At 54.0% G+C, this 141,096-nt stretch overlaps 2 protein-coding genes across 7 annotated transcripts; both read right to left on the bottom strand.

Annotated features, from left to right (window-relative positions):
- Positions 1 to 32,446: 32,446 nt before the first annotated feature.
- DUSP7 (dual specificity phosphatase 7) lies at positions 32,447 to 40,289 on the bottom strand. Its single transcript, XM_054482951.2, has 3 exons — positions 39,591 to 40,289; positions 37,682 to 38,116; positions 32,447 to 34,866 (listed from the first exon to the last, which is right to left on the bottom strand). Exons 1-3 carry the CDS (start codon positions 40,108 to 40,110, stop codon positions 34,559 to 34,561), a joined length of 1,263 nt encoding a protein of 420 aa, XP_054338926.1. The 5' UTR covers positions 40,111 to 40,289; the 3' UTR covers positions 32,447 to 34,558.
- An 18,629-nt stretch (positions 40,290 to 58,918) lies between these two features.
- Positions 58,919 to 140,005, bottom strand: POC1A (POC1 centriolar protein A). 6 transcript variants are annotated; one of them, XR_008501685.1, is made up of 12 exons: positions 138,283 to 140,005; positions 134,966 to 135,050; positions 133,767 to 133,938; positions 133,161 to 133,340; positions 130,939 to 131,046; positions 129,798 to 129,913; positions 122,131 to 122,264; positions 109,053 to 109,121; positions 106,319 to 106,417; positions 96,358 to 96,599; positions 80,732 to 82,001; positions 80,275 to 80,382 (listed from the first exon to the last, which is right to left on the bottom strand). XR_008501685.1 is itself a non-coding variant. In XM_054482941.2 (11 exons), the coding sequence occupies exons 3-11, from the start codon at positions 133,925 to 133,927 to the stop codon at positions 59,555 to 59,557; spliced, it is 1,110 nt and encodes a 369-aa protein (XP_054338916.1). In that variant the 5' UTR covers positions 133,928 to 133,938; positions 134,966 to 135,130; positions 138,283 to 140,005; the 3' UTR covers positions 58,919 to 59,554. The 6 variants fall into 6 exon arrangements, 3 of the variants coding, with proteins under 3 accessions (XP_054338916.1, XP_054338914.1, XP_054338917.1); XR_008501686.2 differs by lacking the exons at positions 80,275 to 80,382; positions 80,732 to 82,001 and adding exons at positions 92,779 to 93,409; positions 93,985 to 94,039; XM_054482941.2 differs by lacking the exons at positions 80,732 to 82,001; positions 96,358 to 96,599 and adding an exon at positions 58,919 to 59,653 and having other exon boundaries at positions 80,239 to 80,382; positions 134,966 to 135,130.
- Between the last annotated feature and the right edge of the window lie 1,091 nt (positions 140,006 to 141,096).

Raw genomic sequence — 141,096 nt, 5'->3', positions numbered from 1 at the left:
CCAAGGGCAGGCCTGGGCCCCCAGCATCCCCTGGGCTGTGCCGGGGCTCTCAGGAGAGCTTTTAACTTCCTCTTATCTGCCATTCCTACTCCTGAACACAGTCTGCTATCTTTCCCCTGGAAGAGCTGAGCAGGAGGGGAAGCAGCCACTTCACCTCACCAAGACCTCTTGGATGCCGCTTTCTGGGTTTTTGCCACTCCCCTGGCAGCCATCTTCCCTGAGGGCTACCAGGGCTTCGGGCATCCGTCTCTTCTCTTCCAGAGCTACCTTCTGCGGGAGAGATCGTGAGCAGGAAGGGAACAGGGCTAGGAAAGGGGGCTGGGGGCTCCAGGGGAAGATCCCTGAAAGACACACTGTACCCCAGCTGTCTGTCCCTGCAGCATGCGATGGAGGCTGGGGGTGGGGGATGGGGGAGATGGCAGGGGCTGGTCCTCGGTCCAAATCCAGGTCACTCCCAGCCTGTTCAGCAGCCGCTCAGTAATTAGGGGCCAGCAGGACGTGGGCAGGCAGGTGGCAGGAAGCCTAATTGTCTGATTTTTCAGGTAATTAACGGGCGGCTGTCTGGCCAGTCCCCACGGGGCCCAGCATCCGCCACCCCATCCCCTGGGCAGCCCTAGCTACCTAATGAGGCCAATTACTGAGTGGTGCCCAGGTTCTCATTAGCCACCTGGAAAGGTCATGTGGGACTGGCACCGGGGGGCAGGGCTCAGCCAGCCATGGTGGAGGCTGGGCCTCTCCCCCAGAAATCGGGGTGCAGCATGGACAGGCTGCCAGGCTCTGCTGCTGCCTGTTGAGGGGTAGCTCGTCCGACAGCTGGGACCTCCCTCCACAGCTCCCTTTTCAGGACAGCAACTTTAGGTCAAACGCCAAACTCCCTTGCCACCTCCCAGCTATGTGGCCTTGCGTATGTCAAGCCCCAATCTGGCCCTAGGATTCCTGGATCAGAGATGATGGACGTAAAGCCCAGTAGGTGCCCCGCACATGGGTGGGTGCTCACCTTCCGACAGTGCCAATTCCTGTCCTGACTCTACTTGTGAGGAGCAAGAGGCCAGAGGGGATAGAGCCTGAGGTCCCCAGCATGTCAGGAGCCCCACTCTGCAGGGCCCTGGAGGCTGAGGGCAGCAGGGACAGCTCCCTGGGATTCACACCAGGGGACCTCAGCACCTGGGTGGGGAGTCTTAGGAGGGGTCAGTAGAGGTGGCCAGACCAGGTTGGGGGTGCTCTAGAAATGGCTGGACATCCAGGGCATCTGAGCTGGAGGAGGAGGGGAAGCAGGCAATCCCCAGGAAATGAGGGGATTCGGAGACCATGGTGGAGCCCTCCCCCTCCCTGGGTGCTCTGGGACATGTAGGGAAAGAGCCCAGAGTCCCCAGGCTCCTGTCCGAGGCAAGAGCTGGTTTTTTCTTGGTCAATTCTCGCCATTTTCGGCCCAGGAAATCGGGGGTCTGCATCCTGGGATGTTGAGCCTTTTGGGCTTCTGTGGCTCTTCTGTTTTAAGAATTTTGTGACCTAATTCCATGCTGACAAATTCCGTGCTGTTCCGGCTTCTGTAATCGTCAGCTAACGCTACTTTTGGTCCTGCTGCTGGCCTAGAATCTAAGTTAAGGGTTTCCAAAATGTGTCCCCCAGGAGCCCTTGGGTAGAGGCGGAAGCAAGGGGTGAAGGGATACCTGACCCCACAACTGAAGAAGCTTGCCTTTGGTCACTGGGAAAATATTGGTAGCTGCCCCTTTGTGAGCTCTTGCCTTGTGCAGGGAATCCGCCTCTATGGTTGTGTTTTGTCTTCATAAAACCCCAAAAGGAAGATAACATCACAGTCCCATTTCCCAGATGAGGATGCTGAGGCTATTCCAGGCTAAAGCTGAGCAGCTTGCCTCAGGTCTCAGAGCTTATAGGAAGAGCAGGGACTTGGATCCAGTTTCCACTCTGAGCCACCGGGAATATGGGTTCCTTAGAAAGAAAACTAGCTGCAGGGTTGGGGATGTGTGTGTCACATTCACCTAAACTTGTTTCCTCCAAGTCGGGGTGTGGACGCTGGCCTCTCTGTCCCAGGGGAGCATGGTTCTAGCGCCAGGTCACCCAAGGACCCCTGCATCCTGCCACGCGGTGTGGTGTCTGTGTGTTTGAGGGCCCGTCTGCCTGTTTCCCTTCCCTCTGCTGTGGGCTTTGCTTTGCTCACGGTCCAAACCAATAAGATCCAGCCCAGAAATAGCATATGTTTCCAGCCTCTGCTCCTCCAAGTCATACATCGCCTGGTGTGATGTGTCCCTGTGTCAGCCTGCTTCAAGACTCAGGGCGGGGGTGGCTGAGGAGGGAGTGTGAGGAGCTCGCAGGGCCACCTCCAGGTTGAGATTTAGAGGTGAAGAGCCGGGTGAGCCCAGGACACAGCCTCAGAAGGCAAGTGAGGACCAGTATTCCCTAGGCCTGGGGTCGGGTTGGGGGCTCAGCCTGGGGTGGGAGTCAGAGGTTGATGGCCCAGATTCATCCTGGGCCTAAGGGTTGAGACTTTAGAAACTAGCTGGGCACGGTGGCTCATGCCTGTAATCCCAGCACTTTGGGAGGCCGAGGTGGGTGGATCACCTGAGGTCAGGAGTTCGAGACCAGCCAGACCAACATGGAGAAACCCCCATCTCTACTAAAAATACAAAAAATTAGCCAGGCGTGGTGGTGCGTGTCTGCAATCCCAGCTACTCAGGAGGCTGAGGCAAGAGAATCGCTTGAACACAGGAGGCGAAGGTTGTGGTGACCCAAGGTCGTGTTATTGCACTCCAGCCTGGGCGACAAGAGCGAAACTCCGTCTCAAAAAAAAAAAAGAAACTAGAGTTGGGGCCCAGAGGTTTGGGCTTCAGTCTTGTCTACCAGTCAGAGGTCCAGACTCAGCTTGGAGTTAGGAGTTAGAGGGCCGGGTTCACTGTTCACCACAAACTGACCTTTGACCCTGACCCCAAACTGAGCTTGGACCTTCATCCTCGTCAGGACTCAGGCTGGTCCCAAAGGCCACGACTTCCTGAGGAAGAGGTCCCCAAAGACCCAGAAGCCTTCCTATTTTCTGGAGACGACTCAGAGCAGGACTGGTAACAAAGAGATGCCTGAAAAATGGGCGTCTAGGGCTTGGACATGACCATGCACAGGGTGATAGCCAGGTGCAGTGGCACGTGCCTGCAGTCCCAGCTACTCAGGAAGCTGAGGCGGGAGGATCACCGAAGCCCGGAAGTTTGAGGTTACAGTGAACTATGACAGTGCCACTGCACTCCAGCCTGGATGACAGAGCAAGACCATGACTCTAGAAAGAAAGCAAAGGGCTTGGACCAAATCTTGTTCCCGAAGGCCTCCAGCCCCGGCTGCCTGCCTGCTCCCAGGGTGTGCTTCCCCTGAAAACTTGGCTGCTCATCTCTGAAATGTGGGTGATCACAGCACCCACCTTCACATCGATCACGCTCCCTCTGCGTTGCCGATTTCTACCCTCAAGGCTGTAGGCTCGAGGGACCAGGGGTAGCTGAGCTATTAAGTGTGGATGAGTGTTTGAGGCGGGTGTGTGAGACACCTGGTGTGGGTTCGTGCCCCTTCTCTACCTCCACGGCATGGGGGCCTCAGGGACGGAGCTGAGCCAAGGCTCTAGGTCCCCAGTCGCAGCCCAGGGCCCCATCACTTCCCAGGCTACCTCCAAGAGGTAGCCCTGCGGCCTGTTCAGGCCTCATATGTCCCACCTGAGCAGGGGACAGGCAGTACTGTCCAGGGGACCTTTTCCAGGCCTCCATTCGGCCAGCTAGGTTTTCCCGCCTCTTCTCCATTCTGGGCCCAGCGTGGACAGACATTTGGGGACCAGCCCACAAGGGAAAGCAACCCTTTCCCCTTGCTTACAAGCAAGTACCCCCCATGCCCCCCCACCCAAATACATAAACTAACCTTCCACATTAACCTCCTTCCCCCTCCGCGGCCAGTGGAGGAGCCAGGGTGGAATAAGCAAGCAGGAATGAGAGGCCAGCGGGCAGCGGAAAAGGGTGCGAGGGGGAAGCCTTATCACAGGCTTCTCTGTTCTCACCTCCCATGGGGCCTGGTCACAAACCAGCCCCAGGCACCAACCCACAACTGGGGCAAGAGGTCTCCCCTCCCCAGGGGACCACAGGAAGATTCAACCAAGGGGGAAACCAGTCCTGTGTGAGGGGCAGGGGGGTGGAGGCTGGAGGAGGAGAGCACCCCTGGGGGACAGCAGTGGTGGAGTTCAGAGCCAGCAAAGGAGGGGTGGACGACAGGGGGATTGCTCTGCTGCCCAGGATGGGAGGCCTCCAGGGTTTGGCTGTCAAAGTCCCGGTCACCTCCTCCAGCTGAGCTATTAATACCCAGCTACGACCCACGCACCCTTGCTGGGAGGACGCCGAGTTCCTCAGGGGGCTAAAAATGGTTTCCCATGGGGGCAGGTGAGCCCTCCTCCCTCTCTTCTTGTCAGAGGAGCTGAGGCCAAAGGCCAGGCTGGCTTGGAAGGGGACCGGGGCCGGAGTGGAGGTGCAGAGAGAAGCGGGTGGCTGAGGATTCCAGTTGGGAGTAGGAAGGCGCTCATCCAGTCCAATCCCCGTTGCTCAGAAACCCGAGAGGGAGGGGACTTGCCAGTGGCCCGTTCCAGGAGGGGACCACACCAAGGTCTCCTGGCTTCTTACCCCCATCCAGACTTTCTCCTTTCCCTCAGGTCTTCGTTTGGTCGTCCCCAGGCTGCAGTGGGGCTGGAGACTGGGGACTTCCTGTCACCTCCTGCCAGGAGGGGCCTAGAGGAAAAAAGGGGGCTCCAGGGAGACGTTTGGAGCCTCTGGTAGGAGCTGCGCTGCCTAAAGCATAGCCACTTATGTTTCTGTTTCATGTGCAAAATCTTGTTTATCCACAGCATTGTCTGAGAAGGGAATTACTGGCAGCACCATTTTACAGATAACAAAATTGAGGCTCAGTCATCTCCCCAGGGCTTGAGCTGGAAGGAGCCAGGCTGCCTGACTCCAGACCCTATCCTGTATTGCCTCCTGTTATGAGTTATTGGAAAAGGAGACTTCCTGGTTTGTTTGGGGGACCCATGAAAAAGGTGTTTCCATCCCAATGTCCTGGTCATCACAGTGTCCGGGCCCACTGAGGGGCATGGACCAAGAATGAGGAGGCTGCATGGGTGCCCTTCTCCTGGACCAACCCTCCTACCTGGACCCATCGGCCACTTCTTTCTCCATTCCTGGGGCTCAAGGGCACATCCTCAAGGCCTGTGCTGGTCTTCTGGCCTCAAGGCCACCCAAGGCCACCTGTTTCCTGCTGTGTCCTATTTTCTCATGGCAGATGCTCTAGGGTCCAGACATAGACCCCAGAAGAGTGCAGACTTGGCCAGCAGATTCCAGACAAGAGAGTGGCTGAGAGAGGTGTCAGCCCCAGAGGCCCCCCTGTGCTGGAAATCCCGACAGCTGCCTGGCTAATAGGTCCTGGGCACCAAGCCCTGACCCCGGGCAGCCAGCGGCCGTGTCAGGTGTCCAGAGAAGTTGGGGGAGGTGATGGCTGGAGCCAGGGCAGTCTGCCTGTGGTTAGCGAGGCCGTCAACACCTTCCTTTTCCTGTTCTCTTCTCGGTGCTGCCTCTCTCCAGGCTCTCTCCTACACAGCAGCCCTCTGGTTCTCCCTTGTGTCTCTCCATCTTGTTTCCCTGGGTTTTATCTTTGTCCCTTGGTCTCAGACTCAGATCCGGCTGTGTCTCTGGTTCGGTCTCCATTTCTGCCTCTCTCTGCCTCTGCAGTTGGACTGGTGACTCCCTGTCCCCTCTCTAGCTCTGCCTGGCTCTCTCTTGTCCTGTCTCTGATTATCTCCGCCTCTGTCACTGTGACTCTGGAACCCTCCCTGCCTGGCCAGGATGCCTGCTCAGACATCTGCTCCAACTGCCAAGCACTGGGCCCCATGAAGAGCTTAGGGGACTTGTAGTCTCAGCTCTGGCCCAGTGCCAGGGGAGCTCCTGTGATTCCCAGGAGGCAAGCGAGCGAGAGACGAGACAGAGGGCCGCGTGCCTGCTCTGCTTGTCCCTTGGGGAGCCTAATGATGCTGGGCCTCCCCTTGGTCAGGCCATTGGCCATGCCCCCCCACCCTGGCTCCCAATTCCCAGCACCACATGGCTCATGGTCACCCCCCACGCCCCCCACTATGGCTGTGTGACACTGGATGAGTTTCTGAGCCTCAGTTTCCTCTTCTACAGAGTGGAACCAATTGCAAGGCCAGCTTCAGCAGGCATCAGAGGGTTAAATGTCAATGCACATGGCAGACATCTGGCACTGTGCCCAGCATGCTGTGGTGCTCAGTAGAGTCCCCGTTATCATCACTGTGGCGGTTATTCTTCAGGATCCCCAGAGCCATGGCCAGTCGGATGGGGGCTGGGTGGAGCCTCTGCTGCTTGTCCCCATGTGCACCCTACGTCCCACGCCCATCCTTTCTCTGCTGGGCAGTAGACGCCCCCACAACCTGGGACCTGCCTGTCTTCGGAGCCAGTCTGAATTGTACACAGTGATGCTCACCCAATTAATTTTCACTGGCTTGGGGATATATTTTTTTAAGAAGACATTTTTCCAGGGGGAAAAACACACAGGAGCTATAATTAGTTGGGAAGAGGAAAGAAGAGCGGAGTGTGTGAATCACCAGCCCCAGTGACAGACTGTTGGAGCCGAGCAGAAGTTTCAAGAGAAGCCACTGGGGTGTGGGTGAGTTGGGGTGGTGTGTCGTGGGGATGGCGCGCTGCCACAGGCAGGCTGGGGTGCTCGAACACCAGGTCCAGGGATGGGCACCTTCACCCCTCACCCTGAAGAGTCTTTTTGCCCCACCTCTCCCCAGACCCTGTCACCCGACACCCTATCCCAGCGTTCAGCTTCCCTGCAGCTCCTGTCTGCCCTGACCGACCCCAGGACCTCTCCCCTCCCCAGTCCTTGCTGACACAAGCCTGAGCAGAGAGACTAGCACTCAAATGAGGAGAGAGAAACTGTAGAGGATTTGAGCTCCAGGGTTTGGAGACTGTCCAGTCCAACTCCTTATTCATTCATTCATTCATTCATTCATGCATGCATGCATTCATTCACTTAGTCATCACAGAACTACTGCTCTGTGCCTAGCCCACAGACAAGCAAACTGAGGCCCAGGGAAGTGCCAGGACTTGCCCAAGGCCATACATCTGTGAGTGGTGCAGCCTCTCTGCCTGTCCGTCATCACTAGCTCTGCTGAGCCAGGCCCTGGCCAGGGCTCTGACCACCAAGGTGACCACAACTGGAACCCACTCTCACAGAGCCCCTATCCCAATGGGGAGGCAACCAGGTACCTGTTAGACAAGGAGCCTGGAGGTGGTTCCTGACCAGCCTGGTGGACATGGAGGACTTCCCAGGGGAGGAGGAAAAGCAACATGACAGTGGCCATCATGCTGGGGAGGACCTTAAGTGACTCAGTGTGCCTAAGCTCAGGGAGTGGCGGGAATTGGGGTCAGGGTTGCTAGAGAGTGAGGCTTCTTGGACCAGGTCATTACAATGCCCATTTTGCCTGCATTTCCCCTGAGCTCCTGCCTGAATGGGCGTGACCTGCTGGCCAGGGGCACGCTGGGGCAATGCTCACCATGTGGCCTTGGTCCTTGGAGACCCTCCACTAGTTCTTCCTGATGCCGGGAGCACCAGTCAGTCAGTGGACCGGACAGTCAGTGACCAAGGAGTCTGGCCCTGGGTTTCACCCTCCCTCCTTCTCCCCTGGCTGAGGACCGGCTGCCTGACTCTCTAGGGGCCCCAGCTCAGGCCTCAGGAGGGAGCACACTGGAGCAGTGTGGCCTGGAACTGAGAGCAGAGGCCCCAGGTCCCCAGGGAGGGGATGCTTCCTCCCCTGGGAGAGCGTGGCATCATTCGGCACACAGAGAGCTCCCTTCTAACCCCAGACCAAATTAGCCTTCCAAATTATAGGCTGCATTTCCTCTAAATTGGAGACTGGGTGGGAGAACAGAGGCCCGGCTCTCCTTCCTGCTTCCTGTTCACAGAGGGCCCTCAGTTGGTCTAGTCCCAGATCACAGGACCACATTCAGAAAGAATTCAGGACACACACACCCTCCTGCCCCTCAGTTCAGGGATCCCCAGGTCCCAGACCAGCATCCAGGGCTCAGGGGAAGTCTGTACCCTTCTGGGGTTTGACAACGAACTTAGAGCCAGCATGGTTCAGATAAGGCCAACCCAGAGTTCTGAGATCATTTTCGGGGGGAGGTCATTCATTCAAAAAACACTTTCTGGGTACATTCTCTGTGCCAGGTACAGGACAGAATGAGAAGGTGCACAGGTGGCTGTGGGAATGCCTGGTGAGGTTAGGGAGGGCTTCCTGGAGGAAGAGGCGTATAAACTGAGACCCCAAAAATGAATGTGCTCTTGGTTAGGGGAAGAGAGGGGAAGACAATTATAGGAGGAAGGAGCATTGAACGAAAATCCCAGGAGCAGAGAGTGAGGGAGTGGGCATCAAGAAGTGGGTGGAAACATTGGTTTGTCCAGACTGGGGGGTGGGGAGGAGTGTCAGTCAGCCACATTGGGAGGATTGCATTTCATCAGGGAGGAGGCCTGTGAGCAGGGGTGAGGGGGTGGGGGGTGCTGTGCAGAAGCGGGTCTGGACCCATTGCCTGACCCAAACAGAGGGCTCCTTGGGATCTCTCACACTGGCCTCCCTTAGGCCCCTTCCACATGGCCTCAGGCCTTTGGAGAAATAATTAAATTTACTTCAAGGAAAACATGGGACACGGGTTTTATTTCATGTGACCTGAAATGAAGGTGGCTTCCTATGCTTTTGCTAATTGGCTTGGGACTTTTTGTGGTTTTCTTTTAGAAGAAAATTATTCTAGATGTTGAGAATAAATGCAATTATTGTTTGGTGCTGCATGCAGAAATAAAAGGAAAACACCTCCCTGAGCTCACCCACTCCTGTGTTACAGAAGAGACAAGCGAGGTGGGGAGGGGATGGACCTGCACGACGAGGCCCCGTAGCCGTGGCAGCCACAGTGATTGCTGTGGGACAGGAGAGGGATGGCTTTCAGGGCTCAAATAGGACAGAGGATGCTTAGTGGGGAATATTCCTAACGGGGTGGAAGAGAGGAACTGGGAGATCCTCCAGCTTCTGATCTCACTTGCATACCTCTCCAGACATAGAGCTCACTGCTTACCAACTGCCTGGTAAATTTGCCCAGCTGCAGCTGTTGGACAGTCTTTCTTGAGTGAGGTGCTTCTCCCCTCAAACTCCCAGCCAAGGTTTTCTGCATCCTAACCTCTACCCACCCTCTGCCTCCAACTTTTCATCTTTCCCGCCTTGGCCTGAATGGAGTCTGGGGTCAGGGTGGACTCCGTGGGTAGGGCCCTGGGCTTCTGCAGGCTGCATAACACTAGCTGCGCATCTGATCTGTCCTGGGAATATGGCCCCAGATGGCTGAGGTGGGTTCCAGGCTAGAGTCTCCCTAGCTGGCTGCCAACGTGTGCGCGTGAGGAGAGGCACACAATCTGTTTCCTGGACGCCTGGCCTGTCAGCCTGCACATCCTGCCTGGACTGACCAGGTTGAGGACACAAGCCAGCGGGTAGAGGCAGGGCCAGACAATTTCATGGGCATTGACAGGCAAGTGGAGCACCCCATTAGTGACCTCCCTCACTCAGCACACATCTGTTCGGCCCCTGCCACGTGTCTGGCCCTGTGATGGACACTGGGCCCTCAGAAATGAATTAGCCACGAACGCACACCCTGCCCTCCTAGACGAGGAGCCCTAGGTCTAGACAGGCATAGGGAGACCACAGGGAACAGTACAAAACCTGCAGCCCTGGCCACACCAGCAAAATCAACTCCAGACTTTTGGGAATAAAATCCTACAGAAGCCACCTTCCACCCAGCAGCCAGAGAAGGACCTCTCAAAATCACCCCTGACCTCCTGCTCCTTCTGCATGGCCTGCCACGGCTCCCCAGTGCTGGACCTATAAGGCCCTGTGTGCCCCTGATCCCACCCACACTCCAGCCTCCTCCCTGGAATTCGACTCCGTCCCTCCACTCCAGCTGCCCTGAATGCTCTCGGGTTTTCATGGTCCCTCTGGCTGTCTGGCCCTTGCCCAGGTTTTTCTCTCTGCCTGGAATATGTTCTCTGTCCTTTTCACCTGCTAACTCCTACTTACTCTTCAGATCCCAGCCCTCTCCCGGGGCAGCTTGCTCAGCCCCCAGACTATGATAGCTCCCTCATGGCACCTGCTCCTGTAGCCCCTTGCTCTGCTCCTCATGGAATCTGCAGTGAGAACCTTAACTGTATGCTTATTCGATTAGTCTCTGCACCCACTACAAAAAGCAGGCTGTGTTCTCTTGGTCACTGCTGTATCCCATCACCTCACGCCGTGAATGAGCCCTGGAGCACATGCTTAATCAATATATGTTCAAGCCAGGCACGGTGATTCACACCTGTAATCCCAGCACTTTGGGAGGCTGAGGTGGGTGGATCACCTGAAGTCAGGATTTCGAGACCAGTGTGGCCAACATGGTGAAACCCTGTCTCTACCAAACACAAAAAGTAGTTGGGCATGGTGGTGCGCACCTGTAATCCCAGCTTCTTGGGAGAATGAGGTGGGAGAATCACTTGAACCCCGGAGGCAGAGGCTGCAGTGAGTTGAGGTGCACTACTGCACTCCAGCTTGGGTGACAGAGTGAGACTCCATTTCCAAAATATATATATATATATATATGTATGTATGTGTGTGTGTGTGTGTGTGTGTGTGTGTCCAGTGTGGAGTAAATAAATATAAAAACCTATCTAGTATCAACTGAAATGTTTCCATTCCATTGTTGTAGTTAACATCATGAATGGACTTCCTAAACTGATTACCCCACTGTGGGAACCAAATTGAATTCCTACTTTGTTGGAGTCTCTTTCCAGTTTTTAACAATTTACCATCCCATTCTCTGCCCTGTGATTTTTTGAAAGCTTATTCAATGTTCTGCAGCATTGTGATTGTATGCTGGCTATACTGCTTTTAGAATGCTCTTTCTCATGAAGCAAGGAAATAAATTTGTTTGAAATGACAAAAATAAATAAATATAAAAACCAGTGTTTCCGCTAGTAGAAATTTAAGGTCAGGATATCAGGCCAATAGCATTGAAAATGCACGTCGAGGCTGGGTACTGTGGCTCATGCCTGTAATCCCAGCACTTTGGATGGCCAAGGCGGGTGGAATGCCTGAGCTCAGGAGTTCGAGACCATCCTGGGCAACATGGTGAAATCCTGTCTCTACTAAAATACAAAAAATTAGCCGGTCGTGGTGGCGTGCACCTATAGTCCCAGCTACTCAGGAGGCTGAGGCAGGAGAATTGTTTGAACCCAGGAGGCGGAGATTGCAGTGAGCCAAGATCGCACCACTGCACTCCAGCCTGGGTGACAGAGTGGGACTCCATTTCCAAAAAAAAAAAAGAAAGAAAATGCACGTCCATACCCTCATGCTGAGGATGTCACAAAGATGGTTACTCTCAATCATAAAATGTAACCATCCCTGAGCCAGCCCCAATGTCACTGGCAGTGGCTGGTTCCCAGGCAGCCGGGAAGCTAACCACAGCAGCAGTAACACTGACCATGTGTTGGGAGCCACCTGGGCACCGAACGAGTGAGGAAATTTTTTCAATGAAACACATTCGAATGTAAGAATTTAAATGTGTTTGAAAGTATCAAAGCAGGTGTAGCCAAGTTTCACTCACTGACAGCCATTTATCTTTCTTTCCTTCCTTCCTTCCTTCTTTCTTTCTTTCTTTTTTTTTTTTTTTTTTTTTTTTTGATGGAGTCTCGCTCTGTCGCCCAGGCTGGAGTGCAGTGCTGTGATCTCAGCTCACTGCAAGCTCCGCCTCCCGGGTTCAAGCCATTCTCCTGCCTCAGCCTCCCGAGTATCTGGCACTACAGGCGCCCGCCACCACACCCGGCTAATTTTTGTATTTTTAGTAGAGATGGGGTTTCACTGTGTTAGCCAGGATGGTCTCGATCTCCTGACCTCATGATCTGCCTGTCTCGGCCTCCCAAAGTGCTGGGATTACAGGCGTGAGCCACCGCGCCCAGGCATCGACAGCCATTTCTTCAGTGCCAACTCTGTGCCAGGGGTTGCCTGGGCACTGAGGTTGTGGACAGACAGACCCTGCCTTTGCCCATCAGGCTGAAGCCAGGAGGCTCAATGGACCTGACCAAAGGGAAGGGAAGACATTTTCTCCCGTGGGAGGTGCGATCTCTGGGCATAGCTGCCATCTACAATGCAGCACAGACTGATCCTGTCCCGCAGGGCCCTGAGAGGCTTGGGCCAGCCTGGGGCCCTAGAACCTCCTGTCCCTCTGCTGGGGGCCTGGGCCGTCGCCCACGCCATCTGTGGCCAGCATTCAAGCAGCTGCGATAGCAGGTCTGGGCAGAAGGACCCACGGAGACAGGCTGGCAGCCTGCCCTGCTCATGCCTTCCCCTTCCACAGGACACCCCTCCGCCACCAGCCCATGGGATGCAGCCTACAAGCAGCTCCTGCTAAGGTCATGTACGAGTCATGGCTCAAAGCAGCCCCTCCCTGCTGCCAGGGCACAGCTCAGTGTGTCTCAATGACCCAGGCTGCGTGATGTGTGTGTGCTGGGTGGGGCTGTGCAGGGGATGGGGGTGCTCTGGGAGGAACGAGGCCTCCCCTTCCCCTCAGACTCAGGGCAGGACTGAGTCTCCCCATCAGACCAAAGTCCCCAAGGGCCCTAACCAGGAACATGATGCAGCCGGCCAGCTTCCCTGGGGCCAAGCCTCTGTCCCCACCTGGCAAGACCCTTGGGTCAATGGCCCGGGATCTTCAGCGGCTGTGCTGATGTGCCTCAGCCCAAGGCTGCACCCAGCTGTGCCCTGTGCAGGCAAGCAGGGCTCTGAAGGACACAGGCAGCTCTTCCTCTGCCGGGACACTGGGACCATCTATCAGGGAGATAAGCGGTAGCCAGAGGGCAGAGCTGGTGGAAGGATCTGTCTGGAGGAGATAACCTGGGGTCACTCAAAGGCAGCTCATGGCCCCGCCCTCAAGCCACCTAGACCTGGGCTCTGACACCCTGCCCCCATGCCTGCTGGCCACAGACATCTGGTTGCCATATCTTGGAGTAAACCCTAAGGCCCTCTGTGCACAGCTTACTCGAGACCTGCAGTCGGCATGGAGTATGATTCCTCTTTGTATTCTGTGCCATGGCAGGGCCCCTATTATGGTTCTGTCTCACTCATTTACAGACTTTACAGATGGGGAAACTGAGGTCTGGAAGTGGCTTTGGTCTGCTCTGGTCTGAGGGAGCAGGCACAGGGTCCTCACCCTGCCCTCAGCCTCCCAAGCATTGGACGGGTAGGAAGCCACATGGCACTGCACCACTGGGCAATTATTGTGTGTGTCCCCACGTGTCTGCGGTGCATGGCCCCTGTCCTGTTCCTGCTGCCCTGTGGACCAGGTCCTCCTTTTCTAGATGGAGACAATGCCCAGAGAGGTGGGGTCACCAGCTCAAGGTCACACCACTAGAAAGCGAAGTTTGAACGCAGGCCTCTTAGAGCTGCATTCAGAGCCTCAGCTGACCGGCGAACGGCACTGTCTGCCCAGAGGGGCCTCCAGTGCCCAGCAGAGGCCAGAACAAATCCCCAGGGAGAAAATGGCTAAAAGCTGTCACCCCCAAACTGTCAGAAGACCCTGGGCTGATCTGGCCACCCCACCTCTTATTTATCGAGTAAGACTCAATAAATCTTTCTGAACAGATTAATAACTCAATATTGAGCAAATACATGGGAATAAATAATACAACATTTCCCCTTTCTGAGCCCCTGAGGTTGGTCTGGCCCATCTTTAGGGCCTCACACACTGGTCCTGACAGCTCCCTGGGACACATCTGTCCATCATCTGTTGGACTCTCAGGAAGAACCATCCATAATGACAGTGCCACCTGTGGGAGCCAAGAAGAGCCCAGGCCTTGGATCACAGAGACAGGGAGGAGGAGGGTGAAGGAGTGAGGAGCCCCTAAGCCTGGACTGGGAGCCAGACTCATCATTGCCCTGTGGTGGAGACTTCTGCAGCCCTTGCTGTCAGGGTCTCTAAGGGCTGGCGTGTTCAGGTATTGAAGGAGGCCAGGGCCAGTCTTGGGGATGAACCCTGGCTTTCTTCTCTGCCCCAATGTCCAGGGCAGTGGACATAACACAGAAGCAGTTGGGAGCTTTTCTGGAAAGTATTTTCCAGATGAATGGTGGGAAGGGGCACCTTGCGGAGCCTTGGAATTCATCTGGCAGGCAGTGGAAGAATGGGGGCCTTTAAGGGGCCTGGGACCTTTCCGGCCATGATCAGCATTGAGGGGCTTCTAGGTCCTCTTTAGCCTGGGCCATCCTGGGAAGGGACAAGTGTACATAAAAGGAAGAGTCCCTGAGGCCTGAGGAGGGAGCCAGGGAAAAAGATGCTCACTCAGAAAGAAGCCCACAGGCTGTCGGATGGGTGCGAGCCCCACCACCCCAGCCCCTGGGAGGCTTCCATACCGAACAGGTCCTTTTTTGAATCCGGCTGAGGGCCTCCACCTCCACCCAAGGCTGGATTCATGAGAACCTGAGGGTGTGGAAGGGTTTTTTGCCACATGCCATGGGTTGAGTCACCTCATGCTAACCCAGAGGGGAGATCCAAGCCTCCAGTTCCCCTGAACCAGAGACCAGGCCCAGGCACGCTTCTCAGCAAAGCTCCCACCCTTAGGACCTGGGGGGTTGCTGGCTGCAGGATCCCAGCCAGACCAGGCAGATGACACTACTGACAAGAACAGAAACCTGGGGAATAGCACCTTTCTGCTCTTGCTCTGCGCCAGACACTGGCTGAGCTCGGCTTGCCAGCACTCCCTCATTTAACTTAATTCTCATGATCCTGGGAGATTTGCCCAATTATTTACCCCTGTTTTACAGATGAGGAGTTGAGGCCCAGGGGAGTTGAAATTCTTGCCCAGAGTCACAGAGCACCAATAACCCTAGTACACAGACACACACTCAGGGGGACTGAGACACTCCGCTCAGCGGTCTCGTTGCTCACGAGCACACTCCTTGCAAGGGGGGTCGTGATGGCAGAATCCTTAATGGCAAATCCCTGGGAAACTGGAAATGTCCATGGCAGGTCTTTGCACAGGACCCCATGAGGCAGACATGGAAGCTGGCACAGAAGGCAACGCAAGCTCGTTGTTGGGGAAAAGGCAGCTGCAGCTGGTGTAGATCAATCCCACTTATGCAACACGAGTGTCAGAGATAAAAACCGGGGACGGGGCATTGTGGCTCACACCTGTAATCCCAGCACTCTAGGAGGCCAAGTCAGGGGGATTACCTGAGTCAGAAGTTCAAGACCAGCCTGGGCAACATAGTGAGAACTCATCTCTACAAAAAATACAACAACAAAAACTTAGCCAGGCATGGGGGCACTCACCTGCAGACCCAGCTACTCTGAAAGCTGAGGTGGGATGATCGCTTAAGCCCCTTGCTGCAGTGAGCCATGATCACACCACTGCATTCCAGCTTGGGTGACAGAGTAAGACCCTGCCTCAAAACAACAAAAACAAAACCAAAGCTAGGTGGCTTGGGGAGCAGATGGGACACCCTGCTACATGCTCACTGGAGGGTAGACACAGACAGGGCCCAGGACCACACTGCCACATGTCGGCATGCTTGCATGTACACAGACCTCCCAGCCCCCCGGTGGACCCTCCAAGCCTCTCTGCCTGGGCCTCCCTGCCTACCTCGCTGGGATGAAGGGACTGGTGGGCTGGGCCCAGGTCCACAGCATGGAGTCCTGGCTGGTCCATGGCAGTCTGTGGGTCTTGGCTCCGCCCTCTCCAGCAGCTCCCTTCTCCTTCCTTCCTCTCTTCTTTTATCCTGCTTGCTCCCACCTCTCTGTCACCTCTGAGAGGTCCCGAGAAGGAGTCCTCAGTGGCAGCAGCCACACACATGACATGTCATGCTGTTCAGTCACACGCCGCATTCCTGCCCCCAGCCCGTATCTGCAACAGGCTGCCCCGTAAAGACAGCTTCCCTCACTCCATCCCTCCTTCACGACCACACGGTGTGCCTTAGCCTTGCAGAACCTCAGTTTCTTCATCTGTAAGATGCTGCGGAGAATGCCACACATATCTGGAGAATAGGTGTGTCTCGTGGGCTATTTGTGAAGATGCATTGTACACCCCAGTTTCATTGCCTGAAAGATGGGGAGAATAATTTCTTCCCATAAAGATGAAAGCATACAAAAGTCGTCGTGCAGAGCTTGCAGAGAACAAGGCCTCACTAAACAGAGACAGTGCTCTCATGATCACGCCAGGCTCTGCACTGCCCCACCTAAACCTCTGGGGTTCTGGTCTCACACTCCCCATTTTCCTAATGAGGAATCTGGAGCTTAGCAGGGTTAGTGATGTCCCCAAGGTCACACAGCTGTAGGTGGCAGAGCTGGGGCTCCAACCCAGGGTTGTCCTATACCTGCAGGCTCAACTCCACTGGATGACCTGCTCAGCCCACGTGGAGGGCGTTTGTGGCCCTCACTGGAGGGCAGCCAGTTTTGCACAGGGTTCTTTGTCTGAGCCCACAGAACACCAGGGGAGGAGGCTCAGGCACGCCTGCCTGGCTCTGCGTTCAGCCCTCTAGACAGGGCTCTGAGCCCAAGTGGGTGGCTGGGCAGCTGCCAGCTTGCAGAGAGGGGCTGAGGGCTCTGCAGGAGCTTCTGCTGCCCCTGGCACCACTCTCCCAGATCCTGGGGTGGGGTGCGGTGGGGGCAGGAGCAGGTGGCCTTAGGTTAATTCACTCTCCTTTTCTCGCGTGAGGACCCCTGAGGCCACAGCACCTCACGCAGTGTGGAGAGACCAACCCGGCCTTGCCTGGAGCCAGCTAGGCTCTGGGCAGATGGTCTCTGCTGCTCAGCTTTGGAATTCCAGGCACATCCTGAGGCTGCAGCAGAGGCTGTGGGGGATAAGCCAGGGCCTGGGCCTGCATGACTGGGAGAGGCCAGAGCAGACACCCCCAGCACCTGCTGCGGCAGCATGAGGAGTGACCCTGCAAGGTCTCAGGAGGACAGGCGCTGTGAGTCCCTAAGAGGCCTCCACCTGGCCTGCGCCCCTCTCCCTGCTCTCGTGCCTTCAAGGGCTCCCTCCCCACTGTTTGCGGGATTATAGCTGAGTTCTTTGGCTGGGTGCCTGAAACTCCCTGTACATCTCAATTTCACTGCCTGAAAGATGGGGAGAATAATCCCTTCCCATGAGGATGAAGTAAGGTGGTGTGTGCCTAGAACAGAGCCTGGTACACAGGAGGGGCTAAACCATGCAGGTTCCTCTTCCCTGAGACTTCTGAGTTCCCTGAGACTTCCCTGAGTTCCTCTTACCTGTGACTCCTGAGAAATCAGGTATCACAGTTTAAGCTGCCTAGTGCACAGTGCTGGATGGATTAAGTACCTTCTCACTGTGCTGCACTCCTTGCCCAGCAGCCTGGCCTGTGTCTCTCTGTTTCTCTCTCACTCTCTCTTTTTCTTTTTTTGAGACAGGGTCTCACTCTGTCTTCCAAGCTGGAGTGCAGTGGTGTGATCATAGCTCACAGCAGTCGTAAACTCCTGGGCCCAAGTGATCCTCCCACCTCAGCCTCCTGAGTAGGTTCGAGCCACCATGCCTGGTTCATATTTTATTTATTTATTTATTTATTTATTTATTTATTTATTTATTTATTTTAAGACAGAGTCTCTCTCTGTCGCCAGGCTGGAGTACAGTGGCGCAATCTCGGCTCACTGCAACCTCTGCCTCCTGGGTTAAAGCGACTCTCATGCCTCAGCCTCCCGAGTAGCTGGGATTACAGGTACGTGCCACCACACTCAGCTAATTTTTGTATTTTTAGTAGAAACAGGGTTTCGCCATGTTGGCCAGGGTGGTCTTGATCTTCTGACCTCGTGATCCGTTTGCCTTGGCCTCCCAAAGTGCTGGGATTACAGGCATGAGCCACCGTGCCTGGCCAATGCCTGGCTAATTTTTTAATTTTTTGTAGAGATGGGGTGTCGCCATATTGCCCAGGCTGGTCTCAAATTCCTGGTTTCAAGCAATCCTCCCTCCTTGGCCTCCTAAAATGCTGAGACTACATGTATGAGCCACTGCACCCAGCCACCTCTGTGTCTTGGACTTACAGGGAACACAGGGCAGAAGTTCACTCACCTCCTGTTGGAAAAATAGACTTTGTAGGCAGCAAGGGCTGGAGGCAGAGGGAAGAACAGATGACCCCCTGAAGGCCTAGAGAGGGAGGGGAAGAGGGGGGCCTTGCCTGTGTCCAGGCATCCCAGGCTATGCTATGTTGAGGCTGGGCACTGCCAAAGACAGGGAGCATGAGGCTGACCCGCCAGGTGTGTTGTGGTGGTGCCTACCCCTTCCCCCTAGGGAAGGACAGCAGTCCAGTCTCACACCCGCCAGAGACTCTTGGAATTCAGCAGGGAGTGGTCAAACAGCACTATGGAGAGTGGAGCCACCTCATACCCACAGGGAGGACAGAGGCCTCCAAAGACCTCCACCTGGGGGCACACAGGGTGCAGGATGCCCATGGATGAAATCTGAGCAGACTCCCTGGAGGAGGGGGCCTCTAGGATGCCCGTGTTTAGGCAGAAAGAAGCCTGAGTCCCAGAAAGGTGGAGGATGGACACGAAAGGTCCATGAATGTGTAACACAGGCCTGGGCAGTGACCTGGCACCATGGGCCACATTCTTTGGGGAGGATGATGGACATGATCTTATGGGAGGGAACAACCTCACTGGGGGAGGCTGGACAACAGCCGCTGGGTCCAATGTGAGCCAGGGATCACGGAGCAAGTTAGAGGCTAACCACTCCACTTCTCCCTTCCTTCAAGCTGTGATTTTCTTAGGGCAGATTCCCAGGAATGGGATTGCTGGATTAAAGGTTGTTCATATTTTTAGGCCTTTTGATTCAAGTTGCCAAATGGCCTGCAGAAAGCATCACCAGATCCCCTGCCTTTGGTTGGTTACGAGGCAGCTAGGGAGAGCTGAGACACCGTCCCACCCCCACTTCCGAAGGTCAGTTATACCTGTGGTCTGGGACGAGGCTGCCTGAGCTCTCCCTAGGATAAAAGGACCTGCTGTAACATCATGGCCCACACCATAGCCTCACGGCCCCTTTTCTGGGCTTCCCCCGCTCCCTCTGTGGGAACATAGGAGTGCGTAAGCCAGCCCTACCCTCATGGAGTCTCATGGGTATTCCCACAGACAAACAAGCCCCACAGCACCAGGACAGGGTGATGGGCACAGCACAGGCATTTCACTCAGCCTGGGGCTGGGCAGCTTCCCAGAAGTGGCAATACCAGCCCACGCAGGAGGCAGCCAGCTGGGGACAGGACGGATCAAGACACGTGGGCCTTGGGGTGGCCTTGTCCCTGTGCCTCTCTAGGGCTGGGCCTGACCCCAGGATGAAGCATCCTCATTCTATCCCTTCTGTCTAGCCAAGGGCTGGGGCTTTGGATTCCCCTCCCTCACATTCCAAGTCACTGAATTTCTCCGGGCCTCCGTCTCTATACTCACAGTCCAGTGGGAACCTCTTGGAGGAGTTAGAAGCGCTTCTGGCAAGTCTTCACCTTGGAGCAGTGGTTACTGCTAGCCAGGGTACCTGGGAGGGAGAGTTCTTCCGGCAGAGGAAGCATGGCTGAGCCCACTGGGCACTGGCTGGAGTCCCGGGACTCCCCCAGCCCAGGGTCAGGCTCAGACTGCAGCATTCGAGGAGCCCTGCTGCCATAGGAAAGACACCTGAGGCCACCTTCCTTCTGGGCCTGACCCCTGCGTCTCTCTGCCCTCTGTTCCCTGAGACCCAGTGCCAGGGCAGAGTGGCCTAGCACCCTGATCCTCCCAGCCACCTGCAGGGTCACCAGACGGTGTCCCCCATCTTCAAGGCAGCATTTCCATCCCCCCTGTCCTCCAGCTGTGGCACACTCCACAGTGGCTGCTTGGACAGCCCCTGACGGTGCATCCCCAGAGCTCTTCCCCCAGCAGGGTGAGGCACCCAAACTCACCCCCAGCCCAGAGGCTGCGGGGCACTGAGGGGTGCCTGGGAGCTACTGCTCCCATCCATCCCCCAGCAGGCACAGCCCAATACCAGCTGCTCTCATCCCCCAGGGCCTGGTGGTTCAGACAAGTTCCCCCACACCTGATGAGACAGGTCCCTTTATGATCCCCATTTAAATGAGGCTCAGAGAAGGGAGGTACCCTGACCAGGGGCATACAGCTGATGCCCTCTGAGGGTGAGATTGGAAACCAGTCTGACTCAAAGCCAGACTCTCAGCTGTGCCACAGAGCTCACCCCACTGGGATATTGCCATATATGATGCTCACCACCTGGCTTGGCTGTGTCCAGAGCTTGCTTTTTTTTTTTTTTTTTCCAGAATTTTGTTCTATTGGTTGCCCAGACTGGAGTGCAGTGGTGCAGTCATAATTCCGTGGCCGGCCTCCACCTCCCGGGCTCAAAGGATTCTCCCGCCTCAGCCTCTAGAGCAGCTGGGATTACAGCCATGCGCCACCACACCCGGCTACTTTTTTCTTGGATTTTTTTTTGTAGAGATGAAGTCTCACTGTGATGCCCGGGCTGGTCTCGAACCCCTGAGCTCAAGCAATCTTCCCACTTCAGTCTCCCAAAGTGCTGGGATTACAGGTGGTTTTCAGAGCTTTTGTTCATCAGAGGTCTCTGATCCTTACCACAGCCCTTGGGGAGGGGATGCACTTACCGCCTACAGGTGGCAGCTGAGGCCCAGAGACCGAAGGGCTGGATCACATACCGACCACTCACCGACACCTATACAGAGGGAGGTGCTCAGAAGGTTCAGGGGTGGAGACTGCTGGGCTGGGGGAAGGTGGGAGGGAGGAGGGGGCTGGGCTGCAAGGGGCTTTCTGCCTATCCCAGGCCCACCACCCCCAGGGCTGCACTTTCAGCAGCCCCAGTATTTTATTGACTGACTGGCAAAAAAGCTTTCAGCATAAACAGTGCCATGTGAGTGTGGAACAAGTTCTACTAGGCTGGCCTTTCAAAGCCTCACCTCTGTGAGGACCCTATCACCAGCCCCAGCCACAGCCCTGGCTAGCCTTGCCATCAGAGCATCATTGTACTTTCCTCAGAGTGCCTCTTCACCAGAGGACAGAGTCTGAGGACAGAGTAGGATCCCCTCCCAGAAACCCTCGGGACAGGCAGGGTGACTGCTGGGGGCCTGCTGGTGTATTCTACCTAGCAGGTACGTTGCAAGAACTTAGAGTATCTGGACTGCCAGTAGCCCTGTACAGGAGTCCAGCCAGTGTGCAGATGGGGAGACTGAGGCCCAGAAAGGCCAGGGACCTGGCTGCGGGCCCACAGCCCTTCGGGAGCAGAGCTGGAGTCAGGATCCAGAGCCTCACTCAGCCTCCTGGCCCCACCTAGGAACACTCAGGTCAGCTGTGCTTCGCCCTCAGGCCCCAGCAACCTCCTCTGCCTAGTACAGCCCAGCTCAGGCAGGTGCTGGCCACCTCAGGGCCTGAGCCTGGGGCAGAGGCTGGAGTTGGCTGTGTTGGAGCTGTGGCCCTGCCCTGGATCCAAAAGTTGCCTGAAGCCCCATCTCTCCTCCCATCAGTCCCTGACGGCAGCTGCCGCAGATCATCAGGGATCCCAGATGGGGCAGCCCCCAGTGTAATGAGGCCAAACTCCCACTTCTCTCCCAGACATCTTGGGGTAGCCTCGACCTCTCTGTTCCTTGGATGGACACAGTTCAGCGGCTACCTTGAAACGGAAGGAGGTTGAAACTGGGCTCAGAGCCGAGGCTTTCCCCTTCTGCTGGGAGCTCGGCACCTAACCCCCTCCCTAGGTCTTGGGCTTGACTAGGCTCGAGGAGGCTTTAGGCACCAAGGACTCTGAGGCTGGGGTGTCAGCAAGACTGGCAGCCGGGACAGAAGGGGCCCTTGGCAAGGTCTGGACGAGAGAGCACCCGCTTCTACCCCCCACTGCCTGATGTTGGCCCAGGCTGAGCCCAGTACCCTCAAACCAGGGAAGCAACCTCATCCCCACCATGTGCTCCTGGCAGCCTCTGCCACGGAGCCCAGAGAGAGGGTGACAGGGCAGGCACGCTCTGGGGAGGCTGGGCTGGGCATTTCCTGCCAACAAGTGCCAGGGCTTGAATCCCCTGAAGGGGCGAGTCTTTAGCTTTAGTGAGAGGAAGTGAGGCAGGGCAAAGGGGCAATGTGTGTGTAGTGCTGCCGACCTGGCAGCGACCATGCCTGTGGGGATGGGCAGCCATAGGGACTGCAGAGCAGGCCTGGCCCTGCGGGTCTCCGGCATCCATGCAGCCATGTCTGCCCTCAGTGGCTGTGTACTGCCCAGCACCCAGGGCGGTCACCCTGAGACCAGGCCCCTGTGGTGACCAGCCTGACCCCAGCTGCATCCTGACCCAGTTGCTGAGTCTCCTTTCTGCCCCTCACCTGCCGTGTGGTTTCGAAGGTCACTTGACCTCTCTGAGCCTCAGGATTCTCATCTGGAAAGTGGGGAAGACTGTGGAACCCAGGTGTCCCTGGCTTCCCTCTCCCCAACGTCAGGAGTCCACTCCTGAGTTAGAAAGAGCCCACCAGGGTAGAGTCTGCTGCGTTGAGAGGGGTGCCCTGCTTCGTTGAGCAGAAGGGGCATCCGGGCCCAGGCAGCAGGGCCTTCTCAACACAGGCTGCCCAGATGGCTTGTGCTGCGCAGATGGCCCAGGGTGAGCCCCCAGACCCTTCGGCCTTGAGAGTCATCAGCATTCCCACGGGGCTCAGCAAATTGAGCTTCCCTACTCACCCCTGGGTGATGAGTTATCAACACTATTGCCGTCTGTAGGCCCAAGGCTGTGAGCACCCTCCAGGAGGCCACCAGCCTGTCCCACAGTCCCTATTTCCAAGGATGTGGCTTGGGCCCCCAATGGCTGGATTCTCAGGCATTTTTCCTGACCCAGCTCTGACCACGCAGGGTGAGAGGTGCAGTTTCTGTCTTGGTCCCCAGACTAGGGTCTCTTCATCAAGAGCAAGACAAGGCCTCCCACGCCTCTCCCTGCTAGGAAGCCTCCAGCAAACCTTGGCCACATGGAGAAGGGAGAAAACGTGGGGCTCAGGGTCCCAAACCCCCAGGCCCTAGCAAAGGCAGGAGGCAGGGCTGGGCATGGGGAAGAGAGTCTACCCTGGGTAGAGCCCTGTCCCCCTGGGCCTCTGTATAGCCTAGTATCCATGGAGAGCTCAGCCTAGCCCAAGAGTGAGCAAAGATGGCCTTGGGCTAGCTCACATCATGGAAAGTCACTGGGAACAAAAGGCTGGTCACGGGCCTGGCAAGGACTCAGACCACAAAGCCTCTTCTATTTCCTGTCCCCCATGGGCCAGGGACCCCTCCCCAATGAGGCATTGCCCCATCCCACTTCAATGCTCCCTCTTGGGGACCAGGACTGGCTGGGGACAGAGACTACAAGTAGAAAGACTTACACCTTAGAGTCACAGACTTGAGCGGAGCCTGGGGGCCCATCTCTCCCAGCCCCCTTTCCACAGATGGGGACACCAAGGCTCGGGGAAGGGAAAGAGCAGAGCAGAGCCAGGTGTCTTCATAGAAGGCCAGCGGTGAGCCCAAAAGGCAAAGGTGTGGGAACTGAGGAGGGTCCTGGGACGGATGTGGCTGGGCCAGATGGGAGACCGTCCTGGGCTCTGGCCAGCCAGGGCAGTCAGCCTCCCTTCCCGGGCCCGGCTGGGTGGGGGCAGCAGGGCTCAGGCGGGCGGGCTGTTGATCCAGCCCGACAATGATGAAACGGCCCCTTTGTCCCGCGGCGCCAAAGTTGCTGTGACTGGAGGAGGCGTGACGTGAAAGGGTCATTGTTCCCACTTGGGCAACCACTCAGGGAGCTGGAGGACCGGCCCAGAGGAGGCTTCATGCCAGCACTGCAGCCCTGCCTGCTGCCTGTGGCCAGTCAGGGTGTCCTGGGCTCCCTGCTGCTACTGTGGCCAGTTCCTCCCTAGGGCCAGGGCCAGCTTGGGCACAGGTATCCCTCCCCACCACTGTGTTCCCCTCCCTTTCCCTCCTTCCTCCTGTCTGGAACAGATCACAAATGGGGGACTCCACATACATGTGAATGCTGCTAGGTTGGACGCCTGCAGGTACCAAGGAGAGCTGGCGGGTGGGGGGTAAAGAAGGTGCTTTATCCTGGGACAAGGAAACATGCCAGTGACATTCACATCCTGAGGCTGTGACCTCAGGAACATCTCCTCCCCACTCCCACCCTCCAACCCTGGCACCTTGTGGATGGAGGGAGAGAGGGCCAGAGAAGGGAAGTGGGTGGCCCCGGGCCATTCAGCACAAGCTCGTGGGCTGATGCTCAGGCTGGACTTCACTCCCCACCAGCCCCCAGACATGATGGACCTCCATTCTCTCTGGAAACCTGAGGCCCCTTCTCCATGCCCCCCATTCCTCCCTTGTCCCTTCAATCCACTCTCCCCTGAGCAGCTGTCCCCCTTGAGATCTTTCTAAAACCAAAACTTAATTGGATTCCACCCTAGCTTCAAACCTGCCATGCCACGTCCAGAGAAATCCGAAGCTCTTGTGTGGCATTCAAGGCCCTCCCTGCATAGCAGCAGCCAGGGCTGGGAGCCCCTGTCTGGATCCTCCCTCAGCCCCTGTGCAGGAGCACAGATCACAGTAAAGACTATTTCATCTTCCCAGATCCAGCCTCCGCCCTTTTGCTCCCACGGGTCCCGCCTCTTGAGTACACATTTTCCCTCCTCTGGGTCCCATTGCCTCTGGCCTCTGGGGCTCAGGGCCAGGGTGGTCAGGAGTGGCTGGTCTGGGCTGAAGTGAGAATCTCCTTCTCCCCGTCCTAGGTGGCCCACTGGCTTCAGTGCACAGAACTACTCTCCTCTTGGGCTCTCCACTGCCCCCAGCAGCTGGCATCAGGCTCAGCCTGACCCAGGCTAATTAAACCCTCCCCCAGCTCAGAGGAGGCTCTGGCTCCAGCTCTAGACTTTTTTCCCTGGAGGGACAGAGCTAATTAACCGAAAGGGTTTAATTAATCAATTAGCGTGGCCTCCAGACCCCTCCACTTAGCTGTGGCCATGGCAGATATTTATAAACAGGAGCTGCCAGACCCTTCTCTGGCTGGAACCTGAAGAGGGGAGGGCAGGCGATCATGGTGGGCACAGGAACAGTGAGCACGGCTGCAGAGGCAGGACGTCGGGTCAGAGCTGCAGAAGCGCCAGTCCCAGCTCCTGAGCACCACCAAAGGCCTGGGCAGATGCAGTCAGTGACGCTGGGACATGTGAGGGGACACAGTGAGGCAGATACTCGGGGGCCCCATGCAACACCTCTTTGTGCACAAGTCACAGGTCTGACACCCAGAGCTAGGTAAGTTCCCAGAGGTGCCCCAGACATATGGCCAGGGGTGCTGATGATGTCCAGCTGGACACAGCACCCTGGCCACCAAGACCTCCAGGGATGGGCCTGCACAGAGGGCCATAGGAGCCAGAGGAGGCACCAGAACCCCAGCTGGGGGACAAGGTGAGGGAAGGCCTCCTGGAGGAGAAGACATGTGCACTAAACTCAGGGAAAGAGCAGACAGGCCAGGCGCGGTGGTTCACACCTGTAATCCCAGGTGGGCAGATCTCTTGAGGTCAGGAGTTCTAGACCAACTTGGCCAACATGGCAAAACCCCATCTCTACAAAAAATACAAAAATTAGCTGGGCATGGTGGCTCATGCCTGTAGTCCCAGCTACTCAGGAGGCTGAGGCAGGAGAATCACTTGAACCCGGAAGGTGGAGGTTGCAGTGAGCCAAGATCGTGCCACTGCACTCCAACCTGGGTGTCAGAATGAGACTATGTCAAGAAAGAACGAAAGAACAGAAGAAAGGGGAGGAAGGAAGGAAGGAAAAAAGGAAGGAAGGAAGGCAGGCAGGCAGGCAGGCAGGTGCAGTGGCTCACGCCTGTAATCCCAGCACTTTGGGAGGCCAAGGTGGGTGGATCACAAGGTCAGGAGATCGAGACCATCCTGGCTAACATGGTGAAACCACATCTCTACTAAAAATACAAAAAAAAATTAGCCAGGCATGGTGGTGGGTGCCTGTAGTCCCAGCTAATCGGGAGGCTGAGGCAGGAGAATGGTGTGAACCCGGGAGGTGGAGTTTGCAGTGAGCCGAGATCGCACCATTGCACTCTAGCCTGGGCGACAGAGCGAGACTCTGGAAAAAAAAAAAAAGAGAGAGAGAGAAGGAAGGAAGGAGAGAGAGAGAGAAGAAAGAAAGAAAAGAAAGAAAGAGAAAGGAAAAGAAAGAAAGAAAGAAAGAAAGAAAGAAAGAAAGAAAGAAAGAAAGAGAAAGAAAGAAAGGAAAGAAAGAAAGAAAAGAAAAGAAGCCAGACACAGTGGTTCATGCCTGTAATCCCAACACTTTGGGAGGCCGAGGCAGGTGGATCATCTGAGGTCAGGAGTTCGAGACCAGCTTGGCCAACATGGTGAAACCCCATCTCTACTAAAAATACAAAAATTAGCTGGGTGGGTGGTGGGCACCTGTAATTCCAGCTACTCAGGAGGCTGAGGCAGGAGAATTGCTTGAACCTGGGAGGCGGAGGTTGCAGTGAGCCGAGATCGCACCATTGCACTCCAGCCTGGGCAACAAGAGCGAAATTCTGTCAAAAAAAAAGAAGACAGAAAGAAGAGAGAGACACAGACAGAAAGAGGGAAGGAAGAAAGGGAGGAAGGGAGAAAGAGAGGAAGAGAGGAAGGGAGGAAGGGAGGAAGGGAGGAAGGGAGGAAGGGAGAAAGGGAGAAAGGGAGGAAGGGAGGGAGGGAGGGAGGGAGGAAAGAAAAGAAAAGAAAGAGAAGAGAAAAGAAAATAAAAGAAAAAGGAAAAGAGGGAGCCAATTGAAGGGGGTGGTGGCAGGTGGAGAATATTCCAGGGGGAGGAAATAGCACGCACAAAGGCTGGAAGCAGGAACAGCAGGAGGTTCATCTCCACTAGAAGATGTCCCCTTCTGGGAGATGCCCCCAGACTACCTTACCTGTTGGAACTGGATGTCCCTGACTCTCTGCCCCTCCAGCCTGTGCACTCCAGGAGGGCAGCCCTGACTCTACACTCCCTCCCAAGCCTCCCCAGCTGTTGCCAGCTCTTCTCTTCCATTTCCCCTGCCCCACCCAGGTAACCTACAGGTGCATCGCAGTCCCTTCAGAAAGAGAGCTCCAGGCTCCTTCCCACAACATGCTGCTTTCCTCGGGCTGGCATGGGTGGGAGCCCAGCTGGTGTCAGGGATGGGAGGGGGTCAAAACCCAAAGGTCTCCTGACCTCTCAGGCCTGGGGGAGTTGAGAGCAGGGACTCTCAAGGCAGCCAGACCTGTGCCCAGACCCCAGTGGGGCCCCTTCCTGACACATGGCTTCGCAGTTCTCTGTCTTGGCTTCCTCATCTGTCCGTGTGGGATAATCCAGCACCCCCCTCCGAGAGCTGCTGGGGAGATTAAGTGAGTTTATCATGTAAAGCCTGCAGGACACCTGGCCCAGCACAAGGGCCATGGCTGTGTGTTATTATCATGGCGCTTACTGCAATTTGAACTGCCAGGCGACCGACTACACTGGAACAGATCCCAGGCAGGGCCAGGCATGAGGGGCAGCCATGGCAGGACCTCACGCCGAGGAATGATTCAGCCCCCAGTGCTGTCCTGGGCCCCTGCCGTGTTCCTGGCGCTGCCAACATGTGGCTTTTCTAAATCAGCAACAGTAATAGCTGAACGTAAAAGACAAACAACTCTGCTTTCCTTTCAGAAGCCAGTCTGGAAAAATGGAAGCAGGGGTGTTTGTCCCAGAAATGCCACTTCTGGGCAGGAGGCCCAGGGAAAGAATCTGAGATGCGGAAGAACCACACCCAGACTCCCTGCCCAGAGGTGCTGGTGAGACCACCTGAGTCCCAGCAACCAGGGAGGGACAGTGGTATCCAGCCTGCCTCTCTCCCAGCGGCCGGGGAATAGCGCTGCAGGGGCCTGTTGCCAGGGGTCTGGGGAGAAGTGTGAGCTGGGCCTTCGCTCCTTCGTTCCTCCACCGGGAGCCCCATCCCAAGCCCCCATGCTAGGTTCTGTGGGGTGAGGAGAGAACTAGGTTTCGGGCATGCAAATTGGGGGACCAGAGGCAGGCTCAAAGGGGTGTGGTGCTGAATCTGAGGGCCAGGTCCCTCAGGGTCATTATTCTGTCTCTCGTCAGTGGAAACAGGGAATTGGAGAACTGAATGGGGGAGGAGGCTTGTCCGAGATCACACAGCAATTTGGCAATGGTTGGGCCGGAGAGGTGCCCCTTAGCAGGGGTGGGGAGGCCACAGCTAAAGGAACTCACCTGGGCTCCTGTTCCGGAGGTCTAGCTGAGCAACAGGCCCTTCATCCTGCTGTCTCCTCCTGAATTGGCAATCTTATCCCCACTGTACAGATGACGAAACGGAGGCTCTGAGATGGGCCGTCAGGGCTTTGCTGTCCTGGGGAACTTCCAGGATGCATGAGGATCTTGGGGCCCCCTGGCTCTCCCTGGGTGCCTAGCATGTGGTGGCACAATGAGGGGGAGGCAAGCTTCCCTCAAGGGAGGTGAGTGGGGGCTCAGGGTCCCGTGGGCCCACGCATGCCCCGGCTAAGCTTAATCCTTCTGTGTGGCACAGCGGCTGGCTTTCAGGCTGTGGACGTGGCGTCAGACAAGCTGGGACCCTCTGTTCACACCATGGGTCTCGATTCCCATGGGGCCCAAGTCCTGCTGGTCTGCAGATGTGTCCTTCCCACACCCTCTCCAGCCCTCCTGACCCACCCACAACGACTGTCCTGGCCTCCTCCCTGTGCCCTGGCCTGCGTGCTTGGCTTTCAGGCCGCTGTCACCAACTAGATCTTCACTGTGACAGCCAGACCCCATCAGCCCTGTGCCTGATGCCCTCTAGGGGCTCCCCTGTCCCCTAAAGAGGCTCCTCCCTGGCCCATGACGCCCTGTGGAAAGGCACTGCAGCTTCTCCTCTGCCTGCAGCCCTGAGGCCAGAGGAGGAGTTGAAGGCACAAGGGAGGTGTGTGGAGACCCCACACATGCACGGAAGCTACACGGCAGACAATGGCCCCTGGAGGTGCGCAATAGGACAGCTCTGGGAAGGGGGCTGGCTGCCTGGGCAAAGAGGGGTTCTAGCAAGGGCTGGAGTCTGTGTCACAGTCACCTGTGGGGGCTCATCTGACCCAGCCAGAGACAATGGGGCCAAGGCCTCTAAGAGTTGCTAATGATAGTCTTTAATGACCATGCCTGGAAAGGGATGACTTCACCCAGGACGCACCCTGATGAGAGGAGGCTACAGTCACAGGCAGGCGGCTCCTCCATTGCTATGAGACCTGCATGGGCTTGTCTAGTCAGAGGATGGCGAAGCTATGTGCATATGTGTGTGTGTGTGTGTGTGTGTGTGTGTGTGTCTGGTCCCTCACAGAGCCAGGGCCTAGTGAAAAGCCTCAGGGCAGCAGGGTGGGGGGCCCAGCTTCTACCTTGCCTCACTCTATGGCAGCCCTCTGACACCCTTATCGGACTTCCCCTCCTTCCCAGGCCCTAAGCCCTTATCACCTCCCCCATCAGCACAGGGCTGGGAAGCAGAGTGATTCTGAGCCTTCCCAGGGCTCTCAGGTCAGCTGGGTCTCAGGAGTCGGGTGAGAGCACTGTGTCCTGGTGGGGCCCAAAAAAAGCAGGGGAAAAGATGTCAAGGATCAGGACCTGAACACCCTCCATCAGGGCACCCAGAGGTTAACATGCTACTGTGCTCCCTACAGAAAAAGCTGGCTCCCATATCAGGCCCTCTGGCTTCTGCCAAGGATCTGGGGGTAGGTGTTGGTGTCCCAGACACATCCATTCTGACACAGAGGGAGGTACAGTGCAATCACGGTGTTGGCCCAGGTGCGCAGTACATGGGCAGTAGCAGGGAGGGACAGGCTCCAGTGCAAGCTTGCCACCTACCCCCACCCTGGTCCATTCATGAGGAATGACTTTCCTCTGGGGAGGGGCCCTGTGGGGGTGGCAGGCAGAGCAGGGCCCTCTCCTGAGGGCTCCCTCTGCCCCCAGGCTCAGAGCGGGACCATCCTAGGGAAACGTTCATCTCTCCTGCAGTCTTGTCGGAACCCCTTCAAGGTCACCACTCCACAGTGCTCCAAGTGCTTTCTCGTATCCAGCTTTAGTCAGTCCTCATGTTGCACTTGATTCATTTATCAGAGGACAAGTTGAGGGCCCCATTATCCTGCCACCCAGTGTGACATCACCGAGCTTCCCTCGGGCATGTTCCCTCCCTGGGACTGTCCAGCCGGCACAGGAAATGGCTGCTGGATGAATGTGCAAGTGAGTAAGTGTCTTGGATACTCCTCCCATGGGAACACTAAGCGGCTAAGGAGCGGACCAAGTCCCCGGGGCCTGGGCTGAAACGGAGGCAGAAACAGGGACCAAGGAGGCAAAGAGGCACAAGAGAGCAACAGGACTGGGGACAGAGATAAAGCAGGCGCACCCCTAGAGAGCCAAGTGTCCAAGAGCTCAGGACGGCTGCACTGAGGGTCTCAGCCACAGATGGCCTGAAGCAAGCAGGGCCCGCAGGGGAGAGCATGGCAGAAACGGGGTGGGATAGGAGGAGCTCAGGACACGGGGCCATGAGATGGGAGCCCAAAACCCGGAGGTGGGGGACCACAGTCCAGTAAGCGTGGCCCGGCCCAAGGTCACAGAGCAAGGACCCAGGGCCCCAGCCACTCAGCCATGACCTGGCCCTCTGTCCCCCAGCAGGGAAACTTAGCCAGGCCCAGTGCTGAGGTAGGAATTTCTACAGGTAAGGAGGACACAGATGGTCAGAGAGACCGCTGGCCCCAGAGTGCACAGGGGTAAGTGGCGGGGCTGGCCCTCTTCAGGCACTCCCAGTCCTCCGTCTGAAGAGCCGGCTCAGGAGGCGGCTGCCACTCCCACCCCCACCCCGTCCTGTGCTTGGGCACGCTGGCACTGCCAGGCACTTACTCGGTTTGTCGAGGGCCCAGCCCCCAGCCCAGCACCCGCGGGCTTCCCCAGGCCTGGGCGAGGGCAGCAGGAGGGAACAAAGGCCCAGTCTCTGCCTGCTCAGGCCCCCACCCCCTTTGCCTGCCCCTGGCACAGAAGGAACAGGGCCCTGAGGGAGCCCAGGAGCAACAGCAGCACCGCCCCCTTGTCGAGGATGCAGCGAGAAGCCCCCTCCCACCCACACAGGCCTGCCGGCTGAGCGGCAGGATTCTTCCACGCTCCAGATGGGAGTGTTGGGGGGTAGAGCTGAGGGACTGCAGTCACACAGCTGAGATTTGCACCCAGGCCCCACAGTGGGCAGAACCTGTCCTCTACCCCTTGCCACAGGCTGCGCATGATGGTTGTGACTGTTCTGGTGCAGTATAACTGAAGAGCAGAGATGTGGGAAAGAAGAGAAGGAGAGCCTGGGCACACCCCAACAGGGCAAGTCCCAGGCTGAGCCGCCCTCACCCTTTTGGCTCTACCCACCTACCTTCCACCTGGGTCCAGCTCAGTGCTGATCACACAGTTTGCTGAAGGGATAGAGCTGGGGAATGTCAGAAATGGAGAAACTGAGTCAGCTTCCAGGCCTCTTAAGTCCTTGACTGGGGCTCACCTTATCCAGCCAGAGGCAAGGGAGACCTAAGCCACTCTGGAGCCTCCATTTCGTGATCTGTAACTCAGGGCTTGTGGCCCACTGGGGGCCTCACTTCCCCAGACCTCCTCCCTGCTCTAGCCCAGGGCCTCGCTTAGACCCCCACCGCCAGGGGAGCCTGGACGGAGGCCCATGCCCAACCTTCCTTGTACACGCCTGAGCACGGCTGATTCCTCCCTGTGAACCCAGGCCAATAATGTGCTCGTCATGCCACAAAGCTGAAAAGCACTCAGGAACCAGGTGCAATCGGCCTAAGGGACCTGTCCAAGGCCACCCAGCCCTTAAGAAGCAAAGAAGGGCTGAACTGTCACTGCCCACTGACATCCCAGGACCTGCAGGGGCAGGGTTAAATGCACATTCCCCTCTCACCCACACAGCAGCAAGAGAAAGGGTTAGGGTCCTGGGGGCTGCAATCTGAGCAATGCCTAAGCAGACAGCCTCGGACAATGAAGGGCGAGTCAGGGCTCAGTTGTGTGAACTTGGTATACACAACCTCTCCAGGCCTTGATTTCAGCAGAAGCCCACAGAGAAAGCCCTGATGCCTCTGCCTGCCAGTGCCTAAGGGCTGGGGAAATGCCACCTGCCCCAGCTGCATCCAGAAACTTTGGCTGCTCCCTCCCATCTGCGGAGCACCTTGATTAGTCTAAGCAAGTGGCCAGCAGACCCCAAGCAGAACCAGGCCAGTGCCTCACAGAGCAGGCACTAGGATGCCTGTCAACAGTACTCCTTCCCCTCCTTCCCAGGCCCCAAGCCCTTATCGGACACGACTCATTTTAAAGAAAAAATAATATTTATTTGCAATATAAACAAAGTCCCGTTGTTGGTTCGGGATATATATATGTATGTGTGTGTGTGTATATATATATATATATATGTAGGGTCACAAATCTTCCTTCATAAGATCATAAAGCAAAACTGGCCACCTTCTGGCATACCCTCATTTACACAAATCTGGTACATCTTTCTGGGTTTTCTTTTTAAAAATAAAAGAGAGAAAAAGAGAACCATGTACAGCATGGAAGCTTGTTGTCAATTTCTCGACTGTGGCAAGATTTTAATCTGCTGCCCTAAAGAATCCCTGAAAGCCACCCCTGTGAGGTAAGAAGCAGTGGGGCAGAGTTTTTCTGTGGCGTCACTCACATGCTGAGTGCTGCTCCGTCAGGGACCTTGGCCTGACCCCTCTGCCTGCCCCAGGCCCCCATGCAGTCCTGACACCTGGTGGAACTGAGGCTGGAGAAGGAACAAAACTGGAGGAAGATAACGGAATCCGTGGCTTTGTTCTGTGGAGGCAGGGGGAAGTGAACAGAGCCTCACCCCTCTTCTGCTGGTCCATCCTTGCCACACTTGCCCCTGCCCTAGGGTTGAAGTGGGTGCAAGTCTCCTGGCAGTAGAAGGCATGGGCAAGACGAGGGCAGGGCAAGCTTCCAAGGGGTAAGGGGGCTGGGAGTGGCCAGACCAAAGCGACAGCTAGGGAGAGGGAAGAACCTGGAGGTAGAGCTGGGCCCCACCATCTAAGCTCTCCCCAGCCACTGGGCCTCCACTCCCAGTTACAATGAGAGGGGGGAGAGGGGGAGGGGGGGAGAGGGGGAGAGGGGGAGAGGGGGAGGGGGGAGAGGGGGAGAGGGAGAGAGAGGGAGAGAGAAGGAGACGGGGGAGGGGGGGGGGGGAGAGAGAGAGAGAGAGAGAGAGACAGAAGAGAGAGAAGAGAGAGAGACAAACAGACAGACAGAAGTAGTGGCTAAGTATATAAAAGGGCTCAGAGCCCAGGCCCTCCTAGGGGCTGAGCCCAGAGGGCTAATGCTACTGCCTGGCAGCCCCCTGCGGCCCACCTCCTGAGGGACGGTGGCAGGGCCCCAGGTTCCCCACCTTCTGCCTCAGGGAGGTCTGCAGGGACCACCAGAGGGATGGATGAGAGGGCGGAAAATGAAAAGCCCACCATCCAGCCCACCAATCACAACTTGCAGCAGTCAGAGGGATGGATGAGAGGGCGGAAAATGAAAAGCCCACCATCCAGCCCACCAATCACAACTTGCAGCAGTCAGAGGGATGGATGAGAGGGCGGAAAATGAAAAGCCCACCATCCAGCCCACCAATCACAACTTGCAGCAGTCATCACAGGCGAATGCAGGGCTAAGTCAGACTGGGCCAAGGGTGGGAGGCGGCACGACTGGGGGTCCCAATACCTGAAGAGCAGTAAGCCACCCCTTCAAGAAGGGCCCGCCGAGGAAACGGAGGCTTCACACATGTGCAAAACGCATTTGGTCAAGGTCAACATGGGGTCTGTCTTTTCCATTAAAAAACAAAAACAAAAACAAAAACAAACACGATACTTGCTTTTTGAAACTGAATGAAAAACAAAACCGATAACATTTCTCTCTCTTGCAGGATCAGGAAAGGGATGAAATACTGGGTTATACAATCCACTGTTGCATGTAGCCTGAAAATAACACTTTTTGTTATAAAAAAAAAAAAAAGAAAAATCAAGAAGAGCTCAAACACTCTTTGTGCTCCAGGGAGCTTGGATTTACCTGCCAAAAGTAAAAAGTAAACTCAGGTCCATGGATGTGTCTTTAAAAAATAGCCAAACTGGCTGGGCCATCAGCAGAAAGGAGCGTCCTGGACAGGATGAGGCCCTGGTGGACGCCCAAAGCCACGTGTCCGAGAGCCGAGGCCTCTCCAGCAAGCCCTGCAGTGGGAGACCTTGCCTGCGGGTCCCGCCCCCAAGGATGGTGAGGGGCGCTCCGACACCGATGAGCCTGGGCCCCTGGGCACAGGCGACATCTGGGGGTTCCTCAGGCCAGAGGCGGCAGGCTTGGGCTCTCCCACCTAGCCCTGTGAAGAGCCGAGCAGGGGCCTGGTGCCATGCCCCCCGTGCACCAGGCCTCACGTGGACTCCAGCGTATTGAGTGGGAACAGGTTGTGGTTGGTGGGTGTGGAAAAGTAGAGCTGCTCACTCGATGCGTGGTTGTCGCACGGGCTGCTTAGCCCCAGCGTCCGCTCAAAGTCCAGCAGCTGCCCCATGAAGTTGAAGTTGGGCGAGATGTTGGACTTTTTCCTCTTGACAAAGTCGTAGGCGTCGTTGAGTGACAGGTTCATCTTCTGCATCAGATAGGCCACAGTGACCGTCACTGAGCGGCTGATGCCTGCCAGGCAGTGCACCAGGACACCACACTTCTTGGAGCGGGCTTCGTCTGAAACACATTGGCATGGGTCAGGGAGGTGCCTCCTTCAAGGAGCCTTCCCACATGGGTGGGCAGGTGGGGCTGGGGCACAGAGGGCAGCATGGTCGCTGGCTGGTCTTGCCCGACCCCTGAGGGACCTGGCCAAGCCCAGTGTGGGTAGGGCAGCAACTTGGAATAGAGGTCAACAGCACTGCTGTGGAGAGGGCTCTGCACACTTTAGTCCCAAGGCACTGGACACCCGTGTCTCAGTTTCCTCATCTATAAAATGCGCCTATTTATGCACAGTGGTCTCATAAGGACCTGAGCCAAGTGAGGGGTCAACAAACATGAACTACTGTAATGTCTGTGATCATGGCTAGTCTTACCACTACCATGTGCATTATGACTGCTGTCACGGGTGTCACCTGCATCCTCTTGGGTCATCTGCACCATGGCCAGTAAGCCCATTTTATCAACGAGGAAACAGACACAGAGACAAAGTGGCAAGCCCAAGGCCACATAGAAGCTCCTCCTAGCTCAGCACCTGCTGCTGCCAGGCCATGACCTGGGACTGGGGGCTGGGCTGGTTCTCTTGGAGCCGCTCCCATGGGTTGTCCCTGAGAGTCTCCCAGGAAAGTGGCCTGAGGGAGGCTCCTCTGGAAGGAAGTAGGTGGCCTGGCCCTGCACTTCGCTCTGCCCTCTGCCCAGCTAGTCCCCAAGACCTTAACTCCAGCTCCTAAGACACAGGGACTGGGATGGTGGCCACACTATCACCTGTGATGGGGCTTCATAAGTGAGGTGTGCTTAAATGGGCCCCACCCCTGCCACTTGCTAGACCTTCCTCAGCAGGCCCATGTGTCAGTGATATCTCCTATCACAGTTGACTTGATGGGGCCAACCTTCCTGTCCCCTTTCCCCTCCAACCCTCTCAGCTTCCCCCAGTGCCACTCTCAGACTCCTCTGTCTGACACATAGAAGCTCAATAAATACTGGCTGAGCTACTGAACACTCAGTCCTGTAATCTCTCCTGGACCCTGGGGCAGCTGCCTCTCTGTGTGCCACAGCTGTGCCAGGGACATAGATTCACAAGAGGCAGCCATGGGGTCCTTGATGTCCCCACCACCCTGACTCTGAACCCTCCAGGAGCCAGGCACACAGCTAGCACTCAATCAATGCCTTCCTACAAGATGACACATGGGTTCACCCACTGTTCTTCGTTGCCTTTGTCCTGACAGAGCTTCCTCTCCCATCCCCACCCAACCAACCACTAAGCATACAGTAGGTGCTTCCTCCAGACTCAGGGACTGACAGGGAGCCCCATGGCTAAGGCACGGGGGCGGGATAATCTGGCAAGGAGACAGACATTGCGGCTTCATGGGGAGCTGTGTGGTCTGACCTAGAGATTGGGGGTGGGAGAAGGGGGTGCTGGGACCAGCCTCCAGTGGTGACACCAGGATGTGAGGAACGCCTGGCCTCTAAACCCACCTCCAGGTGATCCAAAGAGAGTCTGTTTCTGCTGGCTTTATTTTTGGCCTTTTCAGTGTGTAGCTGGTGACTGATCCTGTCCCACTGACTCCTAAGGGATGCCTGGCCCTCAATTCCTTCACTTGTCAAATGAGGGAAAAGGTCCCCCTACCCAGATGGGGAGGAGCTTTCAGGAAGGATAAAGGTATCCACTAGCCAGGCCCAGCCTGGCAAAGCCTGCTTCTCTCTCTCTATTCCCCTCCTTCGTTGGGGGAGTTCAAATGCTGAGGCAGCACCCCTAGCCCTCTTGACCCAGGGGGTGGGGGGCAGGGGTGAGAAGCTCCAGGCAGCCCCAGTTGCAGCCCCTCCCCCAGGCCTCAGCTTCCTTCCTTCCTCCCAGCCAGGCACCTACTTTTGGTTCCCAGTAAGCGGATGAGGCGGGGAAGCCTCCCACTTCCTGTTGTTAAAGCTAGCCCAGCCCAGCCGCACCAAAACGCCCTCCACTGGACACAGCCTCCATCGGGAAAAGGCAGCCCAGGCCACCCCCACACCTTGCCACTGGAGGCTGGGCAGAAACACTGGGTCACCAAGCTCAGAGATAGAGAGTTTACATTCATCCTGAGCCCCCGTGCCCCTTCCTTGCACCCTGGGCCAGGGGAGATGACCTGTGGTCTCAGCCTCCAGCTGGCCAAGGGGAAAGCAGCAGGGACCCGAGTCTGCTGAAGCTGGGGATATAGGGATTCAGAGGGCACTAAGCCAGACAGCAGGACACACTGCTCTGGGGAAGGCCTTTCTCCACTCCCCCACCTTCTCTTACACTCCTCCCTACACTCCAAGCAAGCCCTACAGGCTGCAGAGAGCATCTGGAGCCTGACTGAGCTAGCAGTCACCATATTTCAATAGCTGCCTGTTTGGGGTGTGCCTCTGGCTCCAGGGCTACCTTTCAGCCCTCTTAGGTCCACATTAAAGCCCAAAGAGGCACTATGACAACCCCATCCTGGAGAGACACGTGTGCTGAGGCATGATGCGGAGCAAGTGAGACCCGTGGGAGGTCTGTGCGCTGTGATGTTTCAGCTTGCTAAGCCCGAAACAACATCTAAGCCAGGAAAACACAAGCTGGACAGCAGAGAGCCCATCAGGTGCTGCCAGCTAGGGGGAGCTCAGGACTCAGGAGACTGCTCAGGCCCCAACAGGTAGAGGGGCCCAAGGGACTTGGTGACTCACAGTAGGCATGGGTACACCCACGGGCACACGCTGGCACACGCAGGGCACACACAGGTCTCAACAGGCCCAGAGGTACCCAGTCAGGCGGGGGTGCCACCCAGAGTCCTACATACACCTTGATGCGCCCACACCCCCCTGCCCAGCACACAGCACCTACCAATGAAGCTGATGGCCTCAGGGAAGAACTGGGAGAGGTTCTGGCTCCAGTGGTCAGAGATGGGGATCTGCTTGTAGGTGAACTCGCCGCCGTGCTCGAAGGCGTTGGGAAGGTTGGGTGTGACATTGAGGATATACTTGATGCCGTACTTGCCGAGCACGTCCAGGTTGGTGGAGTCCTTGGCGCAGCCGAGGTAGAGGTAGGGCAGGATCTGGACAGGGAAGGCTGGTTGGCTGGATGGCACAGGGCTGCCGTCCGACTCGGTGGCACTGCTGGGCAGCTCTCGGTCCGACTCGCCATCGGAGCAGTCAGAGCTGATGCGCAGGCCCCCCAGGCCCAGCACTGAGGTGGGTGGCGAGCTGCTCGGCGAGGAAGAGCTGTCCACGTTGGTCTCGCAGTGCTCAGAGTACTCTGTCTGAAACTTGTTGAAACCACCTGTGTCCGGGGTGAGACAGGGCCTGGGTGAGAGGCTGGTGAGAGCCCAGATGGGCTACACAAGACCAGAGATGGCCAGGACTCTGCACGCCAAACACCGCAACACCGACGATCAGCATGGGCCATGCCAAGCATGTTACACGTGTGCCCTCTCTCGTGTTCTCTCCATCTAAACCATGACCACTTCACAGATAAGGAAACTGAGGCCCCCAGAAGGTGAAATGACGTGCCTGGACTCCAAACTGGTACCCATAACACTTCAGGGCCCCCAGCCATGCCACCAGCTTTAGGGCACTTGAGGACAGGCCCCAGCTAATTCCTCTTCTGCAGCTCCCACACACACCTAGCACCCATGGGTGTTCAATAACAGCTAAAGTGGTAAAGAAAAGCAGACAACCCCATCTTAGCCAGCACCTCTGGGTTGGCAAACTCCTCTTACAGATGAGACCACAGGTGCCAGAGCCACATCTGGCTCAGTTAGAGGCAGAGAGGTCCTGGGCTTCCTGAATGGGAGTCTAGTGGTTGCCCAGCCCCGAAACTACAGCTGGGGAGGGTAGTGGGAAGGTACTGGCTGGCCCCTTCCCCCAGCAGGAGCAGGTTTTTGAAAGGGGTCCTGGCTCCACTTTTCTAGAACCCTCCCTTAGAACACAAGCCGCCCCCAGCCTTGGACCTGCAGCGGGGGAGGGCCACTGGGGCGATACAGGGACAGAAGAAATGGGGAGCCCCTTGCAGCGAGGCATGGGCCCTGCGCCCGAGGGTGCCGCAGGCCTCCCCTCCCCTCCCGCCCGCCCCGCTGCCAGCAAGAGGCCATTTTGGAATGTTAATTGGAAACACCGGTCTCAGCCACTCGCCCCCCGGCGCTGCCTCTCCCTTCTGCAAGCTCCGGGGCAGCAGGCTAGGGACCTGGGGGTCCCGAGAGACCCGGGCCAAGGCAATGGACCCTGCCCATACCCTGCTCCAAGCGCCTCCTAGAGGCGGCAATTCTCCGGTGGAAGGAGCAATTCCCGGATCCAGGAGACCCCAACCCAAATGGTCTCCATGCGCTGGAGATGAGGATGGTGCTATGAAAGGTACCCTTCCTGATCCTGGCCTTCCAGAAACACGAATTCCAGGCTGGACTTGGACGCCCTGCCGCTTTTAGGGTTCTGGGAGGCGGCGCCTTCCACCTCTGAGGGGCTCCACTGGAGCCTAGGCACTACTGTCGCCCCATCAACAGGAAAAAAAAGGAAACCCCAGGCAGGGGAAAGTTTGTTCCACCCACTCGAATCGTGCCGAGAAAGGGGGCGCAGAGGGAGCCCCGCGCCTGCCAAACCACACAGTGGGGACCCGGCTCCAGGAGGGCGGATGCGGGCCGGGGACGACGTGGCGCCCAGAGGGGCAGGCCGAGAGCGTGGAGAGGAAAGCGCCTCCAAGGGGGGCGTCAGGGAGTCGCGGGGGGCCCCGATCCCGTAAGGCGTCTCGGTGCTGCCCTCACCTTGGAGGTAGTAGGCCTGGCAGCCGTCGTCGCGCAGCTTCTGTAGGAGCAGGCCGAGCACGGAGGCGGGAGCGCCGGGCTCGGGCTGCCACTCGGCCGTGGCCTCATCGTAGAGCAGCACGGTGGCCGCCTTACAGCGCGTGGCGAAGCGCTCCTTGTCGGCGTGGTTGGGGATGATGGAGCGGATGGGCAGGTTGCCTTTGCGCAGGCGGCGCAACATGAGGCCCGGGATGGCCAAGTTGATGGCCGTCTCGATGTGCGACGACTCGAAGAGCTCGTGCGGCCGGCAGTCGAGCAGCAGCAAAGACGCGCCGCCGCGCGCCTCCAGCTCCTCCTGCAGCCACTCGGCGCTCTTGCAGGGCATGGCTCCTGCCCCCGTCGCCGCGCCCGCCCCGGTGCCTACGCCGGACCCCGACCCCGCACCGGGCTCGGACCCCGCCCGGGTGCCCCCAGCCGCCGCCGCCGCCCCCGAAGTCGACATGTGCGCCCGCGCTGGGGGGCCGCGGAGCTGGTTTTTCATGGGGAGCGCGGGCGGCCCGGGGCCGGGGCCGGGCAGCCCTGCCCTGGGACGGCGCCCCGGCCGCGCGGGCCCCAGCCGCGTCTCCGGGCGCCCGCCTCCCGCCGAGCTGCGCGCCCGCCGCCCCGGCCTCCCGGCCTCCCGGCCTCCGTCCCGCCCGCCCGGCCCTCCGCGCGCACCGCGGCCTGACAGCCCCAATTAAACGGCGGCTCCGGCGGCCGCGCGCCGAGGCGTTCTCCGGGGGGCGGGGCCGCGGGGGCCGGCGCCCGGGCTTAAAGGCGCAGCGCCTCCACCGGCCCTCCCCACGGGGTACGCGGGCGCGCTCGCGACCCGAGCCCGGGAGACCAGCGGCGGGGCCCTCCCCCACCGCCTTCGCACCGTTGCCCCCTGGACTAGCCCGGAGCTGACTACGATCCGCCTAGGGGCCCCGGCCCAGACGCCCTCACGGGTTCACTCTGCGCGTGCTCCCAAGCTCTTCTGGACACTACGGGAAGAGAGGCCCTGGGGGCGTCCTATGCCTGGCACCCCCACCCGACATTCACAAGAGCATAGTTTTCCTGGGACGGGGCGTGGTGGAGGGGTGGTCAAGCTGAGCAACCTCTCCTCCTCCCTCCTGTCATCCCATTCATTTTTTCTGTCATCGAGTTCATTCAACAAATGAGAATTGAACGCCTACTACGTGCCAGGCACTGTGCTAGGCGATCACCGTTTCAGGGGACCTCATCGTTCCCCTGACGGTCACAGGCTCCAGACCTGAGGGGGAGCGTCTCACGCCAGCAAGCCTGATGGGAAATCAGGACCTGGGCAACTGGCGGGGTAGGAAGACTCAGGGCCGTGCCACCTTCCGTGGGCAGGGGTGGAGAAATCCTGGAAAGGACCAGCTCTGGGAAGGGAACGCGAGCCCTTTAAGAAAGCTTTACAAGCGGGGTGGTGACAGACGCCCAGCGAAGCGCCACGTGACTTTTTCCACGGGGCCGGTGGGCGGGGAATGCTCCTTTATAATCAGCTTTCCTTCCCCTGCCTCCCTCTCAACGGACCAATCAACTTCCGCGGTAGGCGGGCGCCTGCCATGCAGATGGCCAATCCTGGCCGAAAGAGGTGGTGGCGGAGGGAGGCGGGGCCCGCCGCGGTTTCCACCCAGCGCGGGGAAGTGGGCGGGGCCTCCGCCAGCCCTGTGTCTCGATTTGCAGGCAGGCGGGGCAGCGGAGGTGAATGGATCCGCAGGTAGCGCTAGAACAAAGCGGCTAGACGCAGGCGGCGCGCTTGCGCAGGACCTGCAGTGCTTTCCCTAGGGAGCCAGGGTGGCAGCTCGAGGCTGGACCCTGCCGTCTATCTGGTCCATTCTTTTGCCTGTCGGGGTGCCCCTCCTTGGGGCTTAACCCCCCGACTCCGCCCGAGGCTGGTCGGCTCTGAGACACCTTGCCCCCATCCCTGACTGGGGGAGCGGTGGTGCTTGAGGGACGGCCTCTGGAACCCCGAGGATTTGAGCTTTCCGCTAACCTCTGACCAGAAGGCACGAAAAGGGGTGACTCAGGAGCAGTCCCCGCCCGTCTTTCAAGCGAGGGATAGTCTTTCTGAAGGGTTTCATCCTGGGCCACAGGGCTGTATCCCAAAGGAGCAGGGGTCTCTCCCACAGTCACACTCTCAGAGTGTGAAAGGAGAAGCAACTCTCCGCCCAAGATTGTCCTGGGGGTCCTGGGCCTGTGGAAAGAGCTTCCAGGGCCCGAGAGGCCAAGACCCAGATTCTGTCCTGCCACTTGCAGGTGTGTCCTGTGACCTTAGTATGGTTCTTCCCTCTGGGCCTCGGTTCTCCCAGTGTAGGAGAGTGCTAGTGTGGACGGAGCCCAAGCCGTCTATGAATCCATCTGGCTGGGAGGACATGGTCTGAGGCCAGGCCTCTTGGCTGGCAGGCTGGATGCTGCTTGTCAGAGATGGAGGCAGCACTCAAAAAAGAGGCCTGAGCAAACTCCCAGGGGAGGGTGAGCTGCTGAGCAGTGCACCATTCACTCAGCAAGCCTTGCTGAGGGCCTCCTCAGTACCAGCCTGCCTGGAGCTGGAGTGATAACAGTGGAGCCTCCATCCTCCACTCAGGCCTGGCTACCTCTCCCCTCTGCTCCACCATGGGGTTGGATGCTGGTCTGGGTGCTCTCCCAGGCCTACCACAAGATGAACATAGACCCCTCTTTCTCTAGGGGAGAGACTGGTCTTGGTGTTCCCTCCCCAGACGGGTCCATGGTAGCTCAAGAAGGTGTCAAGTGCCCAATAAGTCAGGGTGACATCCCTGAGGGGCAGGCCAGAGTCACATTAACAGGAGGCTCATGCTGTCCTCAAGTGAGACTGGGCGCGTGTCCCATGGCGCTGAAGCATACTCGCTTCTGAGTGCCTGGTGAGGAATGGGCCATTGCTCTCACTAGCAAGGGAACAACTGAAATGGGAGCCTCCTCTGAGCCTCCCCAGCCCCCACTACCCACGCATGAGGAAGAGCTACCCTAGAGAGAGGAAAGGGGTCCCGCCATCCCTCACATTAGCCTGCAATGACTCCTGTCTCTCTCCCTTTAGACTCCTGTAGTGGGGCATACACCCTGGAGGAGAGATCTGTGAGAATGTGTGAAAAGCTCCTGCAGCAGGAGGAGAGGGCGTCCTCTAACAGGGAAGTAAAGAGAGGCAGATTTGGATGAGTGCAGAAGGGGGAGCATGTGGAGAGGGGGTGACAGTGGAAGCAGAGGGTTGGCAGGAAAATTAACCAGCCCCTGAGGTGCCAGCAGGACCCTGGGCCCCCACCGGGCAGGTTGGAGGAGGTTGGAGGAAAGGCCCTAAGTCTTGGTTCTCACTGTGGGGAAGAACCCTCAATCCCAGACTTACAAGGCCCAGAGCAGGGCAGGAACTCGCCTGTGGTCACATGGCAAGAGACCAGAGCTGTCCCTGTCCAGGGCCTTGCCTGGCAGCTGTAGGCTTCCCTCAAGGGAGAGGGTCTTTCTTGGCAGGAACCTGGTGCCCTGGGTGATTCCAAGGCCTTGGAATCATTCTTCCTCTTTAGAAATGTGGTCTTTCCTGCCTTTAGGGTTCAGGCCTTCCCTCACCTGCAGCTCCCAGGAGGGGTGTCCAGCTCACTAGGGTCTCCCTGAGGGGCAGGGTGGGGGAGTGGGAAAGAGGCTGCTGGAAAAGGTCTGTCCCTGGGGATGAGCTGGTTTCAGGAGGGAGAGGGGAAGTGCAGGTGGGACATGCTTGAACTCTCTGAGGGCTGTCCCTCCTTCCCACACAGCCCCAGGCCTTTGCACAGGTATTTTCCCTGCCTGGACAGTTTTCATCCTCAGCCTTTGCCTGCCTTCTGATCCCAGCTCAGAGTCTCTGAGCACAAAGGCCTCCTCTGATCATCCAGGCCCAGATTAGCTTCCCTGCTGCGTGCTCCAAGGACCCCATCCCCTCCTCACCCCATCTTTGCTCTGCACCCTATCACAGTCACTGTCTACCACCACACCACACTTGTCACCCGAACGCCCAGGGGCAAGTCTGCCCTGCCTCAAGCCTGCTGCTCCTCCTGCCATCCCTTCTCATCGCAATCAGCCAACTGCCAGGCCTGAACCCACAAGGCACGTCTGGAGCTGCCTTCCCTGTCTGCACACATCCAACCTCAGAACCACACAGAGAAGGGGCCTTCCTGGCAGCGCAAGGCCTCTCCATGGTGGGAATGTTTCATGGCCCTTTGCTATTCCTCTGGGAGGAGTTGTGGGTCCCGAAGAGCAGATGCAAGCTAGTGTGTACCCCCTTCCCCCCAACACACACATTCATATGGCTGGTTGACCAAGGAGCTGTGTCATCAGAACAGTTCAAGTGCCTAAGAAACAGATTTACCTTTTCCCACTAGTGCCCATGGATTTCTTGCAAACAGGCCACCATGCTTCTAATGGACAGGCTGAGGTGAGGGGAGGGTCAGCTCCTTGCCCTCCTGGTCCTAAGGAGGCTGGCACAAATCCAAGCTAAGGAGGCAGCTTTCTACTGTGGGTCTGTCTCACATCCCACTGTAAGGGATGAGCAAGGGCTGAGCAGTCTGTGATGCCTGTTGCTGGAGAGTTAAGCCAGCCTCTGCCCAGACCAGCTCCACCAGGCTGGAGAGGTGCTCCGATGGAGGCCTGCTGAGACCTAGGCTTGCTCTGCTTGCCCTTGAACTTTGGGACAGCTTCTTCCCCAACCCTTGGTGGGGTGCCTGCCTGGGCCGGTGTTCAGACAGCAGCATCTCAGCCAGGCCAGGAGAGGACTGTGAAGGGCTGGCAACTCTTCTGCCCTGTACAGAACTTCTGGCTGCACACATACACATATACATGTAAGGATACATACAACACAGGCACCAACACACATAGTCCTACCCATATAAGCACATATGCTCATGGGCATATAAGTATATGTACAGAAATACAGATTCGGACCTATACATGTGTGCAGAAATACACAATACACGTGCACACACACTCTGTTGTATGTAGACACACACGCTTCCAGACCCAGGTCTGGGCACTCGCCACTCCTATTAGGGGGATACCCACAGACATGTCCTCCAGAGGGGCGGTTACCAAGCTGGCGAGATCCACGGTCCTCTCCCCTCAGCCCTCTAGTCACCTAGGCTCACGTTGTCCTATTGGCTGTTGCTGGTATCTCCATAGCAACAGGTTCTGGATGGAACCGGAGTCCACCCCTGCCTTTCCAGCAGGGGCCTGCCAGGCCCTGGGTAATGGCAGTGTAGTGTGGGAAAGCTGGGACAGGTCTGGGGTGGGGGAGACACATGCCTATTTATCTGCGCCCTCTCCTGCCCAGGTGTGCAGGGCAGACCTGGTGAGAGTGCAGGGCCTGGGGGAGCAAGTAGCCCTGGCAGAAAAGTGGGTCACGCCCAGGATGATTAGAGCACAAGACATGGCAGGACGGAAGCAAGGGCCTGGGAGATCTGTGGGGAATCCCCAAGGCTGCTTGGAGAAGGCAAAGGGAAGAGGGAGGAGAGAGCCCGGCCAAGAGGGAAGCCTCCCTGTTCATTCTCAGACATTTTCTCAGCACCTGCCCCATACCAGGGAGTGTGCAGGACAGTGAAGGGGGGACTCAGATGGCACCGACCAACATAATTCTTCTCTCTCAGAGCTCCCCACCCAGCAGTGACAGAGCAAGCCCTTGGCCAGCCTCTCCACATGGAGTCCCTGGGGTCACTCACTTGAGGGTGTACCTTTCCAATCACAGCCCAAGGGGCCAGCCCAAAGATGGAAAACAGAGGACACACATCTACTGCTCTTCCATGCTTTGTCCCTGGCAGACATTACTAGTCAACCACAGCACATTTTCTTGCTGAGCCATGCCCTGGTCTCAAAACCCTTCCAAGCAGGCATGACCAGCCGATTGTCATAGGCAAGAAAGCTAAAACCTATTTGCTTAGGTTTTAGTTCATAGCCATACCAGCTATGCCCTCCCTGTCCCCACCGCCAGCTCAGCTCACCCTGGCTTCCTCCTGCTTGCTCCCTACACTGTGCGCCAGATACAGTGTCCCTGCCTCCACATGTGTCTTCATTCCATGCCCCCATCCTCTGAAATCATCTCCAGCTTCTGAGGGGCCACAGCTTCAGGAGGCCTTCCCTGCCTCATTGCAACAGTCTGCACCTTCTCCTAATCCTTTCCTGTGGGGCCCAGCATTTTACTTCATTTTGTTTTATTTTTATTATTAGTTTTTTTGAGACAGGGTCTTGCTCTGTCACCTAGGCTGGAGTGCAGTGGTATGGCCACAGCTCACAGCAGCCTTGAACTCCTGGGCTCAAGTGATCCTCCCGCCTCAGCCTCCCAGAATGCTGTGATTACAGGTGTGAGCCACCGCACCGGGCCAAGTCCAGCATTTTCTACCCTCTACCCACTTAAGGGCACCTCAGCATGCAGGGTCTAGGGTGGGGCTTCACCTCTGTAGCTTCTTCCCCGAGGTTAGCCTCCCTTTCATCATTGAAGTCCCATCTCCCATGAGGTCACCAAGGTCCTGAGCCCCACCCTGCCCTCCATTCCAAGCTCTCCCAGGCATGGCCGCCCCCACTCAGAGCAAATGGGGATCTGCTGGGCTGGTCAGCCTAGGCAAGTAAGCATTTAAAACTCTGCTTGGAGCCAAGTTGGGACTGATGTCAAGAGGGCCTGGTTTCTGTTCTGGCAGAAAGGCCACACCCTGCTTTGTCCCCACTCCATTGCAGCCTCTTGCTTTCACATCCTCAGCCCTGTATTCACCCTGGATTCCCCAGTGGGGTGAGCAGAGCAGGACTTGTCTGGCCGTTCTACAGATAGGAAAGCTGAGGCCCAGGAAGGGAAGTGTCTTGCCCAAGCCCCAGCCAGTTACTCACTCACCCACCAGGCCTGGGGTGAGTCATGGTGGCCCAGGTGATGGGAAGGAAACACATAAACACGGGCAAGTGGGAAGGACGGTCTGCAGGGAGGGTGGATGCCCGCCTCGGGCTCCCAGTGATGAGTTCCCACACAGGCTGTCTTGGGCTTAATGGGCTTGCACACTCCCATCTGTCTCAAAACATCTTCCCTTCTGGCCTCGAATCCAGGCTTTGCATCAGCCCTGGGAGCACTGCCAACCCATTTGATAAATGGAGAAACTGAGGCCCATGGCCACAAATCAAGCAGTGGCAGGGGGCTGGGCCCCAGACTAAAAACCTAGAGCTCCTTTCCCCCGCCCAGGGGTTCCCAGCTGGCTCTGACTGTGGCTCCAGTCTCCTCCAGGCTCAAGTACAGTCCACAGGGAGCCCTGCTCTGCCAGCTCTTTCCCATCTCTGGGGAGGCCCAGCGCTAGCAGGGTGGGAGACAGACTGGGAGGACAGGCAGCTGTGCATGCCCATAAAGAGAAGGGCTCTGTCTTCCACAGAGCATTCGTGCTACCAAACGCCTTTTCCACTTCCATGACAGAGATGGCTAATCCATCCCAGTACTCAATTTCAGAAGCCATCTGGCCACCACTACACAGCCCAGATTCTCCCCCTTCTCCCCTAGACCACCTCCCGCGCCTCCTCCCCAGGCCTCTGCCTCCATCCCGACAGTCATTCCCCACACAGCAGCCAGAGGGATCTTTTGAGAAGGTGGAGGCAGCCTCTCCTCCTCCACAGCCTACCACTGTCCCCGGCATAGAGTCTACACTCTGCATAGAGTCTACACTCTGCTCTGTGACCCCTCCCCTCCCTCTTCTCCTCGTCCTGGATTCTCCAGCCGCTTTCACTCTCTCACCCGCACTTCCCCAGCCCGGGCTCCCTCTGCAGGGCCTCTGCCCTCATTGATCCTCCTGTTGAAACCCTCTTCTCCCAGCTCTCGCCTTTGACTACCTTCTTATTCTGTCCCCCAAACCCACTCATCCTCTAAGGGCCACAGTGGGCACCTGGGAAGTGGCAGAGCCAGGATTGGGACCCTGGCCTACTTCTAGACTCTTCTGTGTTGTCAGCCATGAGCACATGGTCCTGTGATTTAAACATGTTTGGGGCCAGGCGTGGTGGCTCACACCTGTAATCTCAGCATTTTGAGAGGCTGAGGTGGGTGGATCACTTGAACTCAGGAGTTCGAGACCAGCCTGGGCAACATGGCAAAACCCCATCTCTACAAAAAAAAAAAAAAAAAAAAAAAAAAAAGCTGGGTGTGGTGGTGCATGTCTGTAGGCCCAGCTCCTCAGGACACTGGGTGGAAGGATCTCTTGAGCCTGAGGGGCAAAGGCTGCAGTGAGCCATGATCATGCCACTGCACTCCAGCCTGGGCAACAAAGTGAGAAGCTGTCTCAAAAAACCAAAGCAAACAAAACCCACAAACAAAACAAAACATCTTTGGCCCTCCATTGCCATGCTCGATGATTCCAGAAGCCTCTTACTTCCACTCCCTCCTTGGGCCTCAGCCTGTTCTGTATGACCTGCCCAGAGTCACTCAGTGAGAGTCTCTGGAGCCAGAGGGCTCCCTGCCATGAAGGGATGGACCTGCTGGCACCTTGCTTGGCAGGCCTCATCCTGGCCTTGGACCATAGCCCTTGATTTCCCCCACCCAGCTACAGCTCCTCCGTCCTCCACAGAATGAGCCCAAACTCCCACCTCTTCATGGACCTGAAGGTCCCTGGGGTCTTAAGCCTGGGTTTTAGTTCTATACCCCACCACTACCCCCCTTCAAGCCTGGAGGAGGGGCTGGGCTGGGTCAGGGGCTCTGACTCACCTGGGCACCCCATCTGCTGACACGGAGGTCATCCCTAGAGAGCCAGGAGAAGACACTCAACAGCCCGGGGAAATCAGGTGTGCTGCATCTGATGTCCTCGGGCCTCAGAGGCAGGCAGAGGAGAAGGGGGAAGGACTCAGATAAGCCCAGGTGGACTGAGTTCCCTGCTCCAAAGCCACGGGTGAGGGCTACACCATCGCCTCTTGCATCCCCTTCCCCACGATCCTCAGCATCTCTGCCCTGGGATGATTTCTCACCCTGCCTTACACTCCAGGGCTTGTGGGCTGCACGCCATAAGCCCACCTGGGAGCCTGAGGGATGGGAGCCAGGGCTTTGCAGGAGCAGGAATCCTTAGCTGCACGCCCACCTGGCCACCATGGCACCCTTGGCCCCCTGCTCAAAGTTTCTGATCTTTCAAAGGCCACCTCTGCCAGGAAGGGCCTGGAGCCCAGGCGGTTTAAGCAGGGGATGGGGAGGGAGAGAGGACATCTCGGGCAGGCATTTGCTTAGCCAGAGCAATGGCAAGAAGTAGTGATGGGGCTGGGGGTTGCCCTGGTTCTGTCTTTGCCAAACCAGCCTATGGTTTTTTGATTGGCAGAGCTGGCAGTGGGAGGTTCCTGACAGTGAAGACAGTCCAACCTTTGAGGCGGGGAGGGCAAAAGAGGCCAGGAGTTCTCATGGCATCTCGTGGGCGGATGTGCCAGGGGCTTAAGTGCCTCATTAGCATCTGCCTGCTGCCTGGGCCTGTCTGGTCCCCTCCCTGCCTGCCCACGCGGCCCCGTTTTTCAGGAATCCTTCCTATGAGGCATTGATGGTGACAGTGAGGGTGACCATGACGAAGCTGGGAAATGGCTTGGGAGCCAGCCAGCCTGGCCCAGGTGCAAGGTTGCTGGCTTGAGGCCTCATAGCCCAGCACCATTCCACGTGGTTCAGCTGGCCAGCTGCCTGCCGGGACCTGGATGCAGGCTGTTCCCAGGTAGGCAACAGCAGGAAATAGTCTAGGGACTCCCCTTCCTGCCCTGGCCCCACCCAGCCTAACTCTGGCCACAGGGGCACATGCTTCAAGACTTGGATGACTCCCTTCCTGAAAAGATCAGGCCCTCAAGGAGGGAGGAGTTCAATGGCTCTCTCAGGGCTCCTAGTGGGCCCTCCAAGGTGGGGACAGGATGGACGAGGGCCTACTCTGCCTGGGCCCCTGCCCACCTCCCTGCCCCTCCCCGTGACTTATGTAGTCTCCCAGCAGAGGACAGCACTGCCCTGACACCCATCTCCAACAGGACAACCCTCTAGCCTGAGCCCTAGGAGCAGCTGAGAGCCCAGGGCTGGTGGGCTGAAGAGTGTTGGGAGGCATTTGGCTGGAGCTGGAGCCCTCCCCAGAGACCCTGAAGCATCAACCAGCCCACAGCCCCAAGGCCCCGCCCAAGAACTCAGTCTGAGGGATAGCTGGATTCCCCAGGCCATGGGTACTACCCAGACTTGGAGCTCCCAGGAACAACAAAAAGGCCCAAGGAGCTGGAGCCCATGGAGCTGGGGAAACAGCTCTGCTACCTGCTACACACTTGGGGGGCCTCTGCAGTGCCCCAGCCCCTGGGCCTTAATCTCTCCATCTATAAAGCGGGGCAGTGCCTTCTGCCTCCCCTGACTCCCAGGGAGTATGGGGCAGCCAGGGAAGTTCCACATTGGTCCCATCAGAGGGAAAGGAAAGGCCTCTTTGTCCTAAGTGGCTGGGTATGGGCCCTCAACTACCCCTATGCACTTTGGGCAGCAGGAGTGGCCTTGGCCTGACCCACCTGTGCCAGAGAAGGTCAAGTGCTGACCACCTGGCAGGCCCTTTGCCAGGCATAGCAGGACAGCCCTGTGAGGCCCTCAGGTGACCAAGGTGTGAGTGTGCCATGTGTGTTGGGACAGGGCAGGGATAAGATTGGGTTGGGGTGGAGATAGGGGAGCCTGACCAAGACACTTGGCTCCAATCTTGACCACTACTGGCCTCCCCTCTCCAAGCCTCAGTTTCTTCCTCTATAAGGAGTCCCCAGATCCTGGGCTGTGGAGAACCGCCTGAGCTCCACCCCTATCAGGTCAGCGTCGGCATTAGATTCTCATAGCAGCGCAAACCCTATTGTGGACAGCACATGAGAGGGATCTAGGTTCCTTGCGCCATATGAGAATCTAATGCCTATGATCAGAGGTGGAACAGTTTCATCCCGAAACCATGCCTCCAGCCCAAGTCCATGGGAAAATTGTCTTCCACGAAACTGGTCCCCAGTGCCAAAAAGGTTGAGGACCGCTGGTCTATAAAATGGGGCTTCAGTCTACCAGGCAAGAGTGTTGCAAGGCAGCAGATGAGCTATGTGAAGGGCCTGGTCCTGCCTTCTGCTCAACCTCTTTGTGCCCAGAAAGTAGAGAGAGGACCTAGGGGTAGTCAAGGACTCCATGTGGGAAGCCCCCTGGAGCAAAGGGATGAGAGGGGGCCTGTGAGCAGCTGTGTCAGGCAGTGTGGGCAGGGGGGGCTCTGAGCAGAGAGGCTGGCCCCCATAGGGAAATGGGGACAAAGGAGCTCATCTGAGCCTAGAGCCAGGGGCTGCCCATCCCAAGGCTGATGTCGCAGTGGGAGAGTAGCGTGGACACTCCCAACACCCTGGGCCTGCCCGTGCAGGTCCTATCTCCTGGGGAAGGCCCTGCCTGCCGGCCTCTGCACCCACACCGGCCCACTCACCTGCCTGTTCTCCCATGGGGAAGAAACATCAGCATAGGGAGAAACTCTGGGTCACCAGGACCCAGCTGGCTCAAGTGAGGTCCCACCAGCCCCCGCTGGCTCCTGCTCACCCATCCTTTGCTGTCATCCCCATCAATTCCTACCCTTTGCTCAGACCCAGCAGGTAACAATTCCTGATGGGACCCTCAGGGAGCTTTTCCTGTTGTGGGGTTTTGACCCATCCTTACTGCCTCCTCACTGTTCTTTCTGTACCATTTTCTAAAGTGGGTTCTGTAGAATCCCAGGCCTGCCAGGTACGCTGCAATAAAAAGGACCATGTGGTCAAATGTCTGGAAACACCGTGAACTCTATGGCCCAGTGGCTGCACTGCATGGGAGTGTATTAAAGGCTCTGACAATCCTTCAGGGAAGTAGTTGTCTTTACTTTGTTCACCCTGGCATTTCCCAAATCCTGGTGACCATAGCACCAGTTTGTTTTGCATAACCTCCGCTAACAGCCCATGGAACCGGGCCTTCACTGTGTCCTCTAGGGAGGATGTGGAACTCTGTTGCCTGGTGGCTGTTCTACATACCATATTCTCTTCCCTGGACTTCCCTTCCCGTTTTTCAGACGGGAAGCTGAGGGCCATCGAGTTCGTCACTCAGAACTCCATACCCTTGGGCCTGCTCAAGTGGCCCTGGGATCTGCTTTTCACACACAGGTCCAGCTGCCCCGGTGGGATCAGAAACCACCCTGGCCCATATGCTGGGGCTAAGATGTCTCACCAGGCGCCGGGACGTGGCTGGAGAGGAGTGAGATGAGCTGGCCGCCAGGCCATGCTTCCTCCACCGGCACTGGCTGGCTCCTTGTGCTTTCCAGCCTGTGACTGCACAGGGCCAGACAGGGGCCAGACGTGGGGAAGCCGCTGTGGCTCAGCATGGGGGCTGCGGACAGGGCCCCCTCCCCAAGCCTGGACCAGCGTTGGGTTACGAGCCCTGAGGGTCTCCTAATGAGTTCCACATGCTAGTGGATGCCTCAGAGAGGAAATGGGAAGGGGCTGGGGAGGGAGAGGGGGCCTGAGATGGAATTGGAAACATGTGTTTGTGAAAGAGGAGGAAGAAAGGGAGGAGGAAGGGAGAGGGAGGAGGGGAGCAGGAGGTGGGAGGAGAAGACTTTATCCCCAGGCATTCTGGTGCTCATCCCCAGCAAGGTTGGCTGCCAGGCACACAGGCCCCTGCAGGAGGCCCCCAGGCCAGTGGTCTGCTGCGGGAGTGGTGGGAGAGGCCCCTTAGAGGCCCACTCCTCTCCTTCAGACAGAAAAAGCCCAAATCCCTGGCTCTGCTTGGCTGGGGTTCGGAGCCACTAGCCGGGGCAGGATAGAACCAGGTGGGTGGGAGTGTCTGTGGGGGCATGAGAAAGCCACCCCACATCCCATCGGCCAGCCAACAGTGAGATGCACATTTGAATCCAGCCCAACCACCTGTACCCTACCCAAGAGGCCATGGTGCCTCGAGGCCACCAATCCCTCCAGCCCTGACACCACCTCTGCCTCTCTGAGCCAGCAACGGGCAGAGAGGCGGCCCCACTCTCGCACCCTGTCCTGTAGGGCTGGGCGAGGCACCTGGCTTGGCCTGGTAGTTGGAAGCCTCAATAGGAAAAGGCTATGCAGGAGTCACGCGGGCACGTGGGGTGGGGTGTCCAGTGCGCAAGACCCATGGCAGTTACTGAGCAAAGTCCAAGGGCCTTACAGGGCACAATGGCTCCCACTCCCAGGAGCACTGGTTGAGCCCCAGGTTGGCCCAGCCGAGCAGCTGAGGCTGAGCTTGGAGTGGGCCTTGTAGCCAGCTGGTAATCAGCTCCCATTCCCACCCATCTCCCTGGGCCACCGATTGCAGCCCAGCAGGGACAGTGCCAGCTCTTAGTGCTTTGTGTGAATTGTCTCAGCAAGTCTTCCCAGCAGTCTTATGGGGTCACTTTTGCTTTTACCCCATGTTATGGATGAGGAGGCCGAGGCACAGAGAGGTGAAGTCAGAGTATTCCCAGCAGCAGGAACAGCAGGTGCAAAGGCCCTAGGGCTGGAATGTGCCTGGTGTGTCCAAGGAACAGTGAGAAGGCAGGTGTGGCTGGAGGAGAATGAGGGGAGGGGGGCAAGAGACAGGGGGTAGAGGTGGGCAAAACCGAGCAGGCCTCAGCTGTGGGGAGCACTCCTGTGGCCTGTACTTGGAGGAGGCTGGGAACTGCTTGGGAGGTTGGGCAGTGATGGCATGAGCTCTTTTACAAGTGTTCTTACTTTTTACTCTTGCATCTCAGCAGACTCTGGCTACTGTGTTGAGAACAGATGGGGTGGGCTGGGGGCAGAAGTGGGAGACCAGGTAGGAAGTGAGCAGGCAACATCTCAGCAGGTCTTGGCTCCTTGAGGGTCTTGCTCCAGATGGCCTAAGAGGTGGGGAGGCCTGAAGGTGGGGCGGCTGGAGGTATGCTCACCTGACCCGCCCCAGCCTGAGGCTTCCATCCCCCACCAGAGGGGACCATGGAACTGAGATTCCCCTAAACCAGAGGCATTTATCCCCAACAGGAGATTTTGGGATACCTCTCAAAGGGCCATGGTGGGGCTTCACAGTGGCCCTATTCCTGGACACACTGTAATTACTTGGGGAGCTGGACCCAACCCCAAGAAGCAGGGGCAGCCCTGGGAGCACAGGTCGGCTTCACAGTTTCAGCCAAGGCGGCTCAGGGCAGCAGCCTAGATATGGGCCATTGCTGGCCTCTGTGACAGAAGTTAGCAGGCACATGAGTGCTGCTGCCTGGAGGGCCAGGGAGGACTAATTACATTGCTTCTCTTGCTTCAAGTTTCAGAGGCTTCTGAGGAACAAATCCAGGAGCAAGTTGTCTTAGGAGGGAGGTTCTGGGACCTGAGCTGGGGTGGAGAGGGGGGATGTGATGGCCCTAGAGAGCATGGCCAGCACTCCCATTCCAACCTTGGGCACGAGGACATGTCTTTGGGGTGGCTGTGGCTGGGGTCAGAGTTTGAGGGGCCCAGTGCAGAGGTGGCGTGGGCACCATGGGAACTTCTGAGGGAGCTGGATGGTTCTAGAGAGACCTTCCAGGTCAAGGCAAGGACCCTGCCCAAGCCTAGCCGGGGAGGGCAGAGGTCTGGAAGAAGATACCAGGTGGGTAGGGCATCTGCAGGGCACATATGGCCTCAGCCAGGCTGGAGACCAAGATGACAACATGGGCTGGATAAATGTGGCCCCAGGTGCTCAGGCCGCCCATGGCTCTGAAGTCAGTCCTGACTTCAAAATTGAGTCCAGATGCCAAGCTGGGAAGCATGGAGACGGACAAGGGCTGGCGTCAGTATGTGTGGCTGAGTGACACTGCTCAGCATGGGCCTTGGCTTCTGCAGGCCAGGCCTCTGCCCACTGGGTACCCACAAAAGATGCCAAAGTCCCACTTTCAGGAACACACGCTGGTGCCTAAAAGAGCAGCTTAGGGCTGAGAAAAGGAAGCCGTAGGAAGACATCACTTCCTCTCCTGCCAATGTTCCTCGTACCAGCGTTCCGATTTCTCATGGGTGGCAGGAGGGAGCGGGCAGGGGCAGAAGTGTCTGCCGCAAGCAGCACTCCAGGCGGACAGGGCTCTAGATGGCCTCACCTAAGGTGAAAACAACTACTGGCCTTGCTCTCTAAATAGGTTCTTGGGAGAGTGTTTCCACACGGGTAGCTCCTGGCAGGAGGAGAGGTTGGCATGGGATGCGCTTCCTAATGACTTTCCTGCAGGCTCTATGGGCTGGCTTCAGCCTCGTCTTGAGCATGGCCGTGGGGGCCCCATGGGTCATGGAGGCAGCATGAATCTTCTAGGGAGACACTCCCCACAGTGGCCGAGCGAGAGAACCCAGGGTGCCAGAGCGGCCTGGCTGGGGCAGGCTGAGCCTACCAGGCAATGGGAAGAGGCCCTGTTCCACGATGGCAATGCTCACAGGAAGTGGAGCCATGTCCCAGGACACCAGGACCGCCTGGCCTGCCACCGCTTCCTTAGCACATGTGGTTTCCTCAGCAGCCTGGGCGGGCAGAGCAGGGGTGGTAAGGAGAGAACCCCCAAGGGTTCTCTAGGGAGATTCTGCTCCCCCTTAAATGACCACACACCAGTTAAATTTGGAGCCATCAGGGGCCCATCTCAAGCAAATCATTTCGGAAATGAGGTTAATGACAGGGCACTGGCGTGACAGGACCAGCGTGACTCACCATGCCCTCGCTTATTCAGTGGGCTGGACTTCCAGGATTCGGGGCAATCACAAACACCCACCCTCAAGCCTGTGCTCTCCCCAGAGGTGGCCTTAGTGACAGCAGAAGAGATAGCCTTAGAGTGCTTGCCTTCTTGGGTGGGGAGGGGCCCAATCCCTTCTCACCACCGGGGACACCCATGGCAGGGGCCATGGGATCAGGAGATGAGAACTCTAGCTGCCTAACATTACAAAGCCAGAGGGACCCTGGGACCACGAGCACCCCCATCCCCACTGGCACATGGGGCCAAGTTCCAGGGAAGGGGCCTGACCCGCCAGGCCAGTGGTGGGATAACATCAATGGTCACACACTAACCACACTTACTTGCACAAACCACTGTAGTGAGTGCCCAATGACACAAGCACTATTGTACAGAGGCCCCAAAAGATCACAGAACTAGTCAGAGAGAGCCAGGATTTGGACCTGGGCCATGGGGTGGGGGCCTCCTGACCTCACCACTCTGCCCTTGCCCCACAGAGCATGCCCCCCACCCACCCACCACTGAGAAATCATGATGCTGTGGCAATCAAATCACAGGACAGAAGGCCAAGGACTGTGCCTGGGTGGCAGGATGGCTGAGTTCCCACAGCAGGCTGGCATGTGCTACCTGAGTCTCTGAAGTGGGTGAATAGGTGGCCACAAGCCTGTGGCAACCCCTCGACACAGCCTGTCAGGTGCTCCCAGGGTGTGGTGACTTGGGTGAGAGGCGGAAAGGCTTGCCATAGGCCGGGGCTGGACTTGATGGCTTCTACCTGCAAGCTGCCTGCCGTGGTCATCTTGGCCACCTCTCAGCTTCTCCAGCAGGAAGTGCAGGTTTATCCCAGGAACCCATAGAAACTGGACAATGGTAGGCAGCAGGGTGCAGTTTAAATCACAGACATCTATTCTTTTATTTCACATTGGGAAAATTAGGGCATGAAGGGGTTGGGGAGGCGAACGATGGGGAATTGCTGCTGATATGCACTTACTGACAAAAACGCTAAACTAACTTCATCTTCCTAACACAAAAGAGATTCCTGCAATTTGGTTTCTGAGAGCTCAGTTACCAAATCCAAAATTAGGAGAGATGACGGCTGAGCCGAGCCATTTGCATTTCCAGAAGGGCTGCTTTTGTGCTTGGCAGCAAGAGTGGGGGATCAGTAGCAGCCCCAGCTACAGGGAGCCATCGGGTAGGGCTGGCAGAGTGTCGCTTAGGGAGATTCTGCAAGAAAGGCTCCGTCATGTGGCCCCCACACCTCGCCAAGCCACCTCAAGCCCACCCAGGCCCCACACTCCTTGCTGCCTGTGAGGGCCCTACACTCCCAGGCAGTGTGGTGTGCAGCTCAGGGGGCCTGCAGCATCTCCACGGGGAGGGGGTGGGGGTACAGAACTGAGGCTACAGGGACAGTGCCCACAGCGGTCACAGCTGCCTAGGACCCCGTTTCCCTCCCCCCAGATTCTCACTCAGAGCAGTGAGGTCCTGAGTCAAGCCTCGCATGAGCAAGAAAAGGAACTCAAGAACTCAGGCCCCAGGTGAGAGCCTTAGTGCCCACCCCACCCCCAGCTCTGCCCTCAGCATGGTGATACACATTGACCCCCTGGCTTGGTGGAAGCAGTCTCTGTGCTGTTTTGTTTTTGTTGTTTGTTTTTGAGACGGAGATTTGCTCTGTCCCCCAGGCTGGAGTGCAGTGGCATGATCTTGGCTCACTGCAACGTCCGCCTCCTGGGTTCAAGCAATTCTCCTGCCTCAGCCTTCCGAGTAGCTGGGATTACAGGCGTGAGCCACCATGCCCGGCTAATTTTTGTATTTTTAGTAGAGATGGGGTTTCTCCATGTTGGCCAGGCTGGTCTTGAACTCCTGGCCTCAAGTGATCCTCCCGCCTCGGCCTCCCAAAGTGCTGGGATTACAGGCGTGAGCCACCACCCCTGGCCTGTGCTGTTTTAAAGAGCAGCATTCCAAGAAGAACATCCTGCCGGCAAATTCCAGGTCTGGCTGGTGGCTCCATCAAGGGAGGGGTGTGGGCGTGGACACCCAGACCACTCTAGCAGAGCCCTCCGACAGTCTGTGGGGCTTAAGCGTGGGCCTATCCAAGCTTGGCGCTGGCTCTGGCCTGTCTCTATCTGGACAGCCCACGTCAGGCTGTCCCAGGACACGCCGATATCATACTACAAGTGTGTGGGGGCGAGTCCTTCCTCCTGATCCCTTACATCTAGTAACCAGTGGAGCTTCCACTGGCAGTCAACAATCAGGGACAAATACCACACCACTACCCCTAAGACCACCTCCCGCAACTCCACGTCCTCCAGCAGAGAAAGGTGGATTTCACAGAGATTCCAAACTCGATCCTGGTGTAAACTGAAGACAGGGGTGATGGCAACCTAGGTCTGGCCTGAGAGCAAGACCTGACACACAATGCCTTGGAGACCCTGCGCATGTCCTGCTGCCCCCAGCGAGGGACCATCATCTGTCTCTGGAGATGACCTTGCCCTGGGCTGGTTGCTCAAATCATCAGAGTCTCCACCCATGGTAGGTCCAAGCCCAGGTCCGGAAGCCACAACAGGCAGCCCAGTGCTGGTCCGGTGGCAGGAGGGCTGGCATGGGAGGGCACTGACATGGCTGGCCCCACAAGTTGCACCTCCTCTTAGCAGGCTGACCTGCAGTTGCCCAGACTCTCCTTCAAAGCCTCCTGAGGTAGCCAAGAGACTTACCTGCCAGCATGGACCAGCAGGCCTACCAGGCTCTTCCACACACCGGCAGGGCCACATGGGAAAAGTGCAGCAGGTCCCAGCAGCCGCCAGAGCACCCTGAGCCCGCAGCTTCTTCCCATCGACAGTGCAGGGAGAGTAAGGTGTTGATAGCAGACCCTATAGATCCAGTGGGACTGGTGGGGATGGGGAGTGATGGGCTTCTCTTGAGCACCTGCTCTGCACTGAGCACAGTGCATTGCTTACCTTGTCACCAGAGGAGGGTATCACAACCACTTCACACAATAAGAACCCAAGATTCAGAGAGGTTAGATCACAATGTTGAGGTCACACAGCTGGCAACAGGCAGCTCCTTCCCCACCCAGCGTAGGCCAGAGAAAGCATCCCGTCATCAGGACTCAACACAGCTGCCCTCTTGTCAGTCCAGGCTCTGAGGCATGAAGGCTCTGCTTCCACCTGGAGGCTGCAGAGGCTATGAACCCACTGACCACGTGGTACTGACAGCTCTTGGGAAGATCTAACACCACTTCCCATTCCCCAGGGCAGGGCAGGTGTGTTTGAGGATAAAGACCTCCTTGGCTGGCTAAGCCCCAAGAAGCTGAAGAGGGAAGGCACGGGCAACACACAGACACAGGGAAAACACTTGTCCTGGCTTCCCCAGCACAGGGGCAGAGGGAGGACACTATGGAAGCCCTCAGGAGCAAATGGAAACTCAGGTGCCTGAGGCCTCTGAGTCCCAACAGAAGCAGTCAGTGGGGGCCAGCCAGAGGGAGGTGGGTGCATGCAAGGGCTCTGACTGCCCTTGTTCCCAGACACCCTAAACAGCTGCAAACAGGGGTGTCCTGGCCTCAGAGGCAATCCTGGCGGAGGCCCTCCCAAGTCACCATTCTCATTCTGTTTGGGCCCTGGGGATGGGAAGATTGATTAAGTGTCATCCAGCATAAGCCACTCCTGCAACAAGTGCAATGAAGTCAGGTTTAATTTTGAGATTCCTGTGTCCTCACTCACGCAAGGAGGAAGTCACCTGGCTCCAGTGAACACATGTGGAACAGAAATCAGGGCCACTGAAAAGCCACCACCCACTTGAGAGGGCTTGTTCCCAACAAACCTGACTCAGATGGGCCCACTTTGGGCCTTTAGTCAGATCTAGAGAAAACCCCCGGCTCATCCAATCAATGTGCAATCAATTTCTACACCATGGCAGAGGTAGGAAAAGCCAGTCACGTGGTCCAAATGATGAGTGAAAATCAAGCCATCGTGGGGCCACCTCCTCCACCAGAGGGGGAGCCACAATCTCAGGACCCAGAAGGAGCAGACATTTTTAAGTGGCTCCTTTACATTAAGCAAAATGTGGTCCTCTCAGTCGGGTCTGAAGCATCATTTGTGTGTGAGCCCAGCCCACTGGGGACCTCTGGCTGCCAGGTGGAGTCTCCTGGTGCAGACAGCAAGGTGGAGGGCAGAACCACAAAAATCCAGGGCTCTGGTATGGATGTGATTCCCACAGAGTTCAGTCCCCTTTATTTACCCAAGTCCCACGGTACAAATCCCTGGCCTGCCACCCGCAAATCAACCGAGCTCCTGATTCCTGCTCCCCTGATCACGGTGTTGCTCTCTGCATGATTAGCTGCTGGTTCTCCAGACACTGCTTCAGCTTGTCTTCTGTCAGTGTCAACCGCTGCTCCAGGATGGAGACTGTCTGCAAAATAAACAGTGGTTGGATCAGAACACAGAAGGGCCACCAGGCTGCTCTAGGGACCCCCTTGGCCAGTCCCCACTTGGCTGCCTCAGCCACTGCCCAAATGCCAGCTGGCTCTTTCCACCCAGGGGTTCTGCCAGGCCCCTTGTCTCTGGTGCTATTGGGACAGCCCTTGCCTTTATGTCTGCTTCTGCTGGCTCTGGATGGCTGATCTCTGATGTTTGTGGGCAGAGGGGTGGGGACACAGTGAGGGAAACTAGATGGCAGGTCCCATAGCCTTTGGTCATTTCTCAAGAGAACCAAGGGGTCAGGAACCCCCCATCCTGGTGGCCTGGTATTTATATTGGAGTTCTGGAGCAAAACCAGCTACCTTGTCTGAGCCAGGCACTGTCCATAAACAACTGGAGACCATCAACCACCTCCACTCCAGAGGTGAGAAAACTGCACCCACAAATGATGGCACTCCACTTAGGTCCTTCCCCTCACACCTGGAAGAGCCTCCCAGGCTGGCAGGGGACAAAGGCAGGGAGGTGAGTCCCCTGATCCCAGGAGGGTCTCTGCCTGTCCAAGTCCAACGAATACTACTATAGGATATGTTATCTGGGACTTCAGCCCAGGGCAATCACAGGCCATGACAACTTAATCTCTCTGAGCTCACTTTCTCCTTCCAGTGCTAAGGACAACCAAGCTCATGGCCTGGGTAACTCAGCAGCCCAGCAGTTGCTCACTCTGACCATGCTTGTCATCATGCTGCCTTCCTGAAGCTGGGCCCTTGCTCTCTTGGCCTCTCTTACACACCCAGCACAATGGCTCACCTGCAGACCTGGCTGCCTGGCCTGCCAAAGGCCCCCAACTGCTGGAGCTGCATGTGCTTCATGGGCCAGGGCCAGTCTTGCAGACATCGCTCCCAGACAGGCTGGGAAAAGCTGCCCTCCTCCTCTGGCTTTGGATAGAGTGTCAGCAGAGGGGCAGCACTGTCTGGGAGCCTGCATGCTCCCCAAAGAGGGGCTGAACCAGAGCAAGCCTGCCCCACTCATCACTTGCGCAGGTTGGACCATGCTGGCCATGACGCCTTTGGCGTCATTTCACTTCCCTCTTTAGGGTTGGCTGAGTGCCTTACTGTATGCCAGGCCCCCGCCGGCCACTGGATGAGCCCATGTGAGTATGGCAGCCTTGACTCCGGTACTGTGCAGCCCATAGGCATCAGGAGGGTCAGATTAACCTCACCCGTGTGTTTTCCCAAGAGGTTTTGCCCCCTTCCCTGGGGCTCCATGAAGTCCTGGGCCTTGGTCCAGTGGAAAGGAAACTTTCTTTCATACATTTAATAAAACATTGAAACATTTTAGAAGGGAGTTTCCCCCTGTAAGGCTGCTATAAATTCTTGCAGTGTCCGGCACAGACATCAGCTGCCGTGGAGGGTGCTCCGCCTGGTGGCTGGCCCCTTCTAAACGGGCTAATCGGGGCTGTGAGGACTCTGAACACTCTGTCACTGGACAGAGCCTGGAAAAATTGCTGCCCATGGAACACAAACTGCACCCTGAGAGGCAGAGCTGAGCTGAAAGAGACCATCACATTCCCCCTGTGCTGGCCGGCCAGCCGGGGAAGGGGGTCTGCAGCTCGTAAAAGTGGCAGCGGAAACAGCCCCTGGCTGGCCTGGGGCAGCATTCCTGGAAGTTTCCACTGGCTGCTGTGAAACTCACAGGGCCAAAATCATTCTCCATCCAGACTTTTTCCGATGGCCCCAAACTCAAGGCCGCAGCAGAGGAGCCTGTTTTTCCTCTTCTGCTTTTTTTTTTTTTTTCAAACTTTTCACAGGAACCCAATTTGCAAACGTGGAGATAGTGGGCCCAGAAAACGTGGGTGAGGTGCTGGGCCAACGTCAATACAAGGGCCTCCACTTAGTTCCATAGGGGGCCCATACTTCAGCTCAGTAGGAATGTGACCACTAAATGTGTCTAAATTATTTGAAAAGAGAAGCATCACCTGTTTCACAACCAGCTCCCTGCATGAAGGGTGCCACCCCGTTGAGGCCTTCCTCTCAGAGTTTTGAGAATCACTTCACAGCACAGTAGACAAACAGGCTTTTACGAGGCCCAACACCCCTCAAGGCAGTTTCCCCCCCTCCAGCCTAGCTTCAGAGGAGCTGTGTCATCTCTGTGTTTGGTCTCGGCTTCCCCTGTTCCTTCTCTGCCAAGGTGCCGTGTGGTGGCCACCATCAGGGAGAAAGAAGTCCACCAGGCCCTTCCCAGCACATGTGATCCCAGCTGCCCCCACTCTGAGCCAGGAGAAGGCCTGGGAGAGCAGGATGCCTTTTGGATTTCTGTACATTAGAATGCTGTCTGGCATTCTCTGTTCCATGTAGTTAAAAAAAAATCCTACTTTCTTAAAAATTTTTATATTTTTCTTAAAAATCAAATTTTCTTAATAAAGCATAGGGCCTCGTTTTCACAGAAAATGGTGACTCCTCATAGACAGTGAAACATGGAAATCTCTTTTTTTTTTTTTTTTTTTTTTTTTTTTTTTTTGAGACGGAGTCTCGTTCTGTCGCCCAGGCTGGAGTGCAGTGGCGCAATCTCGGCTCACTACAAGCTCCGCCTCCCGGGTTCACGCCATTCTCCTGCCTCAGCCTCCCGAGTAGCTGGGACTACAGGTGCCCGCCACTGTGCCCAGCTAATATTTTTGTGTTTTTAGTATAGACGAGGTTTCACCGTGGTCTTGATCTCCTGACCTTGTGATCTGCCCGCCTCGGCCTCCCAAAATGTTGGGATTACAGGCGTGAGCCACTGCGCCCGGCTGAAACATGGAAATCTCAAATGCTGCTGGTGTGCCTTCCCTCTACAAGGGGAAGGAAGGGGTTCCCCCATGATGGCAATGCCCCATCGGGCATCCAAGTGGCAAAGTGGAGACACACTCAGGGCTGGTGGCACACACAGGCAGGAGGGCTAGCAGGCCACCTGCAGGGAGTCTGTCTGGGCCACAGGTCCAGAGCAGCCAGGACAGGCCACCACAGTGCCACCGTGCTTCCCCAGCTGCACGGGAGCTGTGGGAGGAGGGCAGGAGAGCATCTGAGGTGGCAGAAGGGGTGTGTGGGGGGTATCCCTGGAACAGACTGGTTTGGAGCCATATCATGTGGCCTTGTTCAGAATGTATATGATCTTTACCTGTCGGTTCAGAACAAAAAGTAAGCACATCCCCATATACCCATATGAGGGTTCAGAAAATACATGCTACCTTGGTGTACACAGGCCACTGCCATTTTCACCTGCTGCCTAGTGGCCCAACTCCCAGCGGGGCCCAGCCAAGCAGGCTGCTCTCGTCACCTCATGCTCCATCCACCCCGGGAATTCTCCTGCTACCAGCGCCTGTCCTCACCAGGCTGGAGACAAGGCCACACCTGCCCTGGAGGGTGAGGAGGAGCGCTCTGCAGGCAAATACCTCTGCGGCCTCCCCGGGTCCACACTCCATAGCCTGGAAGCCATGACTTTCATTTATTCAAGGAAAAATGAGTGCTGACCTTCCAAACAGCTCCTTGATCACACTGCCTCTCACCCTGTGCTCTGTACAGGGGAGCAGGGGCCAGAGGTCTGGTCCTAGCCCCTCAAAAGGTCCCCAAAGAGGTATGGGCTGTGTCAGGTGCCAGGTGTCAACAAGGGAAACTGCTTTGCCTGACACAAGCGTCCATGGCTTCTGGCTTTGGGGCAGGGTAAAGGGAAACTGACGAAGGGGTTGAGGAGTCCAGGGCTCTGGCTGCTAGGGGGCAGCCTGGGCAAAGTGGCCAGGAAAGATGGCCCATCTCCCAGAACTCCCTCTTGCTGGGGTCCAACTCTCCCACAGTGCAGCCCCTTCTGTCTGCTGACCTTGGAGAAACCAGGCAGCACATTCCCTCTCCTGGGACCTGGTGCCACCCTGGGAACATTCTTAAGTCCTCCGTATAGTCGGGGTGTGGAGCCTAAACATGAGGGGACCAGCAGGAGGTCCTGGGACTGGGTTCAGGGCAGTTCACCCTGATCATTGACCCTCTGCTCTATGGGCTTCTCTTGGCAGCTGACTTTCACGCGACGCTCGTGTGTGCCAAAAACTTCAACAAACCTTCAGTGTAGGAGCTTTTATCATCCCCATTTTACAGATGAAGAAACTGAGGTACAGTGAGATTAAGTAACTTGCCTAAAGTTACACAGCTTATCAGTGACAAGCCTAGGCTGTAAGCCTAGGTGGCCTGGCTGCAGTGCGCACGCTAAAGCACTGGGCAGTGTGCATCTTGGCTCTGTCCCCATCAAGAATGCCAAAGGAGAGGCCTGCTGGTGTCCCATCCCACTTCCAGCCCTGATGCCCAAACCCAGGCAGCCTGAGGAAAGACTCGGGGATCCCTGTCCTCACCCGGCAGCAGCACCTGCTGTCCTGGTTTAGGCTGCCTGGCCTAGCTGCTCCGAATTAAATGAGCAGAAACTCCTACCTCAGCCATAGTGGGAATGGACAGCCCCCAGGGTCACCCACCCCCTCACATTGTCAGGCCTCATGTGTCACCACCCCCTGAAAAGCAGTCTCTTACCTGGCTAAACATTTAGGTTTGGAATTATTACAAAGGTCATAAGGATAATTCATGTGAGCCATGAAAACTCAATGTTATAGGAACTGAAAGGACATAGTGACAAGAACCTCCTCCTGGATGCACCACGAGAAGCTGCCTCAATCACTTCACTGTCAATGCTTCTTTCACCGGCACTTGTACCACTGCAGCATTAAGTGATCAGCCCCAAAACACGCTGTGGAACTCGCCTGGGTCACTGCTGGGTGCCCCATCCCCTGAAGACAAGGTTCACCTTTAAACAAGGTACCTCTCCCTAAATCGGAGTGACAGGAAGCCGGAGTGAGGACCCTATGGCCTGGGCACTGTCATTCCTCACCTGATACTGTCTGCCTCCCAAGTCAAGGCCCTCATGGCCAGTGTCAGGAAGCCTCATGGGGTGTGGTCAGCAGGGCTCCAGAAGTTTTATCTTCAAAGTCACATCTGCCCGAGGTTCACCTGGGGGCTCATTTCTGAACCCTTTTCCTACTCTGTTACCAGCAATTTCCTGGAAGCCATGGCCCTTCTCAAGAAAACCTTGGCCTTAAAATCACTTGTTTGCCATCGAATGTATTCTGTTGTTTCTCTAGGCCAAGGGTTAGCAAACTACGGCCGGCTGCCCCTTTGTGTAAATAAGGTTTTATGGACAAGCCTGCTGGCTTCCGTATGGTCTCTGGCTGCCTTCTGGGTCCAGTGGCAGGTTGACAGAGGCTGTATGGCCCACAAAGCCTAAAATCTTTACTGTTTAAATTTGCTGACCCTTGCCCTCACTCTTCACTTACTCAAACTCTCACAAAGCACCTCCCCACGCTGGCCTGTGCCTGGCCCAGGATGATAATATGTAGACTCGGCTGGGCCCACAGGGTGCACCCCAGTTAAACGAGGCAGATGCTACGCAGGCGCATAGACAGTGGGCTACACTCGGGGGACAGAGGGGCAAGAGGGGCAGGAAGAGGATCAGGACCCAAAGAATGGTGTGTGCGAAGGCCCTGAGCTGGCCGCTAAGGTAAGAAACGGGAGGGATGGACCATAGGAGGCGCGTGTGCTGGAGCAAGAAGAGGGGGCCTCGGGGGAGGCAGGAGATGGGGTTGGGCTCTGCAAGTCATGCCTAGCAGCTTCATCTTCACCCTCAGAGCAGGAGGGTGCTGGGGGGTGCTAGGCTGAGGGGATTTGAGACCTCTCTGGCTACTACACAGGGACAGTCTGGGAGTGGCTTCATGGCTGTGGGAAGGTGAGGTGCAGGCAAGAGAGAACGAGAGGGGATGACAGTGGCTTGGACTGGGGGCAGGAGAAGCCAGGAAGGAAAGTGGACAGAACCAGAGATAGCCACAAAGAATGAAGCACCAGTACCTGGTGACGAGTTAGATGGGGGTCTGAGAGAGGACATGTGCTCCAAGGCCAAGAACACAAGACAAGGACTGACCCTGCAGGAGAGGCAGAAGACGGGCTCCAGATTGCACAGGCTGAGTATGAGGACCCCCAAGAATGCTGAGAGGGTCTGGCAGGCATGGGGTGGTCTGAGAAGCCTGAGCCAGCAGCAGAGTTGCACTGCATTTTTAAGACTGGGACTACTGAGGATCCTATCGAGGGCAGCCAGTGGGTGAGGAGGGAAGGAAGAGGGGGGAGGGGGAAGGGCAGTGGACCCACAAGGCCCCTGCAGGCTGGAGAGCAGAGTCCAGAGCAGGGGAGCCGAGGGCCTTGCCAGGACCCAGGGTGATGTCAGAGATGGGCTGAACGTCCTGGAAATCTCCTTGGTGGGGATGAAGGAGGGATTGCCCAACCCAGGTGACCCAACAGGGAGGATGCCAAGATGCTGGGGACCAAAACCAAGAGCATGGTGACAGGCTAGCTTGGGCTGGCTCTCAGTAGCTGGACAGTGGATCTAGGAGCTTGGGCCAGGTGGTAGGGCTTCTAGCAGTGATTCATCTGCCTGAGCTCTCCAAGGAAAATCCCCCCAGGAGAGGGTGAACAATGGCATTCTATCTGAATCTTAATTTTCCCGCTCAGGGGAGACACTGTGATCTGTCCTATTGGGGCAACATTCAGAGGGCGAGTGTGCCTTCTCTCACTCACAGTTCAAGACGTGTAAGACGTTTTATGTAACACCTTAAAGGGCCTTCTGAGCATGGTATAAAAAGAACTGATTTTAAAATGACAGGCTTTTATTTTTAGCCCCCTAAAAATTGTAGTGATGCCCAAAGAAATTGCACTGAAATACAAGTCCTCAGAGACATGTCTGGCACCTGGGCCCCCAACTCCAAGTAGAAGAGGAACACTGGGGACATTTCAACAGATACCCCCAGTCTGCACCTCACTACCTCAGATGCGTCCTTCTCTACTGACCTAGAGTAATTAGGTGTCTGCTGAAAGCCTGCTATGGTCCCCACAGGGCTCCGAGATTGAAACAGTTAAGCCCAGATGCCATATCATCCTCCACGCCCACCAATGGCCCAAACTGACCAGTTCAGGTGTCCTGTCTGGGACAGAGCCTGGGTTTATGCAGCTCTGCTGGCCTCTGAGGTGGCTGGGGGGAGAGCCTTAGCTCCTCTGAGGTATGTGATGGGGACTCGGGCATCTGGGGCATCACGAGAGTTCAGAGGGGCCTCTGTATGACCCTCCAGCTGGCGAGAGGCATGGGCGGTGTGACACCCCCATGGGCTCTGCAGAGGTACAGGAAGAGTTCCTCTCTGGACAGGCACAGAGGAGGTGGGAGCATAGTGCTTCCGGAGAGGGTGAAGCCCCCACCCTCATACGTGGCGAAACAGAGCAAACGAGGACAGGTGCGACTCACCTGGCTGCGCCTCACACCCCGTGGAGTGACGTACAGTCCGTCATGCCCACTTTCTCCCCTCAGGTCTAGTTACACCCCAGCACTCTTCCTGGGCTATGTGGGCTTTTCCTTTGTCCCTCCTTTCTCCTGCTGGCCACCTCCTCCCAGTGTGACCTCCCCTTCTTTCAGCCCCAGCCTCTTTTTCTCCCTGGCCTGGTTTTCTCTTGAGGTGGGCTTGTCCTGCACTTTTTCCTTAGCTTCTCTCCCAGTTCTCATTTCTATTTCCTTTCAAGGCCTCTTCATTCCCTTTCCACTCTGTGTTTGGTGAGAGGGCGAGGGGAACAGGAGCAGAGTGTGTGTCTGGCCACCTGGGACTGAGCTCCGGGTGGAGTCAGGCCCCTGCCACAGCTCACCTGCTATGGGGCTGATGACAGGGCTGCCCGGCCTGGGAAGGAGAGCATCAACTCTGACAGGAAGGCCTCTGGGAGAAAGCAACACAGGATGAGCCAATGCAAGTGCTTTCCAAGTACTAGGTGCAGCAGGTGCAAAGGCCCTGAGGCACACTCTTGGAACTGTCAGGAGGCCAGGGTGCTTGGCCTCAAGTGGTTGAGCAGGGAAGAGATATGGGCCCTAGGGCCCTCAGCTCGAAACAGAAGGGAACAGAGAAGCCTCCACTCCCTGGCACTGCCTCACCAGGCTCACAGGTCTGAGTAGGCACAGCCAGGGAGGATGCTGTTCCCACGTGCCTGTGGCCAGTTTGTAGAACGCTGGTTCCAGAATAAACTCGGAGAAGAGCCTCGACCTAGGAACTGATCACAGTCACCTGGTCCTACAGTCCATGAAACGGAAGTGAATGGACAGACTGGCACTTCAGAGCACAGACCAAGGGCACACCCTCAGAGACAGGTCCCTTCCAGGAGCTGCTCCTCCTCCCATGACCATTGTCGTCACCACCTTTGCTGAAGGCTTCCCTCATGCACTCATGTGCAAACATGGCAGGGAAGCTGGAGCCGTAACTTCTCCAAAACTGAGGAGTTGTGGGACACTCACGACCCTCCTTGGGGGCAGCCAACATCATTCACTCCCATACCTCTGTCAGGCACCCACCACAGGCAGCAAACAAGGGACCCTAGCTCTTGGGGGCTTCCGAGCACTGACACAGCTGCAGCACCAGTCCCGTCTAGGCTGCGGGGAAAGCTACTCCACCACCACTGACAGCAAAGAACATCTTAGGGGCAGGAAACAACAAGGGTGGCCAGATCCTTAAAAATACTTCTCCAAGTGCAGGCTTCACTCGAGGCTTCCCCACTCCATCCCCCTGCCCCCCAGCTCTAGGGCAGCCCCTCTTCCCAGGGGCCTCCTGCTCACCTTGGCCAGGGCCCTTCCCCATATCCACATCCTGCTCTTAGCAGAGCCCTGGGTGGTGGTACCTGGGGCCCTCCTTGGTGAGTGGTACTGGTTCTTATGGGAGCCTCCTCTGAGCTGGAAGACAGGTGGCATGGAGGTGGACAAGGTGGTTGGGCCAGACTGATGGGTGGAGGCGGAGCCAACATCCAGCCATGTGTCCCACCAAGCACTCTGCCTGGGCTGGGGACACAGTGGCAAGGGGAGCTGCAACTGTCCTGGGTTGGCAGGTTTGCAGGGAGGCCAGGAGATAAGGCATCAGTGGCTGATGGGGCAAGATGGAAAGCCACACTGACTGAGAGAAAGGAGAGGCAGCAGCTGGGTGAAGCCTGGGAGAGGCAGTAGGAGGGTGAACACACAGGGCCATGCTGTCCCAGGTCCCCCTGGCGGCCACACTGGGTTGGTCAGTGTACCATTGGCAGGGGCAGCCACATCAGGGCTCTGCCCTCGCCAGACTCAGGCAGGCACCGCATCCCCCGCCCCAGCTGGGCTCCTCCTACACTAGGGCCTCCCAGGCAGGGCTCGAGGCACTTCCCTCTTGGCACTCAGGTGCCCCTCCTGCCTGCTCCTTTCAGTCCCCATCCTCACACCTAGGCTTCCTGGTGACTCCCCTTGCCCTACTCCTGGGACACCCTTCACCCTCTGCCTCCTCACTGCTTCTCCGTGCCCCTTTCCTATCCAAGAGCTCAGGAATAAAGGCCAGACTCTGTGGCATGGCATTCCCGTGGCCCTCCAGGCCCTATGCTGCCCACCAATACTGCCTTCCCTGCCCAACCCCGCCCACCTGAGGCCCGCCCACTCTCCTACCCTAGGAGCCTCCTCGCCCTGGTCCCGCTGCTAGGATGCCTGCCTTCCTCCCCTCATGGGTGCAGGCCCTTGGAAAATGCCACTGAGGGATTCCTAGTGGGGAACCTTGGTCCCATGTGGTAAGCACGAAGGCTCCTCAGCTACATGGCCTAGGTTCAAAGGGAAACTTGACCACTAAATCGCCGAGCAGCCTTGGGCAAGTTACCAGACTCAGGGCTTCAGTTTCCTTGTCTGTAAAACACACCTCTCATAGTCACTGCAATATTCATATTAATAGCAAATATGCATCTAGCACTTGCTCTGTCTGGCCAGGCACAGGCATGCACTATGGGGAACATGACTCCTCTAGCCATTGCCCTGGCTGAGCTCTGGGATGTTGGGGGAGCCATGGGCACAGATGGGGCTTGATGAGGCCCCAAATAGGGCAGCCTGTGGTCAGGTTTGGGAGGGTGTGAGCCATTGATGCACGTGGTGGTCTGGCTGCTTCTTTAAGTTCTCCTGTGATGAAAAGCTCCTTTTAATCATTTCCTGGGTTGCGGTTGATGTGGGCGCCCCCATGAGGTCTCCCTGGTGGGGCTGGGGTTCTCCAGTCTCCTCCCCACCAACACAGGAGCCAGATAACTGGGCCGGAGGTGGCGTGGCCCCCGCTGCTCTGAGTCTCAGGGAGAGGGCACAGTCACTCGGCCACACCACTGAGGACATTTGTGGCAGACCAGGGCAAATGTCCTAGGGCTGGCCATTGACTCAACACCCCTGGTCTCAACTGTGCTGCACTGAATGTCTAACTTTCCTTTGGCTTCACTGCAAAGATGAAAAATGTTGAATTAATCTCCCCTGTAGCATGGTTTTGACTTCACTCAGATTCTCAAGATCTAAAACAGATACAGTAAAAGGGGAATCTCTTTGCTGTGGGGTCTCATGAGCTATCAAAACAAAGCAGGGCTGCCGGGCCCCACTGCCTACCCTAGCTCTGCGTTGTATCCTGCCAACTCCAGCTTTGTCACTTGGTGTACGCCTGTGTGTGTACACACGCAGGACCCTGACTTGCTGGTGGTGCCCTTGCTAGCCTACTGCCACGTGTCAGCAGTGACTGGGGGGCCAGAGGGGCCAGCCTAGCCCTCTGCAGACAGGGCCTGCAGCACCTTCGCACCACCCAAGGCTCTGCCTCCTGGCCCCAGCCACCAACCAGTACCTAATGGTCTGCAGCTCAGGGGCCTTCATGTCAGAGGGTACAAACGATGCCCCTCGAGCAGCCTGTGGACATCAGTCAGTCTGTATGCCAGTGATGAGGACAGAGATTGTTGTCTATTCTTCCTCATCACTGTCTTCCTGCTCCTAGACAGCACCTGGTACACAGCAGGTGCACACTGAGTACTGACTGGATGGACAAATGCCCAGCCCTGAGTGCCATGGGAATGCAGGGAACACAGGTCCGGTGCCTGCCAGCCCAGGTCCTCCAGGCCAAAGGGCAGGCCTAATCTAGGGATGGGCCCACCCAGCTTGTGAGGAACACTCACCCCAGCGTGGGTCTTGGACCTGGTGAGCTTGAAGGGATAGAGGGGGAGTGGGGCGGGCAGTAGGAGGGGCCAGGCCCCACCAGCTAGTCTTGGGAGGGAGGAAGCCTCATTGCTTCGGCAGGAAGTGGGGGCGGGAGTAAAGGAAGCAGTCCAGTTCCTCCCCTTCCCACCTCTGTCCTGGTCTGATGATGACTAAAATCTCTGAGGCCTGAACCTCAGAGAGGAAGGAATGGAGTTCCCCTCTCATGCTGATGTCTGACATGCTAACATGCCCAGGATCACACACAGCCAATTCACACAAAAAAACAATTTCTAAAAAAATTCCTCCCAATCTCTCTAGGCCCAGCAACTGTCTTTTTAACTACTCCCCCTAACCCCACAGTCTGCTGCAAACAACAGAAAATGAGCTTTTGGTCCCTTGAGCCTATGGTCCGTGGTTCTGTTTCACATTATCTCAGGGATATAGGATTTCTCTGACAGTTTTGCATCCCCCAGCCCCCACCTCTACTGAGGATTAGCGCTCTTCAGGAAGTACATGAAACACTATTTTCTATTAGTGGATTAGCTACCAGATTAAGGAATCTTGGCTATTTACCTTCCTCATGGCTTAAAAGCACCTCCTTTTAAATGAACACAGCTCTCTTTTCCATATCACTCTTTCCCCCAAAAGAAGAAGCTATAAAAAGTGGGTCCACTCAGACCATTCATAAAACCGGATGCTCCTGGGACCCATGGGGTGCTGCTCACACCCAAAGGGAGGACCTGAGCCACAGCCCCACTGACACTGGGGTGGGTTCAAGCACATCTCTGCCAGCCATGCACAGGCCACCAGGGAAGCCGAGTGTCCGACCGGGATAGGCCCCAAGGTGTAGGACACCAGTCATGCTTGGCCATAGGCTTTGCTGGACTCCGACTCCAGGGTGAGTCCAAACAGGGCTGAGCATGGGGTGTGTACCTTGGCTTTGGCTGCCTTCTGCAACCCATTTCTTCAGAGGCTGACTTTTCCAACAATCCATATAAAGTAGTTAGTTAACTACTTTCCCAAGACCCAATAAGACATGATCATCCTAAGCCAGACATCTTGATAGCTTGCTGGAGGCCTGGAAGTCTCAGTATAGCCTGGCAAGTCGGGCTGCAGCTACCACCCAGCAAGGCCACCTCCGGGAGGAAGAAGGGCACAAGCCACCAGGGATGGAGTCTCAAGGCTCCCCCATCCTGCCAAGCATCCACTGATCCACAGTGGGGAAACCTGGGCAATCATCTTAGTGAGCTTTCTGGAGCCACTGGCTGGGTCCAGATCAGAAGGGCAAGGGGCACATAATTGCTTCCCAAATGCCATGCTAAGTTCAAGGCTTCTTGTGCTTCCTCTGCTTCCTCAGCCATGGCCACTGTGGGCATGATGAGGTTCTGTACCCATACTACAGGCCTGGATCAGGGCCCTTTACAGAGCGCATGGGAGGAAGAAGCAGGCCCAACTACAGCCCTTCCTGGCCCTGCTGTGGTGGTGCCTCATTCAGGAAAGCACCAAGAGGTCACGGGGTCAGCTGTGATGAACTAGGCTGTGGCTTACTTGATCTCAGAGCCGTGCAGGCCAGTTTGGGGCTCCTGTCATAACACAGGCCCCTTTCTTGTGGCCTGTGTTTGGCCTTTCCTTGGAGGGCCCTCAGGTCCCAGAGGAGCAAGAGCAAATCACGTGAAGTCCCCTCCCTTCCTCTTCTCAGAGCAAGCCTAGATTCAGCCCGAATGAGATGTCCCTGCATGGGCCTCTCTCCCTGCTCCCGGCCTCTGCTCTCCACCACCCACTCCCGCCTGCCATCTCCCAGCCCTCCCCCATCTCCAAGCCTGCTCAGAGCCTCAGAAGAAATCTCATATGACTGACCATGAACATTCCCAGGCCCCAGAGATAACCATGGCCACTGTCAAGCCCATCTGGCAGGCAGGGGCCTTCAATCTGCAGCCTCTTTGGGAAGGCGGTGCTTTCTGCCACAACCACAGACGGGATAAAAGATGGAAAACCAGAGTTTTTTGCCAGACCCCCATGGGAGCTGCCATCCAGTCCCCCTGCAAACACGAGCTTGCCCGTTTTTGAGTGCTGTTCACAGGCTGCATGTCACGAAGGAGGCAGGGCACTGGCCCTGACCTGCGACTTGGGGAAGACGCAGGCTCCCCTGTCCCGCCACATTTGCAAAGCCAGAGGAGCCTTTGGGAAAAATGCCAAAAATAGTAACAGCGCTGGGGAATGGCCAGGGGCCCAGGCAGACAGACATTTCCCCCAGTACCTTTGCCACCAAGTGTGTCCCTGGCACAGACCAGACAGTGTCTTGAGTCCCTTGTCCCCCAGAAATAGCCTCTTAACAGAAGGAAAACAAGCCTCTAGTTTCCAAACCCCCACAAAGAAGTTTAGGTTGTCCTGAACATGACTCTGGCCAAAAGGGCAATCCATGAAGGTCCACAACAAGGAGGGTGGCTATATCCACTCTGGACCAAGCAGGTGAGCTGGCTAGATGTGCTGATGCAGAGAGGGGGCCCATTTTTGCAGAACCCACCACCACCCTTATGGCCCTGTCTGCGAGTGGAAGCAGTGTTAGGAGGGCTGCACACGCCCTCCTGGGATCATGGGAAGACACACCAGGTGACTTTCACTCTATACCCTCCCAACAAATTCTGTCTGGGTGCACATGGGAGGACTGATCCCCAGGGAAAATTGTATAACTATAAAATTGGGGTTCTATTTCCATAAGCAACAGCAGGTCCTCCCAGGAAAGAGGGATACAGAGAACCCCTGAGAGTGGTGAGGCAGCTTGGCCCACATCAAGGCCAGGCACTGCCAACTTCCCCACCAGTGTGGAACCAGATGCCTCACCTGAGCAGCCCGTCAAATAGGAACTTCCAGGACTACCATGGGGGTGGGGGGGTGGGGGAGCAGGTTTAAGGTATCTCAAAGCAAATAGGCCATTCTCTATCCCCAAAGCAAACAGGCAAAAATCCTTGGCCTTGCTGAGTTAGGACAGCAAAACGCAATGACTTGAACATTTAACAAAATCAAATGCCAAAGAGACCCAAACAAGCAGGGCTGGTGGGCCTGCTCCCTGCCTGCTCCCCACCACATGCATTTTCAAGTCCCGGAGCCCAGCAGGCTCCATGAGTCACAGGAACTGAAACGTGACATCACAGCATTGCTGTGGCCAGCCTGAAACACTGGGTGCCATAAAAAAACAGTTGGAGCAGGAATTTCATGGCTCGATATTTTTAAAAAGCAGCAAGACGTGAAACTGGAGTCAAAAATAACTTTGCTGTGGGCTTCTGAGGCAAAACCACCAAGCCGTGTGTTGGGCCTATGCCAGGCCCCCTCACAGCAGCCTCCCCAGCTCCTGGGTCATTGTCGACACCCCCGAGATCCAACCCCTTGCCCTAAGGAAGGCCCAGGGCCTCTGCAACTTCCAGACACCACTGAAACCTGTTACTCCTGAGGGCAGCTGAGCACTGTGCAGCAGCCCTCTGGCCTCTTGAGGGTCCATGAAGGAAGCCACGAAGCCAGCGTGGAGGTGAGCTCATGTAGCAGTGGCTATTTGTGGAAACAGCCTCTCTCCCTGCTCACTGGCGAAGTTTTCCGGCATCTGTGAAAAAGACCCCTAGATCACCTTGGCAGCACCCCCAAGAGCACAAGGGGAAACAGTACCAGGGTCAGGGCCAGGGCCTCTGCTTGCACACCTACTGAGCGCCCATCCCTGGGCAGGCAGGCCTAGCAGCCTCAGGGTCCGGCCTAGAGTCCTCCAGGGGTGCTCAGAACGGAGGAAACTGGCCTGGGGGCAGACAGATGAAACAAGGCCCCAGGGAAAGTCCTGGCCCCACCTGAGAGGCTGACCTCTGCTGCCCACCCCATGGGACAGACAGACAGAGGGGCAGCGCTTAAAATCTCCCCTCGGTGGAAAGCCAAAAAGAGGCAGAGCCGGGTCTGAGCAGCGGCAGCTTCTGACTCCTTGTCTGGGTTTTTCTCTGGAACCCTCGGGCCTCTGGGGTCAAGCCAACTTTCTCAGAAGACTTGAGGCAGGCCCAGCAGGTGAGTGACCCCAGGGCAGCCACAGGACAGGCGTGTGCTCTCTCCAGAGGGGATAGGGGAGGGGTGGGTCTCAGAACAGGCTCAGAGCAGGGCCCTTGGACCCTGAGGGAGAGGCGAGTGATCTCTCAGTGGGGCAGGGAGCTTGCAGCATGTGACGCCCACACTCCTGAGCTCAGGCCTAGCAGCTCCTGAGAATTCCCATAGGGGGCTCGAGGAACAAAAAGCCCTCCAAAGAAAATCTTCAGTTCCATTGTTAGGAAATACATGTTCCCTAAAAACCATTACAATATCTACATTCAAAGAACACCTGTCATAGAAGTACCATATACATCTTCAAAGAGCTTCCATCTTGGCCCCTCTTGCCTAGGTCCAGGTAGAAGGGTCTGATCTAATGGGCCCCATGACCCATGCCTGATTTTCAAGTGTCTATGTACACCCCAGTGCCTCTGTAACCTCCTGTGCCCTCCTCCTTCCCGGAGTTGGGGAATGACTTCTTTCTCCCCTCTCTTATCCTGCTGCCTAGCCAGACACTAGAGTCTCACTGGCAACTCAAAAGCATTTCTGGGACTTGAGTCCAGCGGTATGGGGACTGTGGAATGTCCACTCCTGTCATTCCTGAGCCACAAGCCTGCTCCAGTGCTTTCCCATATTGCTCCCAGGAGAACATCGACTCACTGCTGTGCTTCACAGAACAGCTGGCACCAGTCTAGCACACCCAGTTAACCAAGAGCCGCACAGCAGAGCTCAGAGGAGCCAATGAGGCATCTCTCCCCATTTTACAAGGGAGGAGACTGAGGCTCTGGGATTGACGTCACCTGCCCAAGGTCACCCAGGTGACGAATGGTGGAGGTGTGCCCAGGCTGATGGGCAGGTGGCTCACTGGGTGAACAGAGCAGCCCTGAAACTCAAGGAGGAACAGTTGCTCCCCACAGCTGATGGGGATGTATAAAGCTGAACAAACCCCAGCTGTTCAAAGCATGGCATCAGCTGGGATTAGGGCCCAGAGAAGCTTAGCGAAGAAACCAGTGACGCCCCAAACAGCAAGCTCAGTGTTTGCTGGGGCAAGGAGGGGTCATCCTCACACAGGGGCAGGCCAGGGCAAGGGTGTGTGTGCTCTTTGGCTGGTGACCTAAGGGACTCAGCCTGCTGGGCTCTGATCACAGAGCCCTGGGCAAGAGGTTCTGGCCTTACCTTTCAGGGAGGTCAAGTTTGGTTTGCAGAATTTCTTGATGAAGCCATCCCTAACTCCACCAAAACTGTTTGGCAAGGGAAGCTAGGGAAGCTCTGACCCACAGTGGTTGAGGTCAGGATCACCTGGCCTCCTGGAGAAGCCCCAGGCTGGCTGGACCCCGAGGCTGGTCCAGACAGGCAAAACAAGCCATTATTAACACGTTATCTGCACCTGGCATGATGTTGCTGCCACGCACCAGGTGGGAGGATAAAGTGAGGGCCACAAAGGGAAGTCCTTGGAAAGTGGCAGGCCTCAGATAAAAACCAGGAGGATGACAACTATGATGAGTATGTGATCCCCACACTCTGAGGACTTTCCATCTAAAACAACTATGTGGGGAGGCCTGAAGACTGCACCTCCTCGGCTCACAAGGTCACCCCAAAGTCTATTTTCCCCATATAAATACACTTTTGAAAAATAATGCATGGATTTTACAAAAAAGGCATTCATAAAAAAGTAAAACATCAACCCCATTTCTGGAGTTAAAGGGTTTCTGATGCTGTACAAGTCCCAAGGGCAGTTTGGTTTCCTCTTCATCTGAAAGGCCTCTTGGCCTGGGAAGGCTGGGGGAAGCTGCCCCACTTGCTGGCTTGCTCCGGAGACCAGGAGCCTTGCAGCGGCCAGCCAAAGTGCTGTTTGTCTCATCGCCCCTGGGATGGGGCCATGATAGCACTGCCCTTGCTCGTGTCTCAACTTCTCTGTGTCCCCATCTCCACTCTACCCCAGACCCTCAGCATGGGTCAGGCCTCGACTTTGCCTAGTGTCCCATCAGGTGAGGGTGAACTCCTGGGCTGCTGCTTCTGTTACTCCACACCAGAGGACCCATGGCCTTGACCCGGTGTCTGGGCTCCCACTTGTTTCCAGAGATTCCAGTTGCCGGCTCCTCTGGGGAGGCCTGGCTCTGACCTCGGCAGATTCAGTCCTGAGTTCTTCCTGAAGGTGGGACTGGGTCTCACACAGGGCCCACCACACAGAGTGTGGGCTCAGTGAATGTGTGTGCATGGAAGGAACCTGCCACCTCTGCTCTGAGGGCCAAGGAATGACTCTCCTGGGTAGGGAAGGGTCTAGCTTCATGAGGCAGTGGAAAATTGGGAGAGCTATTTCTGGTGCTGTCATGCAGATCCCCCTGGCCCCCAAGCCTTGGATAATGACAATGGCAGCAACAGGGGCAGCACCCAACACATCAGCAGTGCACGGCGTTGTCAGGTACTATTCAAGGAGCTTCCCAAAAGGCCTATGAAGTGGGTACTATTATCAGCTCTGTGTTCCAGATTTGGAAAGTAAGGCACACAGACTCAAAGTGACTTGCCCAAGGTCGCTGAGCTAGGCAGTGGGGAAGCCAGACAAAGCCTGAGCCACTCCTCTCCATCGGCTCACTCAGCTTCCTGGCTTCCAGGCCTTTCCTTTACACAGAGGAGCTGCTGAAGGGGTCACTCTGGGGAGGACTGAGATTGGGTCCCTGACCCTCAGACTGGTGCCAGACAGGCCACAAACATCCACAGAGGTGACCTCGCCACATGGGGCCATACCAGCCTGTTGAGCAGGAAGGAAGGTTTTGAAGATTGTGAGCCTCTGAAATAGGGTGTCATACCCAGGGGCTGGAGACTCTGTGACTCACTCAGAAAACATCCCTGGCTACTGCCCGCTGCATCCCCATGGCTCTCCCCTGGAAGGATGTTCTGCAGGATAGAGGCCTGAAGGACCCAGAAGGCAGCTTCCCTCTCAAAGGCCACTCTGAAGTAGACTTCCCTGTGGGGGAGGGAAGGGATGGTGGGGGCGACGGAGGAGAACAGCACAATTCACATGGATGACTTTGTAGTAGGAATCAGTGTTGGGGTAGCTGGGCAACCTACCCCTCCAGAACACAAAGGGTCTTCAGGACTGGGCAGATGGCGAGGAGTGCTTGCTGATGGGGTGGCACCCGAGACCAATATCCACAGACCAAGTAGGAAGCCCAGCTGAACAAGCCGCTTGGGAAGACAGATGGTGGTGGCTGCCTGGCACTAAGCTTCAGGGGAGGGCTGGGTCAGTCTGGACCATCCAGAGCGGGGCCTGCTGTGGGCCTGCCTCTGCTGGGCCAATGCCAAGAGAAAGGCACAGGGAAACTTTCAACCCCCTGGTGGAGATAGATGTGGCTGTGGCTGGAACACGTCAGCTAGAGAATGCCCCAACTCCAGGAGAGAAAGGTTGGCCTAGAAGACAACCAACAGCCAAGACCGAGGAGAACTTGCCAGGATTAGCACAAAGGCACTATGCACAGTTCTGAAAATGGGTTGAACTTTAAGGCCTCAACTGGTGCTTCATCTGCAGAACTCAAGTTTCCTCGGGATGCATTAAGTCCGTCAAGAACATGCCTCGCTTTATGGCATCCAGAAACACACAGACACTGTCAGTTTTGCAAAGCAGGTGACTGGCTGATATTGTTGGCATCTGGTTGGGGGTGGCCTGCCAGTTGGATTTGCAAAGGGGCTGAATGGTGTGAGGTAGGACCAGGGTGCCACAGAAGCATTGAGACATCCAGACACCCAGCCATGGGTCAAAGGCCACAGGCCACAGGCCAGCCTTCACTTATTCTCTGCGATGCAAGTTTTTTAAAAGTTACTATCATACTCCTAACTGTGAACACATAACAAAACCTTCCATGTGCACCCCTAAAACACAGTGACAGGAAATGTTTTTAGTGTTATACTCCTCTGGATCCAATGAAGCTATTTTTAACCACCTTCTCAGACTTAATTTCCAATTTTATCCTATAAAGTTCTAATTGATTCCACCTCCCCTAATCTCTCACTTGGCGAGGCTGTGAAAAACATGAGGCAGTTGCTGATGGGTTTGAAGTGGGGTGGTTTTTAAGTCTTTGCATGCTGCTCACATCTCTCTCAGCACATGCCTTCTTCTCAGGGCTTAGCAGCCTCTCAGCAAGGTCTGTACACTGTGCCCTGGAGTCCCATAGCCCCCAGTCATGACACCTGGCCTTTCCCTTCAAGAGTGCTTTATTCAGTGGGCCCAAGGTGTGCCATCCCAGCTGGGCTCTGATGACACACCCTGGAAGAGCTTTTCTCACTTAGCCCACGATCCCAAGCTGGGGAAGGGATACCATGCCATCTCAGCTCCATTTCCGTTAGTGACATCAAGGGTCCTTTGCGTCCTTCATGTGAGCTGGACTGGAGACCACTCTTCCTTGCTTGCCCATCCCCCGCCCCCTGGCTTTAACATCTCTTTTCCTCGTGGACCACGTGTCCCTCTTGCAGCCTCGCTCTACCCACGTGCTGGCATGGCAGAGGAGGATCTGCAGAGTCCCAGCCTGGCCTCAGGAGCCAAGGAGATGAGGAATTGGGGAACCTCTAAATCCTGCCTTGCCCCCCACCCCACAACCACATATCCACATACCAGCCACCTGGAGCTTCACTCATTCCCTGGACGTGCCCATGGCCTCTCCAGAGCCGCAGGCAGCCAGACCTCTCTTCCTCCCTTGGGTGAGATGGCCCTGCCAAGCATGCCCCTAGTGCTGGCCACCATCTCTTGTCAGGGGATTTTGCTCTTACTGAAACTGCTACACTACGAGCCTGTGTTATGGCTGCCAACCTACGCTCCAGAGGGCAGGGCCCATATCCATCTCAGTGACGAGGGTGGTCAGGGCCACAACTAACATTTATTGAGCAGCTACCTAGGGCCAGGCATGGGCCAAACATTTCCCAGATTCATCTCCCTTAATTCTCACCATGAATGTGGCAGGCAGAGCCCACAACCACCAGCACATTACAGATAAACATACCAGGGCTTGGAGAACTGAAGGGATTTCCCCAAGGTTGCACAAAGGATAAGGAAAAGGCCAGGCTCAAACTCAGAGCCTAGGCTCTCAGAAGCCCTGACTCACTACTCAGTTCCCTGGCATGCCCCTGCAGTGCCCATCCAGCAAAGAGTAGGAGGAACAAACAAACACAGTGTTTCTTTCAAAGCTCTTCAGTGGCCCAGGCCAGCTCTAGGTGAGCACACTCCAGTAGTACCCAGCATTGGGGATTTTGGAGTCTAGTGGTCTGGCCAGGGCTTGAATGGCTCCAAGAGCCAGGATCCCCAGTAAGGCTCTGCAATGTCATTAATCTGGACTGGAAAACAGGTCCATTATAATTATGTTTGTAAAAATCCAGCACCTGTTGTTCAACTTCAAATGGTCCAAATGCGGGACCAAGTGCAGATGACGGGATGACGGGTGAACCCACAGCGTGGCCTACCTGAGTGAGGACATCCAGCTGGCCCACAATGTGCTCCAGCGTGCTAGTCAGTGTCTGGGGCATGCTCACAGGCTCCTGGGGCTGGCTCTGCACAGACTCCACACTCCTGCCTCTGCCTGGAGGGACAGGGAAGTCCACTTCTGGCTAAAGACAGAAAGAAAAAAGTTCCTCAGTCTATCCAGTGCTTGAAGAAATACTGTGAGAGGAATAGCCCCTCCAAAGGATGAAAGGGAAAACCACCAGCAAATTTGAGAAGGTAAGCTCCAAGTGTCAGTGAGAAACAGCAGCGTGGCAGTGTTCCCACATCTGGGTCCACACACACACCTTTCCAGGCAGAGGCCTTAAGTGGGGAGTGGAATCAGAACGCCTCATGGTCCAGGCAGGAAGGGTCCTGGGGAGGAGGGCAGGTAGGCCAGTGAGTGGCCTCAGCCTGCTCTTGGAGCCCCTCAGGGAGGCTAGCTGCCTCCCATCTCTTCAAGCAGCTGGCACCTACCAGCAGGCATCCAGGTGAGTCCAGAGATGCTGAAGCCTGGCCTGGGCCTGAAGTCCCTCCTCTTCCTGGTCAGCTCAACTCTAATTCCCCACCCTTCAACATGGGGATGTGCCAGGCTTCACAAATGCCTTTCCCAGGCCCGAGAAGCTGTGGCCCAGAACTTGGTGGAAGTGTGTGTGTGGCGGGGAAACGGGTGTTCCAACCCCACCCTGGCACAGATCCCCTGGAAAAACAAAGATTTCTGTGTGCATGTCCCAGGCTGGCACATGGCTGGCAGGAATCAGAATCCACAGGAAAGGCACCCCTGGGCTGCTTCAGATAGGACTCCAGGAGGTGAGGGGCTTAGTGTTTCTGCGTAAGGCCCTTCAGCCCCTAAATTCAGCAAAGTCAGCTCCTTGCCTTATGCACAAAGGCTTCTGTGGACCAAGGAAGTGCTGTGCACATGTTCAGTGGGCGGGATGCTGGAGCCATAGGTGTCCAAGGGCAGAGCTGGTCTTAGAGCCTGCAGTTCCTCTGTGGACTTGTTTCCGTGGGAATGCGGTTCAGCACATGGACCCTACCTGCATGTTTTCCTTTATTAGGTAAGTATTCTATTCTCATAGATCACAAACTTTCAAGGGCATGCTGATTTGAACTTGGAAAAATGCTGGCCCTTGTGGTAGCTACAGGAGAACTTGAATGTGAGACATGAGCCAGAGGGATATTCTTGAGAGCATGAGCAGCACCGTGTCCACATACCCATCATCAGCATGTTGGCCACTTCCATGGCCATTTCTAAGACTTCGGCCATCAGGGCTGGGTCTCTTCCAGTCATCCAGGAATCAACGTGCTTCAGATCTCAATGCTTACCCAGAAGCCCATCCCAACCTTAAATTTCAGAAGTCCACCAGCCTTGCCAGGAGAGACTTCAGCCTACCACAGTGGCCCCTAGACTAAGGCAGTTCTGTCAGGAGACACAGCAGAGTGTAGTGGTGAGGAATGGTGACTCACACAGTCACTGACCAGCTCTGGGCCTCCACTTCCTCATCTATAAAATAGGGATGAAGACTGGGCCAGTCCTTCAAACGGCTGGGCTGTGAGAGGTGCTTATCTGAAGCTACCAGCAGGCCTTTCTTAAGAAATGTTCAGTGCTGTGCCCACTCCTTCCAGAGGACCCCCTAGCAGTGCAGACACACACTCTTCCACTGGAGGAAGGGTGTGAGCAGGGAACTCTTCTGTCTCACAGCCAGCATTGTCATGGAATGGGCCAGAGTCTGGTGCTGCTGGCTGCCTAGGAAGGAGGGAATGGAAAATGTGAGTTTCTGCAGAATGGCCCAGAAATGGACAGTGCTGAGCTCAGCCTCTGGAAGCACAGTGGACGCTGCAGGGAGGCAGGGTGAGTACCAATGACTTTAGCAATAGAAACCCTCCTGGATAAGCCAAAGCTGAGCCAGCTTCAAGGGAGTATTAAAGACAGCAGCCACGGCGCTCCAAGCTGGAGAGGTGGCCTTTACAACAGAGGGTTGCGGCAGCCACCATATTTTCCCACCTATACCACACTTTCATGGGCTGTCTCCATTTGACAATAAAGAGAACTAAGGCTCAGTCAGAAAATGACTGTCCAAAGGTAACCAGCCTCAAACTCCAGGGCTGCCTTGAGCCATTTCCCTGCCTCCTTGCCCACTCCCATCAGAAAACATCACAGCACTTAACACTCCACCAGTCCAGCAATCGCCATGGATTACTTGCCATCCACTGTGTGCCCTCATTTAATGTCACCTCACTTAATACATGTAACCTCACTTCATCCTTATGATGGCTCTTCCCAATAGGCATTATTAACCTTATTTTTCAGATATGGACCTTGGGCTCAAAGAGGTTAAGTAACTTGTTCTAAGTTACCCAGCAAATAATAGAATTGGGATCTGAACCCAAAGTGCAGGCTCTTCCCGGACATGAGACAGCCTCTGGCAGGTGACATTGACTGCAGCTGGGCTTCCATGTGCACAATTCCTCTCCAACATCCCCGTGGAGGCCTCTGAATCCTGGGTCTAATGCTTTTTGCGTCACTTCCCCAACCCAGCTGCCCTGGAATGATTGCCCAGCACAGAGCTGAACTCAGAGCAGGCCCTCCACAAACACTCAACACCTCAAAGAGCAGGGCCCACCAAGGTAAAATTCCTGTGTAATGAAACCTCCCCACTGTCTGCACTGCAGCAACGGGCCAGCAGCCCCACCCCTCACAGCTCTGTAGCCACTCACCTGCATGCCAGCACTCTGGAGCTGTGGCATTTCCCTGAGAGCTGGGCAAATAAGCAAGAAAGCAGAGATAAGAAAATGACACACAAGAGTGGGAAGAGACAGTCGTACCAGAGCCATGAGTAATGACAGTGGCAGAATAACCCAAGCAGCATTTAAATGCAAAAGTCACATCAGCATTTTGTCTGTTCAACATCAGAGTCCTAGGGGTTTTGCCTGGTGGTTCTCAGTTAAGCATAACATGAATAAAATAACACAAAGAGGCCAGACACGGTGACTTACACCTGTAACCCCACCACTTTGGGAGGCCAAGGCGGGTGGATCACTTGAGGTCAGGAGTTCAAGACAAGCCTGGCCAATATGGTGAAACCCTATCTCTACTAAAAATACAAAAATTAGCCAGGCATGGTGGTGGGCACCTGTAATCCCAGCTACTCAGAAGGCTGAGGCAGGAGAATCACTTGAAACCAGGAGGTGGAGGTTGCAGTGAGCTGAGATCACACCACTGCACTCCAGCCTGGGCAACAGAGCAAGACTCCGTCTCAAAAGAAAAAGTAATGCTCACTAAAATAACAACAAAGATTAACCCACACATATACTCGTATAGGCCTACACCAATTCAACAACATTTCACTTTTGCCAAATATAAACATCTTAATACCAAAACAAAAAAAGGTGACTCTCAAGAGATGGCTCTAACTTTGGGAAGTATCACTTGGGGTCTGCAGGTGTCTCCTCTCATGCCACCCTGGGGTGGGACTCTGGCCTCTCACAGTCGGTTAATGTGTTGCCCACCTCAGTTCCTGTTTCCTCTGCTGCCTGCTTTTCATACACCACCAGGAGCTCAGCACTTCACACACAGTAGGAATTGCCTAAATGTCTGTGGCTGATACTCAGCTACCCAGACACATGAGGAACCAAACCATAACATTTCATTAAAAACAAAAGAAACAGCTTGTAGATCTTCCTTGTGACAAGAAATCAACCCATCTGGAGTTGACTTCTGGAGAGGTCTCTGAATTGACCGTGATCTCACTCTTCCATCAAGATACAAGTATGGATAAGGAGCTGCTGCCTAGGATATATAAAGCTGCGGAAAGTGTTAATTCCATCCTAACAAGAAAAAGACTGACAATCTAAAAGAATCATAACTTCTCTTAAATCAGAGAGCTGAAGTTACAGAGCAACCAGTAGCCTGAAATCTAAGGAAAGACAGAAGACACTTCTAAGGAAAATAGAAAGTGAGCATCAGCTGTGGGTCACCTATAGCAAAGCATGAGGAGAAGAGACACCAAATGCCATATGAGTGGGTAAGTTATAGTTTTAACAAATTGCTGGAAACCAAGTGAAGACTAGGGTAAGAGTGCAGAACCCCCAGGTGCCATAGACACAAGTAGAGCTTCCACCCATGCACAGGTTCTCCTTCACAGACCTCCACTGGGCTTTCATGACAAAAAAAATCGGGGCAGAACAGTAGATGGAAGAAAACCATTCTTGGAGGTGCAGGCCTAGGGGAGGGGAGTGAGTAAGGAAAGGTATGAAGCCCTGCCAGGACCTCTCCCCTGTAGAAGAGCATCCTGAAGCTACTAGGGAAAAGCAAATATAAAAACACCTCTTCCCTTGAGGGAGAGGCAGGAAACTATCCTGAGCTGAGATTATCAAGGTCTCCTTTGAATGAGGAAGGAGCAGGACTGCTAAGAATGTCTCACTTTTGAGACCCAGGGAGACAGAGTCTGCTTAAGACTGAAGCTGGGTCAAGACAACAAGGCCCACCCCAACCCCCTGCAAAAAAAAAAAAAAAAAAAAAAACAGCAAGCACCAAGCAATAAGCAACAGCAGCCTATCTAGGGAGGAGGGCCAAGAGCGTGGAAAAAAGCATGCCCCTCTGAGGGGCATGCCCACAGGGCTGGCTGAGAGGTGAGAGTGAGGAAAATGACTGAGAAAATCCTCCATCACCCAGACCTCATCCTAGGTACATTAGGTAACACTAAACTAAGCTCACCTCCTGATAAGACTATTTACCTCAGTCTTTACTGTCCTACGCATGATGCCTGACATTTAATAAAACATTATGAGACACAAAAAGGCAGGGAGAAAAAAAACCCCACTGTCAAGAGACAAAGCAATCAGTAGAAGCAGACTCAGATGACCTAGATGTTGAAACTATGAGATACAAAGTTTAAAATAACTATGATTAATATGGTAAAGGCTCTACTGAATAACACACATGATCAAATGGAGAATTTCAGCAGAAAGGCAGAAATTACAAGAAAGAGTCAAATGGAAACAACAGAAATAAGAAACCCAGTAACAGAGAAGTATGGCTATAATGGGCTCAATGGGAAAATAAATTAGTGATCTTAAAGATAGATAAATTCCTCAAACTGAAACACAGAGGGATAAAACAGAACAGAGCTTCCATAAGCTACAGGACAATACTGTCTCTAACACATGCACAATTGGAATCCTAGAAGGAGAAGAAAGAGAAATTAGATATTTCTTATAATACAAATTTGCTGGTAAAAAAATTGTCAGTTTTGGTTTGTCTGGAGGGGAAAAAAAGGTGTTTATTTCCCCATCATTTCTAAAATATTTTTGCTGAGTACAGAACTTTGGGTTGGCAGTTTTTCTTTCAAACTTTAAAGATGTTACTCTTTCAGTTTGTATAGTTTCATGAGAATTCTTCATAATTCTTACATTTGATCCACGTATATATGTCTTTTTTTCTCTGGCTACCTTCAAGATTTCTTTCTTAATCCTTGGTTTTCAGAAGTTTTAATATAACTCATCTAGGATTTTGTTTTGTTTTGTTTTTCTCCAGCTTGTTTGCTGTTTGTCTGAGCTTCTTGGAACTATGGTTTGATGCCTTTCATTATTTTTTGAAAATTCTTGGCCATTATCTTTTCAATAGCACCAAAACAACATGAAGTATATATTATTAATAGTTTCCTAGGGCTGCTGTAACAAATTGTCACGTTTGATGGCGTAAAACAATCTAAATTAATTCTCTCACAGTTCTAGAAGTCTGAACCAAGGCAGGGCCACATTTCCTCTGGAGGCACTAAGGGAGAATGCTGCCTTCCCTCTTTCAGCTTCTGGTGGCTCCATAATTCCTTGGCTTATGGCTACATAACTCCAATCTCTGCCTTTGTCTTCACATGGCATTCTTCTCCTTTCTCTGTGTGTCTCTCTTCTGTGTGGCTCTTCTAAGGACACTTGTCATTCAATTTAGGACCACCAATCCAAGACGATCTCATCTTGAGATTCTTAATTACATCCACAAAGATCTTTTCCCCCAAGTAAAGTCATCTTCACAGTTTCTGGGGGTTAGGATGTAGACAATCTTTCAGGGAGGCTCCCATTCAACACACTACAAAATACTTAAGTATAAATCTAACAACATATGTGCAAAATGTGTATGTTGAAAACTACAAAACACTAATGAGAAAAATTGAAGACCTATACCAATGAAGAGATATATCATGTTCACATATTAAAGGCTCAATGTTGTAAAGATGTCAATTTCCTCCCAAATCACCTATAGGCATCAAGAAGTTGATTCTAAAATTTACATGGAAAGGCAAAGGAACTAGAAAAGCCAAAACAATTTTGAAAAAAAGAATAAATTAGAGGAATCACACTACATGATTTCAAGACTTAGTCTAAAACTATATTAACCAAGACATTGTGGTATTGGTAAAAGGATAGACACGTAGATTAATGGAACAAAGAGAATCCAGAAACTCTAGACCAGTATCTGGCCAGTTAATTTTTAATAAAGGTGCACAAACAACTTAGTACAGAAAAGTTAGTATTTCCAACAGTTGATTAAACAACTGAGTAACCACAAGCAAAAAAATGAACTTCGGTACATACCTTGCACTACATACAGAAACTAATTCAAAATGGATCATAGACCTAAGTGTAAAATCTAAAACTATAAGGCCGGGTGTAGTGGCTCATGCCTGTAATCCCAGCACTTTGGGAGGCTGAGGCAGGTGGATCATCTGAAGTCAGGAGTTCGAGACCAGCCTGGCCAAAATGGCAAAACCACGTCTCTACTAAAATGCAAAAATTAGCCAGATGTGGTGGCAGGCACCTGTAATCCCACCTACTAGGGAGGCTGAGGCAGAAGAATCGCTTGAACGTGGGAGGCAGAGGTTGTAGTGAGTCGAGATTGTGCCAACACATTCCAGCCTGGGCAACAAAGCAAGACTTTGTCTCAAAGAATAAAAATAAAAAACAAAAAACAAAACCTAAAACTATAAAACTGATAACACATTTTTCCTGTAAAACATAGAAAATCTCTGTGACCTTGGGTTGGGCATATTCCTTAGATATGACACCTAAAGTATGATCCATAAAAGAAAAAATTGATAAAATGAACTTCTTCAAAATCCAAAACTTCTGCTCTTTGAAAGACACTGTTAAAAAGGATGCTCTACATCATTAATCATTAGGATAATGGAAGTTAAAACCACAGTGACATACAACTATATGCGTATTAGAATAGCCTAAAGGTTAAAAAAACTGATCATGCCAAGTGTTGGAAGGGAGGTGGAGTGACTTGAACTCTCATATACTGCTGGCACGAACGTAAGATGGCATAACCATTTTGAAAAGTTTGACAGTTATTAAAAAGCTAAACATACACCTATTATATGTCCCAGCCATTCCACTCCTATGTATTTACCCAAGAAAATGGAAGCATATTTCCATAGAAAAATATGTACATGAACGTTCATGGCAGCTTTATTTATAATAGCCAAAAATTGCAAATAGCCCAAATGCTCACCAACAAAACAAAACTGTGGTATATCCATTTGATTAAATAAAAAGGAATTAACTACTGATACATATAACAATGTGGGTCAATCTCAAAATAATTAGGCTGAGTGAAAGAAACCAGACCAAAAAGAATACATAACTATATAATTCCATTTATATCATAGTCTAAAAAATACAAACTAATCAATAGTGACAGAAAGCAGATTAATGATTGCCTGGGGCTGGGAGTGGAGTGAGTAGATTGACTACAGAGAGGCAAAAGAGAACATTTTGGGATGATGGAAAGATTCTATATCTTGATTGTGGTGGTGGTTACATGACTGTATCTGTCAAAACTCAGAGAACTGTTCGCTTTCTAAAATGGTGAATGTTACTATTCATAAATTATAAAGCCTGACTAAAAACAAAAAACATGTGGTTACAACTAAAATGTCCTTAGGGGACCAACCTACCCATCACAGGACACAGTTGACACCATCCATCACTGCCACTCTGCCCTCAAGGTGAAAATCACCAGCTCTCCACTGGGCATTACCAATGGGCCAAACCCAAGGCTGAAGACCCCAGGTGAGGCCCACAAGGTCCACCATCAGTCTGGGAATTACATTTTCCAAATGCAAAGACAGAGTCATAACTCAATGCAGTTCAATTCCCAAAGCCCCAGTTTCCCAGTGGAATTCGAGAGAGCAGCAGAGATTCCCAGGCAGGGTCTCCCAAGCAGCAGCCATGCAGTCCATGGAGTGTCAGGCCTCCGCTGCTTAGGAGTCTGTACACAGCTTGGCAGTCAGGAGCAAGGTCTGCACACACCTGGTCAGCAGGCTGGAGCTTGAGCAGAGATGGAACACACCCCTCTTAGGGGGTGAAATGGACAATTCTTAACACCTGCTCAAGGTGGAACTTTCTACTTTTCTTTTAATTTCTAACACTGGACCATGCCCTTTGCCCAGCCCGCTCCTGAAACTGAAACTCTGTAATAAACAAAAGCGTCCAGGAACTAGTCCAAAGCTTGATTCTAGGCAAGAGAGGGGAGAAGAAGGTGACCTGGGGCCAAGAGCTGGACTATCTCACTCACCCTTCCTGTACAGACCCAGGTGAACAGCATGTCTGGCCATTGCTCACTGAAAACCAAGGCACGTCACTACATTTCCAAAGCAGGGCTGCCCTGGGCAAAACTGGAAGAAATGGACACAAACACACCCCCATGATTAAATCTTTTCAACTGAATCTTTGATTGGACTGTTCACTGTACAGCCTGCTAAATGTGGATGAGGAGACTCACAGACACAGATGTTTCTTAGTCCTGGCCTCAGAACTTTTGACAATTTGCCTTCATGAAAAGTTGACAGGCAGCCATGTCTGTCTACCTCCATGTTTGCTAAACCTGCCCATGGGGAGGGAAGCAGGGAACACACCAAGCTCACTTGGACTCAGCCTCATGTCCATCTTCTCAAGAGGAAAGGCATGGGCGTTTTCTCAAATCAAAGCTCAAAAGAAACCTGTACTGAAATCACCACACATATCTGCAGACTAGATACACTACAGCCTTATTTGCCCTGTAATTTAGGGTTCTGGCCTAGAATCCAACAGGAGAAGAAACTTCTGATTCCAAACATAGCCCTGAACCCAAGAGAAATTCTGCTTTCCTAAAACCATCTAACTTTTGGCAGTCCTGCCAGTCCTGCCTCCAGGCAGCCTGAGCATGAGGGTGGGGTTTGGTCCCACCACTGGCTTTCGTCTAGGGGGTATGAACATGCAGGGTGCCTTTTCACATTCCCCATGCCAGACTGTCAGTAGGGCAGGTGCTAGGTCATTTCTGAAAGTTCAGGCCAGTTGCGGTGGCTCACGCCTGTAATCCCAGCACTTTGGGAGGCCGAGGCGGGCAGATCACAAGGTCAGGAGATCGAGACCATCCTGGCTAACATGGTGAAACCCCATCTCTACTAAAAATACAAAAAAATTAGCTGGGCGAGGTGGCGGGCGCCTGTAGTCCCAGCTACTTGGGAGGCTGAGGCAGGAGAATGGCATGAACCTGGGAGGCGGGGCTTGCAGTGAGCCGAGATCGCGCCACTGTGACAGAGCGAGATTACGTCTCAAAAAAAAAAAAAAAAGAAAGTTCAGAGACATGGGGCCTGGAGGTCCACAGTCCACACAGCAACCTCCAAAACCAAATTAGATGTTCCACAACTACAGATCACAGTCAGGCCTCAGAGCCACCCCTTGACCTCAGGCCCCTGCCTATGGGAAACCAACATGGTGTCCTTTGGACTAAAACTTGTGAAGGGGCCAGGTATGATGGCATGCACCTGTAGTCCCAGCTACTCATGAGGCTGAGGTGGGAGGATCACTTGAGCCCAGGAGTTGGAGGCTGCACTGAGCTATAATCCAGCCTGAGTGACATTGTGAGAGATCCTATTTCTAAATAAATAAATAAAATAAAAATCGTGAAGGGCTTGAGGGATAGGTCTAAAATGAAGGATGGGGAATCTGCATGCCTGACCAACCCCTGGATTCCAGGCCTTGTCACACACAGAACCAGGACCACCTGGTTCCCAGGACTACAGGCCATCTCCCAGTCCCCTCTCAGAAAGTAGTCCCTTTGAGGCAGGGATCACAGGTGCCTGTCATCCTATTTCACCTGTGTTGCTCGCAGGCCTTGGGCATGTAGGAGATGCTGTATGCACAAACCAAGACTCTGTTCTCCTCACCCAGGCCCATGGCAAAATGGAGGACCTGCCCCAGGGCTGTGATGGCCACTCCTGGGCTTGACCCCCATCAATCTGCTGACTCCCCAGCCTCTCTCTGCAAGCATTTCCAAGAATTTTCCCCCACACAAAGGTGTGATTTTTCAAAACAGTGAAAGGATTGCCTTGATAGGCAAGAAATGGCAAGTTATTTGGTGTCCGACATGCCCCCAGGAGGAAGAAGTTGATCTGGGAGGTCTATCTTACTGAAGTGACACACACCAGGTGAGGGAAGCCAGGAAGAAGAGAGTGAGATGAAGCAGGGAGGTGACGGCTAAGTAACTTCAAACCAGTAGAGGCAGTGAGGAAGCAGCAAGAACATGCCTTGGCACGTGCGGTTCCTTCCCTGGAGGGGTTCAGAGCGGGCTGGAAAACAACCCCAGCCTTTAGGGGCTGGAGCCCTCCAGGTCATCACACTTGTTACAGTGAGAAATGCACACAAGGGTGGGGGGCAGCAAAGTGGAGCCAGTTTTAGGAACACAGAGCGGGAGGGCTGCATGGTGGAGGCTAGGAAGCCTTAGGAGGAAGCAGGTCCATCCTGGGCCAGGCCCACACTCCTGCTGAGTCTGTTCTGGAGTTCCCGGAGCAGATGCACCTCTGGAGCATCCTCAGAAACCACCACATAGGCAAGCAGGCAACCTGCCCTGCCCAACACCTGTGTGGGAGCATTCCCTTGCAACACACACCTGCTTCCTTGAGGGCGGCTCTGGTTCAGTTCAGCTCCACGTACACTCCCAAGGGCTCAATATGAGCTGGTGCTGAGTATCTTAGGATTACCTACCCGCTACCTGGAGACAAAAATGCCTACCCTCCCACAGCACATACCTGAACCGAGGTACCCTGGGAGGGAGATCAAGGATTCCGATAAAGCCCAAGTGCTGACTGTAGATTTCTTTTATATTAAACTGCTTTGAACTAATTTTAGAATTGGAGAAAAGTTGCAAAAAATAGTACAGAGAATTTCCATATATCCCTCTGCCAGTGTTAATGTCTTACATAACCATAGGACAATGATCAGACCAGGAAACTAACACTGTGACAATACCATTAACCAAAATAGAGACCCCATTTGAACTTTACCAGTTTTTCTACTAATGTCCTTAGATCCTGATGTTCCTGAATCCTACTGATGCATTTATTATGTATTTAGCCTCCTCCCATCTGTGTCAGTTCCTTAGTCCTCCCTTGTCTTTCATGACCTTGACACTTCTGAAGAATATTGATCAGTTATTTTCTCAAATGTTCCCTGACTTGGGTTTTATCATTAGATTCAGGTTATAAATGCTGGACACCACCAGAAAAGTGATGTGCACAGTATCACAGGGTTCACGTGGAAGGGCTTATTACAGGGAATGTTGGCCTTGATCAGTGGTGACACTGACCTCTCTGCCAGGTTTTTCCAATGCAAAGTTACTATCTTTCCTGTGTAGTTAATTTTTGGGGACTGTGGATTTTTGAAAGGGAATGTGTTGCTGTCATTACAAACTCTGTGTGTCAGCTTCACTTGCAGCTGCCCCACAGATGAGGCATCTAATGAAGACGAGCGGCAGAGCCGACATCTCTGGGAGATGCCACAGCTCTCAGTGACAAAGAGGAACAGTAGCGGTTTATTTATAGATCCACTTGAAGACAGCTCATTGTAACTACTGGAGTTGAATTTTTAAAACCTCGGAACAAAGGCTGGCTATTTTAAACTCTCCTTGCACTTAGTTCAATGGAGAGTGTTAGAGCCACCGACCACACCCCAGGCATCACTCCCAAGCTCCGTAATTCATACTTTGTGCAGCATCACAGGACACGAGCAAAGCCTGCCAAGATAGATAAACAGGACTGGCTCTGCCCAAGCCGCAGAAGCAGCAGCCCTCCACCAGAGCCCTCAGAGCCACCAGAGCAGATCAGCCAGAGCCCTCCACCAGCAGCCCCACGATTCCCAGGGAGGAGTTGCAGAAGGCTGTGTCCCAGGGGGTCAAACAGCCTCTCCTTTCCTGGAAAATGAAGTCGCAGACAGCTGTTATGAACCAAGGTTACATCACCTCTTCCCTTCCCTCCCCCTGCAGGCTTCAAAGACAGCCAGTGCCCCCCAGCGGATGCCTGGCCCAAGATAGCTAGCAGTAGCTGGCCCACCTGTGCTTGACCCACCTCCAGGAAGGAGCGAGGAGCTCACAGTACCAAACTCTCCTGGAGGACATCAGGAGTGTGGTGTGAGCCCAGACGCGCCCGCTTCCCCAAGCCCAAGACAGCTCCAGGCCAAAGCCCCCTCAGCTACATCGTCTACCAGAACCATGGGTCGGGGAAGGGGGAGCAGAGAACATGGGTTTTCTCAAAGCTTCCCGCATCCTTATTTGAACAATGACACAATGTGGGAAAATGTGAATGTGGACTAGATATCTGATATGAAGGAACTATTAATTTCATCGGATGTGATAAGAGCACTGCTATTATATAACTAAGAAATGGCCTTATTTGGAGTAAAAAATGATATATCTGGGATTTTTAAAACCACTCAAACTCTTCCTTAAAATGTGGGGGAAACAGATGAAATGAGATTAGCAGAATGTTGAAGCTAGGTGAGTGGTACATGGGGTTTGTTACATTATTTTATCTTTTGTGCTAGCTTGAAATTTCCACAATACAAAGGTTTTTCTGTTGTTTTGTTTAATTAAAAAACAAACAAACAAAAAACCTTTCTGGTGACTGAAAGGAGCTGTGGAGCTGAGGCCAGGCGAGTGGGACTCCAAGAGGAAGCTCAGCCACATGATCACCTCCACTCTGGTGTCCTGGGATTTGCAAGCATAGGAGGCAGATGACTTTGTCTAAGTCCACGGAATGTTCTGACCAGCCTTTAGCACTGCCACAGAGAAAGCCCCTGATGGCAACGAGTACTCAGCGAATCCTGCAGCAATGTCCGGACCTTCAAAGAAACTAATTGTAAGATAATCTCCATGGAAACCATCTATTCTGATTTTTTTTTCCATGGCAACCAATAAGAACATAAACACAAGCACTATCCAACACCCTTACACCACATGGCAATGCTGCTGTCCAATCTGGAAAATATAAACCACAAAGGGTTTTTTTCCATTTAAAATGAAAAGAAGTTCTGAAACTTCTAATCTAGGCATGTAGACTCTGCCACCCTCTGTTGCCCCGCCACTGCCCACACCACCCCATGTCATCTGCCCCCCAAAACTGACAAATAAGGCCAGAAGGTAGCTTCCTTCTTTTAGTCTGAGACCATCAAAAATGCCAAAAGGAAAGACAGCCCGCCTCTAGCCTCACACACTCAACTTATGCTGCCCACAGACGTGAGAATGCTTTGACTTCCTGAGCATTTTTTATGTGCCAGACACATACTGAGCACCATGGCAAGAGCAAGGCCCCAGCCCTCCAGGGAGAAAAGTTAGGTCTGTAAATAACAGACAACAGGAGAGGGGGGCTGCTCCAGGTAGGAGAGTGCTCCGGGAAGGTGGAGCAGGAAGAACTCACCAGCTGCTGGCCTCCCAAGGAAGGCTGCATGGAGGAGGTGCCATCTGGAAAGAGACTATAAGGGTGAGAGCAACAACACTAGGGGCAGTGAATGGTGGCCCCAAAAATCAGTCAGACTTAAGCGACAGGTTTATTTCTACCTGTGGCTCATTTATTTCATTTTCAGGTTTCTGAGCTTAAAAAAATAGAATGAAAACAAAAGAACAAAATAAAAGGGAAGAAAGATCCTTAAATGCCAAAGCCCTCCTTCTCTGCTTTGCAGCAAACAATTGTTACAAGACGATTCTTGTGGCCTCTGTGGGCTCTCCTGTGGAGAGGTGATGATGGGGCTTTAGATTGCCTGTCATCACTATCGGCAAAAAGGCAGCGTCATAGCAGTGGCCCCAGTGTGTGAAGCAAAAGGTCCTGCAAGGCATGCAGCCTGGCTCTGCCTGGAGCCATGTGTGCCTTGTAGGAAAGCATCACAGTGTTGAGACTCCACTTTCTGTCCTGTGACTCAGGTTCATTTCCCCACACGCACATGTGGAATCTCCAATAACCTGAGCCCAAGCTTTGGCTGCCAGGGTAAAAGGAAAACCCAAAACAGTTCTGGAACTCTCGAGAGAGATAACGAAGCTCTCAAAGGAGTGTGTGTGCCTGGGTTTATATGCTAAATGTGTACTGACGCACGCAGAGCTGGACCCAAGGGCCTCCAGCCTTTGTCTGAATTCCTGAGTCAGGTTGCTCTGTCTTCCTGATACTGTGATTGTCTTAATATGCTTTTCCCTGGATGTCTGAAAACACACCTCCCATTGGTTTAAGTCATTAAATAGGCCTTCCTTCCTCAATATCATGCAACTCTCCTCTGAAGAGGAACCTACTTGCTTTTAGAATGGATGGGAATTTTTCTAGTGACAGGAAACACCATTAGCCCCTCAAGGGGCAGTTCAGAGAAGGGAGTTCTGGCTTCCACTCCAACCTTGCCACCTCTACCCTAATCGCTGTTTCAGGGCTTGTCTCTGCTCTTGCTACCTGGAGGCACCTCTTCAAGAGGCTCTGCAGGCCGGGCACGGTGGCTCATGCCTGTAATCCCAACACTTTGGGAGGCCAAGGCAGGCAGATCACCAGAGGTCAAGAGTTTGTGACAAGCCTGGCCAACATGGTGAAACCCTGTCTCTACTAAAAATACAAAAATTAGCCAGGTGTAGTGACAGGTGCCTGTAATCCCAGCTACTCAGGAGGCTGAGGCAGAAGAATCTCTTGAACCGGAAGGAATAGGTTACAGTAAGCCGAGATCGCGCTATTGCATTCCAGCCTAGGCAAGAATGGCTAGACTCCGTCTCAAAATTAAAAAAAAAAAAAAAAAAAGAGGCTCTGCAAATAAGACCTTCATCTGGGGTTCAAATGTTAAGCCATATACACCCAAGCCATCTTCAGCTCAGACAGAGACTCTCACCCATCTGCTTCCCTAAAGCCTAGCAGGCTGTCTGGAGGATGGGAGCTGGCCTAGGCATCCACATGTGCAGGGTGAGAAGTGGGAGACAGGACATCAAGACAGCAAGGGAGACACCAAGGATAACACAGGAGACAGGTGGCCTGGAGAACACAGATTCAAGAATAGGTGACTGGACTAATGGCAGGAGTACTAAGGGGCAGGACAGAAGCCGGGACAGAACAACAGGGCTGACAGAGGCTCACAGCAGAGCCACAGCGAGTCCCATCTTCCTTACTACTGACGTCCTCAGCTGGTAATAAAACCACATGCCTGCCTGTCTGGTTGTAAACAGAGCCTTGGTAGATGCCTTTGGGTTTAAAGGGCCCACGGGGCAGCACTGGACTTTCTTTCTTGCTTTCTTTCTTTTTGAGACAGGGTCTCACACTGTCACCCAGGCTGAAGTGCGGTGGTGCAATCATAGTTCACTGCAGCCTTGAACTCCTGGGCTCATGCAACTCTCCCGCCTCAGCCCTGAATAGCTGGGACTACAGGTGCATGCCACCAAGCCTGGCTGGGCTTTCTTTAAACGGTGCACTGAGATTAGAACCCAGGTTGGCTGGGCGTGGTGGCTCACACCTGTAATCTCAGCACTTTGGGAGGCCAAGGTGGGTGGATCACCTGAGGTCAGGAGTTCAAGACCAGCTGGCCAACATGGCGAAACCCCATCTCTACTAAAAAAATACAAAAAATTAGCCTGGTGTGGTGGTGCATGCCTGTAATCCCAGCTATTCGGGAGGCTGAGACCCGAGAATTGTTTGAACCCAGGAGGCGGAGGTTGCAGTGAGCCAAGATCGCGCCACTGCACTCCAGCCTGGGTGACAGAGCAAGACACTGTCTCAAAAAATACCAAAACCAAACAAACAAACAAACAAACACACAAAAAAGAACCAAGGTCATACCCTTTTCCTCTTCTGGAAAGCAGCAGACTACAGTGGGCTGCGAGGGACACTGATTTTCTGATTGCCTCTCCCAAGCTGTACCCACGACGAGTCATAGAAACTTCGAAGATAAAGAGACTTTCTTCTTCCCTTAATTCCCCTGCCCAGGATGCCATGGTCACAACAGGCTAGACTGTTTTCCAAAAGACCAGTGGTTCTCCAAGTGAGTCCCTGGATCAGCAGCATCAGCATCACCTAGAAATCTGTTAGAAATGTGAATTCCCTATTAAATCAGATAATCTGGGTATGGGGCCCAGCAAGCTGTGTTTTAACAAGCCCTCAGAGTGATTCTGAGGCACACTAAAGTTTGAGAACCACTGCAGGAGGCTTACTACGATAACTGTCAAATGTTAAAAGGCCTGTCTCTTCACCATCACTGCCTGGGAAGCCCAGCTAGCATCTCCTAATGGATTTCTGCAAATGCTGTCCTCATGCTTATCAAAGGCAACTCCTCCCTCATGGGAAACATAGTAATTATTTAACATGTACCTAGCAATAACGTCAGTGGTAGCCTCTGGAAGAAAAAGGAGCTGGGACCCTGCCCTGGGCCTGGGTGGCCCCACTTCCAGGAGCACTGGCATCTTTGGTGCTCCTGGATCTTGCAAACACCACATTACTCACCAGCCACTGGCCAAAGGTGCTCTGTTTCAAGCAGGAAACATTGTACAAAAACTGTAGTTTGGGGCTGGGCACGGTGGCTCACACCTGCAATCCCAGCATTTTGGGAGGCCGAGGTGGGTGGATCACCTGAGGTCAGCAGTTCAAGACCAGCCCAGCCAACATGGTGAAACACTGTCTCTACTAAAAATACAAAAGTTCGCCGGTGTGGTGGTGTGCACCTGTAATCCCAGCTACTCAGGTGGCTGAGACAGGAGAATCGCTTGAATTCGGGAGGCAGAGGTTGCAGTGAACCGAGATCGCACCACTACACTCCAGTCTGGGTGACAGAGAGAGATTCCGTCTCAAAAAACAAAAACAAACAAACAAAAAAACAAAAAAAAACAAAACCTGTAGTTTGGTAACAAATATTGAATCTTCTTTATTTTTAGTATCCACTCTCTTCCCACTGAAACTAAGAAACCCAGAGCACTTTCCACGAATTCTATTGAGATAAAGGTGGAGGAAAATGCAACCCGAGTATGAAAGGGGGCATCTTATCTGGAGGCCTCTGCCACCCAAAGCAAAAGCTGCTGTGGCCTCTCTTCTACAGGAAGGTCTTTTGCAGAGTGAGCCCATGAAATGAAAAATGCACAAAGGGCGCAATGTAGATTGCTGGGGAGAAATCGGGGTGCAGAGAATTGAGACAACCTGCGTGAGGTTACAGGAGACACGCCACCTCAGGCTGGGTCCCAGCCTCGGCTCAGACCAGCACACTGGGGCAGCACAGCTCTTACTGCCAACTAAGTTCTTGAAGTGGCTCCCAGAGCCAGAAGTTTCTAGTATCCACCTTCCACCTTCCTAGTGGGGCTGCCTGAAAATCCTTTCCAGGAAAGACATGCTTGTAAGCTGCCTGTTCTCATACCAGGAAGGTGCCTAGCCAGATCCCTGACATCCCCCATGCTGTGCCCAGCCCCAGTACATCCCATGTAATCCAGAGATGCCCCACAGAACTGGAACCACAGGGTCTGCAGGGGGATTACACGAATGAGTACAAGCGAGGTGCACTTGACAGAACATTGTGGGAATGTAGACACCAGGAGACCCTGAAGTAGCACTGACGGGTCCACACACGAGCATGCACGTGCACACACACAGGGGAAGGCACGGTTATCTGTCCCAGGGGTGAGGATGCTGGGCTCCTTTTTCCCACTGAGAAATGAGGAGACTCCCCCTTGCTCTTTTCCAGTCAGGGGTCTCTTATCAGTGTTCCTGCACTTCAATCCCAGAGACAAGGACTTGGCTGGGGCCCAGGCTATTCACCAGCAGGTCACCTCTGGGCTCAAAGTTCCTCCTCTGTGTGGCATAGGGGGCAGGAATGAATTTCCCCCAGGAGCCAGAGATGGGCCACCTGGTAAGTCCTAGGAAACATGAAAAAGAAAGTCCCCACTGTTCCCAAGTCATCCCATAAAGCCTGGCCCCGGCAAAGCCCCACAATAGCCATACGAGGTGGAATGGTGCCCCTTAGAAGAGGGTCTGCTTTGCCATTTCCACCAAGCTCTCATTCACACCGATAAAAAGGACTGTGGGCAATGCCAGCTATTCAGCCAAAGGGTGTGAGCAAAGCGAGAGCCACAACACATTAATAGGCACATCTTGACCCCCAGAGATGCCCTGAGCCCAAGGGCACGGGCAGCTTGAGGCGTTGGGGGTTTGGGCCCCATGAAGCCATGCCTTTTCCAAGTTGGGTAACTTGCCTGGGCATCTTCTGACTTGCCTGCAGCAGGCAGAAAGCCAATAGTTCCCTTTAATAGTATTTTTTTTTAAGAGATGGGGGTCTCACTACGTTACCCAGGCTGGTCTTGAACTCCTGGGCTCAAGCCAGCCTCTTGCCTCAGCCTCCCAAAGTGCTGAGATTACAGGCGTGAGTCACTGCATCCTACCAACTTTAATGGTCTTGAAAAAATTAGGTGCCAGGATTGGGGTCAAGTGGAAAAGGGAGAGGCTCTTCTCTAAGACATATAAATCTGGGGTTCACTCCTGCTCCAATCACCTACAACACCGCTCTTGCTAAGAATCCCTTGAACCCACACTTCTCCCCTCTACAGAAAGCAAATGCCAAACCATAAATCTGTGTTCTCATTAAGCGACCCAAGTCCTCCCAAGTGAGAAGCAAATCTGCTGCAAGTTCTGAGGGCTAGTGTCCCCCAAAATTCCTGTGTTGAAATCCTAACCCCAAAGTAATAGTATTAGGAGGTGGGGCCTTTGGGAGGTGATTAGGTCATGTGGGTGGAGCCATCAGGTTTGGATTAGTGCCCTTATGAAAGAGACCCCAGAGATCTAGCTAGCCCCTTCCACCACGCGAGGACACAGTGAGAAGGAACCATTTATGAAGCAGAAAACAAACCCTCACCAGACGCTAAACCCATTGGTGCTTTGCTTGGACTTCCCAGCTTCCAGAACTGTGAGAAATAAAATTTCTATATTAATAATCTACCTAGTCTATGGTATTTTGTTATAGCATCCTGAGCAGACTAACACATAATCTATGAGGCAAGGGAGGAGAAAATACTTAACCAGTATAATGTACATTATTTGGGTGATGGTTACACTAAAAGCCCAGACTTCACCCCTACACAATATACCAGGTAACAAAACTGCACTTGTACTTCTGAAATGTATACAAATAATTTTTAAAAATCTATGAGGCAGATGAGGTGGAAATGGGTCTCCTCTCCCTGCTTCTCCAACCCTCTAATTCCTCAGGCAAGGCACCTGGAGTGAGAACCCAGATCTTAAAAATCCACAGGCACCCAGGACCCCCAGATCCAAAGCATAAGGGAGGATCTAGTGCCAAGAATCTCTGGGCCAGGAATCAGGGTCCCACAAACCCCTAAGTGAAGCCCACCCCTGTGGCAGTGCCCCAAAAACGGAAATGTGGGAGCTGAAGGACAGGCACAGGAGGTGGCTGGTGCTTTACTCTTAGTATCAGAGGAACTAGGTAGAAGAAATAGGCCATCCTTCAGCATAGATGAGGCTCAGTTCAGATGTTCTCAACTGACCCAGCTCCCTCTTCCAGAGGACAGTTCAAGCACTGAGGCTCTGGGGATTCTGGGCATCTTGTCCTGAGGAATCCTGTGGCAGAAGGACAAGTCTGTTTCCACCTACTCACAGATCTGCTCTCTCATCTGGGAGCACAGAGGACTTGGGTCTGCCATCAGGAAACACAATTTTGATGCCTGCAAGGGTCTAAAAACCTCACTGGCCCTCACTACGATGACCTGCAGAGAGGGGTCAACATGGAAAATTAGAAGTGCTCCCATTATTGCCCGCTGTCCCTCACCCCAGCAAGTCTTGAACACATAATCTCCTGGATTGGCTTTCAGTCAGGGAGGGGAAAAGAACCCTTTTTAAAGTAGCTAAAGCTTGGTGGGGCAGGCATGGTAGTTCACACCTATAATCCCAATGCTTTGGGAGGCAGAGGCAGGAGAACTGCTTGAGCCCAGGAATTTGAGACCAGCCTGGACAAGACAGGGAGACCCTTTCTCTACAAAAAATTTTAAAAATTAGGCCAGGTGCGGTGGCTCACACCTGTAATCCTAGCACTTTGGGAGGCCGAAGCAGGTGGATCACCTGAGCTCGCGAGTTTGAGACCAGCCTGGCCAACATGGTGAAATCCCATCTCTACTAAATATACAAAATTTAGCCAGGCGTGGAGGTGTACGCTTGTATTCCCAGCTACTCAGGAGGCTGAGGCACAAGAATCTCTCGAACCCGGGAGGCAGAGATTATAGTGAGCCAAGATCGCGCCACTGCACTCCAGCCTGGGTGATAGCACAAGACTCTGTCTCAAAAAAAAAAAAATTAGCTGGGTATGGGGGCACACGCCTATAGTCCCAGCTACTCAGGAGGCTGAGACAGGAGGATCGCTTCAGCCTGGGAGGTTGAAGCTGCAGTGAGCCACAAATGCGCCACTGTAGTTCAGCCTGGGTGACAGAGCGAGACCCTGACAAAAAAAAATAGCTAAAGCTTGATGAGCACTTGTCATGTGCCAGGCAGATGCACCACACATGAAATCCCACGAAGGAGGGCCCAGCCTCTCCCCAAATGACGGAAGAGAAAACCGTGCCTCACAGATGTCTGGCCACTTTCCTAGGGCCGCACCCCAGGCAGGGTAGAGAAAGGATTTAATCACAGGTTGGCTGGAAGCTAGAACCCAGGCTCTTAACCACAGATGAACTTTCCTCCTTAAAATGAGATCTTGAGAGGTGAGTGGAGAAAAGCACTCAGCCCTAGAACTCAAGGTTAATGTGTGAACCGGAGAGCGGCCAACCCTTAGAACTCAGAAAGTGGGGTTTTTTTCCTCCCGTTTCACTGAATTACCTAGAACTCTGTGTTCTCCTCCCACCCCACCCAGCGCAACCTTTCTTCCCCATTGCATAATGGGCCCTCAGACATTTAGGAGGAGGGCAAAAATAAGTCAATCAAGCAAATGCATTTTTGCTATTTAAAAAGTGGTTAAAAAATGCTTCTGTGGTTGAGCAGAAGTCCGTCCTATAGTGGCAGGGGTTTGGGAGGTGTTAAATTCAAGGTCAGCCAAGATATAGGGGTCTTTATGCCTCAGGGACAGGCCCCAAAGAACAGACAGCAAGAGGGTGGACAAGAGTAGAGGGGGCCAGGGCTGTGGCAGGAACAGAGCTAAGCACTAGACCCTTGAAAACACGAGCACGGGCACCCAATGCAGACAACTCCCAGGGGCTCCCATCCCTTGCCCACCCTCAAGCCCCTCTGGGAGGTGCTGATTTGCCTGCAAGTGGCTCTTCCAACCTTCCCCCAGCCTTGTAGCATGTCACAAGGCTAAACATGGAGCTTCTGTCCACCCTCAGCCCAGAGCATGGCCTGGAATCCTTCATCTGCAAGCTTCTAAGCAGAGAAGGTTCCCCAGCCACAAGCCCTGAAATCCCTCCTCATGCACAACTCAGCCAAGAATAGAGGGAAAATGGAACCCATTATTCTCATTCTGAATGGATGAGAAATGGCTTTTGCTTTTCAACATGAAATGTGCCTAAAAATAAGCTGTGAATTTCAACCAGAGGTTGAAAATAGCTCTGCAGTGAACAGAGCTCTATTCAGAGTGGGCTCAAGGACAACCTTCATTCCAAGATCTGAGAGCTGAAGTACTGCAGTTAGAGAAAGGGTCATGGGCAGGGGGTTTTCCTGGGCAGAAGGACCATCATAGGCTCACAGGGCTGCCCTTGCCGTGGTCTGCTAGTGGGTAAGTAAAGTAGGGGGTCCATGCAGGGTCTGCCCCTCTGGCTTTCGACTGCTACACTGGAATGGGGGCATGGTGAGGAATTCAACACCTACACCTGCCCGATGGGCTTCCTAGAATCCCCAAATGCCCAGGAGTATTTCACAAGGCTTCAGGGCCTGAGGCCCAGGGTGCAGACAGAGCTGATGTAGGCAGAAGATCATTAGATTCATGAGTTCTTGGGGCATGGCTATGGTGCCCATGAGCTCTTTGAGAAGTCGAGCCACACTGGTCAGCCACCAAACCACTGACCAGATATTCTCCCAGAGCCAAGGAAGCCTTTAGTCAGGAAAGGCAAAAACACTCTCCAATTTTTAAGTGAAGAAAACCAGACCGGGCGCGGTGGCTCACGCCTGTAATCCCAGCACTTTGGGAGGCCGAGAAGGGTGGATCACAAGGTCAGGAGATCGAGACCATCCCGGCTAACACGGTGAAACCCCATCTCTACTAAAAATACAAAAAGTTAGCCGGGCGTGGTGGCAGGCGCCTGTAGTCTCAGCTACTCGGGAGGCTGAGGCAGGAGAATGGCGTGAACCCGGGAGGCGGAGCTTGCAGTGAGCCAAGATCGCGCCACTGCACTCCAGCCTGAGCGTGAGAGCGAGACTCCGTCTCAAAAAAGAAAACCAAGTAGTTGCTAAAGGCAAAAGGTTTTTTTTTTTGGTTGTTTACCATCACCTCCAGAAGACTGAGACCAAACACGATTCCTACAAAATGACTTCTGTTAGAAACCCAGGCTGAGACACCTGGGCCACTATTGCTGCTGCTGGTGGGAGCTCAAATCTGGCCCAAATGAACAGAGTCCTCACACTCAAGGCTGCTGGAGTAGCAGTCCTCATCCGCATGCCCAGGGCCTCTCCCACCTCATCCCCGTGCTCCTCCCACTGCTAAGACAGCCCCATCTCCAGACACATTCCCACACTCCTCCCACTGCTAGGTCAGCTTCTTTTCTGGGCTCCCCGCTGAGGCAAGACTTATTGCAGTGATTCTAAGCTGGGGACAATTCTGCCCACCAGAGGGATATTTGGCAGCATCAGAAGACTTTTTTTTTTTTCTCAGAGACAGAGTCTCACTCTGTCATCCAAGCTGGAGTGCAGTGGTATGATCATAGTTCATGATAGCCTCCAACTCTTGGGCTCAAGTGATCTTTCCGCCTCAGCCTCCCAAGTGACTAGGACTACAGGGGAGTGCCACCATGCTCAGCTAATTTTTAAATTTTTTTGTAGAGACAGGATCTTGCTGTGTTGACCAGGCTGGTCTTGAACTCCTAGGCACAAGCAATCCTCTAGTCTCAGCCTCTCAAAGTGCTGAGATTACAGGTGTGGGCCATCATGCCTGGCCTAGAAGATATTTTTGGTTGTCACAACTTGGGTTGGTGGGAGGGTGAAGATGCTACTGGCATCTAGTGAGTAAAGGCCAAGGATGCTACTAAATATCCCACAATGCACAAAACAGCCCCCCACAGCAAAGAATGATCTGGCCCAAAATATCAATAGTGCTGAGGGTAAGAAACCCTAGGTTACTGGAAGGCCAGTACATGGACAGTGCTGGAGGGACAGAGGCTCATCGGACTCACAAGCTCCTGAGACATGGCTGCAGCGCTCCTGGGCTCCCTATGGGGCTGAGTCACTCTGGCCAGCCATGGAACCAGTCCCCAGATACGGTCTCAGTGCCAGGGAAGCCCTTGGGCAAGAAGGGCGAGAGCACACTCATCAGCTTCCATTCCTATCTCAGAAGAAAACTGAACCACTGAACAGTGTTATAAAAAGTAGCTCTCCTCAGTTTGGAAAGATGAAGATCTTCTGGAAATAGACGGTGATGGTTGCACAACACTGTGAATATATTTAATGCCACCAAATTGTACACTTAAAAATGGTTAAAATGGTAAACTTTGTGTTATATATATATGTATCTCAATAAAACAAGGCAAAACAAACTAAAAACCTAGCTCTCCTCTTGGCCTGGGAGTCCTCAGATTAGAGAAGTCCTGAAGGTTGACACCATATGGCATGTGTGTGTCAGTGAAAGTGTGTCTGGAAGAGGACTTACATCCACTCAGGGTCTCAGAGGGGCTTATGACAAATAAGGAAAGAGGTCTGATCTGAACCAAGAATGATTTTAGGATTAACAAGTCACTTGGTGGGGGTCTCAAAGCTCTCGTCAGAGCCTGCCTATGGGGGTATTCAGGTACCATGTGGAAATGTTGGTTTGGGAAGACCAGGTGTTTTGCCTGGGGCCACACATCCAGGGTTCAGAACCAGTTATCTGACCCCAGGACCCACACCCTTTCCCCTATTTGAGGCCCACGCAGTGAGGGCCAGTGGACAGAGCTGTGACTACAACTCCAACGTGAGTCTGTAGATAGCATGGGAACAAGTGGCTGCTCTAAGCACTGCCGAGCTGTTCACCCACTCATGCCCCATCCTGCCATGCTGGGATCCCCCACCCACAGCTCTGGGAAGCAAAGGTGCTCCATACTCCATTGCTGAGCCAGGACTAAAGGAACAAGAAGCAATTCATCCAAGTTATTTTCCTAATAGCTATAAGAACATGGGATTCTCCCCAAGCTGGTAGATATTAACCATTCCCAAGCGGCAGATGTCAGTGCCCTCCCTTGAAATGGGGAAAAGCAGCCAGCAGTCCTCTGCCACCTGCAGTTTCTAGCTTTGCTCAGAGGCGTCAGCCTGGTGGGCCCCCAGGTCCAGCATCTGGGGAAGGTGACTAAGCTCCAGGTGTCTCATCTGTGAATTGAGCAGTATATTTACCCACTCATTCTGATGAGATAAGGAATAAGCAGAGTAGCGAGCATAAAAGGCCTTGGCTGCGGCTCACCAGAAGTGCCTAATAGAGAGGGATTCACAGGAAAGAGGGCAGGGACCTAGAGGTCTGCTGGGTCCCAGGGGGCCTCAACCCTGCAGTGTGAAATGCCTTTCTGGGTGGAAGATGAACTGGCAGCAAACAGTGCATCATGCGGCCCAGTCATCCCCCAACAAACCCAAAAGCTGAAAACTGGCCATGGATTAGCAAGTACAGAGGACAGCCAAGAGACCAGCCAGGACGGCAACACTTGTAAGAAAAACCATAAATCCCAACTGGGCCAATGCCTAGAGGCAGCCCAGGACACAAAACAGGGGGCATGTGTGTGTGTTGGGGTGGGGAGATGGAGGGTCTATCTGTTGCAGCCACAGAAGCCCCAGGATAGACTCAGGAGGCTTCCTAGTTCTATTTTGGGCCCCAGCCTTGACTCGCTGGAGGCCTTGGGCGAGCCGCTTCCTGTTGTTTGGGCCGGTATCCATGTGGGGGAGGCCGCACTCTCTCTATGGTCCAACGGAGAGTCATCTAAAGAGCCTGTGGCCATAGGAGCTTAAAACCCTCAAGGTTCCACAACCTTGGCTTTAATATTTATTTCAGCCCAAGCTGAATATGACCTTAATGAGACTGTATCAGTTATCACTTTTTCCCCCAAATATTTATCAAAAATATTAACTATTTAAATTCAGGAACACTGAATATTCTTTTACGAACAGAGGTCCTAAAAATGGTTTGTGGCTGAGGAACTTCCTCTCCATGGTTAGAAAAAAAAAGGGAGGGAAGTGAAAGCAACAGGGCTGGGCCTTTCCCATTTGTCCCAGGTGTGGCTTCAGGCCCTGATCCCTCTAGGAGCCCCACATTTGGGTCCTGTGACCCAGGGTTCAGTATGGGACAGGTCCCTTGCCTCCTAAGGCCTCAATCAAACAGCAGCATATGCCATGGAAACACGCTCCCACAAAATGGCACAGGCCTGGGGCACCCGGCAGCTTGCTGTAACACCCTCTTTGTGTCTTATTTGTTCACTCTAGATGGAAAACAAAGCACCACAACTTCCAAAGTATTTGGTAAATGAGAAGATCTTACTAGGGTCCCTTTCCCGAGACAGGCCTAAACCTCCTCGCTCACCGTCTCCAAGCCCAGAGCTGTTCACCATGACCTAGCCCACCAGAGTCACAGAGCTCAGGACATGCCTGCCAAGCCACTTACCAGATTCCCCATGGAGCTGGCCAGTGTGGCTGGGGGCCTCGGCACTTTCATGACTTCTCCATGATCAACAATATCAAAGTTACTCTTCCAAACCATCACCTGTCAAAACCAACAGGCACACCAAGTCAGGAGGAGAAAATCCCCTTGCCAGTCCTTCACTGAGGAAATGGGCTCAGAGGCCATGCCCAAAGTTCTGAGCCATGGTGGGATAGTGGTCCCCACCTGACACCCCAACTCAATTCTGGGACCTACCCCACCTCCCTGGGGAGCAGGCTTTGTGGACAGGCCTCAAGAGGACCTGGATGTGACCAGGATGGACTACCACAGCATGACACCGCCAGGCCTTCACACTTGCTGGTTCATCTCCCTAGGGTGTCACAGGCCCGAGCTTCATGGGGTTGGCTGCTTCACAGGCTGAAGTGTCTGCTTCAACAGCACCACCTTCTCAGAGAGGCTTTCTGTGAATGTTTATCATAGCCCTCTATTTATTTCCTTCATAGCATCAGAGTAGGGAGTTATTTAATCCCCTTTTCATTGTTTATCATCTGCCTCTGAACTAAAATAGAAGTTCCTGCGGGCGGTGGCCTGGCCTGTTACACTGTGAGAAGTGGTTAACACATGGACTCCAGGCCAGAACACTCCTTACTGAATGGCCCAAGGCAAGGGACTCAACCTCGTGCCTCAGTTCCCGCATCTGCGAGACGGGGATGAGCCTAGTTCCCATCTCATGGGGCTGCTGTGAGGCTCACAGGAGACAGCCTGGTGGACATGGGCACACAGGAAGTACTCAGCAACACACTCATCATCCCAAGGCTAACTCAGCCATGAAAAACACGTCCTATTCCGGGTGTCCTCCTATCAGCAGGACCATGTCCCTCAGCTCCTTGAACACAGCTGAGGGAGGCACCTGGCTGGGGAGCAAGAGCGCTCCCTGCTGGAGGCTGCTGGCCATGCATGACGGTGTGCTTCCAGGGCCACTTTCAGGATGGCTGGCTTGGGTGTCACAAGAGAACTGGGGAGTGTGTGGCCAGTGGTCACCTGAGGCCACAGAAAAACCACCGTATCCACACACGATGAACACTCCATATGCCCTGGACACCATCTCTGTCTGTCAGGACGCAGCTGTGAGCCTCGTTCTTCAGGAGGCTCCTCACCACTGTCTGAGCAGCTCCACTGTTTCGTCTCCCAGATGGATGGCGTCTAGGGTCGTGCACATATCACCTTACAAACAGAACGTTAGCACACACACACCCTTGTTTACAGGGTCTTCATGTCACTGCAAATCTAACTGCTGAATAAATTCCTAACAGTAGAGTGGCTATCATGAATGCAAATAGACAATGCCAATGTCACTCTGAAAAAGCTCAGAGTAGATATTAAACAGGCAGCCTGGGAGCTGATGGCAGCGCTGCTGGACCTACTTTCCACCAGGCTGCCTCTCCTACTACGTCAGTTGATTCTACCATGACTCTATTTACTGTGTGAAGTTACCAGTTTCCCTGTCTTCTAAGCAATAAGCCAGGCTTCACGCTCAGGGAAGGCTCAGGAGTCACTTTTGCCTTCCTCCTCCCTCGTCTGCTACAGCAGGACTGGTGCTGGTGTGGGAAGATGCCTGCTGTCTCTAATCCAGGCTGTGGTCAAAGAGCCTCCAACTACCCTCTGCCTTACTGGAAGAGACTCAACCAAAATTGGTAGATTTGGCTGAGACCAGGACTCATATAGGCCAATAGGACTTTTCTAGGCTGAGCAGCCACAGCTAAGAGACTGGGCAGCAGTGGAATAAACATTCTCGGCCATCCATCAGGTCAACAGTGGCACAGAACAGCCACCCTTTCCTCCTTGCCTCATCAGGGGCTGTGGTTCTCTGGACAAGAGGACCATGCGGACACTGGAGAAAGACTGCTGACGGGTAGACTCTTCAGTGCTCCTGGCCTCCCCAGTGCCAGGGTCTGGACTAGACCCCAGAAGTAGGGTGCCTGCCAGGAGACAGGTCATTGGTGGTTAGCAGTCAGGGCACAAGGCACCAGGGCTGACAGGCTGAAACCTCAGAACAGAGGGTGATAAGGTGGGATAGGACCTCTTCACAATGTCCTCTCTCTGCAGCCAAAAATACTGAAAATGCTGACCCCTCAAACAGTATCCAAGGGGGCTGAGAGCAAAGGGCAGCAGATGACAGAGCAGAGACTCCCAGGGCAGGAGAATGAGTCTGAAGTGAGACAGGCTCCAGTACTTGCCCCAGCTCTAGCATCTGCTGGGACTCAGTTTCCTCATCTACAGCATGGGGAGATGAGAGGGCCTCATCTCCCACATGGAGATGTCACGAGAATTAAATGAGGTATGAAGCTCTTGTCACATTGGCCATATTCCCAGGCCTAAAGTAAGATCATATTAATAATAATCATTATCTATTTATTTGGAATCAGGAAAATAACTAAAAAACCAACTTTTCACAACAACCATAGCCCAGCCTCCTTCCACTAAGCGCTAGCCTGAGCAGTGAGGATTCTGAGACGCGGCCATGAGGTCGGCACCTGCAGGAGGCCCATCCTGGGGTGGCAAGGGCCCCGGATCTGGGCACCCCCACCCCAAGCTCCATCAGGGCCTTTTTAGTCACTGAAAGCCACCAAGGAAGCCGGCAAAACCCAGCCCATCCCTCAAACACCCTGTTTGGTTCTGAGCAGAAATCAGCTCAGATTCCCTTCTTCACCATTCCATTCGACTACTCTTTACTTACTTGTTCATCAGAGCCTCCAGAAGCAAAATACTCCCCCGTTCTTGAAAAGGCAACAGTGGTGGCTGGTCCCTGGCAGAACAAACAAAAAATAACACACATCAAAGGTCATTCTCCATTCTAAATGCACAGGAAGAAAACAAGACATTCCTGAATGAAAGCAGCAGCAGGATAAAGGACCGAGAGCCCACTCAGCCCACAGTCCTCCGTAACCTGTAGCCCAGGAGCCTGCCTGCAGCCAGGTGCAAGCGCCACCGCTCAGGCTTCTGTTCCTGAGCACTACAACAGGGACAAGACCAGACTATGAGAATGTGGGTGACAGAGATGAGTGAATGGGACAGTCTGCGCTGGCAGCCCTCCAGGGCTGGCCTCATTGTCCCCACTTTCCCAGTAAGAAACCACAGGTCAGAGAGATGAACTGAGTCACCCTAGCCACAGCACTGAGACCAGAACTTGGTCCCTTTGACCCAGACCAACCCTAACACCCAACATCTCCCCAACACTGCACAGCTGCTGACCAGAGAAATAGGGATCTCCAAGGAAGAGCCAATGGCTCAAGCAGACAGGGCATAGTTCAGGGCACAGGTGACAGGAAGGAGGTTTCCAAAGGTGCTTGGGCAGCAGAGCAACGTGACACGTCTCTCTAATGTGCATTCACTTTTCTTATGTTCAGGCCATGGGTAGTGATGTGCCCGCTCTGGCTTCCCAGATGCTGAAGGTCTGCGTGACCATCTGAAAGGGAATGCCAGGCACACGCCAGGCCGCACTCCAAGGGCTGGAGAGCAGTCCAGGCCGGGGGGGATGGGGGATGCATGATCTCCTAGTAAAGGAGGGTTCTTCCCCACATACCTAAAATCCATCCCAGAAAGGTGCTCAGAGTAAGGATCTGTTTAGCTATGACACCATGACCACAGCCACCACCATCTCTTCCTCCCAGTCGAACTTTTACTGTGGCCAGTACCTGGTATTCCCAAGCAAAATCAGATAAAAGAGGTTTTCTCCTAGAAGACAGCACAGCCACTGTCACCAAGTCCACCTCAGTCCCCCCAGACCAGTGCAGGGAGTGGCAAGAGCCCCAACTGCCCATGAGATGGGCTCTGGCAGCACATCTACAGCTGACTCATCAGTGAGAGGAACACTGGGAGGCGCCTTCCACTCAATGCCAGAAAAGATCAGCCAAGTTCTGGGAGGGAAAAGGGCCCTCGAGTCCACGGAGGAAGGCAGCTTTTGTCTCCCAGAGAGACAGGCAGGTTGAGAGGTGCCATTCAGCCTCAGACACACTGGACTGCAGTGAGTATGCCCACCCATGCTTCCAGAGTCCACCTTCAGCTCTTCCTCTCAGAGGTGCTCATAACACCTCTGATGAAAAAAGCGAGTACAACATTGGTGAACATCGAGCACTCAGGCGCTCAGAGCACAGCACCTGCATTTACCCACTGAATCCTGAGAGGACAGTCTGTGCGGTGACCCTTTGCCTTAGTCCACTTCTGTTGCTATAATGGAATATCTGAGACTAAGTAATTCATAATGAGCAGAAATGTATTGGCTCACAGTTCCAGAGGCTGGGAAGTCCAAGATCAGGGGGCCAGCACCTGGCAAGGGCCTTCTTGCTGAGTCATCCCACGGCAAAAGGGCGAAGAGAGGGTGACAAAGAAAAGGGGGCCAAAGTCATCCTTTTATAAGAAACCCACTCCTATGGTAACAAACCCACTCCTGCAAGAATGGCATTAATTCATACATATGGGCATGGCCTCATGACCCAAACATCTCCCATTATGCCCCACCTCCCAACAACCCCACACTGGGGATCAAGTTTCTAATACATGAACTTTGGGGAACACATTCTAACCACACTACCCTTCCTAAGGGTGCCACGTCCAAGTGCAGGGAACAAAGCCTGAGAGGACACAAAGACAAAGCCTCTGGCCTACACCTGCCCTCCTGCCTTCTTCACACAGGTAGAGCTGCAAGGGCCCAGGAATGCCCCACTCCCAGCAGCCCTGGGAATCCTAAGCCACCATTAACCAGGATAATATAGATCCACTTTCACTAACAGGGGAACAATGCCCAATAACATCAGTGAGGGTGAAATCCCAAGTGTAAGACATCACGGGCTGTGTGGTCCCTGCTCATGCAGGGCCTGACTGCAGGATGGGGCAGGGCATCCATCACTCAGATACCCTTTCAGGTGGACAGTCACCAAGGGGTTAACAGAGGGGTGTGAGGTAATTTCAAGTAACTTTCACTTGATTCTTAGAAATTTTGTCATTTTTCCGTTACTTTGAACCTTTTTTTTTTTTTTTAGGCAGAGTCTCGCTCTGTTGCCCGGGCTGGAGTGCAGTGGCGCGATCTTGGCTCACAGCAAGCTCCACCTCCTGGGTTCACGCCATTCTCCTGCCTCAGCCTCCCGAGTAGCTGGGATTACAGGCGCCCGCCACCACGCCCAGCTAAATTTTTTTTGTATTTTTAGTAGAGATGGGGTTTCACCGTGTTAGCCAGGATGGTCTCGATCTCCTGACCTCGTGATCCGCCCATCTTGGCCTCCCAAAGTGCTGGGATTATAGATGTGGGCCACTGCACCCGGCCATGAACCTTTTTTTTTTTTTTTTGAGACAAAGTCTGGCTCTATCACCCAGGCTGGAGAGCAATGGTACAGTCTAGGCTCACTGCAACTTCCGCCTCCTGGGTTCAAGCGATTCTTGTGCCTCAGCCTCCCAAGTAGCTGAGATTGCAGGTACCCTCCACCACACCCGGCTAATTTTTATATTTTTAGTAGAGACGGGGTTTCGCCATGTTGGCCAGGCTGGTCTTGAACTCCTGGCCTCAAGTGATCCACCCTCCTCAGCCTCCTAAAATGCTAGGATTACAGGCATGAGCCACCGCACCTGGCCTACTTTGAATTTTTTAATAATGAATATACGGCATTGCTACACTAATACAAACACCAAACAACAAAACTACTTTGTGAGGAAAAACAAAGAGGAAACAGAGAAAAAAGAGAAGGAAACCAGTACATGGAATGTCAAAAGAGATGGGCCTTTTGCCTGCCCAGAACTCACTGAGTGATGGCAGGTTTCCAAGAAGTCACAGCAACTAAGGGACAAATACTTGCAGGTCACTCTCCTTTCATGTCGTGACTCAACCACCAGAGGCCAAGTTGGGAAAAGGTGGTGGAGTCAGAGCAGCAGCAACAGCAGCAGAACCAACAAAGCCCTCAGCTCAGCAGGGGTCAGGACCAGAGCACAGGCGTTGGGAGCCCTGCAGATAAGGAGTGCTAGCGCTCCTTCACGAGACCAAGCCCCAGGAAGCTCCAAGGGATGAAGCCAGTGATAAGCTGTGCAGATCTGCAGTCCTTCCTAACAGTGCCTGTTTACCAAGAGGACCACGCAGCCCCTGCTCCAGGTACCTTCCACGAAGGCTCCTGTTCCTCTGCCTAGCAGCCCAGGGCACTCAGAGGACAGCACAGAGAACACCTGGGCTCTGCTGTGGGCCAAAGCCAACATGTACTGTAGAAGAGACTGTCCACTGCTGACATGCTTCAGGGCCTAGCTTTGGAGGCCCCAGATTACTTCAGCCCCCGCCGACCTTCCAGGCTCTCTCCTTCTCCCTGTCCCAGTGGTCCTCAAACACCATGATATAGACAGAAAAGGTCCTCTCTTTCTCTATATTCTTTCTGCTGTCGCCTGTATTGAGTTCTTAATTCAGGTATTTTCAATTTTTTTTGGTTTTATATAAATCCATTTAAGGCTACAAATTTGCCTCTGATGACACCTTCAATAGATCCTGGAAATTTCCAGTATGCAACATTTTCAGTCATTCACTTCCAAATGTTTAGTTACCACTGTGATTTCCCCTTCAGCCCATTGGTTGTTTGGGAGTGCATTCTAGAATTTCCAGGCTGGGCATGGTGGCTCACACCTGTAATCCCAGTACTTTGGAAGGCTAAGGCAGGAGGATTATTTGAGGTCAGGAGTTCGAGACCACTCTGGTCAACATGGCAAAATCCCATCTCTACTAAAAATACAAAATTAGCCAGGTGCAGTGGCACGCACCTGTAATCCCAGCTACTCGGGAGGCTGAGGCAGGAGAATCGCTTGAACCCAGGAGGTGGAGGTTGCAGTGAGCCGAGATCATGTCATTGCACTCCACCCTGGGCGACAGAGTGAGACTCTGTCTCAAAAATAAATAAAATAAAATAAAGTTTCCAAACCATAGGTGCTTGAGGAGTCTCTTCTTACCATTGCCAGAAGCCAGATATGACACACGTTTCTGGAGACTGTTCTACCCCCATGATGGCTTATTCCTTTTATTTAATCAATCACTCTTCATGCATCAGGGTATCCACTTGGGGCAGGGATGTTGCCAAGTCCATCCTCTCCAAAGGCAAGACCTGTCTCTGGGTGTCTCTGCACACCCCTGAGGATTCCTCTGAGCAGCGGCTCCTGGCTGGGCCTGAATTCAGCAGTGTGGATGCCGGCCTGCCCCCAGCTACCAGAGGCACCCACCTGTGGGAAGCGCTGGTCTCCCTCTGACTCCAGGCCAGGTCCATTAGCAGGGATGCCTCACAGGCTCAATAAGGGCCTCCCTCCCTCCCTTGAAAGACCAGGCAGAGTCTTCAGGGAGATGGTCCTGCTTAACCAGTCATGAACCCAGACGCAGCCTGGCCTCCCTGCTACTCTCCCTGCTAATCAGGCCATACCTGGCCCTGGAGCTTGGCTGGACCCACACCCAGTCATTTTACCACACATCACCTTCTGTTGCCAATTTCCAGACCTAAAAAGGACCCACATTGCCTGGTTTCTTCAAACAACAAAGTATCAACAGAGAAACATTTTTTTTTAAGGCAAAACAAAGGAACCCATGGTGATTGGATTTCACAGTCATGCTGGCTCTGGCTCTGCTGCTCCGGCAGCTCACACTGACCTCGCTGCTCTCCTCATCCTCCTCACCTTCTCCCGCCTGACTCTCGGAGGCCCCTGTGTGCCTGGACTCTGACTGCATGCCCACAACAACTATGCTGGCAAACCCACCACCACCTCTCAAGAGTTGCAAAATATTTTGTGTTGGTTCTCATATGCACAGTCTTCCAGTGAACAAATAGGATTGTCACACCACATGCCCCTCAGTCAGAGGTAAAAGCAGAGTGGCCATCACACAGAGAATGGGACTGAGGAGGCCCAACAGGCCTCTGGGGTGAGTGCTGTCGTCTCCAACCCCTGTGCTCAGACAGAGAAACAACAATCCAGCCCACTGGGATGCTTCTTCCAGAGCCCCACCAGGAGGCTCCTGCACTCACTTACCAGGGTCTGCTGTGAACTGGGCTCTCATGGCTGAGTGGGGCCCATAGGAGGCCACCATAACTCCACGGATGGGGAGTGACCTCCTGACCCTGGCCGAAGACACCTACTCCCAGCCCTCAACTCTGGGCTGCTGGCAGGGGACAGATGGCCAGGCCGACCTCTTAGTTTCTTAGTGTGAAATAAATGAGCTGTTCTCTCTGCATGTCCTCTCACCTCTCACAGGAGGTGCCCGACCACCCAAGCCAGGTGTGACCCTCCCAAGCATCAAAATAGTCCTCCAAAATGCCTAGACAGGAGCTACAAAGCTCTCACAGAAACAAGGGAGGGGTGGCCCACTCCCAGAGCTGCCCTCCACCTGGGGTGGGCAGAGGGACGGCCCACTGGCCCAGCCACTGTCACGCAGCCACCTCCCCTCCTTGAGGGTGCGTCCCATTTGCTGCTGCTATCCCAACCTCAACCTAGGGCCCAGCATGGCGCAAGCACCCCGTAAGCATCAGTGGGTCCCCTACTCTGAGCCTGCAAGTTCCTGCCAACTAAGCCTCAAAGCATAGCCCTGAGCACAGACAGCAGTGCCTCTGCAGGTCTTGGTCCAGGGCAGGGGCTGCTCACCCACACGGGGTCGGGGGGAGGGTGGCGGGGGTGCATGGCACCGTGTGCAGCTCAGTCACTCTATAGCGACATGCACACCAACTGCACAGCCACAAACACCAGATTTAACTCTCCACCCACAACCCGCCCACCATCCTCTCCCAAATAGCTCTAGAGAACTTAAACCAAGTAAGTGTGGCTCAAGATTATGTTTCAGAAAATACAGAAAGATAAATCTGTATTTCTAGCACACTGCCCCCCACGCTTGCCACACATGGGGCTGTGAGGGCCTCACACGGGGCCTGAGGCTCTGAACGACAGTGGTAGTTGGTAGGGAAGCCCTTCCCTCTCCTGACCAGTGTTCCCTTCTGTAAAATGAGGGGGTGAGATGGGATGATGAGGCTCCATTGCAGCTCTGACAACCCAAGTCTGTATGACATCCAGTGAGAGGCAGGGACTCCCTTTCCTCCTGCTTAACGTCACAGCTGTGTCACATCCTCTGACCAAGACTTTCCAGAGCCGCCAATAGGGCACTGGCACCAGTGCCACCACGCGGGTCTCCTGATCCACCAGCTATCCTCCAGGAGTCAGGCCCTTGAGATGACTGGAAGGACAGGCCTGACAAAGGGCAGTGCACATGGATGTGTACACCAAGGCACCTGACAAAGCAAACCCACGAGGGCAGCTGGTGGGGACACCGAGTCTGGGTCGGGGAGTCTCCCCAGCCCCCAACCAGGGGACAGATTCCATAAGCTGCGCGACAAGAGAAGCCAAAGCAAAATGTTCTGGGGGAAACAACAACCCTAAGCAAAAGTAAAAGGCAGATGAACCCCTGAGAGATTCCGAAGGTGCGCAGGAGAGGAAACGCGCGCCTCCAACCCCAGGGCAGAGACCACAGCCCCATGCCGGAAATGGGGCAGCTAAGGCACCAGACACCCCCACGGACCTGTTTTCCTAACAAACGGACTGCCCACCCACTCAGCATCACCAGGACCGTGTCCACAACAGAAACTTCTAATGCCCTTTTAAAGAGCTCTCACCTAAAACGGCATGACACCATTTTCCATGAGCTCAAGTGGAAAGGGATTAACATCTATGAGGACCTACTATGTCTGGTGCTGGGAAATTTAGACACATCCTCGCCTACCATGAGGCAAACAATGGGATGTCAGTCTCATAGATAAGAAAAGAGGCTCAGCAAAGTCAAGGTCTTGCCCAATGTCACATAAAAAGAGGCAACACTGGAATCATCTGACCCAGTGCCCAAGCCCATTCCTCCTCCCCTCCTGAAGCTCAGGCTGTTTCAGATGAACAAGATGGGAGAGGACCCATGGTTTTTCAAAACCAGAAATGGGTGGGTACAAACTGTTTGTTCCTAAAAATACTGGGGTTTTCCTGAGAAAGCTAAGTATCATCCCCCACCAGACAAGGCTGTGTAACCTCCCCAGCTGAACATATCCCAGCACTTGGCCTCAATCAAAGATGTTTGCAAAGGTGACCGATGCAGGCTCTGGTGTTCCCAGGGCAAAGGCTGTGGAAGGAGGGCAATGCACCATACCCTGCAGGCAGCACCTCCCCCATCTGTCTACTCTCCTCTCAGGATAGGCAGATTTGAGAGGCAGAGGGCCTTTTGTCATCCAGAGTCCCCAAGCCAGGACTGCAAGAGAGAAGCACCAGAATTCTTCAGGACCACAATAAACTTGTAACCAACGTCCACCCCTGCTATGGTGTGAGTTTTTGTCCCCACCAAAATTGATATTGAAATTGAATCCCCAGCCAGGCATGGTGGCTCACGCCTGTAATCCCAGCACTTTGGGAGACAAAGGAAGGCGGATCACTTGAGGTCAGGAGTTCGAGACCAGCCTGGCCAACATGGTGAAACCCTGTCTCTATTAAAAACGCAAAAAATTAGCCGGGCATGGTGGCATGCGCCTGTAATCCCAGCTACTCGGGAGGCTAAGGTGGGAGGATCGCTTGAAACCGGGAGACGGATGTTGCAGTGAGCCGAGATCGCACCACTGCACTCCAGCCTGGGCAACAGAGTGAGACGCCATCTCAAAAAAAAAGAAAGAAAGAAATTGAATCCCCAAGGTAACAGTGTTGGGAGGTGTGGCCTTTGGGAAGTGATTGAGTCACAAGGTCTCTGCTCTCATGAAGGGGATTAGGTGCACTTATGAAAGGGCTTGACAAAGGGAGTTTGGTCCTTTCCGCCCTTCCACTTCTGCATGTGAGGACAGTGTTACTCCCCTCAGAGGATGCAGCATTCAAGCCCCATCTCGGAAGCAGAGGGCAGCCTTCCCCAATGCCAGTACCTTGATCTGGGACTTCCAGCATCTGGAACTGAGAAATAACTTTCTGTTCTTGATAAGTTACCCAGTCTCCAGTATTTTATTACAACAGCACAGAACAGACTAAGATAACCCCTTACTCTCACAAAATGAGCCTGCACAAACAAAAGGCCTCTCAAATGGGCCGGTGTGTGCCACTCATGTGCCAGAGAGCTACCAAACCACCTGCACGCTGACTCCTGGCTGATAAGCTGCCCTCAACACCAGCACACAGGTCCAGCCCAGGAGACCCAGGGCTACACTGGGTGATACTCATCTTAGCTGGCACTTGGCAAGTCCCCCTGTTCTGGCGCTCCCTGTACCTTAGGAGACAAGTGAAAGGTAAATCGGGGTGAGTTTGGCCTCAACTCAGACAATAGAGTTGCAGCCCAACAGTACTGCACCCTGACCCTCCTTTTTCTACCCCGAACCTCCCCCACAGCTTCCCCAGAGGGCTTGCTGGGGCCCTTCTCCTGGCACCCACAGAGCCCCCATGCCCAGGTCAAGGTCTGCCTCATCCCACAGCAGCTCCCTGTGGCTGACCTCACTGCTCCTCACCCCCAGCCTGCACCATCCACTTCTCAGATGCAGAAATGGTAGCTGTCCCACCGGCCCTAAGATGCAGTGGCCTTCTCTCTCGCAGCTCTCCCAAGCCAACTCTGAGGACACAGCAGGTCCTCTGCGTCCAAACCAAAGTTTCATGGGGCTCCCTTCTGCTGGATCAGAATGGGGTCATATAGCAGCAAGATGGGGACACAAGCCGACATAAGCCTGCTGGTACCCTACCCAGACCTGTGAGCTAAACACAAGAGTGACATCCGTGGGAGTTACGTGGATCTCATGAAGACAGAGTAGACTGGTGGTTACCAGGGCTGGGATGGGGAAGGGGAGCCAGGGAATGAAGGGGTTAAAAAAAAAGAGAATATAAATGTATTTATTACCACTGAACTGTACACTTAAAAATGGTAAAGATGGTGAATTATATACATATATGTTACCCCAGTAAAGGTAAATAAATAAATAAAAACAAGAAGGCTGGGTGCAGTGGCTCAGGCCTCTAATTCCAGCACTTTAGGAGGCCGAGACAGGTGGATCACCTGAGGTCAGGAGTTTGAGACCAGCCTGGCCAACATGGTGAAACCCCGTCTCTACTAAAAATACAAAAATTAGCCGGGTGTGGTGGCAGGTGCCTGTAATCCCAGCTACTCAGGAGGCTGAGGCAGGAGAGAATCGCTTGAATCCAGGAGGTGGAGGTTGCAGTGAGCTGAGATCGCACCACTGCGCTCCAGCCTGGGCGACAGGGCGAGACCCTGTCTCTGAATGAATGAATGAAAGAAACAAGAATGAAATTACAAATAGTATTTTAAAAGTCATATGTACATGTGATAGAAACTGCATAGACACAGGTACTTGTCCCAGCTCTGGCACCCTAGAAGTCATAAGACCCCCTACTAATCCAGACAGCTCTCATTTTCACCACCTGGACTCAAAAAAAAAAAAAAAAAAAAAATGCTTTCCAACCTGCCATCCTCCTTATCCATAGGACAGAAGCCCCAGGCACCCGAGACCCACTCAGGAGCCCCGGGCTGCTCAGCCACACAATTCAGGAAGTGGCTGATAGCAGCTGCGCTCCATCAGGCCCTTGGCCACCAGGACCCCACCACATCGCCACCTCCCAGAACAGAATGTGAAAGATGAAGTCACCAAAGAACCAGCTGCACATCTTCCTGGAAGGTCTGGGGTGAGTGGGAGCCCATGAGGACTCTACACCCGCTGCAGAGTGCCCAGGCAGAACCCAGCCCCTTTGTCAGCAGGCCCCTGTGATGTGGCCCCCAGCCAGGCCCTCATCAGTAATGAACATCCTCGCAACCAGTTGGGTGACAACACAGGTCCAGCCCCTACGGATTTCTACCCCCTGCTGGAGCAAAGCCGCCTCTGATCCTAGCTACAGATCTCCATAAGCACTAGGTATTCTGTCCAGCCAGTGGACCCCGTATCTTAACCAAATGCCCAAATTAAGGCTGCTCAATTGCACTATGCTCCCTTGGGAAGCCAACATTAGCTGAATCTGTTTTTTGGGGGGTTTTCTGTTTTGAGACAGTGTCTTGCTTTGCCACCCAGGCTGGAGTACAGTGGCACAATCACAGATCACTGCAGCCCCAGCTTCCCAGGCTCAAGCAATCCTCCCACTTCAGCCTCCCCTCAAAGTGCTGGGATGACAGGAGTGAGCTACCACGCCTGGCCCATTAGCTGATTCTGAATCACTCCAAACCCAGGGGCAGAGCTAAGCATGACAAGGAGCCACAGCAAACGCTGGCAGACCTGGGTCCCAGGGGTGCCAGGCTGTGGTATGGAGGTGAGCTGGTCTTTGCTGGAAGTAAGTAAGGCCTTCTCTTGGGCATCCCTGCCCCATACGTACTCACACACTCACACCCCTACCTCAGCCTCAGCCTGGCTCTTCAATCATGCTGCTGCACATCACTAGTAAGGACCCCAAAAGAAAGCCCTCTCAAGGCAGCAACCCCACACTGCAGGTGGGAGGGGCGCAGCAATCAGGCCAGGTTTGTCCGCATCGGGACCTTTCAACCCAGGCCAGCTGTAGAACCCGGTATTGAGTTGCCACCACCAGTTGGAGTGCATGGTTGGTCTCACCACGGGTCTTAAAAAGGAGGGATGGGAGAGAATCAGCCTCTAGAAAGGAGCAAGGATTAAAGCAAGTGCAGAGGTGGGGGCAGAGTCAGGGTGACCCTGGGCAATTTGTCTTCCTGAATCAGTTTGCAGAACCCTGAGCAAGCCAGGCCCAGGGGTTCCTACACCTGGATACCTGGAGTACCCCACAGAGGGGCTGGGTGTCATCGGTATCCCAGGACAAAGAGCCCCTAAAACTTGTGGTAAATCAATCCTAAGTTCCTGTATTTGATATGAAGTTTAGGGGGCTGGGAGCAGAAAATAATTTGAGCCTCATACCCTGACTCCCACCTTCATCTGAGCTGTACCCTGGGAGATGGGCAGGGCCTACCCACCTTCACCTGCCCTCCAAGTACTTTCTAAGACTCAGCCTACCTCTCAGCCAGCCTAACTCGTCTCATGCTGCCTTCAGCTCTGTCAGCCTCCCTGTGGAGTCCCCCTCTTCCCAGGCCAGGAAGCCCAGGAAGTAGAGCTATAACATCCATTTCCCATCCCTGGTGCCCAGCCCCGTGAGCTAGAGAGCCGATGATGAATGAACAGACAGATGGCAAAATGAACAGATGTCGGTTCGTTTCTCTTCTTCTCCTTTCCTCTGGGCATTGTGAGCCTGGTGCCCTGAAGAAGAAATGACCCAGCCCCCTATCCACACCCCAAACCATCAGCTGTCCCTTGGCCTGGTTCCCGTATCTCTAGGTTTAATAGCAGACAAGCGACCACAAAAGGCAATGTGCCATGGTCCTTGCTTCACTTCCTGGAGAGAACAATGTCAATAGCTTTCGTTTATGTGCCGGATGCGATGCCAGAACACCGGGAATGACATTTTAGATCCCACATTCAAGTGTTCTCAGGCTAAGCGTGAGTTAGCTGTTTAAAGAACACTCACAAAAAGAGGTGATCACTTGATAGGCATCTGTTTCAAACTGTTTCTGAGTTTTTTTGGTTTTGTTTTTTGTTTTTAGAGGAGCAGGAGCAGTAGCAGCATTCACATGATTTTCAAATGCCCTCCTGGGCATAACATCCCAAACAGTTACACATGAATCTGTATAACTTGCTTGTCCAAGGGCTTGGCTTGTGAACAGGCTTACACCAGGGCCAGCAGCCACCCCCTCTGGATGTGCTGGCCCAGGGAGAACAGGCCCACAGTCCTGCGCACTGGATATGTCTCTGACACGGAAGGCAAGGGGTCACAACAAGGCTGGGGGCAGCAAGCAGCCTCCAGGCCTTGAGGAAGTAGAAGAAAAGGCCTATGTTCCCATCCCCTAGTCATAGCCAAATGGCCCCCAGGTACCCTAACTCAGATGGCAGTGGAAACCCAAACAACAGCTCAGAAAGCACCAGGCTAGACACCTCAGACCTAGCTGATGGTCCAAGACACATAAGCACCCCCAGGGCTTCCCTCAGCCTGGCAGGCAGATTAGAGACAGACTTGAATTCAATGGACTCCAGACCTCCCATCTCAAGTGGGCATGGTGACTACGCCCCAACAGGAGACATTCTGATGACTGCTCTGATCAGGAGGGCTCGGACAGTACTTCCTAGTGGAAGTACTAGATGTGAAAGGCCCAGACCCAGGCCAGCTCCTGGGGAGAACTGCATGTGGCCTACTCCCCACAGCCGGCCCCCAGGGACCCAGCCCACCCAGGGAGACCAGGGAACCGGCTGCTTTGAAGCTCATTCAGAAAGGAGGCCTCTGCTTCCTTGATTCCATTCCGGGAATTCTCAAACGACAAACATGAAGAAGATTTCCCTTCTTCGTCCCAGCCTCTGCAAGACACTTGAGGTTGCCTCAGTCTCTAGACACACTGATGTCTGCCAGTCCGAGGGCCTCCAGGAAACCCTGATGTCAACTCAGAGCATGGGTTCCAAAGCTCAACTCAACCTCTGGACCAAGGGATGGCTGAGGCCATTAGGGGACAGATTCCATTCAGGCCCCTAAGGGGCAGCTTGCTAACCATGCCCAGATGCAGCCCCCAACCCCTGCCCAATTCAACTCTTATATACCCTTCTCAGCTGTACCAGTCCCAGGCCCAGCAATCTGCCCAGGTCACGTGGAAATGCCTCCATCCATCTCCCTGCAGGCCGTGTGGGTGACAAGCCTGTTTCTGCATCTTGCCCACTGCCCAGACAGTGAGGGTACCACCACTCCACACCACTCAGCACCCGGCCGACACCTCTTACCTGATGCCCGTGGAGTGTGTAGAGCAGCCGGCCCTCCATCAGGTCCAGGATCTTCAAGGTTGAGTCACTGGAGGCCGTGATCAGGTAGTTTCCCGACGGGTGGAAAGAGAGCCCGTTCACTGCTGCACTGTGCACTGGGGGAAGGACATCAGTCAGGTGCTGGCTGGGAGGCACAGGGAGCACAGCTGAAGCCCAAGACGGGTAATCAGGGTCAATCAAGGCTCAGCACAGGCCTGATGGGGCTAGGTCAGGATGGTCATTGCTCAAAAGAGCTGTGGGGAACCCAACAAGGATTTCCCAAGAGAGGGGCACAATCAAAGAACAGGAAAAGTCCTGTTCAGAGCTAAGGGCAGGCAGCAGACAATTCCTCCATCCTCTCCCACAGCACCAAGCAGTCAAGCTGGAGCAGAATAGAGTACTCAAACATACAAACATAGCCTTTGGTCTGTCCGATATACTCTTTCTTTAAAGAAACCAACGGAAAACAAAACCCTTCAAATGTCAACACAATGCCACTGCCATACAAGGAGGACACGTGTGGGGGCAGACGAGCAGAAAGCTAAGACACTCTTAGGAAGCAGCCAGGCCTGCATTCGGACCCCAAGCCTCCTGCCTGGGCTTACCCCATAACCTTTTTTGAGAGACAGAGTCTCGCTCTGTTGCCCAGACTGGAGTGCAGTGGTGCGACCTCAGCTCACTGCAGCCTCCATCTCCTGGGTTCAAGAGATTCTCCTGCCTCAGCCTCCTGAGTAGCTGACACTACAGGTGTGCCACTACGTCCAGCGATTTTTGTATTTTTAGTAGAGATGGGGTTTCACCATGTTAACCAGGCTGGTCTCAAACTCCTGACCTCAGATGATCCACCTGCCTCGGCCTCCCAAGGTGCTGAGATTACAGCCGTGAGCCACCACATCCATCCTGAGCAAGCATCTTAACCACATTGAGCCTCAGTTTCTCCATCTGTACCATAGCACCTATGTGTAAGAGGTGCTGTGCAGATGCTACTAAGTTAAGCACATGAGGTCTTTGCAGAGTGAGCCACCCAAGGCCAACATGGATGGTCCTCTCCTTTGCCCCCTGTGTTCCATGCAACTCCAGGTCTTGCCACTTCACCCACTCAACAGCTTAGCCCTGTCCATGACTCTCTTTTCCCTACCATCCCAGGCTAACCCCACCATCTTTTCTGGTGTCCCTCACTCTCCAAGAGCTGGCCACCCCAGCTCTGTCAATTCCCCCAGCCACAGAACTTTTTTACCCCTTGTTTCCAATGGGCCTAGGAGACTCTTAACCTCCCCTTTCCCTGACCTTAAAGCTCAGTACTGGAAGCTGCCTTCTCCAGGAAGACTCCCCTGGCCTCCAGATTAGGGCCACCCCCTTCATTTGTCCTTCCAAAGCACCACAAGCCTCCCATCGGTTCACTCTTCACATTCACATGCAACTATCTGACTCACATCTGGATCTCCCATGAGACCATGAACTCCATCAGGCAGGGGCAGTGTTGAGTCCCTGGCTCCCAGCTCAGTGCCTGGCACCGAGCAGGACTCAGAAAGTGGTTGGTGAGCAGGTGCTTAAGCTGCGTATCCAGAAGCCCCAGCAGGTTACACAACTCTCCCTCAAGGTCAAGAGCATGTTCTAGGTGAAGCTGGGGGCACACCTGGGCAGTCTACACGGGGACAGAGCAACTCCACAGCCAATGCGTGGATCAGCTGTATCACAGCCTCCTAGGGTGGCTTCTGAGGAAAACCCCCGTGTCTTTCTTCCCATTACCACAGGCCTGATGAGGAAAACCAGTGGGGCTAAAATAACCATGACCCTGCCAAGTCAGAATTGTCACCAACATAAAGGCAGATTCAAAACCAACCGTCATCTTAGCACTGAAAGGCTGTAAGAACCACTACTGGGTTGGTAAACACACCCAACACAAAACGGCCCTCAACAAGGCCCACGGGGTGCATGCAGTCCCTCAGATGCCAGCCCAGCTGATATGCTGATGTGCCGGGGAGTCTGGATACATGTTCCCAGGCACACTTAGGGGGAAACAGCCAAGGCTTTACGTAACATGATATTTATATCTGAACAACACCCTCCAAGCGCCAGGATCTCCAGGAGGCAGCCTGCAGAGGGACCAGTGGGGTCTCTGAAGCCAGCTCTTGGAGGCAGAATTCAGAAACCCCCCCCCCCTCCACCAGAAAGTCTGCACTGGGATGAAGGCCACCTCCACCCCTCCATGAGCAGAAGCTGCCAGAGGAACAGCCGGTGGCAGGAGGGTGCAGAAGGGAGGGCATGCTCAGGGAGCTCCAGGCTTCCCAGCACCACTAAGGTGGCAGGGTCAGTGTATGGATACCACACCAGGGGCCCCCACCTGGTCAAGCCCATCCAAGGGAAAGAATCTCTCCCAGAAGAAGGGCAACAGAATCCCCACTCCACATAAATGCCAGGAATACCCAAGCCTGGGTAGAAACACCTAGAACCATTTACTCCAGAAGAGGGGCTGGCCTGGCATTCCAGGCTTTGGGGGATACCCCAGACACCAGGACCCACCCCACCTTTCCCCACTTGCTCTCCTGCCTCACCCACTGGCCACACCAGCCTCCACTCTCACTCCTCCTGCCTCTGTGGAGGTGGTGGGGAGCGGGTAGTCTATGGAGGCCTCATCGTAAGAACCACCCCTGCATGAGAGTCTACCACGAAGGCTAGGCTGCCCCATGAGGGCATGAGCCTTCTATCATGATGCCTTGAGCTCCAAATGTCTGAGAATGATCCACTTTTTGTCAAGTCCAAAGCCGCAGGCCTCTTCTTGGCTTCATGGCAGATATCAGTGATGACAGATACTGCCACCTGGGTGGCAGCTGTGAGCTTGTGGCTCTTATCCCATCTCCACCCCAAAGAGAGAACTCTGACTCCAGGTCAGAGATACACCAACATCAAACTTCTACAGATCCTCAGGGGCCCAGGGATGAGGCCACCACAGCCCCTGCTCCCAAATACCAAGAACTAGTCACGGCTTGTGGGCAGCAGGTGGTCTAAGCAGAGACCTGAGTACACCCACTCCATGCTGCTCTGCCTGTAGAGGCCTGGGCAAACCTAGGCCCACTACCTAATGGGCTGCAAACCAGCCAAGGGCCCAGAGAAAGCCTGGGTGCCCAAGCAGGAGGTACCTCTCTAGAGGAGACCATGCCAGGGCCAAGCCCCACCCCAACATCCTTCCACAAAAGGACCGCTCATTTTCCCCAGGGTGGTCTCTTGCAATGCGCAACTGATGTTACTAGTGACACAGCGGCTCTGGGTTGACGAGGCTTTGGATTCATACCACAAAGGTGCTCTGATACCAGCAGCAAAGGACACCCAAAACACTCCTGTGTGTAAATGCCGTGTAAATGCTCACTTCAGAACGGTGGGAGAGTAGGTTGGCTAGATCAGGTGGGACAGCACCACTGTACGCCAATCAACCCTTTTAGTCTCAAAACACCAAGTACAGGGTGCAGGCCTGCCCTGCTAGCTGCAACTACTTAAAACCCTCCGGCCGGGCATGGTGACACACGCCTGTAATCCCAGCACTTTGGGAGGCCAAGGTGGGAGGATTGCTTGAGCTCAGGAGTTCAAGACCAGCCTGGGAAATACGGTGAGACCCCAACCCCATCTCTAAAAGAAAAAAAAAAAAAAAAGACAAAACCCTCCATGACAATGTATGAGGCCAGGCGGGGGTGCAGGGGTGCACTAAAGACCAACGGACAGAGAGCCTGGGACTCTATGAGTTCTAAGTCCTGCTGACAGCCAGCCAAAGAGACCACCTCTTCCAGGGAGCCTGGGGAGTAAATGACTAGAGTCACCGAAGAGCAAGGAACCGAGCGTGAGACGGTCAACAGAATGCCAGACTCAAAGGCCCTGAGGTGGAGACTCAGACCCTTTGCTTTCTAGCTGTGTGACTGTGGGCTGCATGCCCCGCATCTGTGAAATGGAGGGTAGACCTACTTTGCTGGCCACCCAGGCCTGTCACTGGATAACGGACCTGCACGTGCTATAAGGCACGAAGCACATTACATGTTCTGGGATGGGGGCTGCTGCTCAGATGCCTGAACAGTCTTAACGTGGGCTCAGAGCATATGGAGCTAACCTACCACCACAGGGATTGGCACTCCCAGGGCTCCACCAGCCCCACTTCTTGATGAATTGAGAAATCAGAACTGCTCTCTGCAGTGATAAGCCAGAGCCAAGAAACTCCTTACCTGGGAGAGTCAGCCAGCACAAGACAAATGGCTCCAGCTGCCTCCAATAGCCCAAAGCCCCAAGTGGGCTTCAACTCCAACAACCCTAGTAGGAACAGGAAGTGCCCTCATAGAGCACAACCATGGACGGCTGGATGCAGGCAGGCTGGGGCTTGCTAGCCACACACTGCAGTATCATTAACCAAATCCTCTCACAAGAGCCCATCAGCCTCCAACACCTGAAGGCCATGCTGGAAGTGCCTGGTGCCCATCCAGAGTCACTAGGGGAGACACTGAATGTCACTGTGTCCATAGGTTTCCCTTGGGTTTCCTAGGGATCAGGGACAAAAAGCAGATCAGGCGTCTGTTGCCAGAGTACTGGGAGCCCTTCCTGGGGAATGAGCCTCCAAAGAGATTCCACTGCACCTATGGGGGTGGCGGAGCCACTTGGGTAGAGGGTTTCCCCCTAGTTTCAGCTAGAGGTTTTCTGGGGAGCCCCAAGACCAGAGCAGACCTGGCCATATCCTCCCATCAGCAGAGGATGAGAGGTATGTTCCCCCTACCCAGGGAGCTCAGATCAACCTGGCTCACTGCACCCCTAAGGGTCAGCCTAGAGGCTATGGGATGACTCCACTATCCTGTGAACACCCACCACTGGCCACGGCATTGAGCAGGGAGCTCAGGGGGAACCGGCTGTGTTTATGGGGTACTCCAAATCCCACTAAGCCTCCAATCTACACTAGGGGTGGCTTAGGGTTGAGATACTGCAGGCCCACTGAGAGGCTGTCATAAGAGGCAAGGCCAGAAGCACAAGCAGACTGCAATCTCCCAGCAGGGCCTGTCAGCCCACACACTCAGCTCCACTCAGGACTCAGCCCCTGGAGCTCATCTGAGTCCACCCACACCTTCCCAACCCTGCCATCATGGAGATCCGCCCCTGCCCTCCACCAAGCCTGCTCCCTCCAGGACCCCGGCTCCCTCTCCCTAGTACCCACCACTCTCCTCGGCCGCTCTGCATTGCTCTACCTCCTGACAACCCTCTTCACAAGACCCCACTCTCCTTCGCTCCCCAGCCTCTGCCCTCCTCAGCTCTCCCATGCCTGGAGATGGGGTTCATACCTCTCACTCTGGCTGCTTTGTGGACCTTTATCTTCTGTGGCCCCTCAATTATAGGGGCTCAGAATGTGACCTCAGCCATTCTCACATCCCAGATCCCTGGGTCCAGCTGGCCCCTACACCCCAACAGGGTTAGCTTCTCTGTTTCTACTCAACCTCTGCAACCCATCCCCCACTCTGATGCCAGCCCTTACTTTGATACCGGGCATAGCCAGACACCTACCCATCACTGGGACACATGGGGCACACCAGCCCCCAACCCCAGCAGGCTCTGGACACCGCTATCCTCTCAGATGTCCTTCTTCCCTTCATACCTTAAATGACGAGGCCAGTCCTAGCACTGCCAATCAGGCCACATCTTTGGGACCCCGAGCTGGAGATGGCATCCAAGGCCCTTCCCAAGGGGTACCTGCTGTTATACCCGTGAACACCAGGCCCAGGGTCCTGATCCATCAGAGATGGGCCTGGACCCTCCCAGGGTCACCTACACATCCTGTCTGCCCAGTGTCAGGACTTATGTAGCACAAACCACATACCCAGCCCTATGTTATAATCCTTTTGTGGCTTTTCCCATCAGAGCCTCACAAAGCCATGAGGAAGGCCTATTGCCACCCCCTTTACAGAAAGGAACCACAGCATGTGCTCCTGACCACTGTCCTGCCTCGTCGCCTTCCACTCCCATCTCTCCCTGTCCAAGTCCTCCCTCCTCTGCACCTGCCCATGTTCCCCAGGCAGCTGTGCAGATGTGCCCCATCCCCGAGCCCCAGCCCTTCACTCAGGCCTGGCCCAGAGCAGAAGGCTGAAGGAGGGATGGGAGAGGTATGGGCTCCAAGTGGAGGCAAGCCCCACTGCTCTTCTGTTCCAGAAGCCTCTGTCTGAAAGAGCATTGGTAACAAACCCCAGGGCTTCCTATGGAGGGGGGGTGCGGTGGGGGAACAGGTTCTTGTGGCTGGCCCCTGCCACCTGGTGGTGCTGTAGGGTACTACAGGCCTTAACCAACCAGGTTGGCCTCACCAGACCAGACAGGACCAAGACAGTGTCATTGTCATCATCACTAACATTGTACCTCCTTCCCCCCATTTTGTGCCAGCCACCCTCTCAATTCTTGATATGAAACAACTCATTAACCCTCCCAACACCTCCTGTAAGACAGGCCCCATCACTGTCCCAGAGGCCCCACAGAGTCAAATGACCTGCCCAATATCACACAGCCAGGAATGCTTTAAAAGCCAGCTGCAGAGCCCACTCTCCACCATGTGCTGTTCAAGACTAGGATCTTCTCCCCATTCTGGGAAGGTGTGCTCACCTCCGTTACCCCAAAGAAAGTGCTGTCCTTGAACACCAAGAGTCAGCTAGGAAGGGTGTGTGTGTGTGGCGGGGGTGGGTGGGGTCGGAACCCCACACCTGTGTCCAGCCATGTCCTTCCCATTTCAGGTGTGGCTTAAGGAAGTGAGCCCAAGAACTTTAAGCTTAGTCCCAGGTTAACAACCACGGTTCTTCAAACAACTCCAGCTCTGCCTCCTTCCTGGTCTCGGCCCTGATCCAGTCTTGCTCATCTCTGTTTTGCCAGCTACACAATTCCCAGTTTCTCCAATGACCCCTCACCAGCTCCCTTCCCTGAGCCCATCCCTGCAACTGGGGAGCCTCATGGCCCTGCCCACTCATACTTGCTCTCAGGCCAGTTCCCTACCCAATACTCTCAGCTAACTCATCCTGGGCATGTCTAAGTCTGCCCTCGCCCTCCAACTCCCACCTGGAGCCTGACATGAGCCCAAGCCCACTGCCCGCCACCCTGGCTTCCAAGGGCTACCATCCTGGGCCTGGCCCCTAGCTAAGTCAACCCTCCCTATGACTCTACATCTGTGGAGGACACTGTAAGACCAGAGGTGGCCACGGTCTCACCAATGCTGGCCTCTACTGACAGCCCTGTTCCCTTTACCACAGGTCAAGGGCTGTCACCTTGGCCTTGGAGGGCAGAGCCTCCATCAACAGGAAAGGCAAGTGGCATGCCCCTGAGAAGTGGTCCTCAAGGGAAGCCCTGGCCAGAGCCCCAGTGAGGACTCCCCATCTGGCCCTGCAGTATGTGTGAGATTCTGCCACTTCGGAGGTGGGCATTGAAGGGCTCAGTGGAAGCCAGGTAGCACCAGGCTCCATCTCCTGGCCAAGTTTCCAAGCCAGGCCAGCCATGCCCCAGACTCCCACCCCTGGAATCCCAACAGACCCAGGACACCTTCCCGCCCAAGGCCATCTCAGGCCCATTTAAGCACTACAGCACAGGACAACATCCAACACCAGCACAGTCCCACCAGGACTGCCCTTGGGCCCAGGAGGCTGTTCACCACTCACACTGATAATGCTGCAGCAGCCGGTGAGTCCGCACGTCCCACACCTTCACTGTGTTGTCCATGCCGGCAGCGGCAATGCACGTCCCACTGGGGTGGAAGTCCACGTAGGTGACAAAGCTGGAAAGACAGGGCCACTATGCACTATAGGAGGTCTGCCCTGGTTCAGGATGGACCTAGAAACATTTAGTGCTTTCCCCATCCCTGTGTCCTGCCCGTGCTGTTCCCTTGACCCAGACACCTCCTTTCTGTCACATTTGTTTACCAGGTGGCCAAGGGAGAGCAAGAAGAAATAAAAGGTGAGAACAGTGGCCAGCAACAAACTAAGGTGGACTGACCAGGGAGCACATCCCACCGCCAATTTTAAATACAAGTTGAGAGAGCTATCTTCAAACCCAAAAGTCAGCCGGGCTCCCCTGGGGTTTTCAAAGTTGGAGCTGGTACCCTTCCCAGGGGTGGCTGCAGGGCAGATCCTGCCAGCTGAGGCACAGGTGGGAAGGTCCAGCAGGACTACAGGGCCATTGGCCCACCCCTCTCTAGGAGACAGGCCAAGGACCCTCACTACACCCATATGTGATACCCAGGCTGGTACCATGTCCACCTCTCAAGGAGAAGCCCTTGTGGCTCCCAGCCCAACAAAGGAGGGCAGAAGCTGGGGTCTCTACTCAAATGTGGGCACCTCTCTCTCCTGATGATGTGGCACAATACGAACAGCCACCATCTGCTACAAGAACCCAACAAGAATTTTATAAAGCCATCATCATGGATAACATACCAAGAGGCTTTAAAATGTAGTTTGGGCGACTGAGTGTCAACCGCTGACAGACAGACATGTTGTAATCCTGAGAACCAGAAAGTGAAGGAGAAAAGGAGGAGCACAAATAATTACACAGCTCCAAAGAATTGCATGGCTTGAGGTTAAGCACTCCTGCTATTCGTGGGATGGGGCCAAAGCTTCCATCCACACAGCAAAAGATACAATGCTAGGTTGCCAGACCTCGCAATAAGCACCAGACAAGGGGCAGCAGTGATAAGGCTGCTGGTCCCACGGCTCCAGCCACTGAAGGCCACTGGGCCTCCTCATGCCCAGGTCTGTGCTCTGTGCTTGAGCGCCTACAGGTGGAGGACAGCATCTGGGGACTCACCCGCCATGCTCGCAATATGAGTGGACACATTCCCGGCTGCTCTTGTCCCACAGCTTAACAGTCTTGTCATCACTGGCAGACACGATGAGCCGCCCGTCGGGGGAGAACCTGAACCGGGTGGGGCACAAGTCACACCACAGACTAACAGACGACATGGGTGCCACACACCTTCTTCCACAGCCACTCTTCCCCGAGTGCCTACTATCTGCCTGCAGGAACCACCCGGGGTCACATGCCCTGCTGTGATTTTTTTTTTTTAATTTGAATACCCTAATTTGTCTTTTCAGGAACAAATGCATTGCACCCTAGGAGGCAATGTTACTTCTGTTTATTTGGTCATATCTTAAATTATCCTTTGTTTCTGAAAATAGTTAACTTTTAGCACTTCATCATTTTTCTTTTTTCCTTCTAAGAGTTTTTCAGGAAACTGTGACTAAATTTTGGTTTTGGTTTTTGTTTTGTTTTTTAGACAGAGTATCGCTCTGTCACCCAGGCTGGAGTGCAGTGGTGTGATCTCAGCTCACTGCAGCCTCAACCTCCTGGGCTCAAGAGATCCTCCCACCTAAGCCTCCTGAGTAGCTGGGACTACAGGTGTGCACCACCACACCCAGCTAATTTTATTTTATTTTATTTTTGTAGAGATGGGAGTCTCACTATGTTGCCCAGGCTGGTCCTCTAACTCCTGGAGTCAAAGGATCCTCCCACCTCATCCACCCAAAGTGCTAGGATTACAGACATGCACCTTCAAGCTCGGCATATGACTTAATTTTAAATGTTATAAAAATGTTTCCTTTTTTTCTTCCTGAATCTGTGAAACTTATTGATCTTTCCCGTTGCTCTTGTTTTCGTTTTCTTACGTAGCTTCATGCACAAATAGCCCCTCTCCCATCCCAACAGCAAACTCTGACCAAAAGGGAAAAAGAGAAATTCTTCCTGACTTAGAGGAAAACCAAACATAAATAAACAAAAAGAAAAGAAAAAAAAAAAGGTGCCTGCCTCACGAGTGAGCACAGAGCAGCCTCATGCACATAAAGCCCCAGCACTGCCCCTGACGCACAGCACATGGCAACATGCAGCCGACTGCCTGCCGGCAACATTTGCACAAAGGTGGCCAAAAGCTCACCATCAGTGTCATTACTCTGGGACAAGGTCCTCCGAGTCTACATTTGACTCAAGTGCGGATCAGCAAGACACAATCTGCCAACAAAAGGCATGAGGTCCTGGGGACTGCCACCAAAGGCCCAGTATGGACTTGACACCCCAGTTTGCTGGCCTGGCCCCTCCTGATCTCAGGACCCTAGTCATAAAGCCTCTAAGAGCCATCAGGGGTCTCCCAGGACAAAGGAATGGGGGTGCCCTGGAGAACAGTAACTTGTATGGGGTCCCCAGAAGACCACAGCTCAATAGTCCCCAACTTCTGACTCATGTGGTTTCCTAATGTCACCTGGCACCCCAACCCCTTCCTCTGAAGCAAAGATATTTGACCCATGGGGAAGCTCGGTTGAAAGGAATGAAATAAGCCAGAAGTAGGACTATCCGTCTGCAATTCTTGGACCTTGAAAGGTCCTTTGGGTCACCTGGCCCCCTGTCTGCACAGCACTGGCTCCCTGGCCAGCGGGAAGGCTAGCCTCCAGGCCAAGCCCCCCATCTCCAAAGGCTGGGCCCCCATCTGGGAGCTCTGGAGCAAAACCATCCTCTGAGAACATCCCAGAGGAAAGTAGGCAAGCCTTACTGTCAGACAGCGGTGGGTTCAAACTCCAGCTCTGCCACAGACCCACCGTATGCTCTGGGACAAGACACTACTGTTCTGAGCCCCCATTTCTTCATCTGCAAAATGGAAATGTACCACCTAGCTTGCAGAACTGTCTTAAGGAACAAAAAGAAAATGTGTAGTGGTAGTACTGAAAGTACCTAATTGTTTTTGATAATAAATAGCCCCTGTTGACCCAGTTTGTGCTTTGCCAACACAGATGTCAGAGGGTCATCATGGCTGACTATGGACTAACTTACGTGTCATGCATCAGCTCCATGAAGCTTCTCGACAACTTACAATGCAGGAGCTATTATTGTTCCCATTTTACAGATAAGGAAACCGAGGCTGAGGAAGCTTAAACAATACCTAAGTAACTTGCCCGAGGTCACAAGTTGGTACCTAGCAGCCCCTGGGCCAGCCCCCAACCCCCAGGGTTCCTCCAAGGGTCTCCAGACAGAACAATGCTCACTTGGCACAGCGGACCCAGTTGATATGCTGGCTCAGGGAAAACAGGAATTTCTGGCGATGAGTTGCCCACACTTTGATTGTCTTGTCGTCAGAGGCTGTCACGAAGGACTGGCCATCACTGCAGAAGTGGACGCTCCTCACTGTGGCTGTGTGTGCACGAAACGCAGTTGACTCACCTTTGCTACAAGAACAGGCATCCAAGAGTAAGGAAACCCATAACAGTGACATGAGAGCCCACAAGCACATCAAAGCTCTCCTACTCCTCAAGCACCCCTCCCAAAGTTAGCCAAGCCCAAGTACCCCAGTCTTCACAAGGGAAAGCCAGAGCCTCTCCTATGTGAACAGAGCACCATCTCTAGGCCCCACCCACATGAACACAGCATCAGGTGGCATTTCTTTAGGGATAGATGGGGTCAGCCCAGAACTCCTCTTCCAACCCTGAGGGGAGGACTCCAACTGCAGCCCCAGCTTCTGATGGCACCTCTTCCAAAGCAGAGTAGAAGTCCCACTGTGACCAGTCCAGAGCCAAGCTAGGGGACCTGGGTGGGGATGGCTCTGGCACCAGGGCCCCAGACGCCAACAAGCTTCCTCAAAGTGTACGACTCACACATTGGGTACCCAGATGCGGACAGTCTTGTCTCGGGAGCCGGAAGCAAGCAGGTGTCCCGAAGGAGAGAAGTTCACACAGGTGACGGCATCCTTGTGGCCAGTGAAGCGGTAGGCGCGTGACTGCGGCTTCATGTGCCAGACCATGAGGCATGAGTCCATGGAGCCACTGGCTGAGGACAGTGCGTGATGCTATGACCCACAGCTCTAACGGGCTTCAAGCCTCCACCAAGACGTTGGAGAGGCAGGGGGAGCAACTGGCCCAGCTCCACCTTCCCTGGCATCCACAAACAGACCGTGAGAAGTCTCCCATGGAGCAGAGCACATCTCGAGGTATGGTCTGGAGGTGGAGAGCCTGTGGCCCAGAGTTCTCCAAGGAGCACACCCACATGGGAACAAGACCGAGGCCCTTCCCATGCTAGCCCTGGACTGCAATCCAGAGCTCTGGGAAAACTCACTCCCATGGGGCCCAGGGTCTCCCCCCAGACACATCCTGAGGGCACCAGAGAGCAAGTCCTCCCCTGCTGGGAAGCCAGCCCCTCCCATTGAGAGGGCCCAACTCAGTACGAAGCCTAAAGGAGGTCCCCAAAACTGACCAAAAATCCCTTCAGTTCCCTCTTAACCTTTACACATCAGAGGGTCTTGATGACAGGATGAAGGGGCAAGCCTCCTCTGCAGGAACCAGAAAGTGCAGTCATAAAAGCTGTGTACGAAACCTCATGCAACCAAGGAAGGGGGACACTCAGCTGCAGCATAAGAGCAGTGGGGGTTGAGGGGGGTGCCCAGCTCTGCTCAACAGCCTTCTCACTGACAAGGCTCTTCAACAAGAAGGTGTGCCTTATTACTGTGGGCAACAGAATCAATAAAGCTTCAAAGAAAAGGAGTCACTGTTTAGGGCCCACACCAAAAGACAGACCCAAAAGGTGGCTAGAGTGTGCAGAAAAGACCCAGATCCCAGTCCCACCCTCAAAAGCTGTGTGGCCTTAGCAAGGCCCCTAACCTCTCTGACCCTCAGGCTCTGCGTGTAAAATGGAGCTCATGAAGCCCAGTGCCCAAAGAGCTGGCACACAGAAGCAAGATGCAGGTCTAGACAAAGCTGTGCAGTCCTTGTGCTCTGCTTCCCACCCACCACCCCTCCAAGGTAAAAGCTTGGCCTGTTCAGCTTATAACCTAGCACCTAGACAAGGTGCCTCTTCTTACCCAGCTGCTTTGTGTTGATACTGAAGTCCACACAGGTAACTGCATCTCGGTGGCCCTTAAAATGCCTTTCCAGCGAGGGGTCCTCCTGAGGGAGAGCCAGGGTCAAATGTGTGAAGCCTGGGTGAGGAAGGGGCTTCCCCAGGGCCAGCACTCTTCCTACAACAGCTGGGGGAGTAGGGTTAAAAATGTTCAAGGCATGATCTTATATAAAGAAAATCCTAAGGAATCCACTTAGGATTAGTTTTTACTAGGAATAGTTTTTACTATTCGAATGAATACATCAACTGCGGAAATGCTTCAACAAAAACAAAAAAGAACAAATGAGTTCAGCAAAGTTGCAGGATACAAAGCAAGACACAAAAATCAATTGTCTTCCTGTACACTAGCAATGAATAATCCAAAAAATAAAACTATTTATGATACATAAAAAAATAGGAATAATTTAAATTAGCCGGGCATGGTGGCGGGCACCTGTAATCCCAGTTACTCAGGAGGCTGAGGCAGGAGAATGGCGTGAACCCGGAAGGCAGAGCTTGCAGTGAGCAGAGATCGCGCCACTGCACTCCAGCCTGGGCGACAGAGCGAGACTCCGTCTCAAAAAAAAAAAAGGAATAATTTAATGAAAGAGGTGCAGGACTTGTACAGTAAAGACGACAAAACATCACTAAGAGAAATGAAAGAAGACTTAAAAAATGGAAAGACATTCCACGTTCACGAACAGGAAGACTTACTATTGTTAAGATACAATACTACAATACTCCTCAGATTGATCTACCGATTCCAAATAATTCGTATCAAAATCCCAGGTGTCTTTTTTGCAGAAACTGACAAGATGTTCCCAAGATTCACATGAAAATGCAAGGCACCCAGAAAAAAAACAAAGCAATTTAAAAAAAAAAAAAAAAAAGATACTGTAGAAAGCAATTTGGCAGTTCCTCAAAAAGTTAAACATAGGTCAGGTGCAGTGGCTCACACCTGTAATCCCCACACTTTGGGAGGCTGAGGCAGGAGGATCACTTTAAGCTAGGGATTCAAGACCAACCTGGGCAACACAGCAAGACCCTGACCCTATAAAAAAATTAAAGAATTAGCCACACGTAGTGGTTCATGCCTGTATTCCCAGCTACTCAGGAGGGTGAGGTGGGAGGACTGCTTGAGCACATGAGTTCAAGGTTGCAGTGAGCTGTGATCACATCACTGCACTCCAGCCTGGGCAACAGAGCAAGACCCTGACTAAAAAAAAGTAGTTAGCCGGGCACAGTGGCTCACGCCTGTAATCCCAGCACTTTAGGAGGCCAAGGCAGGCAGATCACCTGAGGTCAGGAGTTCGAGATCAGCCTGGCCAACATGGTGAAAACCCCTCTCTACCAAAAATACAAAAATTAGCTGGGCATGGTGGTGGGCGCCTATAGTCCCAGCTATTTGGGAGGCTAAGGCAGGAGAATCGCTTGAACCCTGGAGGAGGAGATTGCAGTGAGCTGAGATCGCACCAGTGCACTCCAGCCTGGACGACAAAGTGAGACTCCTAATCAAAAAAATAAATAAAATAAATATAAATAAATAAAATAAAAAATAAAGTAGTTAAACATGGTTAGCAAATGACCCAGCAATTCTAGGTAAATACCCCAAAGAGTTGAAAACATGGTTTACACAAAAACTTGTACACAAATGTTCAGAGCAGCATTTTCCTTAATAGCCAACAAGTGATTGAACCCAAATGATCCATCAACACATGACTGAATAAACCAAATGTAGCATATTCATACAACAGAATATTATTCAGCCATAAAACGGACTGAAGTGCTGATGCTTGCTGCAACATGGATGAACCTTGAAAACATGCTAAGTGAAAGAAGTCAAACATCAAAGGCCACATTTTGTCTGATTCCATTCATATGAAAAGTTCAGAATAGTCAAATCTATACAGACAGAAAGCATTAATATATTAGTTTGCCAAGGGTTGGGAGAAAATGGGGAAAGGGAAGAAGCGGCATGACTGAGTATGGAGTTTCTTTTTGGGATGATGAAAATATTCTGGAATTAGTGATTACAGTTGCACAACACTGTGAATGTACTAAAAACTACTGAAATGTACACTTTAAAAGGTGAATTCTATGGTGTATGAATATCTTAATAAAGTTAAAACACCAGAGAGAATATTCCGGAGACTCTCTCCATCCAATAGCAGCTTGTGTCTTAACACTTGAAGGGTTATAATTCAGCCATCCAAACATCTCCCCCTACTTTAAGTATCAGAAACCTCGAAGAAGCATTTTGGGTGCTCCAGGAAGCCCAAAGGCTCCTCTTGGGAAAGGATGTCCTTGGGGCACAGCAAAGCCACTGCCACCCTACAGAGCAGTAACCAGAACAAAGGCCCTATGGCCTTGTGCCCAGCTCCACCCCTAACGCACCTGTCAGAGTCTTCTTTCAACAACAGAGGGAGGAGCAGCTGGGGGAGGGTCCCCAACAGAGCCTTCTGCTCTCACCTAAGCTTCTTGAAAGAACATGCGTAAGAGAGTGTCCGCCTCTAGGCTCAGTGGGCAGAGGCAAGTTCAGGTCCACCCCTGACCAGTAGGTCCCATGGTATCTCTCAACACCGCCTCCCCTCTGTAGTTCCCTGCATGTGGGCCTCATCTCCCTCAACAGTGGTTTATACATGAGGGGACAGGAAGAGAGGTAGAGTACCAGATTAGGAGTCAAAAGGTCTGTATCCTAGCCTGGACTCTCCGTCCATGTCCTCAAGTGCCTCAGGGCATCACAGGCTACCACCCAGCCTCCCTGACTCTCCAATCAGCCAGAGGGCCTTGCCCATTCAAAGGACTCTCTCGAAATGAGGACCTCTGGAGGAACGTGGACTCAGAGAGGGCGGCTCCGCCCGGCTCACACTGCAGGCCCGGGCATCCCAGCGTCCTGCTGTACCTACCTGCTGGAGCAGGGTGTACCCTCAACAAGACCCCACGCAGCCACACACTGCTAAGGACGGGGAGAATGGCTAGAGAGGCCCGATACCGGCCCCAGGTCACACATGAGTCAGGACTTGGTCGTGTGTCCCTCGCTAGGATGCAAACTATGGAGGCAGAGACCTGTTTGTTCGCTCCAGAAACCCAGCGCAGGGCCTGGCACGCAGGAGGCGCTCAGAAAGTGCCCGACCCAGCGGCCCCTGCACAGACGATAAACTGGACCTGAAGAGGACCACCCTGGAACCTGGCGCCCCCCCCCCCCCCCCCCGCCCCACGCAGCCATCGCTCTGGCCACTAGGCGCCCAGTGTCCCAGCGGGGAGACTGAGGCCTGGGGAGTTGCACTTGGCTGGGCTTACCGCGCAGGGCGCAGCCATGGCGGGGATGGCGGCGCCGAAGGCAGCTGCGGTAGCCGTTGCGGCCGGTTCAGTTTCCGCGCCCCCAACGGCCACCAATAGCAACGCGGGCCGCGTCGGCACGCCCCGCCCACCGCAATTAAAGGAGAAGCGCCTCAGCTTTTTGCCCGACGACTGGAAGCAGAGCTGTATGACCGGCAGCCGACGCCACGGTCTCCGTGCCCAGTTCCCCAAGCCCAGACAACCCACAGACAGCGCAGCCAAAGGCCTCTGTCCGCCGCCACTCGTTCCGCCTGAGAAATTAAAAGACCCAGGATGAGGGGTTCACCCCACCAGCCCGTCGTCCGGCTACTCTAATGGCGAGCGCAGCCTGATGGGAAATGCAGTTCCAAGCCGCCCACGCCCCTATGTCTGGAGGAAGGTGGAGCTACACTTCCCAACATGACGTGAGGGCGGGCCGGGTTTTACCACCCGAAGCGACGGCCTTAAGGATCCCGGAAGCGGAGGACACGTGGGTTGCTGTGACCAGATTGCCTTAAAGCACCCGCGCGCGCCGGCGCAGCCAGGTTTTCCCCGCAGGAACCTATTGAGAGCTGAGTATTCGCCCCTCGGGAACTCTCAATGGTTCGCCCGTCCGAACGTTCTTAAGACAAGTGTGGATTTAAAATAACATGAGTTACTCGGAATCACAACCATGGAGTGGAGAGATCAAGGTTCGATTCTCAGTTCTCGCCCTGATTGGCTGTGTGATCTCAGGAAAAACGCCTCTGCTCTGTGCCCCAGTTTCTCATTTGTAACACGAGGGAGTGTGGTGCAGTCCGGCCCTGTCAGGATCCTTAAGGCCTGAGAAGCTGTTGGAAACCCAGTCTTAAAAAGAAGGAGAGGCCGGGCTCAGTGGCTCACGCCTGTAATCTCAGCACTTTGCCACTCTGGGAGGCCGAGGTGGGTGGATCACCTGAGGTCAGGAGTATGAGACCAGCCTGGCCAACATGGTGAAACCCCATGTCTACTAAAAATACAAAAATTAGCCGGGCGTGGTGGCACGCGCCTGTAAACCCAGCTACTCGGGAGGCTGAGGGAGAAGAATTGTTCGAACTCCGGAGGCAGAGGTTGCAGTGAGCCAAGATCTTGCCGCTGCACTCCAGCCTGGGCAACAGAGGGAGACTCCGTCTCAAAAAATATATATATATAAAATAAAATTTGAAGGCCACCAGCAACCATCTGAATAGACTCCCTGCTTGTCCAGGGCACTCAAATTTAACCTGAAAGAGTGGTTCAGGCCATGATGGGAAGTGGAGGTTGGACATGCCTCATTATACCCTCCAGCATTAACATCAACAAAAACCTTAAGTCTGATAAGAAACATTTACGATCTATTTTCTCTGAAACCTGCTACCTGGAGGCTTTATCTGCATGGTAAAACCTTGGTCTCCATAACCCCTTATCTTAACCGAGATATCCCTTTCTACTGATAATAATTCTTTCAACCAATTGCCAATCAGAATATGTTTAAATCTACCAATGACCTGGAAGTTTCCCACTTCGAGTTGTCTTGTCCTTCCAGATCCAACCAATGTAAATCTTACATGTATTGATTGATGTATTTTGTCTCCCTAAAATGTATAAAACCATGCTGTGCCCAGGCCACTTGGGCACATGTTGTCAGGACCTCCTGAGGCTGTGTCATGGGTGTGTCCTTAACCTTAGCAAAATAAATTTTCTAAGTTGACTGAGACCTGTCTCAGATATTTCGGGTTGACAGTTTGGCAACCACGAAAGGATTCTGAGTGGAGGTGCCCCTGACCTTTGACAAATCTCCTGTCGGTGCTTGGTACCAGCTTGAGCTATCTTTATGCCTCAAATCTACAGGAGAATTTGCTAAGGCCTGGGAGCCCCCCTCCACAAAATTCCTGATCTTCCCGAATTTGATTAACATCTAAAGTTTATTTTACTGTACAACTCCTTTTTCTGGAGTTTTACTTGTTTCCAACAAGGAAGGCAGGTTTTCCTGCTTCCCTGACGATGGAAGGCAGGTAACACCTTTCTGGAGTTTGAGCTCGCTTCCAACAGAGAAGGCAAGTTTGAGTTTTCCCTACTTCTGGGATGGTAGAGAGCAGTCTTTAGCCTAGGACCTGTTCTTAGGTAAGTAGCCGAATTGGGGATTTTCTTGGCTGAAGTTAAGGTTAACAACCAGCTGGTCTTAATTTTCCTTACCATTAGAGTGCTCAATAATCATATAAATTGTGCGATCAAGCCCGGCGCCGTGGCTCACGCCTGTAATCCCAGCACTTTGGGAGGCCAAGGCGGGTGGATCACGAGGTCAGGACATCGCAGACCATCCTGGCTAACATGGTGAAACCCCGTCTCTACTAAAAATACAAAAAATTAGCAGGGCGTGGTGGCTGGCGCCTGTAGTCCCAGCTACTCGGGAGGCTGAGGCAGGAGAATGGCATGAACCCCGGAGGCGGAGCTTGCAGTGAGCCTAGATCAAGGCCCTGCACTCCAGCCTGGGCGACAGAGCAAGACTCCATCTCAAAAAAAATAAAATAAATAAACAAATTGTGTGATCACTTTTTTTTTTTTTTTGCTTAACTGTTTTTTGTTGTTGTTTGTTTCTGTTTTTGTTGTTTCATTATTTTTCCCATTGAGGTTGACGAATTATATCTGACTTGATCAAATCTGAAGGAAAGTTCCAAAGTTTGGGGAAACAAGGCCTCTGAATTGGCTAAATTCCCACAACAGAAAAAGAAAAAAGCCTGGGAACAGTGGCTCACGCCTGTAATTCCAACACTTTGGGAGGCCGAGGTGGGTGGATCA

This window comes from Pongo pygmaeus, chromosome 2, assembly GCF_028885625.2.
Source record: "Pongo pygmaeus isolate AG05252 chromosome 2, NHGRI_mPonPyg2-v2.0_pri, whole genome shotgun sequence".
NCBI lineage: Eukaryota > Metazoa > Chordata > Mammalia > Primates > Hominidae > Pongo > Pongo pygmaeus.
The sequence above is the reverse complement of the archived record's forward strand: the minus strand, read 5'-3'. Positions and strand labels throughout refer to the sequence as shown.

What these genes read in the sequence shown, in the direction of transcription:
- DUSP7 (XM_054482951.2), bottom strand. Translation starts at nt 40,110, where the DNA reads ATGAAAAACCAGCTCCGCGGCCCCCCAGCGCGGGCGCACATGTCGACT. An exon ending in CCAGGCCTACTACCTCCAAG is followed by an intron (nt 38,117 to 39,590) that starts GTGAGGGCAGCA and finishes CCCCGGACACAG; the next exon opens with GTGGTTTCAACAAGTTTCAG. An exon ending in TGAGGCCATCAGCTTCATTG is followed by an intron (nt 34,867 to 37,681) that starts GTAGGTGCTGTG and finishes AATGTGTTTCAG; the next exon opens with ACGAAGCCCGCTCCAAGAAG.
- POC1A (XM_054482939.2), bottom strand. An exon ending in TCATATTGCGAGCATGGCGG is followed by an intron (nt 129,914 to 130,938) that starts GTGAGTCCCCAG and finishes CTGTCTTTCCAG; the next exon opens with CTTTGTCACCTACGTGGACT. An exon ending in ACACACTCCACGGGCATCAG is followed by an intron (nt 109,122 to 122,130) that starts GTAAGAGGTGTC and finishes TTGTTCTGCCAG; the next exon opens with GGACCAGCCACCACTGTTGC.